A 144179-nucleotide genomic window follows, 5' to 3' on the forward strand; every position below is an offset into this window, starting at 1 on the left:
GTGCTGAACCCCACTAACACATTGGCTGGTGTTTTTCTCTGTGCAGCTAGCACTTCAGGGCAAAAACTAGCGGTGTTAGAGCCCAGGGTCAGCAGGAGGAGGAGAGGAGCAAAGTGTAGGCCGAAGCCTAGTTGAACCAATTTCAAAGGTAACCTTTAACCCCCCCTCAGGTGTTGCAAGGTACAAGAGCCACACCTTGTGCAGCATTAATGCTGCACAAGTAAAAGGTTGCTCTTTTCATTTTGCTCCTTGCACACGCTGAATAAAACACGTACACTATTTAGCCCATTATACTGTCAAACAGTAGTGGAGGCGTGACTTTTCTTTTGAAGAAGATGCAGCACAGGTGTCAAAATTTACACCTAGGTGCTGGGCGCAGACTCCTTACCATTGTTATTTGCAGTACAGGAGAGTGCGCTCTTGTGTTATCCCTTGGCAATACCCTGTTAGTGCAGGCCGTCTTATGACCTCATTTCATGTTGGCCGCTGAGGTTAACGATGGCCATAAATCCCAGACCCACAGTGCCTTTTCATAAAGTCACACTGCGGTGCTGGGATTCGTGGCCTTGAGCAGTAAATATTTTCGACGCTCACACACGTCCTTACACCTGCTTCAGACTGGGTGGCCTCTGCTGATCCCTTTTCGCATGCCGAGGCCATGAGGCCGCACAGTCTGAAGAAGGCGGAAGGAGATGAGTGACGACAGGCGAACATATGCACTGCTCGTGCCCATAAACCACACCCTCGCTGACAAAATAAATAAGACAACGAGGGGCGTTGTTTCACGCAGGGCGGATGCACAGGCGCAGCCAGCTAACCATGATGTCAAAAGACGGGAAGCGCTACCAAAGGGGGTGCTGCGTATCATTAGAAAGGAAAGTCACACCTCAGGGACAGTGGAATGGTCTCAATGAGACACATTTTGTACGTGTTGAGTTCCACGTGGGCAAGGAGAAAAAGTCAGCCACCTTGTACAAATGCAGCAGTACTGCTGAACAAGGTGGCTGTTATACATAGAAACACCTGGGGGTGGGGGGCAGGCTCCCTTCAATTTCAGTTCATGTGCCTGCATGGCATTTGCAGGTCACGTTGCCAGCTGCACAGCAGGGGAACAGCTGGCGTTGCTGAACCCCACTGACACATTGACTGGTGTTTTTCTCTGTGCAGCTCGCATGTCCGGGCAAAAACTAGCGGTGTTTGAGCCCAGGGGCAGCAGGAGGAGGAGAGGAGCAGAGTGTAGGCCGAAGCCTGCACTGGTGGCAGCTTTTGATCAGTTGTGCCAGCGTGGCTTGTGCTGGACACGATGCCGGCTACACAGCAGGGGAACAGCTGGCGGTGCTGAACCCCACTAACACATTGGCTGGTGTTTTTCTCTGTGCACCTAGCACTTCCAGGCTACAACTGGCAGTGTTATAGCCCAGGGTCAGCAGGAGGAGGAGAGGAGCAGAATGTAGACCGAAGCCTAGTTGAACCAATTTCAAAGGTAACCTTTAACCCCCCCTCAGGTGTTGCAAGGTACAAGAGCCACACCTTGTGCAGCATTAATGCTGCAGAAGTAAAAGATTGCTCTTTTCATTTTGCTCCTTGCACACGCTGAATAAAACACGTACACTATTTAGCCCATTCTACTGTAAAACAGTAGTGGAGGCGTGACTTTTCTTTTTAAAGAAAAGCAGCACAGGTGTCGAAAATAACACCTTGATGCATGGGCGCAGCTTCCTGAGCGTTGTTATTTGCTGTACAGGAGTCTGCGCTCTTGTTATCCCTTGGCCATGCGCTGTGAGCGCTTCCTGTCTTCTGACCTCATTTCATGTCGGCCGTTGCGGTTAGCGATGGACATGAATCCATGACCCACAGTGTGTTTTCAAAAAATCACACTGCGTGGCTGGGATTCGTGGCCTTGTGCAGTAAATATGTTTGCCGCTCACACATGTCCTTACACCTGCTTCAGACTGGGCGGCCTCATCTGATCCCTTATCGCATGCCGCGGTCATGAGGCCACCCAGTCTGAAGAAGGCGGAAGGAGATGAGTGAACACAGGCAAACATATGCACTGCACATGCCCATCAATCACACCCTCGCTGTCCAAAAAAATAAGACACCGAGGGGCGTTGTTTCGGGCAGGGCAGACGCACAGGTGCAGCCAGCTAACCAATGATGTCAAAAGACGGGCAGAGCTAACAAGGGTGGTGCTGCGTATCATTAGAAAGGAAAGTCACACCTCAGGGACAATGGAATGGTCTCAATGAGACACATTTAGTACGTGTTTAATTAAACGTGGGCAAGGAGAAAAAGTCAGCCACCTTGTACAAATGCAGCATTACTGCTGTACAAGGTGGCTGTTATACATAGAAACACCTGGGGGTGGGGGGCAGGCTTCCTTCAATTTCAGTTCATGTGCCTGCGTGGCGTTTGCAGGACACATTGCCAGCTGCACAGCAGGGGAACAGCTGGCGTTGCTGAACCCCACTGACACATTGACTGGTGTTTTTCTCTGTGCAGCTCGCATGTCCGGGCAAAAACTGGCGGTGTTAGAGCCCAGGGTCCGCAGGAGGAGGAGAGGAGCAGAGTGTAGGCCGAAGCCTCCACTGGTGGCGGCTTTTGGTTGGTTGTGCCAGCGTGGCTTGTGCTGGACACGATGCCGGCTACACAGCAGGGGAACAGCTGGCGGTGCTGAACCCCACTAACACATTGGCTGGTGTTTTTCTCTGTGAAGCTCGTATTTCAGGGCAAAAACTAGCGGTGTTAGAGCCCAGGGTCAGCAGGAGGAGGAGAGGAGCAGAGTGTAGGCCGAAGCCTAGTTGAACCAATTTCAAAGGTAACCTTTAACCCCCCCTCAGGTGTTGCAAGGTACAAGAGCCACACCTTGTGCAGCATTAATGCTGCACAAGTAAAAGGTTGCTCTATTTAGTTTGCTCCTTGCACACGCTGAATAAAACACGTACACTATTTAGCCCATTATACTGTCAAACAGTAGTGGAGGCGTGACTTGTCTTTTTAAGGAGACGCAGCACAGGTGTCAAAATTTACACCTAGGTGCTGGGCGCAGATTCCTGAGCGTTGTTATTAGCTGTACAGGAGTCTGCGCTATTGTGATCCCTTTGCCATGCACTGTGAGCGCTGCCTGTCTTCTCACCTCATTTCATGTTGGCCGTTGCGGTTAGCAATGGATATGAATCCCAGGCCCGCAGTGTGTTTTCAAAAAATCACACTGCGTGGCTGGGATTCGTGGCCTTGTGCAGTAAATATGTTTGCCGTCACACATGTCCTTACACCTGCTTCAGACTGGGCGGCCTCAGCTGATCCCTTATCGCCTACCACTGCCAGGAGGCCGCACAGTCTGAAGAAGGCGGAAGGAGATGAGTTAAGACAGGCGAACATATGCACTGCACATGCCCATCAATCACACCCTCGCAGCCAAAATATATGAAATGAGGGGGGTTGTGTCGGGCAGGGCGGACGCACAGGCAGCCAACCAATGATGTCAGAAGACGGGCAGCGCTACCAAGGGGGGTGGTGCGTGTCATTAAAAAGGAAAGTCACACCTCAGGGACATTGTAATGGTCTGTAATGAGACACATATTTTACGTGTTTAATTCTACGTGGGCAAGGATAAAAAATCAGCCACCTTGTACAAATGCAGCAGTACTGCTGTACTAGGTGGCTGTTATACATAGAAACACCTGGGGGGGTGGGGCCAGGTTCCCTTTAATTTCAGTTCATGTGCCTGCGTGGCGTTTGCAGGTCACGTTGCCGGCTACACAGCAGGGGAACAGCTGGCGTTGCTGAACCCCACTAACACATTGGCTGGTGTTTTTCTCTGTGCAGCTAGCACTTCCGGGCAAAAACTAGCGGTGTTTAAGCCCAGGGTCAGCAGGAGGAGGAGAGGAGCAGAGTGTAGGCCGAAGCCTGCACTGGTGGCAGCTTTTGTTCTGTTGTGCCAGCGTGGCTTGTGCTGGACACGTTGCTGACTACACAGCAGGGGAACAGCTGGCGCTGCTGAACCCCACTGACACATCACCTAGTGTTTTTTCTGTGTAGACAACACTTCCAGGTGGCAACTGACAGTGTTGAAACCCAGGGAATCAAAGAGGAGCAGAGTGTAGGCCGAAGCCTGCAGTGGAGCAAGTTGAAAGGGAACCTTTAACCCCCCCCCCCCAGGCATTTGTTGCTGAAAGAGCCATCTTGTACAGCAGCAATACTGCACATGGAAAATGGTGGCTCCGAAAATTATGCTCCTTGCAAACGCTGAAGTACACACTCATATAATGTGTCCCCTCACACTGTCAAACCATCCCGGAAGTGGGACTTTCCTTTGTAATGTGACACAGCAAAGCCGTCATTCCAACCCCCTTGGTGCCGTGCGCCACCTCCTCAACGTTGTTTGGTTCTGTCACGTAGCCCGCGCTGTAATGTTATCCCTTGGCCATGCACAGTTAGCGGTGCCCGTCTTCTGACATCATGTAGGTGTCAGGCTGACAGTGCCTGTGCGTCCAAGCTGCCCGAGATCCAACCTTGCAGTGTCATCTAATGTAGTCCCACTGCGGGCCAGGGATCCATGGGCATGCGCAGTGCATATCATCGCCTCTCACTCACCTCCTTCCTGCTTCTTCAGACTGTGCGGCGTCACGGCCGTGGCATGCTATTAGGGATCAGCTGATGCCGCCTAGTCTGAAGAAGCGTGAAGAAGGGGAGTGAGAGGCTAGTATATGCACTGCGCATGGCCATGGATACCAGGCCCACTGTGGGATCACATTAGACGACACTGCGAGGTGGGATTTCGGGCAGCGTGGACGCACAGGCGCAGCCAGGACGACAACAAATGATGTCAGAGGACGGGCAGCGCAAACTGTGCATGGCCAAGGGATAACATAACAGCGCAGGGTCCATGACGGAATCAAACAACGCTAAGGAGCCAGCGCACGGTGACAAGGGGGTAGCAATGACGGCTGTGCTGCGTCACATTACAAAGGTAAGTCCCACCTCCGGGACGGTTGGACGGTGTGAGGGGACACATTACATGAGTGTGTAGTTCAGCGTTTGCAAGGAGCATAATTTCAAGAGCGACCTTTCCCTTGTGCAGTATTAGTGCTGCACATGGTGGCTCTTTCAGTAACAAACGCCTAGGGGGTGGGGGGGACAGGTCCCCTTACATTTTAGTTGTGCCAGCGTGGCGGTCGCATGACACGTTGCTGGATACACAGCTGGGGATCAGCTGACGTTACTGAACCCCAATAGCAGAGGAGCGACTGTTAACTGTGCGCACAGCACTTCCAGGCACCAACTGGCGGTGTTAGAGCCCAGGGACAGCAGGAGGAGCAGATTGGAGGTATTGCCGCACACACAGCTGGGGATCAGCTGACGTTACTGAACCCCAATAACAGAGGAGCGACTGTTAACTGTGCACACAGCACTTCCAGGCACCAACTGGCGGTGTTAGAGCCCAGGGTCAGCAGGAGGAGCAGAGGAACAGAGTGTAGGCCGAAGCCTGATTGGAGCAAGTTGAAAGGGAACCTTTAACCCCCCCCCCCCCAAGACGTTTGTAGCTGAAAGAGCCATCTTGTGCAGCACTAAGGATGCAAAAGGAAAAGGTTGCTCTTTTAATTATGCTCCTTGCAAACACTGAAGTAAACACTAAAAATGTGTCCCCTTATACCGTTCAACCGTCCCGGAGGTGCGAATTTCCTTCGTAATGGGACACAGCACAGCTGTCATTCCTATCCCCTTGGTGCCGTGCGCTGCCTCCTCAGCGTTGTTTTAAGCTGTCACGGAGCCTGCGCTGTTCTGTTAGCCCTTGGCCATGCCCAATTAGCGCTGCCTGTCTTCTGACATAATTTGGTGTCAGGCTGTCAGTGCCTGTGCGTCCACGCTGCTCCAGATCCCACCTCGCAGTCTCGTCTAACGTAATCCCACTGCGGGCCTTGGATCCATGGGCATGCACAGTGCATATCCTCGACTCTCACTCCCCTCCTTCCCTCTTCTTCAGACTGTGCGGTGTCACGGCCGTGGCATGCTATTAGGGATCAGCTGACGGCGCACAGTCTAAAGAATGCGGAGGGAAATGAGCGAGAGCCCGAGGGGAAGATATGCACTGCGCATGCCCATGGATCCCAGGCCCGCAGTGTGATTCAATCAGAAGACACTGCGAGGCGGGATCTCGGGCAGCGCGGCCACACAGGCGCAGCCAGCCTGACACCAAATTATGTCAGAAGACAGGCAGCGCAAATAGGGCATGTCCAAGGGATAACAGAGCAGCGCAGGCTCCGTGACAGCTTAAAACAACGCTGAGGAGGCAGCGCATGGCACCAAGGGGGTAGGAATGACGGCTGTGCTGCGTCACATTACGAAGGAAAGTCCCAGCTCCGGGACGGTATAACGGTATCAGTGAACACATTTTATAAGTGTTAAGTTCTGCGTGTGCAAGGAGCTAAACCAAAAGAGCTACCTTTTCCTTGTGCAGCATTACTGCTGCACAAGATGGCTCTTTCAGTAACAAACGACGGGGGGGACAGGTTCCCTTACATTTAGGTTGTTGTGCCAGCGTGGCGGTCGCAGGACACATTGCCGGCTACACAGCTGGGGATCAGCTGACGTTACTGAAACCCAATAACACTGGGTCGTATGTTTTTACTGTGCAGCCTGCACTTCTGAGCCGCAACTGGCAGTGTTGGAGCCCAGGAATAGCAGTTCAGGTGGTAGAAAGATGAACACAGCAGGAGACCTGGATGACACCCAATTACTTAATCAGGCAGAGGAGTGGCAAATTCCTGCGAGATCCAGGCCTGGTTCATTTTCAGAAAAGTAAGCCGGTCAACATTATCGGAGGACAGTCGCATGCGACGGTCTGTTAGTACACCACCTGCGGCACTAAAGACACGTTCCGATAAGACACTAGCCGCAGGGCAAGCCAGCACCTCCAATGCATACTGGCTTAGCTCTGGCCATGTATCCAGCTTAGAGACCCAAAACTTGAACGGGGAAGAGCCGTCTGGGAGTACAGTAAGAGGGCAAGCCATGTAGTCTGTCACCATCTGACGGAACCGTTGCCTCCTGCTGACTGGAGCCACCGGTGATGGTGTAGACATTTGGGGCGGGCACACAAAAGTGTGCCAGAGTTATGCCATACTGGGCTTGCCTTGGGCAGAGGCACTGCTTCCTCTTTGGGCAGAGCCTCCCCCACTGCCTCGACGCACTGAGCTGCTTTGTAAAGCACTAGCAGCACTCCTCTCAGTTGGACAGGAGAAGATGATGGAATTCACCAGTGTGTCGTGGTACTCCCGCAATTTACGCTCCCGGGTCAACGCTGGGATGAGGTTTTGGACGTTGTCCCGGTAGCGAGGATCGAGGAGGGTGAACAACCAATAATCAGGCATGTTGAGAATGTGGTCGATGCGGCGGTCGTTTCTCAGGCACTGCAGCATGAAATCCACCATGTGCTGCAGAGTGCCAACTGGCCCAGAAACGCTGTCCCCTGCTTGAGACATGATCTCTGCCCGCTCGTCATCACCCCACCCTCGCTGTACACACTGACCACTGGACAATTGTGTCGCTCCCTCCTCTGGACGGAGCTCTTCCTCCTCCATTGACTCCTCCTCATCCTCCTCACAAATTGGCCCCTGCGTACCCCTTTGTGAGGAACCACGTGGCGCTGACTCTCCAGAAGCTGATGGAAAAGGTGACTCCTCATCCTCCACCTCTTCCACAACATCATCCCTTAACCCTTGCAAAGTTTGCTGAAGCAGGCAGATAAGGGGGACAGTCATGCTGACTAGTGCATCATCTGCACTTGCCATCCGCGTGGAATAATCAAAAGGACACAAAACCTGGCAGACGTCCTTCATAGTGGCCCACTCTGTGGTTGTGAAGTCTGATCGGCGCTGACTGCGACTTCTTTGCGCCTGATGCAGCTGGTACTCCATAACTGCTTGCTGCTGCTCACACAACCGCTCCAACATATGTAACGTGGTAGGTCACATATGATGCGGTGTTCCGGAAGGCGGAATCGGCGCTGCAGAGCAGCAATGCGGAATCTGGCCAAGCTGGAACGCCGCAAGTGAGCACACTCTAGGCGGACCTTGTGCAGCAGGGCATCAAGATCCGGATAGTCCCTCAGAAAACTCTGCACAACCAAATTGAGCACATGTGCCAGACATGGGATGTGAGTGAGGTTGCCAAGGGCCAAAGCTGCCACCAGATTTCGGCCATTGTCACACACTACCATGCCTGGCTGGAGATTCGCTGGCAGTAACCACACATCGCTCTCCTGCTTGATGGCATTCCAGAGCTCCTGCGCTGTGTGGCTTCGATTCCCCAATGAAACAAGTTTCAAGACGGCCTGCTGACGTTTGGCCACGGCTGTGCTCATGTCGGTCATAGGTAAACGTTCACGGGTCCATGTGGAGGTGGACTGTGACGGCTCCTGCAGAGTTGATTCTGAGGAACTTGTGTAAGAGGAGGAGTCAATGCGTACAGACTGGATTCCTGCAATCCTTGGACTCGCACGATCTGTACCTGGCTCAACAACATTAACCAATGGGCAGTGAGGGAAACGTATCGCCCCTGTCCATGCTGACTGGTCCACGCATCGGTGGTGAGGTGGACCTTGCTACTGACGGCGTTCAGTAGCGCATGTTTTATGTTTCCCTCAACATGCCTATGCAGGGCAGGGACAGCTTGCCTGCTGAAGTAAAAGCGGCTGGGCACCTTGTACTGTGGGACTGCCAATGCCATCAAGTCACGGAAGCTGTCAGTCTCCACCAGCCTGAACGAGAGCATTTCCAGGGACAACAGTTTGGCAATGCCTGCATTCAGAGCCTGTGCTCGGGGGTGGTTGGCCGAGAATGCCCGCCTTTTCTCCCATGCCTGTACTACCGATGGCTGTAGAGTAGACTGGGAGTGTGAGGATGACTGGGAAGGTGGTGCTGTGGGTGGAATTACACAAGGTCTCTGGACAACAGTGCCAGAGGTTCTTCCATGGCGATCCTGGGAGGAAGCCAAACCAGCTGTGCGTGAGCTGGAGGAAGTGGCAACACGAGCTGAAGAGGTGGTAGCTGCCGCTGTTGGTTGGCCTACATCTTCAGTCTGTTTCTGTAACTCCACCGCGTGCCTGTTCCGCACATGTTTCCACATATTTGTGGTATTGAGGTTGCTGACATTTTTCCCTCTTTTTACTTTCTGATGACACAGCTTGCATTTGACAAAACAAATGTCATCTGCAACTGTGTCAAAAAAGGACCAGGCACTGCAAGTCTTGGGAGCGCCCTTTTTGGCTTTGGAAAGAGACAGGCTCCTAACGGGTGCCAAAGTGGAGGCTACAGGCTCCGCAGTCTTCCCCCTCCCTCTCCCTCTTTGGCCCGTAAGGGGAATCTCTTCCTCAGAGCTGCTCCCACCACCTTCCTTTTCCTCACACCACGATGGGTCAACAACCTCATCATCTCCACTACCCTCTGCCACCAACTGCTCCTCCTGGGTAGTCTCGGCAGCACAGTACGCACCAGAAAGCGTCACCTGAGTTTCATCATCAGATGCGTACTGCGCTGTGGTCACCGGAGGCACTGGCCCACCCGCCTCTTCAGAGTCAGAGAGACAAAGCTGTTGGGCATCACTGCACACTGCCTCTTCTTCCTTTTCTCCAATGCTGCTTGGCTGGCCCCCTGTTTCCAAGCCAAGAGATTCAGAGAACAGAAGTAGAGACGGCTCCTGTCCTGGGCTCTCTGACTGCCTGGCCAATTTGGCAGGTGGTGAAGAGACAGATGGCTGCTCTCCTTTGGTCTGTGCCTGAGAGGATGTGGCACTAACTGAAGTCGATGCCGAGGCGTTAGCTGCCATCCACCCGACAACGGCTTCAATTTGGTCTTCACGCAGCAGCGGTGCACGGCGCTCTCCGACAAAGCTGCGCATGAAGGACTGTTCCCTGCTGAAACTGAGTGACGACGAGTCACCGGCGCCCGCAGCAGGCACAGAATCACCACGTCCTCTCCCTGCTCCTCTCCCTGCTCCGCGCCCACGCCCACGTGCCTTACTCCCTGCCCTCTTCATCTTGGTTGACAGATAAAGATAAGCAGAAAAGTACTAAGGCCTTAGTGTGCTTATTCCTGAAATGCTCCTCCTAACAGGTGTAAGAAACACTAATGTTGTAAAGTGTGGACTAAACTTTATTATTTTTCAAATGTGGCCTACACAAGTGTTAAGTTGTGTTTGGTGAACTTTACTTTTTTTTTTTTTTTGCAGATTGGGCTACAGAGCTAGTTTAAATCACACGGAGACCGTGCAGACAGCCGTAAACGGCGCTGCAAGGCCCAAAAAACCTCCTCTAGGTTATCCTATTTAGTGTTTTTCCACTATTTAGCTGGAGACGGGTGGAAAGACACTAATAGGGAATTTTTTTTTTTAATTTTAAACAGGCTGCACTATTTGTAAAAAAGGAAATTTTTTTTCAAGGTATGAGGCAGTAACGCACCCTGAGCTGAATCCAACCGGCTATGGCTGCACACAGACTACAGGGCGAGCTGCGCTCACACGGAGACCGTGCAGACAGCCGTAAACGGCGCTGCAAGGCCCAAAAACCCCCCTCTAGGTTATCCTATGTAGTGTTTTTCCACAATTTAGCTGGAGACAGGTGGAAAAACACTAATAGGAAATTTGAGAAAAAATGTGCAGCAGGCTGCACTATGAGCAAAAAAGGACAACTGTGTGAGGCAGTGTGAACCCCCCCTGAGCTGAATACAACCGGGTATATGGCTGCACACAGACTACAGAGTGAGCTGCACACACACACACACACACACACACACACAGAGACCTTGCAGAACGCTGTTAAAACAGCGCTGCAAGGCAAGAGCAAGGTGAACAGTGAAGAACACCCAGCGTTTTGCTAAATTAGCCTTTGGAAAGGAAAATAAAGCAATTAGCTATCTCAACTGGCCCTCAGTTAGAACACAGCGTCCTGTCCCTAACTGAAATCACAGCAGAGTGAGCGCAAAATGGTGGCAGCGTTTTTTATAGTGCAGAGTGACATCATTTCAGCAGCCAATCACAGCCTTGCCAGTACTTACATGCCCACCATGCTAAACAGGATGTGCCCACACATCCAATCATTCCTCATTGGCTGCTGCGTTCAGTTTGAATTCTGGGAACTTTCGATTCCGGTATCCGATACGCGGGAAGTATTGGAATTCGGTATCGGAATTCCGATACCGCAAATATCGGCCGATACCCGATACTTGCAGTATCGGAATGCTCAAGACTAGTGCTCGCTCATTACTAGTGATATCTCTTCTGAGAAAATTGTCACACAATTATATGGTAAGCCTGTTTTTGGCAAAAAAATGGTAAAAAGGTGTAACCAGCTTACCTGAACCTTCAAGGTGTGCAGAAGCAGGGAAAATGTGCAACCTCATGAGGATAATACAAAGAATTTGAAATTCCAGCATATTACAATTCCAAAATGTATTTATAGAAGTTTAAAAATTAATTGCATGAATCCATGGTGTGATCAGGAGCAACACGTTTCTACGGGATTCTTTCCTAGAGCTAATGAAGGTGAATCACAGTGAAACTATAAATGCTGGTATACCCTAATATGAACTAATATATACAGTCATGGCCAAAAGTATTGACACCCTTGCAATTCTGTCAGATAATACTCAGTTTATTCCTGAAAATGATTGCAAACACAAATTATTTGGTATTATTATCTTCATTTAATTTGTCTTAAATGAAAAAAAATACAGAAAGAACTGTCCTAAAGCAAAATTGGATATAATTCCACACCAAACATAAAAAAGGGGGTGGACAAAAGTATTGGCACTGTTCGAAAAATCATGTGATGCTTCTCTAATTTGTGTAATTAACAGCACCTGTAACTTACCTGTGGCACCTAACAGGTGTTGGCAATAACTAAATCACACTTGCAGCCAGTTGACATGGAATAAAGTTGACTCAACCTCTGTCCTCTGTCCTTGTGTGTACCACATTGAGCATGGCGAAAGGAAAGAAGACCAAAGAACTGTCTGAGGACTTGAGAAACCAAATTGTGAGGAAGCATGAGCAATCTCAAGGCTACAAGTCCATATCCACAGACCTGAATGTTCCTGTGTCTACCGTGCGCTGTGTCATCAAGAAGTTTAACCCCTTAATCCCATATGACGTACTATCCCGTCCAGGTGACCTGGGACTTAATTCCCAGTGACGGGATAGTACGTCATATGCAATCTGCTGCTGCAGCTTCTTTAACCCCTTTCTGACATCGGATGTACTATCCCGTTGAGGTGGGGTGGGCCCCTATGACCACCGACGGGATAGTACGTCCAGCGTGATCGGCGGCGCTCACGGGGGGAGCGCGGCCGATCGCGGCCGGGTGTCAGCTGACTATCGCAGCTGACATCCGGCACTATGTGCCAGGAGCGGTCACGGACCGCTCCCGGCACAATAACCTCCAGCACACCGCGATCAAACATGATCACGGTGTGCCGGCGGTACAGGGAAGCATCGCGCAGGGAGGGGGCTCCCTGCGTGCTTCCCTGAGACGATCGGTACAAGGTGATGTGCTCACCTTGTACCGAACGTCTTCTCCCTGCAGGCCCCGGATCCAAAATGGCCGCGGGGCTGCATCCGGGTCCTGCAGGGAGTACTTCCGGGTCGCCTGCAGGTGCTGGTAAGCCTGCAGCGATGTCAGTGAGATCGCCGATCTTACAGAGTGCTGTGCAAAATTACTAAATAAATAAAAAAAAAAAAAATATTATTCCCATAAATACATTTCTTTATCTAAAAAAAAAAAAAAAAAAAAAAAACAATAAATGTACACATATTTAGTATCGCCGTGTCCATAACGACCCGTCCTATAAAACTGTCCCACTAGTTAACCCCTTCAGTGAACACCGTAAGAAAAAAAATAAACGAGCCAAAAAACAACGCTTTATTATCATACCGCCGAACAAAAAGTGGAATAACACGCGATCAAAAGACGGATATAAATAACCATGATACCGCTGAAAACGTCATCTTGTCCCGCAAAAAACGAGCCACCACAAAGCATAATAAGCAAAAAAATAAAAAAGTTATAGTCCTGAGAATAAAGCGATGCCAAAATAATAATTTTTTCTATAAAATAGCTTTTATCGTACAAAAGCGCCAAAACATTAAAAAATGGTATAAATGAGGTATCGCTGTAATCGTACTGACCCGACGAATAAAACTGCTTCATCCATTTTACCAAACGCGGAACGGTATAAACGCCTCCCCCAAAAGCGTATTTTAGTGTGTGACGGCTGCCAATCATAAAAATCCGATATAAAAAACGCTATAAAAGTAAATCAAACCCCCCTTCATCACCCCCTTAGTAAGGGAAAAATAATAAAATTAAAAAAATGTATTTATTTCCATTTTCCCATCAGGGCTAGGGTTAGGGTTAGGGTTAGGGCTAGGGTTAGGGTTGGGGCTAGGGTTAGGGCTAGGGTTGGGGCTAGGGTTGGGGCTAGGGTTGGGGTTAGGGTTGGGGCTAGGGTTAGGGCTAAGGTTAGGGTTGGGGCTAGGGTTAGGGTTGGGGTTAGGGTTGGAGCTAGAGTTAGGGTTAGGGCTAAAGTTAGGGTTAGGGTTGGGGCTAAAGTTAGGGTTAGGGTTTGGATTATATTTACGGTTGGGATTAGGGTTGGGATTAGAATTAGGGGTGGGTCAGGGTTAGGGGTGTGGTTAGGGTTACCGTTGGGATTAGGGTTAGGGGTGTGTTATGGTTAGGGTTTCAGGTAGAATTGGGGAGTTTCCACTGTTCAGGCACATCAGGGGCTCTCCAAACGCGACATGGCGTCCGATCTCAATTCCAGCCAATTCTGCGTTGAAAAAGTAAAACAGTGCTCCTTCCCTTCTGAGCTCTCCGGTGTGCCCAAACAGGGGTTTTCCCACAATATATTGGGTTTCAGCGTACTCAGGACAAATTGGACAACAACTTTTGGGGTCCAAGTTCTCTTGTTATTCTTGGGAAAATAAAAATATGGGGGGCTAAAAATCATTTTTGTGGGAAAAATAAGATTTTTTTTTATTTTCGCGGCTCTGCGTTGTAAACAGCAGTGAAACACTTGGGGGCTCAAAGTTCTCACAACACATCTAGATAGGTTCCTTGGGAGGTCTAGTTTCCAATATGGGGTCACTTGTGGGGGGTTTGTACTGTTTGGGTACATCAGGGGCTCTGCAAATGCAACGTGACGCCTGCAAACCTGTTGTGAATTCTGTGGTCATGAATGGTACTTCGGCGAGTTCTGTCCATGGACTCCCTCTGGTGGCTGTGAGTGGAGTTGCTGGTTCTGAGGTTCCTTCCACAGGTGACCTAGGTTATTCTTAGGCTGACTTCTCTATTTAACTCCACTCAGATCATTACTCCATGCCAGCTGTCCATGTTCCTGTACTGGTTCAGTTCGCTCTTGGATCTTTCTGGTGACCTGTCTCTTCCTGCAAGAAGCTAAGTCCCCGATTGTTATTTTCTGCTCATTGTTTCCTTGTCCAGCTTGCTTTCATGATTTTGTCTTGCTAGCTGGAAGCTCTGGGATGCAGAGTGGCACCTCCGCACCGTGAGTCGGTGCGGGGGTCTTTTTGCACACTCTGCGTGATCTTTTGTAGTTTTTTGTGCTGACCGCAAAGATACCTTTCCTATCCTCTGTCTATTTAGTTAGTCTGGCCTCCCTTTGCTAAAACCTGTTTCATTTCTGTGTTTGTGACTTTCATCTTTACTCACAGTTAATATTTGTGGGGGGCTGCCTTTTCCTTTGGGGAAATTTCTCTGAGGCAAGGTAGGCTTTATTTTCTATCTCTAGGGCTAGCTAGTTCTTAGGCTGTGACGAGGCGCCTAGGCCATGTCAGGTACGCTCCACGGCTATTTCTAGTGTGTGTGATAGGATTAGGGATTGCGGTCAGCAGAGTTCCCACTTCCCAGAGCTTGTCCTGTATCGGTTTAACCATCAGGTCATTTCGGGTGCTCCTAACCACCAGGTCATAACAGTACAGCTGGCCCAAAGTATTAATGCATTTCAATAGAGGGATAAGAGAAGTTCTGAGACAATTTTTTTTTCTCTGCAGTGTGTTTTGCCTTTCTTTTCCCCTTAATCTCTGGCTGGTTCAGGATACAGGTGTAGATATGGACATTCAAGGTCTGTCCTCTTGTGTGGATCATCTCACTGCAAGGGTACAAAGCATTCAAGATTTTGTAGTTCGGAATCCGATGTTAGAACCTAGAATTCTTATTCCTGATTTGTTTTCTGGGGATAGATCTAGGTTTCTGAATTTCAAAAATAATTGTAAACTGTTTCTTGCTTTGAAACCCCGCTCCTCTGGTGATCCCGTTCAGCAAGTGAAAATTATTATTTCTTTCTTGCGTGGCGACCCTCAAGACTGGGCATTTTCCCTTGCGCCAGGAGATCCTGCATTGCGTGATGTTGATGCGTTTTTTCTGGCGCTTGGATTGCTTTATGATGAACCAAATTCAGTGGATCAGGCAGAGAAAATCTTGCTGGCTTTGTGTCAGGGTCAGGATGAAGCGGAGGTATATTGTCAGAAGTTTAGAAAGTGGTCTGTGCTTACTCAGTGGAATGAGTGTGCCCTGGCGGCAATTTTCAGAATGGGTCTTTCGGAAACCCTTAAGGATACTATGGTGGGATTTCCCACACCTGCTGGTCTGACTGAGTCTATGTCCTTGGCCATTCAGATCGATCTGCATTTGCGTGAGCGCAAAGCTGTGCACCATTTGGCGGTACTCTGTGAGCATAGGCCTGAGCCCATGCAATGCGATAGGACTTTGACCGGAGCTGAACGGCAGGAACACAGACGTCAGAATGGGCTGTGTTTTTACTGTGGTGACTCCACTCATGCTATTTCCAATTGTCCTAAGCGCACTAAGTGGTTCGCTAGGTCTGCCACCATTGGTACTGTACAGTCTAAATTTCTTTTGTCCGTTACTCTGATTTGCTCTTTGTCGTCCTATTCTGTTATGGCATTTGTGGATTCAGGCGCTGCCCTGAATTTGATTGACTTAGAGTTTGCCAGGCACTGTGGTTTTTTCTTGGAGCCCTTGCAGTATCCTATTCCTTTGAGAGGAATTGATGCTACGCCTTTGGCCAAGAATAAGCCTCAGTACTGGACTCATTTGACCATGTGCATGGCTCCTGCACATCAGGAGGATATTCGCTTTTTGGTGTTGCATAATCTGCATGATGTGGTCGTTTTGGGGTTGCCATGGCTACAGGTCCACAACCCAGTATTGGATTGGAAATCAATGTCTGTGTCCAGCTGGGGTTGTCAAGGGGTACATGGTGATGTTCCATTGCTGTCAATTTCGTCTTCCACTCTTTCTGAAGTCCCAGAGTTTTTGTCGGATTACCGCGATGTATTTGATGAGCCCAAATCCGGTGCCCTACCTCCTCATAGGGATTGTGATTGTGCTATTGATTTGATTCCTGGTAGTAAGTTTCCTAAAGGCTGACTGTTCAATTTATCTGTGCCAGAACACGCCGCTATGCGGAATTACATAAAGGAGTCCTTGGAGAAAGGGCATATTCGCCCGTCATCATCACCGTTGGGAGCAGGGTTTTTTTTTGTGGCCAAGAAGGATGGTTCTTTGAGACCTTGTATTGATTACCGCCTTCTTAATAAGATCACGGTCAAATTTCGGTACCCTTTGCCGCTACTGTCTGATTTGTTTGCTCAGATTAAGGGGGCTAGTTGGTTCACCAAGATAGATCTCCGGGGGGCGTATAATCTTGTGCGTATTAAACAGGGTGATGAATGGAAAACAGCATTTAATAGGCCCGAGGGCCATTTTGAGTACCTGGTGATGCCATTCGGGCATTCTAATGCTCCATCTGTGTTTCAGTCCTTTATGCATGACATCTTCCGAAAGTACCTGGATAGATTCATGATTGTATATTTGGATGATATTTTGGTCTTTTCGGATGATTGGGAGTCTCATGTGAAGCAGGTCAGAATGGTGTTCCAGGTCCTTTGTGCGAATTCCTTGTTTGTGAAGGGGTCTGAATGTCTCTTTGGGGTTCAGAAGGTTTCATTTTTGGGTTTCATTTTTTCCCCTTCTACAATCGAGATGGACCTTGTTAAAGTTCAGGCCATTTATGATTGGACTCAGCCTACATCTGTGAACAGCCTGCAGAAGTTCCTGGGCTTTGCTAATTTTTACCGTCGCTTCATCGCTAATTTTTCTAGTGTTGTTAAACCGTTGACTGATTTGACCAAGAAAGGTGCTGATGTGGTCAATTGGTCATCTGCGGCCGTTGAGGCCTTTCAGGAGTTGAAGCGTCGTTTTTCTACTGCCCCTGTGTTGTGTCAGCCAGATGTTTCGCTCCCGTTTCAGGTCGAGGTTGATGCTTCTGAGATTGGAGCAGGGGCTGTTTTGTCTCAAAGAAGTTCGGATGGCTCGGTGATGAAACCATGTGCTTTCTTTTCTAGAAAGTTCTCGCCTGCTGAGCGCAATTATGAGGTTGACAATCGAGAGTTGTTGGCTATGAAGTGGGCATTCGAGGAGTGGCGATATTGGCTTGAAGGAGCCAAGCATCGCATGGTGGTCTTGACGGATCACAAGAATTTGACTTATCTCGAGTCTGCCAAACGGTTGAATACTAGACAGGCTCGATGGTCGCTGTTTTTCTCCCGTTTTGACTTTGTGGTTTCGTACCTTCCGGGCTCTAAGAATGTGAAGGCTGATGCCCTTTCAAGGAGCTTTGTGCCTGACTCTCCGGATGTTCCTGAGCCGGCTGGTATTCTCAAAGAGGGGGTAATTTTGTCTGCCATCTCCCCTGATTTGCGGCGGGTGCTGCAGAAGTTTCAGGTTGATAGACCTGACCGTTGTCCAGCGGAGAAACTGTTTGTCCCTGATAGATGGACTAGTAGAGTTATCTCTGAGGTTCATTGTTCGGTGTTAGCTGGTCATCCTGGAATCTTTGGTACCAGAGATTTGGTGGCTAGATCCTTTTGGTGGCCTTCCTTGTCACGGGATGTGCGTTCTTTTGTGCAGTCCTGTGGGATTTGTGCTCGGGCTAAGCCCTGCTGTTCTCGTGCCAGTGGGTTGCTTTTGCCCTTGCCGATCCCGAAGAGGCCCTGGACGCATATTTCCATGGATTTTATTTCAGATCTCCCTGTCTCTCAAAGGATGTCGGTCATCTGGGTGGTTTGTGATCGCTTCTCTAAGATGGTCCATTTGGTACCCTTGTCTAAGTTGCCTTCCTCTTCGATTTGGTGCCATTGTTTTTCCAGCATGTGGTTTGTTTGCATGGCATTCCGGAGAACATCGTCTCGGACAGAGGTTCCCAGTTTGTTTCAAGGTTTTGGCGGTCCTTTTGTGCTAAGATGGGCATTGATTTGTCTTTTTCTTCAGCCTTCCATCCTCAGACAAACGGCCAAACTGAACGAACCAATCAGACTTTGGAAACATATCTGAGATGTTTTGTTTCTGTTGATCAGGATGATTGGGTGTCCTTCTTGCCTTTGGCTGAGTTCGCCCTTAATAATCGGGCCAGCTCGGCTACTTTGGTTTCGCCTTTTTTTTGTAATTCTGGTTTCCATCCTCGTTTTTCTTCAGGGCAGGTTGAGCCTTCGGACTGTCCTGGTGTAGATTCTGTGGTGGACAGGTTGCAGCAAATTTGGACTCACGTAGTGGACAATTTGACATTGTCCCAGGAGAAGGCTCAGCGTTTCGCTAACCGCCATCGCTGTGTTGGTCCCCGACTTCGTGCTGGGGATTTGGTTGTCGTCTCGTTATGTTCCTATGAAGGTTTCCTCTCCTAAATTGAAGCCTCGTTTCATTGGCCCTTATAAGATTTCTGAAGTTCTCAATCCTGTGTCATTTCGTTTGGCCCTTCCAGCTTCTTTTGCCATCCATAATGTGTTCCATAGGTCGTTGTTGCGGAGATATGTGGCGCCTATGGTTCCCTCCGTTGACCCTCCTGCCCCGGTGTTGGTCAACGGGGAGTTGGAGTATGTGGTGGAGAAGATTTTGGATTCTCGTATTTTGAGACGGAAACTCCAGTACCTGGTCAAGTGGAAGGGTTATGGTCAGGAAGATAATTCCTGGGTTGTTGCCTCTGATGTTCATGCTGCCAATCTGGTTCGTGCCTTTCATTTGGCTCGTCCTGATCGGCCTGGGGGTTCTGGTGAGGGTTCGGTGACCCCTCCTCAAGGGGGGGGGGGGGGAGTACTGTTGTGAATTCTGTTATCGAACTCCCTCCTGTGGTCATGAATGGTACTTCGGCGAGTTCTGTCCATGGACTCCCTCTGGTGGCTGTGAGTGGAGTTGCTGGTTCTGAGGTTCCTTCCACAGTTGACCTAGGTTATTCTTAGGCTGGCTTCTCTATTTAACTCCACTCAGATCGTTACTCCATGCCAGCTGTCAATGTTCCTGTACTGGTTCAGTTCGCTCTTGGATCTTTCTGGTGACCTGTCTCTTCCTGCAAGAAGCTAAGTCCCCGATTGTTATTTTCTGCTCATTGTTTCCTTGTCCAGCTTACTTTCATGATTTTGTCTTGCTAGCTGGAAGCTCTGTGATGCAGAGTGGCACCTCCGCACCGTGAGTCGGTGCGGGGGTCTTTTTGCACACTCTGCGTGGTCTTTTGTAGTTTTTTGTGCTGACCGCAAAGATACCTTTCCTATCCTCTGTCTATTTAGTTAGTCTGGCCTCCCTTTGCTAAAACCTGTTTCATTTCTGTGTTTGTGACTTTCATCTTTACTCACAGTTAATATTTGTGGGGGGCTGCCTTTTCCTTTGGGGAAATTTCTCTGAGGCAAGGTAGGCTTTATTTTCTATCTCTAGGGCTAGCTAGTTCTTAGGCTGTGACGAGGCGTCTAGGCCATGTCAGGTACGCTCCACGGCTATTTCTAGTTTGTGTGATAGGATTAGGGATTGCGGTCAGCAGAGTTCCCACTTCCCAGAGCTTGTCCTGTATCGGTTTAACCATCAGGTCATTTCGGGTGCTCCTAACCACCAGGTCATAACACAGACCAATCCATCTAAGTCTGTATTCCAAATGGCGCTCCTTCCCTTCCGAGCTCTGCCATGCGCCCAAACAGTGCTTCCCCCCACATATGGGGTATCAGCATACTCAGGACAAATTGTACAACAACTTTTGGGGTCCAATTTATCCTGTTACCCTTGTGAAAATACAAAACTGGGGACTAAAAAATCATTTTTGTGAAAAAAAAATAATTTTTATTTTCACGGCTCTGCGTTATAAACTGTAGTGAAACACTTGGGGGCTCAAAGCACATCTAGATAAGTTCCTTAGGGGGTCTACTTTCCAAAATGGTGTCACTTGTGGGTGGTTTCAATGTTTAGGCACATCAGGGGCTCTCCAAACGCAACATGGCGTCCCATCTCAATTCCAGTCAATTTTGCATTGAAAAGTCAAATGGCGCTCCTTCCCTTCCGAGCTCTGCCATGCGCCCAAACAATGGTTTACACCCACATATGGGGTATCAGCGTACCCAGGACAAATTGCACAACAACTTTTGCGGTCCAATTTCTCTTGTTACCCTTGTGAAAATAAAAACTTGGGGGCTAAAAAATCTTTTTTGTGGAAAAAAAAATATTTTTTATTTTCACGACTCTGCATTATAAACTTCTGTGAAGCACTTGGGCATTCAAAGTGCTCACCACACATCTAGATAAGTTCCTTAAGGGGTCTACTTTCCAAAATGGTGTCACTTGTGGGGGGTTTCAATGTTTAGGCACATCAGGGGCTCTCCAAACGCAACATGGTGTCCCATCTCAATTCCAGTCAATTTTGCATTGAAAAGTCAAATGGCGCTCCTTTCCTTCCGAGCTCTGCCATGCGCCCAAACAGTGGTTTATCCCCACATATGGGGTATCAACGTACTCAGGACAAATTGTACAACAACTTTTGGGGTCCATTTTCTTCTGTTACCCTTGGTAAAATAAAACAAATTGGAGCTGAAATAAATTTTGTGTGAAAAAAAGTTAAATGTTCATTTTTATTTAAACATTCCAAAAATTCCTGTAAAACACCTGAAGGGTTAATAAACTTCTTGAATGTGGTTTTGAGCACCTTGAGTGGTGCAGTTTTTAGAATGGTGTCACACTTGGGTATTTTCTATCATATAGACCCCTCAAAATGACTTCAAATGAGATGTGGTCCCTAAAAAAAAAAAAATGGTGTTGCAAAAATGAGAAATTGCTGGTCAACTTTTAACCCTTAGAACTCCCTAACAAAAAAAAATGTTGGTTCCAAAATTGTGCTGATGTAAAGTAGACATGTGGGAAATGTTACTTATTAAGTATTTTGCATGACATATCTCTGTGATTTAAGGGTATACAAATTCAAAGTTGGAAAATTGCGAAATTTTCAAAATTTTCGCCAAATTTCCGTTTTTTTCACAAATAAACGCAAGTTATATCGAATAAATTTTACCACTATCATGAAGTACAATACGTCACGAGAAAACATTGTCAGAATCGCCAAGATCCGTTGAAGCGTTCCAGAGTTATAACCTCATAAAGGGACAGTGGTCAGAATTGTAAAAATTGGCCCGGTCATTAACGTGCAAACCACCCTCGGGGCTTAAGGGGTTAAAGTCCATGGCACTGTGGCTAGCCTCCCTAGATGTGGATGGAAAAGAAAAATTGACAAGAGATTTCAACGCAAGATTGTGCGGATGTTGGATAAAGAACCTTGACTAACATCCAAACAAGTTCAAGCTGCCCTGCAGTCCGAGGGTACAACAGTGTCAACCCGTACTTTCCATCGGCGTCTGAATGAAAAGGGACTGTATGGTTGGAGACCCAGGAAGACCCCACTTCTTACCCCGAGACATAAAAAAGCCAGGCTGGAGTTTGCCAAAACTTACCTAAAAAGCCTAAAACGTTTTGGAAGAATGTTCTCTGGTCAGATGAGACAAAAGTAGAGCTTTTTGGGCAAAGGCATCAACATAGAGTTTACAGGAGAAAAAAAGGCATTCAAAGAAAAGAACACGGTCCCTACAGTCAAACATGGCGGAGGTTCCCTGATGTTTTCGGGTTGCTTTGCTGCCTCTGGCACTGGACTGCTTGACCGTAGGCATGGCTTTATGAAGTCTGAAGACTACCAACAAATTTTGCAGCATAATGTAGGGCCCAGTGTGAGAAAGCTGGGTCTCCCTCAGAGGTCATGGGTCTTCCAGGAGGACAATGACCCAAAACACACTTCAAAAAGCACTAGAAAATGGTTTGAGAGAAAGCACTGGAGACTTCTAAGGTGGCCAGCAATGAGTCCAGACCTGAATCCCATAGAACACCTGTGGAGAGATCTAAAAATGGCAGTTTGGAGAAGGCACCCTTCAAATATCAGGGACCTGGAGCAGTTTGCCAAAGAAGAATGGTCTAAAATTCCAGCAGAGCATTGTAAGAAACTCATTGATGGTTACCGGAAGCGGTTGGTCGCAGTTATTTTGGCTAAAGGTTGTGCAACCAAGTATTAGGCTGAGGGTGCCAATACTTTTGTCTGGCCCATTTTTGGAGTTTTGTGTGAAATGATCAATGTTTCGCTTTTTGCTTCATTCTCTTTTGTGTTTTTTCATTTAAGACAAATTAAATGAAGATAATCATACCAAAGAATTTGTGTTTGCAATCATTTTCAGGAAGAAACTGAGTATTATCTGACTGAATTGCAGGGGTGTCAATACTTTTGACCATGACTGTATATCAAAAGACATAGAAATATAGAATAAAAGCAAGAACAAATTTTACAAGTTATAAAATAAAAATATACAAATCAAAGAACCAAATATGGAGTCCAGAAAAAAACAACAACAATACCGTAATCTTTCAAGCCTCCAGGATAGCAGGTGTCAAAGGTGTATTTCCAAAACGCCTCCCTTGTCAGAAGGCATCTCTTGATGTATCCTTCTCTGCAGGATTTCCACACACTTTCAATACCCTATACTCTAAAAGACGTTGTTCGGAATTCACGAAAAAGAGACAGTGCAGGTTCTAAGTACTGGGCCTGATTTTAGTATGCTGGAAAAAATAGCATCCTCATACAAAATAGTGATAGAATAATAGACTTTATTTAGTTGAATTGAGGACTAAATTAAAGAGACAAAACTGGTTTGCTATTGCTATTAAACCTGATATTATGTTTGTCGGTAATTAAATCTTGGCAAATTTTTTTCTATACAATATTGTTGGCTCTATGTAAAATCCAGTGAGGATAACCCCTTTCCTCAATTTCTTACGATAATGCTCAAATTCGGTACTGCAAATATAATTTCTTCTAATGCTTGTGAATTCATCTACTGGAACTAGAAGAGGCTTAAATGGAACCTGTCAGCAGGATTGTGCACAGTAACATACAGACAGTGTCAGGTCGGTGCCGTTATGCTGATTAAAATGATACCTGGTGATGAAATCCATCTTGCGGTTGTTGTTTAATCCTCATTTTCAGCATTGAGTTAATGATATGCTCGTGTTCTGGGGCAGCCTGTGGGGGTCTTCATGTGGTGCGCTGCTTAGGTATTCATCAGTATGGCTTTTGACAGGTCACTGATCCCCAAGTGAACTATTAACATAATGAATATTATATATACATACCAAAAAAATAATATTACATATACATAATAAAAAATAAAACCTTCTGCAGGCAGGCGCCAGCTGTGGCACCTAGGCTGCAGCATAATCACCTTTGTAATGTGCATATAATTATTATGGTTGAGGTTATCCTGACATTTAAAAAAAAAAAACAGTAGCAGTAGCAGCTATTGCTATACATAGAGGTGATCCAATAGCTACTATTGCGCATGCGCCAGTGGTGCCATCTTGAAAGAGAAGAAAAAAAGTCCTCCTGCAAGATGGCGCTTCCGAGCCTGAGCACTAGAAGCTATGGACGATAGCCTATAGCTGCTACTGTGCATGCGCCGGTGATGCCGTCTTGGAGGAGGACATTTCTTTTCTCTAGCTAGATGGCACCGATGGCGCATGTGCAGTTTTCAAATTGAATTTTTTTTTTCTTTTATATCAGGATAACCTCAACCATAATAATTATATGCACATTACGAATGTGATTATGCTGCAGCGCCGAAGTTTTTAAAAATTTTTTAGCTTGTGTACTACATATAATATTTATTATGTAATCTAGGAGGTGGGTCGCTGAGGGATCAGTGACCTGTCAGCAGTCTTCAGTATGAGCAGCTAATCAGAGCACCACATAAAGACCCCCCCACAGGCCGCCCTAGGGCACGAGAATATCATTAACTCAAAACTGAAAATAAAGATTAAACAACAGCCACAAGGTGGATTTCATCAACCAAGGTATCGTTTTAATCAGTATAACGGCGCCGACCTGACCCTGTCTGTAGGTTACTGTGCACAATCCTGCTGACAGGTTCCCTTTAATAGTATGCCTAGGATGGCTGCTATCTGCATGCAGATTTGTTTTACCTGATTATAGTTTACAAAAAGTTGAAGTGGAGATTGTTTTGTCACAAATACCTTCAAGCTGTAAGTCAAGGAATGAAATAGATGACGAATTAGCAACATGCGTGAATGACAAATTACAACTATTATACTGGTCAACAAAAAAAAAAATTCTGGCATGGACTTTAAGAACAGTTTTATACTAATTTGACGGTGCTGAATTCAAATCTGATCTTATAATTTCTCTATCACAACACGTTTTTGCGCTATAGGTATATCGCCCATTTTAATGAATTCCATGATAAATATAAGTAGTTTATGAAAAGTGCCGATTTATACGGTTCACTAAGGTAAATTTAGTTTTCATTTAGTCTCCCAATAAATGAGAGAATATCTTTGTTTTCTTTGAACATGCATAATTCCCATTTGTTATGATAACACCCTTGCTTTCTGTGCTACTGGGACAGTAGAGCTACAGCAGAGCATTGGGTGAAAACTGAATCGCCTCAGCAACAGAGTTTGGCATCTGGCGATAAGAATGTCATCCATGATCCACTAGTGGATAGGAAGGTCATTGTCTTTCCTCCCTTACACATAAAATTTGGATTGATGAAGCAGTTCGTCAAAGCTCTCAATCACAGTGGAGATTTAACTATATATGTTCAACTTTTCCTGGTCTTAGTGAAGAGAAGAAAAAGGCTGGAATATTTGATGGACCTCAAATAAGAACATGAGAGGCCCAAATTTTATCACATCAATGATTGAGACAGAAGAAAGAGCTTGGACTGCATTTTGTAATGTGGTGCAGAATTTTCTAGGGAATAAGAAAGCAGGCAACTATGAAGAGATTGTGGAAGAGCTACTAATGAGTCTGCGAAATCTTGGATGTAGAATGAGTATCAAGATTCACTATTTACACAGCCATTTGGACTTTTTTCCAGAGAACCTCGGGGATGTGAGCGAGGAACAAGGGGAGCGTTTTCATCAGGACATTAAAACAATGGAAGAACGGTATCAAGGCCGGTGGGACTCACATATGATGGCTAATTATTGCTGGAGCTTGATGAGAGACAACCCAGAAGCACAGATCAGCCAAGAAAAGAAAGTTCAAATAACTGCCATTCGTCATTCATCTGTGTGCCATATATATGTGTTTTTATATTTTGTAGTTTAATTCTGTAAGTATATTTGATTTGCTGTACATAGACTTTGTAATCTTTGTTATTCCTTGATTAAAAATATACAAAATGTAGTACCGAAAATCATGTGTTTTTATTATCATTAAACATTAGGAATAATTTATCAAAAATTGAAAATATCTCGAAATCCTGATGTGATAGCCAAAAACGGAGTTCATATTCGTAATATGCAGCCAAAATTGACTTAAAATATGTTTTAAAACCTTTTTCCAGAAAAATTGCGTTGACCAGTGTTATTATTGAGCTATTGAACAAATTCTGGTATGGCAGATACATCCCCCTCCATATAAAGAGCATATCGTTGATGTGTCTTCCATACCAGTACAAGTGAGAAACAAATGGATTGTCATCACACTATAATAATAATAATCTTTATATAGCGCTAACATATTCCGCAGTGATTTACAGTTTTGCACACATTATCATCGCTGTCCCCGATGGGGCTCACAATCTAAATTCCCTATTAGTATGTCTTTGGAATGTGGGCGGAAACCAGAGTACCCAGAGGAAACCCACACAAACACGGGGAGAACATACAATCTCTTTGCAGATGTTGTCCTGGGTAGGATTAGAACCCAGGACCCCAGCGCTGCAAGGCTGCAGTGCTAACCACTGCGCCACCGTGCTGCCCACACTACAAATAACTCTTCTCCCAAAATGGGATCACCAAGTTTGTCAAAGAAGGTGAGTTCTTCACACTCATAGGGACTCCTCTGCATTGCAAAAAAAATTCATTATCGAATGAAAAAGAATTGTGTGTCATAAGAAGCTGCTCCCTTACATTAGCAAACATATTACATGTCATGGTGAAAAGAACATTATCATTATTCTAATTGGAATCCATTTAATAGCTGTATAAAATGGTTTGGCAGATATACAGACAATTTTATTTTTATTTTTCATAATGATATTCAATGGATAAATTCTTTCAATTTCTGAATGCTAAAAATATGAATCTACAATTCATATCTGAGAACAAAGAAAAAAATGACTCCCTTTTTGGATATAATCTTGATAGGTGATATCTCTTCTGAGAAAATCATCACACAATTATTTAGAAAACCTATTTTTGGTAACACTTGTTTGCATGCCACCAGATGTCATCCGCAGCATGTTATTAAAAATATCTCAGATGGAGAATTTATTCATGCTAAACAAGAGTGTTCAAATGATATCGATTTTAGAACATAATGTGACAACATCAGATCTAAGTTCAGATCAAGGTAAAATTCACATGCATGTTTGCATAGAGGGATATTTATTGCTTCAAATGTTATTAGACAGGATTACCTTTATTCCAAAAAAATCACAGGAACACACTATAAATTCGGAATCTGTTACCTTCTCCACCCATTTTTCTAAAAATTATTCTAAAATATTTCCGATAATAAAAAATAATTTGTCATTATTATACCAAGGTCAAAAATGTACAAAAATTCTGGATAAAGGGGTGAGATATGTTTCTATAAAATCTAGGTCTTTATCCAGCGTAATGTCATTGAGTTTGTATCCTAGTCCCTACGCACCAAGCAAAACATGGCTATCTCTTAATCTGTGCTATAAATGTATTACATCAAGTTTTGGGTTATGCAGACATATAAAAAAATTACTATTTATACATTTAGTGTTACTGTGCCCACTTTTCATGATAAAGACATTTATTAATTGCAATTCAACACATTTGGTATACTTGGCTACATGTAAAACTTGCAACCTCTAATATATTGGTTGTACAATGAGAAAACTGAAAAAATGTATTTCTGAACATAAAAATGGGACCAAGGTGAATCCTAACACAATTAAACAATCCCTTTCTGGTATATCACATAATTTTTTTGAAAGACATAATTGGGATGTGACTGATCTTATGGTCTGTGGCATTGAGGCTGCAGTCACACTATCAGTATTTGGTTAGTATTTCTCATCAGTATTTGTAAGCCAAAACCAGGAGTGGGTGATAAATCCAGAAGTGGTGACTAGGTTTGAGCGAAACGGATCGGACAAATTAAAAAAATCGCCGACTTTCGGCAAAGTTGGGTTTCATAAAACCCGACCCTAGTGTGGAATCGGCCATGAGGTTGGCGATCTTTGCGCCAAAGTCGCGTTTCGTATGATGCTTTCAGTGCCATTTTTCAGCCAATGAAGGAAGACGCAGAGTGTGGGCAGCGTGATGACATAGGTCTAGTTCCCCACCATCTTAGAGAAGGGCTGGACAGTGATTGGCTTGCTTTCTGCGGCGTCACAGGGGCTATAAAGGGGAGTGCACGCCGACCGCCATCTTACTTCTGCCGATCGTAGCATAGGGAGAGGTTGCCGCAGCTTCATCAGAAGAAGGGATATAGTTAGGGAGGGAAGATTAAGCCCTGAAACTGCTTGTGCTGTAGCAATTTCCACTGTCCAACACCACCATTTGTTTGCAGGGACAGTGGAGGCTATATTTTTGTGCATCAGCACTGTAGCTTATTAGGCTGCCTTATAAGGCTCCCTTATAGCTGCATTGCTGTTTGCACGCCCCTGTGCAAACCAACTGCTTTTTTAAAAGCAAAAATCCTGTTGCTCCATTCTGCACAGTTATCTTGTTTATTTGTCCACACTTTTGTGTGCAGCAGTCCTTTTTATTGCTGCCATACTTTTCCTGAGATTGAAATTGTACTACAGTCCTTGTATTTTTTCATATATCTTCCAGCCACTTTCTGCCACTTACATTGTGTTGCTTTATACACTGGACCTGAGTTTTGGTTCAATCTCCCCCCAAAAAAGTGAGATTCAAATTCTCACAAAGTGGATATACTTCTGTCCTGTTAGATTGTCGTATATCAGCCAGCCACTTTCAGCCACTTAAGTTGTGTTGTTTTTTGCACAGGGCCTGATTTTTTGTTCAGTCTCCCCCCAAAAAAGGGAGATTTAACATATCAACACGTTGATATACACCTTCTACCTTGTTTTACAGTACCATATAACAGTAGTTATTTTGGTTAGATTTTCCAAAAAATGAGGAAGTCAGGTGGAAGAGGCCGTGGGCGGTGGTTGCGAGCTGGTACTGATGGTGGTGGTGGTGCATCTGGTGATAGTGGCAAAAGCTCAATAGCACCTAAGGCTGGATGTGTTGAGCCAGCATCATCGTCTGGCTACACAAGGCCTCGAAGGCTCCCTTATCTGGGAGTAGGAAAACAGCTTTTAAAGCCGGGGCAGCAGGAAAAAGTTTTTGCTTTCCTTGCTGACTCAGCCTCTGGCTCTTTTGCCTCCCCTTCAGAAAGTTCCAAATATAAAAGCAGCGAGTCTTCAGTGGATGCTCCTGGTCAGGAACAAGACGTTTCCTTGTGTCCTTCACTTTTGGTTTATAATGATTATAATGCTGTTCCATTGACTCAGATCACTACAGTGCCCTCGCATTGTACTGAGCCAGAATCTGACCCTGATGAGACTATGGTGCCCCATCCTGAACGCTATAGCACCTTACACGGTGACACAGAGGAAGGTGCACATGACATTGAAGAGGGGGTGATAGATGACCCAGTTGTTGACCCAGATTGGCAGCCATTGGGGGAAGAGGGTGCCACTGCCAGTAGCTCAGAAGCAGAGGAGGATGATCTGCAGCAGCCATCTACATCGCAACAGCTGTCATCTGGCAGGCCCGAATCAGGCTAAAAACGTTTGTCAAAAACAAAAACAGTTTTAGGACAGCGTGGCCATCCGGTGAAAGTAGCACAGCGTGCAATGCCTGAAAAGGTATTCCATAGTAGGAAGAGTACAGTGTGGCAATTTTTTAACCAAGATCCGAATGATCAGTCAAAACTTATCTTTAAGAAATGCTCAAAGACCTTTAGCAGAGGGAAGAATCTTCAAAATTTAAATACAACGTGCATGCTTAGACATGTAACCAGCATGCACTTGCAAGCCTGGACTAACTACCAAACATCCCGTACCATTGGTGCACCTGCTCAGAATGAAGGTAGTCAGCAACGCTACATTGCTTCCCTCACTGTAAGCCCACCGATTAGGACACCACCCTCAGCAAATGTGGAGGTATCACCGCCAGGCCAAAGCAGTCCGGGAATCACAAGGTTATTGGTAGGAAACACTGTATGTAGGCCAACATCGAGAATTCCATCACCAACCCTCTCTCAATCTGCCATGTCCACCACCACCACCGCTAGTTCCACCATATGCACCTCTCCAGTCCAGCTCACCCTACAAGAGACTCTCATTAGGAAAAGAAAGTACTCATCCTCTCATTCACGTACACAGAGTTTGAACGCCCACATTGTTAGACTAATCTCGTTAGAGATGATGCCCTACCGGTTGGTTGAAAGCAAAGCTTTCAAAGCCCTGATGGTCTACGCAGTACCCCGCTATGACCTACCCAGTCGACACTTCTTTGCGAGAAAAGCCATCCCAGCCCTCCACCAGCATGTCAAAGAACGCATTGTCCATGCACTGAGGCAATCAGTCAGTAGAAAGGTGCACCTCACAACAGATGCATGGACCAGTAGGCATGGCCAGGGACGTTACGTGTCCATCACGGCACACTGGGTTAATGTGGTGGATGCAGGGTCCACAGGGGACAGCCATAGTGGGACTGTTTTCCCTAGCCCACGGTCTAGGAAACAGTTGGCTGTAGGCGTTCGCCACCCCTCCTCCTCCAGAAGTAAAAGCTCATCCACAGAGCGCAGTCACACAACCACTCCATCCGCAGCTGCCAGTGTTGTACACGAGGTGTCCCATTATGGAACAGCTATTGGTAAGTGTCAGCAGGCTGTGTTAGAAATGAAGTGTTTGGGCAACAACAGACACACCGCGGAAGTACTGGCCGAGTACTTGCAGCAACAAACTCAGTTATGGCTGGGCAGTGTACATCTTGAGGCAGGCAAGGTAGTCAGTGATAACAGAAGGAATTTTATGGCTGCCATAGCCCTTTCAGAACTTAAACACATACCTTGCGTGGCTGACACCTTGAACCTGGTGGTGCAGTGCTTCCTCAAAAATTATCCGGAGTTACCAGCTCTGCTCCTGAAGGTGCAAAGACTTTGCTCACACATCCGCCGGTCACCCGTACACTCCAGCCGTATGCTGAACCATCAGCGATCGCTGAATCTTCCCCAGCACTGCCTAATAATCGACGTTGCAACAAGGTGGAACTCCACACTGCACAGGGTTCAGAGGCTGTGCGAACAGAGGCGTGCTGTAATTAATTTGTGGGAGGATACACATACACGGGCAGGCCGTTGGATGGCAGAGATGGAGTTGTCTGGTGTGCAGTGGTCGAAGCTCCAAGACCTCTGTCAAGTCCTTCAGTGTTTTGAGGAATGCACACGGCTGGTAAGTGCAGGCAACGCCATCATAAGCATGAGCATCCCACTAATGCGTCTGCTGATGCAAAGTTTGACGCACATTAAGGAGCTGGCGTCTGCAGCCGAGGAGGAGGGAAGCCTTGATGACAGTTAGCCATTGTCTGCTCAGGGAACTCTCCTGGACGAGGTGGCAGACGAAGAGGAGGATGTTGTGGATGAATATTTATGGGAGGAGGATGCTTCACAGTGGGCAATAGAAACTGGTGGCGTTGCAAGGTCAGGTACTGGGTTTTTGCGGGACACAAGTGATGTTGATTTGCAAGAAAGTGCTCCTCAACCCAGCACAAGCAGTGAATTGACACCTGGAACATTGGCCCACATGGCTGAGTATGCCTTGCGTATCATAAAAAGGGACCCCCGCATTATCAAAATGATGACCGATGACGATTACTTGTTGGCCTGCCTCCTGGATCCACGATATAAAGGAAAATTACAAAATATCATGCCACGTGAGAACCTTGAGCAAATATTGGCTACCAAACAAGCAACTCTTGTAGACCGTTTGGTTCAGGCATTCCCAGCAGACAGCGGCGGTGATGGTTCTCACACGAGCCGTAGGGGGCAACATGGCAGAGGGGTTAGAGGTGCAGAAATCTGAAGTGGCGTTGGACAGAGGCGTTTTATGACCAGGTTGTGGAGTGATTTCGCAATGACCGCTGACACGACAGGTAGTGCTGCATTGTTTCAAAGTGACAAGAGACAGCATTTGCGAACTACTTTTCCTCCCTTATCGATGTTCTCCCTCACCGGTCATTCCCCTTTGATTACTGGGCATCTAAAATAGACACCTGGCCTGAATTGGCAGAATATGCATTACAGGATCTCGATTGCCCTGCTTCTAGTGTGCTATCAGAAAGAGTCTTCAGTGCTGCTAGTTCAATACTGACTGAAAAAAGGACACGTCTGGCTACCCAGAATGTTGATAATCTAACCTTCATTAAAATGAACCAATCATGGATTTCAAATTATTTTGCCCCACCTTCTCCTGCTGACACGTAGCTTGCCTGAAAAATGTCTTGCTTTCGGCCTCCTCTTACTGACTTCTCCAATTCTGCCATTTGCAGCTGCTGACTGTCCACCATAGGCCATTTTTATACCTCCCTAAATGGGTAACCCCCCCCCACAGGGCCGTAGTCACCAACTGGCGCAAGCACCCGTGCGAGTGCCGTTTGCCTGGACAGGTGGGTGCACCCACTCTTGGGCGACGGCACTGGCACAGGGTCCCTCATAGTACAATGAAGTGTCTCTGACGGTGGTGGTGCACAATCAACGTCAGACACACCGTCGTAATGAGTTTTCCCTCCAGCTCGAACAGTGCTCTACCACTTGCAATACTTACCTCTCCCTGCTCCACCACTGTGTAGTCTGTGCTGTTAAATCCTTCAATGGCACTGCCAATACAAATTTGTTGAAATGATAGATGATAGTTAAAATATACAGGGGCCCTGGCCTCCATTTAGACTAGTTAATACTTTGCGCCTACTACCACTGTCTGCTACTCAGCAGAGGATGCCACCCCAGTACCTAGCTATGCCACCTGTTTAGTCCGGTTACCAATTTTGAACTGCTTTTAGCCTACTTTTGTATTTGGGCCTACTAACAGTGTCTGCGCCACTCATTACAGTTGTCCTCCACTGAACAAAGCTAGGCCACCTGTTTAGTCCTGTTACCAATTTTGAACTGCATTTAGCCTACTTTATTATTTGGGCCTATATCTGTGTTTCCTCCTCATCCTACCCATTGCCCAGCCACTGCTAGATGAGTCTGCTGGTACATTGACCCAGACCACTACATTCCCCTTGCACTCTACACAGCCTGAATCTGACCCTGCTGAAAGTCAGGTTCAATTTCCTGCATTCTATACCACCTTACACGGTGACAAAAAGGAAGGTGCAGATTAAAGTGCAGGTTCCTTCATCAGGTAGGGTGGCATACTCGTTAGCAACGTCACTGGCACAGAGCCCCTCATAGTACGCAAAAGTGTCTCTGGCAGTGGGAGGTGCCACCCGCCATCAAACACACCGCCGTACTATGAGGGGCCCTGTGCCAGTGCCAAGTACCAATGAGTGGGCCCCCCCTGCTTGTTCAGGATCACAGCACTTGCAAAGTTGAAATACTTACCTCTCCCTGCTCCACCGCCGTGACATATTCCGCGTTTCCTGGGCCCACGAAAATCTTGAGCCAGCCCTACCCCCCACAACTTTAGCCAAATGACTCCCTGTTTTCAATGCCTAACTATTATTATAAAGTAAATTACGATTGATAAGCTTATGAACTAAGAATTGATGTTTTTTGGCATTAAAATGGGCACTGTAGGTGTTTTTCTGTCCTCCACTCACTGCCGACTTTGATTCCCCATTGACTTTCACTGGGTTTCGTGTTTCGTTCGGCCCCCGACTTTTCGAAATAATTGGCCGATTTCACCCGACTCGGGTTTAGCGAAACCCGACTCGATCCTAAAAAAGTAAAAGTCGCTCAACTCTAGTGGTGACATGTTTCTATGATACTTTTCCTATGATGGTTCCTCACCTGGTTTTGACTTCAAAATACTGATGTAAAATACTGACCAAATACTAATGGTGTGACTGCAGCCTGCGAGAGTTAATTGCCCTCTGAGAGTTGGAGACTGGTGTGCCCTCTTGCGGATACGTGAGGCATACTGGATCCTTTCCATGGAGACATGAGCACCATCAGGGTTAAATTTCAAAACAGATTTATTATGCTAGTTATTGGAAGAATAATAAAATATCATGTATACTTACCTGTGTGTTCCCTCCACCAGGATCCGCTCTTGTATACATTAATATATGTTAAATATATTAATGTTTTGACATTATATATTATATGTTTTGACATTACGTTATAGGCTTTAACGTTAATTGTGGGTGGCAACCCAGTACTATGCCATGATGTTCATAAATATTTAAGAATACCATTCATATGGAAATAGTGCTATGACTAGTGTTGAGCATTCCGATACTGCAACAGGTTTCTACAGACTTGTTCACTGTGCAAGTAGCCCATGTGTTTTTGGTTCTATAGTTGTTCTCTTGTTTCTACAAGACTGGGGAGTCCACCACTCCTCTGTGGGCCATTTGCACTGAAGCTGTTCCATCCTGCATGTCCACATGGATATTTTCTCTCTGAACCCTGCTTATACAGGTAGTATACAGATGATCAGGTTTTTAAATACATCAGATAGGGATTATATACATGAGATAGGACTGCTCTATTATGGGTATACCTTGGCGATTGGTGGAGCAGCTTAATATACATTTTTTTGCAAAAAAAGTATTAACTAAATACCCTGTATTTGTTTCATTTTTTGACTAGCACTTGCTCATTTACTGTGACTTCTTTACAACAGAGTATTTTTGACCTCGCTGTGCTCTTTTTGTGTCTTCAAGTTTCTTGGTGGTTGTGAACAGGTTTCTACAGACTTGTTCACTGTGCAAGTAGCCCATGTGTTTTTGGTTCTATAATTGTTCTCTTGTTTCTACAAGACTGGGGAGTCCACCACTCCTCTGTGGGCCATTTGCACTGAAGCTGTTCCATCCTGCATGTCCACATGGATATTTTCTCTCTGAACCCTGCTTATACAGGTACTATACAGATGATCAGGTTTTTAAATACATCAGATAGGGATTATATACATGAAATAGGACTGCTCTATTATGGGTATACCTTGGCGATTGGTGGAGCAGCTTAATATACATTTTTTTGCAAACACGGTCAGGTGAGCGGTCACGTGAGCAGTCAGGTGACCGGTCACCTGACCGTGACGTCATCAAAGGTCATTCGATCTCTGCATTCTCAGGAACAGAGGCGGACACTTGCAGCGGTGACAGCCAGGGTTCTTCGGAGGGGTGAGTATAGCCATATTTTTTATTTTTATTCTTTATTTTTTACATTAATATGGATCCCAGGGCCTGAAGGAGAGTTTCCTCTCCTCCAGACCCTTGGAACCATCCAGGATACATTCCGATATTTGTGTCCCATTGACTTGTATTGGTATCGGGTATCGGTATGGCCGAGATCCGATATTTTGCCGGTATCGGCCGATACCATCCGATACCGATACTTTCAAATATTGGAAGTTATCGCTCAACACTAGCTATGACTAAGATCTTTTAATGTTCGAAATACATAGGCCAAGTGTTTCTATTTTTTACATTTTTATTTTTAAAGCATGCCAATAAATAATGGTTTTAATATCATGAATTCTATATATTGTGGTAGCTGGATATCTGTTTTGTTCATACTGATTGCTCTACCTTAGAACCGGAAGTGAGTTTTTTCCGTGCGCCACGCGCATCGAGGATTGCCCACACTGGTGAGGTGCTGTGAGTTCTTCTATTTTTTCATATTTATGCTTGCTAACAATATGCCTGCCAGTCCAGAAGCAATAGAGCAAGCAGTATGTAATGCTTGCCGACATGATCAAGGATACATTGGTGTACTTTCCTCTCTTTCCTGCGACAATTGGTCATCATAGCCAGCAACATCTTCATTATCATCAGTTTCCCACAGACTATCAGTCTCGACCAATTTCTGAACCTTGTGCTTGGGATAACTCAATGTCCCCCCCTCCACATCCACCTGCTCCTCACACCTAACCCCTTATCACATTCTGCAGCATGTGATTTTGTTCCTAAGCGTTCCCAAAAGCACCAGGATTGCAGTGAATATGTACAAGTTCCTAGAATAATAAAAGCTATTGAATCCGCGCTGAAAGGGTAAAGTAGATGGAATAATTATAACCGTGAAGAGCTAATGTGATATTGGAACACGCAAAACGTACTATACTTGCCTACACACCCCCACCTATAGCAGAACAATCCCACCTCGAATCAACCGGGACCGGAGCCTGAACTAATAGCCACACTGATACTGCTGAACACACGGAGGGACTCACCAGCAGGAGATGTAGCGCAGTGTATCGTGGTGGGTGCAGTCCAGTCAGGAAAAGAGGATCTGGCGAATGTATTCCCCTGACGAAGGCACGCCGCCGAAACGCGCGTAGGGGCTGTGGCACCATCTCCTGGACATCAGCAAGAACTGACATCTCCGTGTGAGTATACTGGCATATACTGTCCTTATGATTATGGGCACTACCGGGTAGGAGTATTTAGATGTGCCACTATGGCTGATAGGTTACCCTAAGTATTGCTCTCCAACTTACTATTTGCATGTGTGTCAGTTGTACGAACACATTGATATGTGGACTATTATTCACTTGTAATGCTGTTTGTCCAGGAGGGGTGCCGCATATATTTGCTTGGCTCACATTTTGAGCATTTTGTTGGCTACCAGACTTTTTAATTTGTATGTCTTTCTATGGTTTTCAGTATATATTTTTTATACTTGTTTCAATAAAAATCTGTTCTTAATACGCATTTTTCTCATATGGCTTCTTCTGTATATATAGCGTAGAACATGTGCAAACTATGTAAATTATGTGGACGCAATACTATATATATCTAGCGTCTGTTGGATTTAGGGGTATGTGTAAGGCTCTTGGAATGTAAGTATGTAGTGTTTTTTTTTTTACATTTACAAGGGTAACCAGGGTAAACATCGTGTTACTAAGAGCGGCCCTGCGCTTAGTAACCCGATGTTTACCCTGGTTACTAGGGACTTCGGGATCATTGGTCGCTGGAGAGCTGTCTGTGTGACAGCTCTCCAGTGACCAAACAGCGACGCTGCAGCGATCGACATCGTTGTCGGTATCACTGCAGCGTCGCTTAGTGTGACAGTTCCTTTAGGGTTTGGATCCCTTTATCACCTTGATGATTGGGGGTGGCTTATCAGTGTGTAGACTTGTTTTTTTTATGGAAACGCATGCGTTTAAAAACGCAACCAAACGCATGTGTTAAAAACGCATGCATTTACATAGACAGCAATACGTTTTTTTGCGGCAAAAAAACGCCTCTAGAAATTACTACATGTTGCATTTCTGCAACAAAACGCAAGCAGAGAAATGACGCATGCGTCGTCAAACGCGGCAAAACGCATACAAAAAAAACGCATGCGTTTTCAATGTTAAATATAGGAAAAAAAAGCATGCTTTTTTTGCGCTAAAACGCAGTGCCAAAAAACGCAAATGTGAAACCAGCCTTATTCTGAGAGCTATAACTTTTTTATTTTTCTGCTGATGATGCTGTATGGTGGCTTTTTTTGCAGGACAAGATGACGTTTTCAGCAGTACCATGTTTATTTATATCCGTCTTTTTGATTGCATGTTATTCCACTTTGTGTTCGCCGGTATGATAATAAAGCATTGTTTTTTGCCTCATTTTTTTATTTATTTTTTGTGCGGTGTTCACTGAAGGGCTTAACTAGTGGGATAGTTTTATAGAGCGGGTCGTTACGGATGCGGCAATTCCAAATATGTGTACTTTTATTGATTTTTTTTATTTACATAAATAAATGGATTTATTGGGATTTTTTTTTTTCTTTATTTGGGGATTTTTTTAAAATTCTTTTTGTACATTCTATTTTTTTTTGTGACTTTCTAACATTGTCCCAGGGTGGGACATCTCTATATTAGATCAGATCGCTGATCTGACACTGTGCATAGCAATCTGACAGGCAGAGCAGGAGGCTTTCCGGCGCCTGATCTGAGCAGGCGCCGGCTAGCCACCTCACTACATGACCCGGAAGGAGTCCCGCAGCCATCTTGGATCTGAGGACTCCTTCTGGAACACCGGAACAATGCGTGTTCCTGTGGGAGAGTGCAGGGAGACACCTTCCCTGTGCGATGCCCCTCTATGTCGCTGTCACTACTGAGAGCGGCATCAGAGGAGTTAAATGCCCATGATCGGCGCTAGCGCCGATCGTTGGCATTGCTGCGGGGTGTCAGCTGTCATATACAGCTGACACCCACACGCGATCGCCACGGTGCTCACTGTGAGGCCGTGCGATCGTGCCGCTGTACTAGTACTGCGGTTTGCGGGATCTCAGTTCCCGCAGAGCAGTAATAGTATGGCGCATGTCGGGAAGGGGTTAAGGGGTGACAAAAGGCTTCCCAAACAGCTAATCTTAGGGCCAGACACCATGAAAAGTGGTATCAATTGACCCACAGCGGACATTTGCAATTGGCACCACAGCAGTCAGCCATTGGTCCTGTTTGAGGTATCAGGGTCTGACCCAGCATTTACAGCTTAGAATTGAAGTTTCAATTAGGACCTGGTGATTAAGGGAGCAGTGTAAGCCTTCTTAGCTAGGTGTAATAACTATATGGGTACTACGGAATCTGATAGCATGGGATAAAGCCAGTCTGAGAGCAAAGTTGCAATAACCGATGTATTAACTCAAAAACAGAACAGATATTTCTGCAATTGTAACGAGGTCCTCAGCTCTATATAGAAAATCACAGCAAACAGAGTAGTGAACAAAACATAGTACAGATATTCCTGCAATAGTAACGAGGTCCTCAGCTCTATATAGAAAATCACAGCAAACAGAGTAGCGGGGCGCGACCGCTAATGTGAACCAGTCCAGCAAGGAAATGTGGAAGCAAACAAGACACTTAAACGAGGAAGTCCAATAAGGTAATTAGTGCGAATGCACACAGTACTTAAATGATGAAGTCCAGCAAAACTTGCTCACACGTGCGCACAGTACTTGTTAGTAGAAGACCAATTGTTCACAGATGATGCGTCATGTGAATGACATCCTGGGAAAGAGAGGACGAGAGGAGAAAGAGGGAGAGTGCTATCTAAGCGTTGAAGATGAGTAGATCTTTCTTGGAGAGAAAAGCACAGCTTGAATCTAGCTCACCTGGTATGATTGTGCAAAGAGGCACAACACTGGGAAAACTTTTGAAAACAAAGGAGATCCTTCCACTGGTGCGCAGCCCGTCGCAGCAGTTCCAGAGGCGAGAGGTAGCTGAATGGGGTGAGGCAGACCACCGAGTAGTGAGCAGCAGAACCAGGGCGTTAACCAGCAAACAGGCAGATGCTCTAGCGCCAGCAGCACAAAATACTCAGGCACAGGTGAACACAAGACCCAGACTTAAATAGTCAGGACAGACATAAAGTTCCATGACAGGGCGAGATCCAAGACTCCATCTTGGATCAGTGCAAACAGACACCAGGAAAGTCCGGAATCCTTACACTAGGAGCCATGATACCTCAATCAACACCTCCATTTTTTTTTTATTCCAGCCGCACTCAAATGGCACAAACATCAGTTTCATACAGTAATATTGTTACAAAAAAATAAGGAATGTTACAGAAGTTGTTGACTGACCAATTGACCCACAGTAGAACCTTTAAGGCTAAGTGCACACAGAATGCTAGCTTTTTCCAAGCGATCTGTAGCATCGCTTGGAAAACTGATTGACAGGTTGATCACACTTGTCAAACATAGTGTTTGACAAGTGTGGCTAACTTTTTACTATTGATGCTGCCTATGCAGCATCAATAGTAAATAGAGCTAATGTTAAAAATAATAACCTCATCCCAGGTCCTTCGCACACAGCCTCCCTGGGAATGGAAGGTGCCGCGTGCACCACTGAGAGGCGGGAGGACTCCAGGGGCCATCAGAAGGTAAGTATATCACTATTTTTTATTTTAATTTTTTTTTAACAATTATATGGTTCCCAGGGCCTGGAGGAGAGTCTCCTCTCCTCCACCCTGGGAACCATCCGCACATGATCCGCTTACTTCCTGCATGGTGGGCATAGCCCTATGCGGGAAGTAAGTGGATCAATGCATTCCTATGTGTGCAGAATCTCTGCGATTCCGCAAATTAATGAACATGCTGTGTTTTTTTCCGGAATGTGTTTCCACTCAGGAAAAAAATGCAGCATGTGCATACAAAATGCGGATTGCATTCTTTTAATAGGATGCTTAATGTGAGCATTTTTGTCACGGTTTTATCGAGTTTTTATAGCAAAAAAAAAAAAAACCCGAAAAATCCGTAACGTGCACACAGTCTTACAATGGCACAGAAGCAGTCAGCCTTGGGCCTTGCATGAGGTATCAGGGTATGACCCAGCATTTACAGCTTTGAATTGAAGCTGTTAATTAACAGCTTCAATTATTAATTGAATAGGCTTCTGACACACATTCTACTACAGGCAACCCACATCTCCACATTTTAAAAAATAATTGTCACAAACCAATAAAGTGGCAGAAATTTCCACAGAGTAAAAACAATATAAAAGGCCTCTGACACACCTTCCACTACAGGCAATCCACCAGATGGAGACCCAACTTGGAGTCTCCACATTTCAAAAAATTGTTTGTAAGGCTACGTTCACATTAGCGTCATGCGACGCTTCGTCGTCGACGCACGACAACGCATGCGTCATGCGCCCCTATCTTTATCATTGGGGACGCATGCGTTGCGTTGTCGTGCGTTTTCGGTAAAACGCACGACGCATGCGTCGTTTCACCGCACCTGGGTGGCGTCAGAGACGCTACATGTTGCATTTTTGTAGCGTCCAAAAAACGCACGCGTCGCACTTGCGTCGCTCGTGCGTCGTCAATGCGTTACAATTTCCCATTGAAACCTATTGACAACGCACTTGCGTCGCGTGTGTGCGTCGTGCGTGCGTTGTGCGACGCATGTGTCGTTAGATAAAATTAAACAAATAAGTGTCTAGACAGTGTCTAGACAGTGCAAACAGTAATAAAAACATCCCCCATATATAAAGAAAATGTTTGGATTGTTTGTCACTTCTGCTGCAGGCTACACATGAGACTAGACACTACTAGACACACTACAAGATTGTCTTTTCATCTGCTGTCCAGAGATGTAAGTATAGAATGATTCTGTGCATTTTCTACATGTTTTTTAAAATTGTTTTTGCAAGTTGTGTATTATATTCTGCACTGTGGTTTTTTAAAGATATTGTTGTATTTTTAGTCTGGTTGTGATGTATGGCGTTGTATAGGATGGCGTTTCATTGTCTGCGGCCTTGATTATTGTTCTTTCCAGGATAGATTTTTCTTTTCCATTTATTGGTTTGGTGGTGTTTTTTGTATTCAGTTGTCATGTTTTATTCTTGCGTTATATGATGGCGTTTAATAGTCTCCAGCCCTGTCGGTTTTATTGTAAAGTATGGTAGTATAGAATGATTCTGAGCCCTTTTATTACATTTAATAATTTTTTATTGCAAGTTGTGTATTATGTTCAGCACTGTGGTTGTGTAAAGACATTGTTGTATGTTTCTGGTTGTGATGTATGGCATTGTATGGCCTTTTATATTGTATCCGTCCCTGTTGGATTTATTGTAAAGTATGGTGTGTTTGTTTCTGCCCTTAATTTTTGGGGGTTGTTAATTTTTACCTTTCAAAAATCTATTGTGTTTTTTGGGTTGCTCCATGCATACTGTACTTTTAAAAAAAAAAAAAAAAACTCTTTTGGGATTACTACATAGGGTCTGTTGTAGATTAGTTTTCTTATCTTTAGGCTTTTGTTTACTTTGGCATTGGGTTGTCTCTGCCATTGTTTCTTTAAATCAATGTGGCAGTGTTGTTTGCTCAGCGTTAGTTCAGTTGGAGTGCAATGTTCTTTGTGGTTGAAATGAAAATGTTTTTTTTTTTTTATATTGCTGGATTGTGCATAGGAGCATAGGATCAATGTTATTTTGTTCTTTTTTTCAGAATCAGAATTGCATTATGGCCAGCGATTCCAGCAACACCCCACTGCTGACGAGTCCGGTGAGTACATGATCTACTATTGCTTACTATATTCGCTGTCATTTGTAGATGGGTCACTCAACTTTTTGGTAAACTATTTTGCAGGCTTCTTCAAGTGAGGAGGAGAACCAGGAGGAACAGAGGGAGCAGGAGCAGAGACCACGGGGCCAAGCTGTGGTTGCAGGACGGAGAGTAAGTTTTTATTTCAAACCTATTCATTTTTTTTCTGTAATTTTTTTGTTTTTGCGGGTATGGGGGGTGGTGGGAGGGGGTGGTGGTGTTTGTGGTAGGTGGCGGTGGAGGAGGTAGGGACAACTTTTTTTTTTGTATCTTGCAAACATTAATATTTTCCATTTATTCCAGGTTTCACAACGGGCCCTGGATGAACCACTGGATATCGACATGATGGTGGCATCCATAGAAGCACGGGGCCCGTTGTGGGACAGCCGTGACCCCCGGCACGCGGACCAGGGCATATTGCGGCGTCTGTGGTTAGAGGTGGCACAATCGCTGTGGGATGGCTTCGACAGCGCTTCCCCCAAGGCCAAAGCTAGTTTCCGTAAGTATTTACAAAATGCTGCTGTGACCCATCATGCCAGGATTACACAACCGTCTGTGATGTCTTCTATTGGTATTGCACACGGTTGCGTAATCGTTTTCAATATATTCTCTAAAACATTTTTTATTTTTTTAATTTATACACAGTTAAACAATTGAGGACCAGATGGCGCTCCATGAAGGACCGCTTCAGGAGGGGCCTGAAAAAGGAGGGACAGACCCGTAGTGGTGCTGCAGCTTCAAGGACCTCGGTGTACAAGTACAACCGTATACTGCAGTTCTTGCGACCGGTCCTTGAAAGCAGAGAGTAAGTATAGTACCTATGCACACACCTAGTTTTTGCAACATGCATATTCACCTACTATATTCCAGCCACGTAGCTTATTGCCCAGCCAGTTATTTTGGCAAGTACAAAGTATAGAAATGAAGAAAAAAAGGCAAGCTCACCGAGGCGTGAAAAGTAAAAAATACATACTTTTATCCTCTTCAATAATAAGCAGAGGATGAAACATCAGCACAATACAATAGACACTATCTACGCGTTTCAGGTGACAGGGAACATCCGACCGAAACGCGTAGATAGTGTTTTTATTGTATTGTGCAGATGTTTCATCCTCTGCTTCTGATTGAAGTGAATAAAGTATTTATTTTTTACTTTTCACGCCTCGTTGACCTCGAATTTTTTATTCATTTCTGGTCTTCTCACACTTGACACAGCGGCTCCCTTCTGGGATTACTACAATGGAGAGCTTGACTTACTAGTAATTTCCCTGAAATCATAAGTATACAGAAAACAGAAAGATAGTAGATTGGCCATGCCCAGGCAATATTTCATAGTGGAGTAGTATAGTGCCCATCCAGGTGTATCCCAGTTTTTTTATACACAAAAAATTAAAATATAATAGACACGGCATACCTTCAACTGCAAGGCAGGTTATGTTCCCATGGTTGCTCAGCTCGCAGGACCTGTGATGACGTCTCGGTCACATGACCGTGACGTCATGGCAGTTCCAACGTAAGCATAATTGTCTGGCGTTACAAACCGCAACCATGGGTGACTATTTGTAATTAAATAAATGCATTTTTTTTTAATATTGATGGTGCATATGCAGTGTCAATATTAAAAATAGGTTAATATTAATGGCGGCAATGGATACCTGGCGGTAAAGTTAATTAATGACGCATGTGAAATGTGATATTTAGTATACTAATGGTTTCCTTATGTTTTCACAGAACACACAGCAGCACCCGCGAGGCTGTCCGACCCTCTGGAGCGGTCCTTTGTGAAGCGCCATCTGAACTGTCGCAGCCATCCCACAGCGAGAGCAGGTCTGCACCACCACAATCTGGCGAACCGGCAGCCGGTCCATCAGATGTTCCTTCGGGTCTTCCCGACAGCGTCAGCGGGCCTCGGACAGGGCGGTCATGCCCGAATTTTTACATTTGAGCACCGTATTTCAGAATGGTTTCAAGGCGCTGTGCGATAAAATGTCCAATATCGAACGGCGTCTTGAAAACATCGAAACGGATCTCTGGAGGCCGGCCAAACATTTTTTTAGTGCCATTCACAAGGGCATGGTTGAACATCTTACGCCGGAACTCCAGATGTCGGTCATGCAGGGCTGCAACAATGCATATGTCACTGCTCTGCAGCAGGCTCGGGTCATGCAGTCAGCGACAAATGTGCCCGCAGTACCATCGCTGGCTGCCATGACTCCGACTCCTGCTGCAGAGCGCCACCACAGAGCTCCGCGTGCCGAGGGCCACCGCCACTGCCACCGCCACCACAGAACAGAGCCCCAAAGTTCAGAGCATGCCAGGCCTTCAAGGGCACACAGACGGGAAGCCGACCCACACCCAGAGGGAGAGAGGAGGAAAAAAAAGAAGAAGAAGATGACGACGACGACAAGCACTACGACCTTGGCTATGGCTGCTCCCAAAACTACCACCAGAACACAGCCTGGGTCGACCCGGAGCACACCAAGTACCCAGGCTGGGTCTACACAGAGTACACCCAGTACCCAGCCTGGGTCTACAAGGAGTACACCTACACAGCCTGGGTCTACCCGGAGCCGGAGTAGCCAGCCAAGGACACTGGTCGTCCCTCCTCCTCCCTCACCTCCTGCTTTGGCAGTCTCGCCACCATCAACTGGCTGGGTTGATGTCGGCATCCCGTCTAGTGTCATAGACTATGCTGCTTCCTCCCCCTCGTCCTCCTCCTCGGTCTCCTCAACACCCCCAAAAAGTGGGGGATATCAATCCCCTTTAATCGCTGATGTTGATGCCCCCTAACATTTCCCATTTCTTTTATTTTTGTGTCCCTAAATAAAATTGTTATTTTTTTTTAAAAAAATTAGTTTTTATTGTCTCAAATAAAGTTTGCACCAAATCACACCTTGCGCCGTATACACAAATCTTGTCTTTGTAACACCTGATGTGCAATGTCTGACAATATTTTATCAATTTTTTTTTTTAAATTTTTTTATAGGGCTGTCGCTCATTGTACTATCAGATGTTACAAACACAAACAGCATTGCTCAATATGTCAAGTTTAAAATGTACCATCACACAACGATTTCATTATCGATAAAGTTGGTTTTTGTGTGTAACCAACGTTATCTTTTCTGAAATCGTAAAACGATTAGGCCCCTTCTGTGAGATTTTTGGTGTCAGCGAATGATTTGGAATTTTTTGGGGTAACTGGTCACACGCTGTCATTGTTGGATCGGCGAGTTAGACACCGATCCAGCGATGTCTTTGTTTTAAACAAGGGAATATTGGGTTACTAGCGCAGTGTTTTAAACACTCAAATAAAAAGTGAACAATACACCACAAATATAAAAAGGTGTCAACCACGTCCCTCGCCGTCATCTTTCCGCACTGACTGACACTGTGATTCCCACCCGTAAAGCAGAGCACACCGTTGACTTAATAATAAATGCTGTGCTGTGCTTTAGGGCTGGCACAGTACGGAAAGCTGACGGCGATGGACGTGTCACACACCGGAATGTAAGGGTTTTTTGTATTTTTTAAAATTACATTTACAATGGTAAACATCGTGAGTGCGGCCATAACACGGGGACTTGCTCTTTTTTGGTCGCTGGAGAGCTGTCTGTGTGACAGCTCTCCAGCAACCACGCGACAAATAAACAACGATCACGGTCCGGTCGTATCACTGGTCGGTCTCGTTGGATAATAGTTTTATTAATGTACCTTAAGAATATTGGTCAGGTGAGGTGGTAGCAATGTTCACAGTGTCGCCACTATTTGACTCTGGACGATTTCTAGCATCCTGAGTACAATAGTGTTAACTCTGTAGAGTTTTGCAAACATGATCGTCTCCCTCCTTGTCAAGCCAGGTTCCATATGCAAATAGTCTGCAGGATTAAAAATGGTTGACAAGGTGGGAGCCGATCATGTTATACGTCAAAACTATGGAACACACAAATTTTGTGGGACACACATTACTTTCAATAAAATTGGATTTTACAATTCTATTACTATGGAAAAACGTATGGGAGATTTGTTTTTTGAAAACGGAAAGGCACAAGAACTTTATTTCAAAACACAATGCATTAGACAATCAGGGGACATTATAACAATAACCTTACATAGGATGGTTAAATGACATGGACTCCACAGTGTTTACATGACATCATAATAACAAGAAGAATTAAACCATTTGATCTTGCCATGAAACACGGCCAACATCTGAAACAAAGTATGCAGCAAATTGGTCTCTCATATGAGCAATCTCCACAGTTGTCCGCAGAGGATGATCTTGATAATCAGGCAATGGATTTTGTATGGGTTCATCGAGTTCCACGTTGACTCTCTCTTTATCAATAATAAAATTGTGGAGAACCACACACGCCTTCACCACCTCATCCACTGTCTCAATTTTCAAATTTATAGCGGATCCTAAGATATGCCACTTCGAGACCAGGATGCCAAAGGCGCACTCCACAGTTCTTCTGGCCCTGGACAGTCTATAATTAAAAATACTTTTGACAAAACAAAGAATATAGACGGCACCAGGCTCAAAATGCACCCAATCTTTGACGCAAAGCAGCACAATGTCTGCGCAGGATTCGTGTAGCAAGCACAGATAAAGCAGACTACGGCGGTGCTCCACATAGAAAAATCAAGTCCATTCCATATAGTAAAAAAGAAGAATATGTGGCACTCACCCAGAAAAGCTGCTGAATTAAAGTCCTTTATTCATGATGCGATAAAACAGAACACTTTTGGAGAGGCGGCTGGGATCGGGAGATGGTGCTGGGAGGAGGAGAGGTGGACGACGATCGTTTCGCGCAAATGCGCTTCAACGGGTCCAGGTGCACAATTAAAAACGTCATATCCTTTATAGAGGACCAGCTGACGTATCATTAACAGGTGTGTGAGATAAAAACACGTAGGGTTAAGTGCAAAACACTATTAACAAGCACATGTAAATTACAACATTATAAGACATATATGAAAAAATCATGTCTAACTTTACAAAAAAATCATGTCTAACCTTACAAAAAAAAATCATGTCTAACCTTACAAAAAAATCGACATGTCTAATTTATCATTAAGGCCGATGGGGCCCTGAGCATTAGTATCCATTATCCACTTTGCCTCTCGCTGCAGTAAGATTTTATTGCGATCTCCGCCTTGCACGGGACATTTAACTATTTCTAAGCCAGCGAACCGTAACACATTAGGGTTCGCATTATGATAATCCTGCATATGTTTAATAAACCGAGGGCACCCTTTGCCGGATAACACTGAATTATAATGCTCTTTGAATCTAGTGACCATCGGCCGTATTGTTTTGCCGATGTAGTAAAAAAGACATGGGCAGAGAATTAAATAGACAACATATTGGGTTTTGCATGTAATTAAATGCCGAACAGAATGGCAAACAGGACCTACACGAATTGGATTGTCTAGGAGTCTTAAGTGACAAAACTTACAGTTGCCGCATCTGTGGTTACCTGTTGGTTGTGACCGCGTAAGCCAATTGTTACCCGTCGAAGATAATCTATTGTTGACTAGCAAATCCCCCAAATTTCTCGTCCGCTTATAACCGAATCTTGGACGACTCATGGCTATTGCTGCCAAATCCCGGTCGTTTTGCAAAATATGCCAATTTTTATTTATGGCTGCATAAATATTTTTATCGATAGGGCTATGCGTAAAAGTAAACGTAAATCTTTTTTGTTGCTCGTCGACTTTGCGAGGGACCTGTTTTTTGCGTTTACGGGTTTTTAGTAATTCATTTTGGGTGAGCTGTTTAACGCGTTGTTCTGCTGTTACTAAAATCTGGGGAGGATAATTTCTTTTTAAGAAGTCATTTTTTAATTCCATTAACTGGTGTTCGAAGCTTGTCTCGTTGTTATTAATTTTCCTGTAACGTACCATTTGACTATATGGGAGACTATTTTTAGTGTGTTGCGGGTGCGCACTAGAAAAATGCAACAAACTGTTTGTTGCAGTTGATTTTTTATGGACTTGCGTATTCAATCTCCCATCTGTAATATTAAGTTTAACGTCCAGAAATTCAAGGGTATTACCGCCGTAACAGGCTGTGAATTGCATGTTCTCATTATTCACTTCATTCAGATACTCAACGAACAAGTCAAAATCATTATGAGACCCATCCCAGACGATAAAAATATCGTCTGCGAATCTAAGAAATAAACGAATAAATTTCAAAAAAGGGTTCGTGATAGAGGTAATATACTTTTCTTCAAACGCAGCCAAAAATAAGTTGGCAAAAACGCAAGCCACGGGCGTACCCATTGCGGTACCGGTGCGTTGTAGGAACCACTTTTCGCCAAATTTAAAAGCATTATGGGACAAGATGAACCGTAAACTTTCAACAATAAACGCAACGAAATCCTGATCCTTGTTCGTATTTGAAAGAATGGTTTCAATAGCCGCAATGCCTTTCTCCTGCGGAATCCTCGTATAAAGGCTAACAACGTCAATAGAGGTTAATACATAAGATGGTTGCCAGTTAATAGATTGCAGAGCCACCAAAAAGTCCCCTGAATCCTTTACAAACGAGGGGATTTTATGCAGCAATGGTTTAAGGAGCCAGTCGAGAAATTGGGACAAGGGTTCCGTCAGTGACCCAATCCCGGAGATTATCGGGCGACCTGGAGGATGAGTAGCGTTCTTGTGCACTTTAGGCAGACTATACCAATGCGGTGTAGAGGGATGGATGGGAAATAATTTTTCAGCTCTGCTTTTTAGCAAAGTGCCCTTAGACACATATTTATTTAATAAACATCTTAATTTTTCTTTGTACTTCTCTGTTGGATTGTGGTCCAAAGAAATATAGGTATTTTTGTCGTTTAGTTGGGACATAGCTTCATTGACATAATAACTTTTGTCAAGCAGGACTATGTTGCCCCCCTTGTCCGCTTTTCTAATAATGACATCCTCCCACTGCTGCATTTCCCGTATTGCGGATTCCTCCATATGTGACAGATTCTTTATTGGCTTACGATATAAAATGGCCTCAACATCTTTGATTACTAGGTCCTGGAACAAATCAATCATATTGCCCGGAGAAACGGGGGGCATAAACGTGGACTGTAGGCCACCTTTAAAAGGCTCAACACCTAAATCTATGTCCTCAGCAGCTGTAGGTCCAATGCTGTTCTGCGAAGATTCGTCAAGATTGGCCAACATCCATGCGTCTTCCAGGTCCTGTGGATCAGCGGGAGGAAACGCAATGAAGCCCAAAGTTCCAATAGTGGCCGGATTTTCCGTTGACGTGGTATGCGGCTTATTGCTCCGGTTTTTAGAGCCAGCGAAATATTTTTGTAAATGTAATTTTCGTGTAGCCTTAAAAAGATCGATTTTAAAGTTAGTTAGATTAAATTCGTCCGGAATGCAAAAATTAAGGCCTAAAGATAGCACAGTCTTCTGTGTGGGAGATAGAATCTTATTAGACAAGTTTATTATCTGGAGTTCATTAGACGTTATTTCCTCCATGAAACCTGCTTGCGCTTTTTCTGCGCATTTTTTTCTGCCACCCCGTCTGATCTTTTTTCTAAAGGGCCCTTCGCTCCCACCGATGTAGTGACGGGGGTAATCTCATTTACGTGATCTTCGACACCACTAGAATCCGAGTCCGTGATCCACCCGTCTTTGTATGGCTTGCGTTTGTTGAATTTTTTAGGATGACGCTGTCTTTGAAAATTCCTTCTTTTGTTTTTATTCCAAGTAAAAACTTGGCCAGTTTCGAAGTCCTTCTTATCCCTCAAAAATTTATCTTTCTTTTGTTGTTTTGTCTCAATTTGGATTAGTACTAATTTCTTCTCCAGTTTTTTGAGGAACAGTTTATACAGATTATCCGTCAAACGAGATTTTAATTCCTGCTTGGCTTTGTCTAATTGTTCACAAAGAATAGTATATTCCTTCTCATTTTGTGCGATGACCAATGCTAATAAATTTCGAGAGCATTGCAAGTGTATTTCATCCCATGCTTGCTGAAATGCCGGATCTTCAGCAAATTGGGAAATTTCTTTAAAAACACGTAGTCCTCTTGGAACTCTTCCGCACTCTGTATAGGAATTTAGAGATTTAATTGTCCAATACATCCTAATTTCTCTCTCTGCCAGAGAATAAATTTTAGTTTCCAGTAATTTCGTGCTTATTAATAACAAATCTTCCTTATGGTTACAATCCATAAAGAACTCCTCCGCACCCTCCCGTCCAGCCAATAAGCCACACTCCTCTGAAGTGCTTGCCTCTGAATTCATAACATCCTCTTGATTGATGTTCATTGCAGTAAAAAAAAAAAAAAAAAAAAAAAAAAAAAAAAACACCTTTCGTGCAAATTATCACAGCCTGTGCTCAGTCTCAACACTGGTAGAGCATATAAAATTGACAAAACAAAGAATATAGACGGCACCAGGCTCAAAATGCACCCAATCTTTGACGCAAAGCAGCACAATGTCTGCGCAGGATTCGTGTAGCAAGCACAGATAAAGCAGACTACGGCGGTGCTCCACATAGAAAAATCAAGTCCATTCCATATAGTAAAAAAGAAGAATATGTGGCACTCACCCAGAAAAGCTGCTGAATTAAAGTCCTTTATTCATGATGCGATAAAACAGAACACTTTTGGAGAGGCGGCTGGGATCGGGAGATGGTGCTGGGAGGAGGAGAGGTGGACGACGATCGTTTCGCGCAAATGCGCTTCAACGGGTCCAGGTGCACAATTAAAAACGTCATATCCTTTATAGAGGACCAGCTGACGTATCATTAACAGGTGTGTGAGATAAAAACACGTAGGGTTAAGTGCAAAACACTATTAACAAGCACATGTAAATTACAACATTATAAGAAGTACAAAGAAAAATTAAGATGTTTATTAAATAAATATGTGTCTAAGGGCACTTTGCTAAAAAGCAGAGCTGAAAAATTATTTCCCATCCATCCCTCTACACCGCATTGGTATAGTCTGCCTAAAGTGCACAAGAACGCTACTCATCCTCCAGGTCGCCCGATAATCTCCGGGATTGGGTCACTGACGGAACCCTTGTCCCAATTTCTCGACTGGCTCCTTAAACCATTGCTGCATAAAATCCCCTCGTTTGTAAAGGATTCAGGGGACTTTTTGGTGGCTCTGCAATCTATTAACTGGCAACCATCTTATGTATTAACCTCTATTGACGTTGTTAGCCTTTATACGAGGATTCCGCAGGAGAAAGGCATTGCGGCTATTGAAACCATTCTTTCAAATACGAACAAGGATCAGGATTTCGTTGCGTTTATTGTTGAAAGTTTACGGTTCATCTTGTCCCATAATGCTTTTAAATTTGGCGAAAAGTGGTTCCTACAACGCACCGGTACCGCAATGGGTACGCCCGTGGCTTGCGTTTTTGCCAACTTATTTTTGGCTGCGTTTGAAGAAAAGTATATTACCTCTATCACGAACCCTTTTTTGAAATTTATTCGTTTATTTCTTAGATTCGCAGACGATATTTTTATCGTCTGGGATGGGTCTCATAATGATTTTGACTTGTTCGTTGAGTATCTGAATGAAGTGAATAATGAGAACATGCAATTCACAGCCTGTTACGGCGGTAATACCCTTGAATTTCTGGACGTTAAACTTAATATTACAGATGGGAGATTGAATACGCAAGTCCATAAAAAATCAACTGCAACAAACAGTTTGTTGCATTTTTCTAGTGCGCACCCGCAACACACTAAAAATAGTCTCCCATATAGTCAAATGGTACGTTACAGGAAAATTAATAACAACGAGACAAGCTTCGAACACCAGTTAATGGAATTAAAAAATGACTTCTTAAAAAGAAATTATCCTCCCCAGATTTTAGTAACAGCAGAACAACGCGTTAAACAGCTCACCCAAAATGAATTACTAAAAACCCGTAAACGCAAAAAACAGGTCCCTCGCAAAGTCGACGAGCAACAAAAAAGATTTACGTTTACTTTTACGCATAGCCCTATCGATAAAAATATTTATGCAGCCATAAATAAAAATTGGCATATTTTGCAAAACGACCGGGATTTGGCAGCAATAGCCATGAGTCGTCCAAGATTCGGTTATAAGCGGACGAGAAATTTGGGGGATTTGCTAGTCAACAATAGATTATCTTCGACGGGTAACAATTGGCTTACGCGGTCACAACCAACAGGTAACCACAGATGCGGCAACTGTAAGTTTTGTCACTTAAGACTCCTAGACAATCCAATTCGTGTAGGTCCTGTTTGCCATTCTGTTCGGCATTTAATTACATGCAAAACCCAATATGTTGTCTATTTAATTCTCTGCCCATGTCTTTTTTACTACATCGGCAAAACAATACGGCCGATGGTCACTAGATTCAAAGAGCATTATAATTCAGTGTTATCCGGCAAAGGGTGCCCTCGGTTTATTAAACATATGCAGGATTATCATAATGCGAACCCTAATGTGTTACGGTTCGCTGGCTTAGAAATAGTTAAATGTCCCGTGCAAGGCGGAGATCGCAATAAAATCTTACTGCAGCGAGAGGCAAAGTGGATAATGGATACTAATGCTCAGGGCCCCATCGGCCTTAATGATAAATTAGACATGTCGATTTTTTTGTAAGGTTAGACATGATTTTTTTTTGTAAGGTTAGACATGATTTTTTTGTAAAGTTAGACATGATTTTTTCATATATGTCTTATAATGTTGTAATTTACATGTGCTTGTTAATAGTGTTTTGCACTTAACCCTACGTGTTTTTATCTCACACACCTGTTAATGATACGTCAGCTGGTCCTCTATAAAGGATATGACGTTTTTAATTGTGCACCTGGACCCGTTGAAGCGCATTTGCGCGAAACGATCGTCGTCCACCTCTCCTCCTCCCAGCACCATCTCCCGATCCCAGCCGCCTCTCCAAAAGTGTTCTGTTTTATCGCATCATGAATAAAGGACTTTAATTCAGCAGCTTTTCTGGGTGAGTGCCACATATTCTTCTTTTTTACTATTAAAAATACTTTTGGTGCGGTCCAACCCCCGACTGGAGTACGGTTTAAGTAGGTTGCCACTCATTTGAAAAGCCTCATCCCCAACCACAACAAATGGCAGGGCCGGGCCTTCGGTGTTGGGAAGAGGTCGTGGATGGGGGAAATTAAAATTGTTCTCGTATAATCTTCGGCCCATGTCTGACTCCTTAAATGTCCGTGAATCATTTGCACGGCCAAACGCTCCAATGTCCACAGCGAGAAACCTGCAGTCCGCACCTGCAATTGCCATGAGCACGGTGGAAAAGTATTTTTTATAATTAAAAAAAAGAGATCCACTTCTGGAAGGCTTGGTAATCCTAATGTGCTTCCCATCCACGGCTCCAATACAGTTAGGGAAAGAACACACTTGTTCGAATTTTTGGGCGTTGGCCTGCCATATTTCTCTTGTAGGGATGGGTAAAAATTCCTCCCGGAGGTTGTCCCACAATGCGCGGCATGTGTCGGCAATAATACCAGACAGTGTGGAGACTCCAATCCGAAACTGGAAATGCAGTGATCTCAATGTCTCTCCGGTAGCAAGGATACTGACAAGAAGAAAAATAAATAAATGTAATTAATTAAATTGATTTGAAAAAATGTTTCATTCTTAATTACAATCCCCCACCCCACAATAGCAAAACACGTTACTTTAAAAAATGGCAAGAACATATAAATCCTTCACATTGCATTACGTACCGTAGAGTCACCAGCAGACGTTCCTCGGGGGAAATCGATTTACGGAGCTGCGTGTCCTGCCTGGAAATGCTTCCTTCCACCAGACGCAGCAGATATCGGAAGCTGTTTTGTGACATCCTGGTGTATTCAAAGTATTTCTCCTGGTTCTCATTTAATTCACCAAACAGACAATGGTAGGCTCCACGACTCTCTCGGACTTCCACTATAGGGTGTAGCCAAAAACGCCGACGACTCCTTCTCCGTAGTTTGTCTCTTTTCCTCTGTTCATGACAGGCAATAGCATAAGCAATAGCAAGGGCTAATTCCAGCACAAAATTGAGGTAGATACTCTCCATGGGACGATCCATCTTGATGCTGTATGGTTGGAAATAATCTATGTCGGGGTATATATACCACTATTACATTAATACCCACCCTCATCTACCCATTGGTGGCATTATCTATTGTCTAGACACTAGACCCACCCTCTTCTATTCATTGGTGGTGTTATCTAGTGTCTAGACACTAAATTGTGTGTAAAGATATAATCATTGTTTGACAACGTATGCGTCGTAAAACGCTGCGTTTTTTGTAAAAACGCAACAAAAACGCACAAAAAACGCTGCGTTTTACGACGCATCCGTCCGATGCTTGCGTCAAAAAAGGTGCGTTTTTGCGTGCGTTTCCGATCCGTCGTGCGTTGCGTCGGCGACGCAGCGTCGCATGACGCTAATGTGAACGTAGCCTAATATCAGCAGCAGTAGCAACAGCAGGCACAGTAGACAACACAAAGGTGGCATAGACTGCAAAATTGCGAGATAAATGAATGACACTAAAAACTACACCATTGCCTAGTCTGCCAAGCCTGCGACTGGGGTGCAAAAATCATTGGAGATCCATGACTTGTTCATTTGGATGAAAGTTAGGTGGTATACATTTTCAAGGGACAGCCGGATGCGTTTATCCCTCAGGACACAACCAGCAGTGCTGAAGACACAGAAATTGCTTATGCCTATTGTTGAGCATTCCGATACCGCAAGTATCGGGTATCGGCAGATATTTGCGGTATCGGAATTCCGATACCGAGTTCCGATATTTACCGCCTATCGGATACCGGAATCGGAAGTTCCCAGAATTCAAACTGCACGAATTCAGCCAATGAGGAATGATTATAAGTGTGTGCACATCCTGTTCAGCCTGGTGGGCACGTAACTACTGGCAAGGCTGTGATTGGTTGCTGAACTGATGTCATGATGCACTATAAAAAACGCTGCCGCCATTTTGGGCTCACTCTGCTGTGAATTCAGTTAGACATAGGACGCTGTGTTGTGACTGAAGTCCAGTTGAGATAGCGATTTGCTTCATTGCGCTTTTCCCAGGCTAATTTGGCAAACGCTGCGTGAGAACCTTGATTTTGCCTTGCAGCACTGTTTTCACAGCGGTCTGCAAGGTCTCTGTGTGTGTGTGTGTGTGTGTGTGTGTGAGTGCAGCTCACTCTGTAGTCTGTGTGTAGCCACAGCCGGTTGTATTCAGCTCAGGGTGGTTCACACTGCCTCATACTGTTCTATCCATTGTCCTTCTTTGCTATTAGTGCAGCCTGCTGCACATTATTTTCAAATATTTCCTATTAGTGGCTTTCCACCCGTACCCAGCTAAATAGTGGAAAAACACTACATAGGATAACATAGAGGAGGTTTTTTGGGCCTTGCAGTGCCGTTTACAGCTGTCTGCACGGTCTCCGTGTGAGTGCAGCTCACCCTGTAGTCTGTGTGCAGCCACAGCCGGTTGTGTTTAGCTCAGGGTGCGTTACTGACATATCGTAAAATACATTGTCCTTTTTTGCTAATAGTGCAGCCTGCTGCACATTTTTTCAAAAATTTCCTATTAGTGGCTTTCCACCCGTATCCAGCTAAATTGTGGAAAAACACTACATAGGATAACATAGAGGAGGTTTTTTGGGCCTTGCAGCGCCGTTTACGGCTGTCTGCACGGTCTCCGTGTGAGTGCAACTCACTCTGTAGTCAGATCTGCCCCCAAAAAATAAAAAATAATAAAGTTCACCAAACACACCACTTTACAGTTGTGTAGGTCACATTAGCTCATATTAAAGTCTAGTCCACACTTTCGAAAATTAGTGTTTCTTATACCTGTTAGGAGCTGCTCAGGAATAAGCACACTAAGCCCTTACTACTTTTCTGCTTATCTTTATCAGTCAACCAAGTTGAAGAAGCCAGGGAGTAAGGCATGTGGGCATGGGCGCGGAGCAGGGAGAGGACGTGGTGATTCTGTGTCTGCTGCGGGCACCGGTGACTCATCATCACCCAGTTTAAGCAGGGAACAGTCCTTCATGCGCAGCTTTGTAGGAGAGCGCCGTACACCGCTGCTGCGTGAAGATCAAATTGAAGCCATTGTCGGATGGATGGCAGCTAACGCATCGACTTCAATTAGTGCCACATCCTCTCAGGCACAGAGCACTGGAGAGCACCCATCTGTCTCTTCACCAACTGCCAAATTGCCCAGGCAGTCAGAGAGCCCAGGACAGGAGCCGTCTCTACTTCTGTTCTCTAAATCTCTTGGCTTGGAAACAGGGGGCCAGCCAAGCAGCATTGGAGAAATGGAAGAAGAGGCAGTGTACAGTGATGCCCAACAGCTTTGTCTCTCTGACTCTGAAGAGGCGGTGGGCCAGTGCCTCCGGTCACACCGCAGTACGCATCTGATGATGAGACTCAGGTGCCACTTTCTGGTGCATACTGTGCTGCCGAGACTACCCAGGAGGAGCAGTTGGTGGCAGAGGGTAGTGTAGATGATGAGGTTGTTCTGCCCATCTTAATGTGCAGAGAGTTAATTATCATGTTATTCAAGTTGTGGCCACTGGAGGTCATCAGTTGCCTACTTTTCATGTTGTTTACCAACCTTTCCCTCCTAAGAGCAATGTCTTATGGGTTAGTTCCGCCCACATTCTTCTTGTGAAGACAAGCTTCAGTAGCCATTTTTCCTCAGATCTGCAGAGAGGCACATGTGCTCCTGTCTCGCATACTTTCTTACCCCTGTCCTAACGGATCTCGGTACGTTTATAAAGGTTTAATGCATCTTATGTTTGTGTTAGTATTTAAGCCTTATGCAGCTCCTATAGTCAGATATAGTTAGGCAGATGTGCTTTGCAGCTTGCAGTTAGGTTAATGTGTACTCTGCATTTAGATAGATGCATTCTTGTATAGAATAGGGCAGTGCTGTTAGAATTACTGTGTAATGCACTCTGTATAATTCTTGCTGTTATGTCCCAGTTATTTATGTGATTGCACCCTGTATGTGCATATACTGAAATGCTGTTATTCTTTACAGTTTTTCACCAGTCATCCACTATGATCAGTCATCCACTATGATCAGTCATCCACTATGATTATTCACTGAACATCCACTTTGTACATCAACATCATTCACTATTCGATCATCTACTATGAATACTGTCCACCATTGTTGTTCAACGTTATAGTTTTGGTTATCATCACCCTAGTAAATAAGACTTAAGCATCAACACAGTCTGTTTACTGGGATGTGGATGAAGGTTTAGCCGTATGTTGGAATCCACACAGCATCCTACGTGGAGGAAGACAGAACAGAGGTCCTTGACCCATCGTGGCGTGAGGTACAAGAAGGTGGTGGGAGCAGCTCTGAGGAAGAGATTCCCCGAACGGGCCAAAGAGGCAGAGGGAGGGGGAAGACTGCGGAGCCTGTAGCCTCCACTTTGGCACCCGTTAGGAGCATGTCTCTTCCAAAAGCCAAAAAGCGCGCTCCCAAGACTTGCAGTGCCTGGTCCTTTTTTGACACAGTTGCAGATGACATTTGCTTTGTCAAATGCAATCTGTGTAATCAGAAAGTCAAAAGAGGGAAAAGTGTCAGCAACCTCAATACCACAAATATGTGGAAACATGTGCGGACCAGGCACGCGATGGAGTTACAAAAACACACTGAAGACCTAGGCCAACCAACAGCGGCAGCTACCACCTCTTCAGCTCGTGTTGCCTCTTCCTCCAGCTCACACACAGCTGGTTCGGCTTCCTCCCAGGATCGCCATGGAAGAACCTCTGGCACTGTTGTCCAGAGACCCACTGTAATTCCACCCACAGCACCACGTTCCCAGTCATCCTCACACTCCCAGCCCAGTCTACAGCCATCGGTAGTACAGGCATGGGAGAAAAGGCGGCCATTCTCGGCAAACTACCCCCGAGCACAGGCTCTGAATGCTGGCATTGCAAAACTACTGTCCCTTGAAATGCTGTCATTCAGGCTGGTGGAGACTGACAGCTTCCGTGACTTGATGGCATTGGCAGTCCCATAGTACAATGTGCCCAGCCGCTTTTATTTCAGCAGGCAAGCCGTCCCTGCCCTGCACAAACATGTGGAGGGACACATAAAACACGCGCTACTGAACGCCGTCAGTAGCAAGGTTCACCTCACCACCGATGCATGGACCAGTCAACATGGACAGGGGAGATACCTTTCCCTCACTGCCCATTGGGTTAATGTTGTTGAGCCGGGTACAGATTGTGCGAGTAGCGGAGGACGTGTCCTGCCCACTCCAAGGAGTGCAGGAATCCAGTCTGTACGCATTGACTCCTCCTCATGCACAAGTTCTTCAGAATCATCGCTGCAGGAGCTGTCACAGTCCACCTTCACATGGACCCATGAACGTTTACCTGATACGACCGACATGAGCACAGCTGTGGCCAAACGTCAACAGGCCATTTTGAAATTAATTTCTTTGGGGAATCGAAGCCACACTGCGCAGGAGCTCTGGAATGCCATCAAGCAGGAGAGCGATGTGTGGTTTGTGCCAGCGAATCTCCAGCCAGGCATGGTAGTGTGTGACAATGGCCGAAATCTGGTGGCAGCTTTGGCCCTTGGCAACCTCACTCACATCCCATGTCTGGCGCATGTGCTCAATTTGGTTGTGCAGAGTTTTCTGAGGGACTATCCGGATCTTGATGCACTGCTGCACAAGGTCCGCCTAAAGTATGCTCACTTGCGGCGTTCCAGCACGGCAAGATCGTGCATTGCATCTCTGCGGCGCCGATTCCGCCTTCCGGAACATCGCATCATATGTGACCTACCTACCAGGTGGAATTCCACGTTACATGTTGGAGCGGTTGTGTGAGCAGCAGCAAGCAGTAATGGAGTACCAGCTGCATCAGGCGCAAAGAAGTCGCACTCCGCGCCATTCAGCCTTCACAACCACAGAGTGGGCCACTATGAAGGACGTCTGCCAGGTTTTGCGTCCCTTCGATTATTCCACGCGGATGGCGAGTGCAGATGATGCATTAGTCAGCATGACTGTCCCCCTTATCTGCCTGCTTCAACAAACACTGCAAGCGCTAAGGGATGATGTTGCGGAAGAGGTGGAGGATGAGGAGTCACCATTTCCATCAGCTTCTGGACAGTCAGCGCCACGTGGTTCCTCACAAAGGCGTAGGCAGGGGACACTTTGTGAGGAGGATGAGGAGGAGTCAATGGAGGAGGAAGACATCCGTCCAGAGGAGGGAGTTACACAATTGTCCAGTAGTCAGTGTGTACAGCGAGGGTGGGGTGTTGAAGAGCGGGCAGAGATCACGCCTCAAGCAGGGGACAGCATTTCTTGGCCAGTTGGCAGTCTGCAGCACATGGTTGATTACATGCTGCAGTGCCTGAGAAACGACCGCCGCATCGCCCACATTCTCAACATGGCTGATTATTGGGTGTACACCCTCCTCGATCTTCTTTACCGGGACAATGTACAAAACCTCATCACACCGTTGACCCGGGAGCGTAAAATGCGGGAGTACCAAGACACACTGGTGAATTCCATCATCTTCTCCAGTCCAACTGAGAGCAGTGCTGCTACTGCTTTACAAAGCAGCTCAGTGCGTCGAGGCAGTGGAGGATGCTCTGCACAAAGAGGGAGCAGAAGCAGTGCCTCTGCCCAAGGCAAGACCAGTATGGCCCAACTGTGGCACAGTTTTGTGTGCCCGCCCCAAATGTCTACACCATCACCGGCAGCTCCAGTCAGCAGGAGGCAACGGTTCTGTCAGATGGTGACAGACTACATGTCTTGCCCTCCTACTGTACTCCCAGACGGCTCTTCCCCTTTCAAGTTTTGGGTCTCTAAGCTGGATACATGGCCAGAGCTGAGCCAGTATGCATTGGAGGTGCTGGCTTGCCCTGCGGCTAGTGTATTATCGGAATGCGTCTTTAGTGCCGCAGGTGGTGTACTAACAGACCGTCGCATGCGACTATCCTCCGATAACGTTGACTGGCTTACTTTTCTGAAAATGAACCAGGCCTGGATCTCGCAGGAATTTGCCACTCCTCTTACTGATTAAATAATTGGGTGTCTACAGTATACAGGTCTCCTGTTGTGTTCATCTTTCTACCATCTGAACTGTAATTTGTGGGCTCCAACACCGCCAGTTGAGGCTCAGAAGAGCCGTCTGCACAGTCAAAACATACGACCCAGTGTAATTGGGTTTCAGTAACGTCAGCTGATCCTCAGCTGTGTAGCCGGCAATGTGTCCTGCAATCGCCACGTTGACACAACAACTGAAATTTAAGGGAACATGTCCCTCCCCAGGCACAAGGAAAAGGTAGCTCTTTTAGTTTAGCTCCTTGCACACGCAGAACTTAACACTTATAAAATGTGTCCACTGATACCGTAAAACCGTCCCGGAGGTGGGACTTTCCTTCGTAATGGGACGCAGCACAGCCTTCATTCCTACCCCCTTGGTGCCGTGCGCCGCCTCCTCACCATTGTTTGAATCTGTCCCGGAGCCTGCGCTGTTATGTTATCCCTTGGCCATGCACGCTTAGCACTGCCCGTCTTCTGACATCATTTGGTGTCAGGCTGGCTGCGCCTGTGCGGCTGCGCTGGCCGAGATCCCGCCTCGCAGTGTCTTCTGATTTAATCACACTGCGTGCCTGGGATCCATGGGCATGCGCAGTGCATATCTTCACCTCAGGCTCTCACTCATCTCCCTCCACCTTCTTCAGACTGTGCGCCGTCAGCTGATCCCTAATAGCATGCCACGGCCGTGACGCCGCACAGTCTGAAGAAGCCAGAAGGAGGGGAGTGAGAGGTGAGGATATGCACTGCGCATGCCCATGGATCCCAGGCCCGCAGTGGGATTACATTAGACGACACTGCGAGGTGGGATCTCGGGCAGCGTGGCCGCCCAGGCGCTGCCAGCCTGACACCTAAGTGATGTCAGAAGATGGGCAGTGGTAAGTGTGCATGGCCAAGGGATAACATAATAGCGCAGGCTCCGGGACAGATTCAAACAACAGTGAGGAGGTGGCGCACGGCACCATGGGGGTAGGAATGACGGTTGTGCTGTGTCCCATTACGAAGGAAAGTCCCACCTCCGGGACGGTATCACGGTATCAGGGGACACATTTTATAAGTGTTTAGTTCTGGGTTTGTAAGGAGCATAATTAAAAGAGCCACCTTTTCCTTTTGCATCCAGTGCTGCACAAGATGGCTCTTTCAGCTACAAACACATTGGGGGAGGTAAAGGTTCCCTTTCAACTTGCTCCAATCAGGCTTTGGCTTACACTGTAATCCTCTGCTCCTCCTGCTGTCCCTGGGCTTCAACACCACTAATTGCTGCCCAGAAGTGCTGTCTGCACAGTCAACAGTCGCTCCTCTGTTATTGGGGTTCAGCAACGCCAGCTGCTACCCTGCTGTGTTGCAGCAATACCTCCAACCTGCTCCTCCTGCTGTCCCTGGGCTTCAACACCGCTAGTTGCTGCCCAGAAGTGCTGTCTGCACAGTCAACAGTCGCTCCTCTGTTATTGGAGTTCAGTAACGCCAGCTGCTCCCAAGCTGTGTAGCCGGCAACGTGTCCTGCGACTGCCACGCTGACACAACAACTGAAATTAAAGGGAACCTGTCCCCCCCTAGGCATTTGTTACTGAAAGAGCCACCTTGTGCAGCAGTAATGCTGCACAAGGAAAAGGTAGCTCTTTTTGTTTAGCTCCTTGCACACGCAGAATTTAACACTTATAAAATGTGTCCACTGATACCGTAAAACCGTCCCGGAGGTGGGACTTTCACGCCGATTTCACGGTATCAGGGGACATATTTTATAAGTGTTTAGTTCCGCATTTGCAAGGAGCATAATTAAAAGAGCCACCTTTTCCTTTTGCAGCATTTGTGATGGACAATTTGGTTCTTTCACCAACAAACGCCGGGTTAAAGGTTCCCTTTCAACTTGCTCAAAGTAGGTTTCGGCTTACACTCTGCTCCTCCTGCAGACCCTGGGCTCTAACACCGCCAGATGGTGCCCGGAAGTGCTAGCTGCACAGAGAAAAACACCCGCCAATGTGTCAGTGGGGTTCAACAACGCCAGCTATTCCCCTGCTGTGTAGCCGACATCGTGTCCTGCAAACGCCACGCAGACACAACAGACGTAAAACTGCCACCAGTGCAGGCTTCGGCCTACACTCTGCTCCTCTGCTCCTCCTGCAGACCCTGGGCTCTAACACCGCCAGTTGGTGCCCGGAACTGCTAGCTGCACAGAGAAAAACACCAGCCAATGTGTCAGTGGGGTTCAGCAATGCCAGCTGTTCCCCTGCTGTGTAGCCGGCATCGTGTCCTGCAAACGCCACGCAGACACAACAGACCTAAAACTGCTTCCAGTGCAGGCTTCGGCCTACACTCTGCTTTCTTTGCTCCTCCTGCTGACCCTGGGCTCTAACACTGCCAGTTGGTGCCCGGAAGTGCTAGCTGCACAGAGAAAAACACCAGCCAATGTGTCAGTGGGGTTCAGCAACGCCAGCTGTTCCCCTGCTGTGTAGCCGGCAAAGTGTCCTGCAAACGCCACGAAGACACAAAGCTGCCGCCAGTACAGGATTCGGCCTACACTCTGCTCCTCTGCTCCTCCTGCTGACCCTGGGCTCTAACACCGCCAGTTGGTGCACGGAAGTGCTTGCAGCACAGAGAAAAACACCCGCCAATGTGTCAGTGGGGTTCAGCAACGCCAGCTGTTCCCCTGCTATGTAGCCAGCATCGTGTCCTGCAAACGCCACGCAGACACAACAGACCTAAAACTGCCTCCAGTGCAGGCTTCGGCCTACACTCTGCTCCCTCTGCTCCTCCTGCTGACCCTATGCTCTAACACCGCCAGTTGGTGCCCGGAAGTGCTAGCTGCACAGAGAAAAACACCAGCCAATGTGTCAGTATGGTTCAGCAACGCCAGCTGTTCCCCTGCTGTGTAGCCGACATCGTGTCCTGCAAACGCCACGCAGACACAACAAGTGAAATTAAAAGGAACCTGTCCCCCTCAGGCGTTTGTATGTATAACAGCCACCTTGTACAGCAGTAATGCTGCATTTGTACAAGGTGGCTCATTAAGTTACTCTCCTTGCACACGGCGAACTTAACACGTATAAAATGTGTCCCCTGAGACCATTAAAGCATCCCTGAGGTGTTACTATCCTTTGTAATGACACGCAGCAACCCCCTTGGTAGCGCTGCCCGTCTTCTGACATCATTGGTTGGCTGGCTGCGCCTCTGTGGCCGCCCTGCCCGACACAACGCCCCTCGGTGTCTTATTTATTTTGACTGCGAGGGTGTGATTGATAGGCATGAGCAGTGCATATCTTCGACTGTCACTAATCTCCGTCCGCCTTCTTCAGACTATGCGGCTTCATGGCCGTGGCATGCGATAAGGGATCAGCTGACGCCGCACAGTCTGAAGCAGGTGTAAGGACATGAGTGAGAGGCGAACATATTTACTGCGCAAGGCCATGAATCCCAGCGCCGCAGTGTGAATAAATGAAAAGACAATGCGAGGCTGGGATTCATGGGCATCGCGAACCGCACCGGCCGACATCAAATGATGTCAGAAGACGGGCAGCGCTAACAGCGCATGGCCAAGGGATAACACAACAGCGCAAACTCCTGTACAGCAAATAGCGACACTCAGGAGGCCGCACCCAGCACCAAGGTGGTATTTTTGACAGCTGTGCTGCGTCTCATTAAGAAGGAAACTCCCGCCTCCAAGACAGTTTGACTGTATAAAGGGCTAAATTTTATACGTGTTTCATTCAGCGTGTGCAAGGAACAAAATTAAAAGAGCAACCTTTGACTTGTGCAGCATTACTGCTGCACAAGGTGGCTCTTCTAGTTTGTAACACCTAAGGGGGGTTTAAAGGTTCCCTTTAAATTTGGTTCAATTAGGCTTCGGCCTACACTCTGCTCCTACTGCAGACCCTGGGCTCTAACACCGCCAGTTGGTGCCCGGAAGTGCTGGCTGCACAGAGAAAAACACCCGCTAATGTGTCAGTGGGGTTCAGCAATGCCAGCTGTTCCCCTGCTGTGTAGTCGGCAACGTGTCCTGCAAACGCCACGGAGACACAAAGCTGCCGCCTGTGCAGGCTTTGGCCTACACTCTGCTCCTCCTGCTGACCCTGGGCTCTAACACCGCCAGTTGGTGCCCGGAAGTGCTAGCTGCACAGAGAAAAACACCAGCCAATGTGTCAGTGTGGTTCAGCAAGGCCAGCTGTTCCCCTGCTGTGTAGCCGTCATTGTGTCCTGCAAACGCCAAGCAGACAAAACAGACCTAAAACTGCCTCCAGTGCAGGCTTCGGCCTACACTCTGCTCCCTCTGCTCCTCCTTCTGACCCTGGGCTCTAACACAGCCAGTTGGTGCCCGGAAGTGCTAGCTGCACAGAGAAAAACACCAGCCAATGTGTCAGTGGGGTTCAGCAACGCTAGCTGTTCCCCTGCTGTGTAGCCGGCATCGTGTCCTGCAAATGCCACGCAGACACAACAACTGAAATTAAAAGGAACCTTTCCCCCCCCCCAGGCATTTGTATGTATAACAGCCACCTTGTACAGCAGTAATGCTGCATTTGTACAAGGTGGCTCATTAAGTTAATCTCCTTGCACATGTCGAACTAAACACATATAAAATGTGTCTTCTAAGACCATTAAACCATCCCTGAGGTGTGATTTTCCTTTGTAATGACACGCAGCAACCACTTGGTAGCGCTGCCCGTCTTCTGACATCATTGGTTGGCTGGCTGCCCCTCTGCGGCTGCCCTGCCCGACGCAACGCCCCTCGGTGTCTTATTTATTTTGACTACGAGGGTGTGATTGATGGGCATGAGCAGTGCATATCTTCGACTGTCAGTAATCTCCTTCCGCCTTCTTCAGACTATGCGGCTTCATGGCCGTGGCATGCAATAAGGGATCAGCTGACGCCACACAGTCTGAAGCAGATGTAAGGACATGAGTGAGAGGCGAACATATTTACTGCGCAAGGCCATGAATCCCAGCGCCGCAGTGTGAATAAATGAAAAGACACTGCGGGGCTGGGATTCATGGGCATCGTGAACCGCACCTGCCGACATCAAATGATGTCAGAAGACGGGCAGCGCTAACAGCGCATAGCCAAGGGATAGCACAAAAGCGCAGACTCCTGTACAGCAAATAGCGACACTCAGGAGGCCGCACCCAGCACCAAGGTGGTATTTTTGACAGCTGTGCTGCGTCTCATTAAGAAGGAAACTCCCGCCTCCAAGACAGTTTGACTGTATAAATGGCTAAATTTTATACATGTTTCATTCAGCGTGTGCAAGGAACAAAATTAAAAGAGCAACCTTTGACTTGTGCAGCATTACTGCTGCACAAGGTGGCTCTTCTAGTTTGTAACACCTAAGGGGGATTTAAAGGTTCCCTTTAAAATTGGTTCAATTAGGCTTCGGCCTACACTCTGCTCCTCCTGCAGACCCTGGGCTCTAACACTGCCAGTTGGTGCCCGGAAGTGCTGGCTGCACAGAGAAAAACACTCGCCAATGTGTCAGTGGAGTTCAGCAATGCCAGCTGTTCCCCTGCTTTGTAGCTGGCAACGTGTCCTGCAAACGCCACGGAGACACAAAGCTGCCGCCAGTGCAGGCTTCGGCCTACACTCTGCTCCTCTGCTCCCCCTGCTGACCCTGGGCTCTAACACCGCCAGTTGGTGCCCGGAAGTGCTAGCTGCACAGAGAAAAACACCAGCCAATGGGTCAGTGGGGTTCAGCAACGCCAGCTGTTCCCCTGCTGTGTAGCCAGCATCATGTCCTGCAAACGCCACGCAGACACAACAGACCTAAAACTGCCTCCAGTGCAGGCTTTGGCCTACACTCTGCTCCCTCTGCTCCTCCTGCTGACCCTGGGCTCTAACACCGCCAGTTGGTGCCCGGAAGTGCAAGCTGCACAGAGAAAAACACCAGCCAATGTGTCAGTGGGGTTCAGCAAGGCCAGCTGTTCCCCTGCTGTGTAGACGGCATTGTGTCCTGCAAACGCCACGCAGACACAACAGACCTAAAACTGCCTCCAGTGCAGGCTTCGGCCTACACTCTGCTCCCTCTGCTCCTCCTGCTGACCCTGGGCTCTAACACCGCCAGTTGGTGCCCGGAAGTGCTAGCTGCACAGAGAAAAACACCAGCCAATGTGTCAGTGGGGTTCAGCAATGCCAGCTGTTCCCCTGCTGTGTAGTCAGCATCGTGTCCTGCAAACGCCATGCAGACACAACAACTGAAATTAAAAGGAACCTTTTCCCCCCCCCAGGCATTTGTATGTATAACAGCCACCTTGTACAGCAGTAATGCTGCATTTGTACAAGGTGGCTCATTAAGTTATTCTCCTTGCACACGTCGAACTAAACACATATAAAATGTGTCTCCTGAGACCATTAAACCATCCCTGAGGTGTGACTTTCCTTTGTAATGACACGCAGCAACCCCCTTGGTAGCGCTGCCCGTCTTCTGACATCATTCGTTGGCTGGCTGCCCCTCTGCGGCCGCCCTGCCCGACACAACGCCCCTCAGTGTCTTATTTATTTTGACTGCGAGGGTGTGATTGATGGGCATGAGCAGTGCATATCTTCGACTGTCACTAATCTCCTTCCGCCTTCTTCAGACTATGCGCCTTCATGGCCGTGGCATGCAAAAAGGGATCAGCTGACGCCGCACAGTCTGAAGCAGGTGTAAGAACATGAGTGAGAGGTGAACATATTTACTGCGCAAGGCCATGAATCCCAGCGCCGCAGTGTGAATAAATGAAAAGACACTGCGGGGCTGGGATTCATGGGCATTGCGAACCGCACCGGCCGACATCAAATGATGTCAGAAGACGGGCAGCGCTAACAGCGCATGGCCAAGGGATAGCATAACAGCGCAGACTCCTGTACAGCAAATAGCGACACTCAGGAGGCCGCACCCAGCACCAAGGTGATATTTTTGACAGCTGTGCTGCGTCTCATTAAGAAGGAAACTCCCGCCTCCAAGACAGTTTGACTGTATAAAGGGCTAAATTTTATACGTGTTTCATTCAGCGTGTGCAAGGAACAAAATTAAAAGTGCAGCCTTTGACTTGTGCAGCATTACTGCTGCACAAGGTGGCTCTTCTAGTTTGTAACACCTAAGGGGGGTTTAAAGGTTCCCTTTAAAATTGGTTCAATTAGGCTTCGGCCTACACTCTGCTCCTCCTGCAGACCCTGGGCTCTAACACTGCCAGTTGGTGCCCGGAAGTGCTGGCTGCACAGAGAAAAACACTCGCCAATGTGTCAGTGGGGTTCAGCAACGCCAGCTGTTCCCCTGCTGTGTAGCCGGCATCATGTCCTGCAAACGCCACGCAGACACAACAGACCTAAAACTACCTCCAGTGCAGGCTTTGGCCTACACTCTGCTCCCTCTGCTCCTCCTGCTGACCCTGGGCTCTAACACCGCCAGTTGGTGCCCGGAAGTGCTAGCTGCACAGAGAAAAACACCAGCCAATGTTCAGCAAGGCCAGCTGTTCCCTTGCTGTGTAGCCGGCATTGTGTCCTGCAAACGCCACGCAGACACAACAGACCTAAAACTGCCTCCAGTGCAGGCTTCGGCCTATACTCTGCTCCCTCTGCTCCACCTGCTGACCCTGGGCTCTAACACCGCCAGTTGGTGCCCGGAAGTGCTAGCTGCACAGAGAAAAACACCAGCCAATGTGTCAGTGGGGTTCAGCAACGCCAGCTGTTCCCCTGCTGTGTAGCCGGCATCGTGTCCTGCAAATGCCACGCAGACACAACAACTGAAATTAAAAGGAACCTTTTCCCCCCCAGGCATTTGTATGTATAACAGCCACCTTAAGACACAAAAGAGAATAGTAAAGCCAAAAACACTCAGTTTGAAAAAATGTTGCAGTAATCCGCAAGTGCTAGTAAAAGATGTAAAAAACAGGGTATTTGGTTGATACGTTTTTTGCAAAAAATGTATACTAAGCTGCTCTACCAATCTTCACGGTATACCCTTATCAGAGCAGTCCTAACTAATGTATGCAATCCCTATCTGATGTATTTAAAAACCTGATCATCTGTATATAACCTGTGTGAACAGGGTTCAGAGAGGAAAAATCCATGTGTGCATACAGGGTAGAACAGCTTTTGTGCAGATAGCCCAAGAGGAGTGGTGGAACTCCCCAGTCTTGTAGACACAAGAGAACAATTACTAGCACTTGCGGATTACTGCAACATTTTTTCAAACTGAGTGTTTTTGGTTTTACTATTCTCTTTTGTGTCTTCAGGTTTCTTGGTGGTGTGTGAACATGATCATACAGACTTGTTCACTGTGCAAGTAGCCCATGTGTTCCTGTTTCCATAATTGTTCTCTTGTGTCTACAAGACTGGGGAGTTCCACCACTCCTCTTGGGCTATCTGCACAAAAGCTGTTCTACCCTGTATGCACACATGGATTTTTCCTCTCTGAACCCTGTTCACACAGGTTATATACAGATGATCAGGTTTTTAAATACATCAGATAGGGATTGCATACATTAGTTAGGACTGCTCTGATAAGGGTATACCGTGAAGATTGGTAGAGCAGCTTAGTATACATTTTTTGCAAAAAACGTATCAACCAAATACCCTGTTTTTTTGGTTTTACTATTCTCTTTTGTGTCTTCAGGTTTCTTGGTGGTGTGTGAACATGATCATACAGACTTGTTCACTGTGCAAGTAGCCCATGTGTTCCTGTTTCCATAACAGCCACCTTGTACAGCAGTAATGCTGCATTTGTACAAGGTGGCTCATTAAGTTATTCTCCTTGCACACTTCGAACTAAACACATATAAAATGTGTCTCCTGAGACCATTAAACCATCCCTGAGGTGTGACTTTCCTTTGTAATGACACGCAGCAACCCTATTGGCAGCGCTGCCCGTCTTCTGACATCATTCGTTGGCTGGCTGCCCCTCTGCGGCCGCCCTGCCCGACACAACGCCCCTCGGTGTCTTATTTATTTTGACTGTGAGGGTGTGATTGATGGGCATGAGCAGAGCATATCTTCGACTGTCACTAATCTCCTTCCGCCTTCTTCAGACTATGCGGCTTCATGGCCATGGCATGCAATAAGGGATCAGCTGACGCCGCACAGTCTGAAGCAGGTGTAAGGACATGAGTGAGAGGCGAACATATTTACTGCGCAAGGCCATGAATCCCAGCGCCGCAGTGTGAATAAATGAAAAGACACTGCGGGGCTGGGATTCATGGGCATCGCGAACCGCACCGGCCGACATCAAATGATGTCAGAAGACGGGCAGCGCTAACAGCGCATGGCCAAGGGATAACACAACAGCGCAGACTCCTGTACAGCAAATAGCGACGCTCAGGAGGCCACGCCCAGCATCAAGGTGGTATTTTTGACAGCTGTGCTGCGTCTCATTAAGATGGAAACTCCTGCCTCCGAGACAGTTTGACTGTATAAAGGGCTAAATTTTATATGTGTTTCATTCAGCATGTGCAAGGAACAAAATTAAAAGAGCAACCTTTGACTTGTGCAGCATTACTGCTGCACAAGGTGGCTCTTCTAGTTTGTAACACCTAAGGGGGGTTTAAAGGTTCCCTTTAAAATTGGTTCAATTAGGCTTCGGCCTACACTCTGCTCCTCCTGCTGACCCTGGGCTCTAACACCGCCAGTTGGTGCCCGGAAGTGCTAGCTGCACAGAGAAAAACACCAGCCAATGTGTCAGTGGGGTTCAGCAACGCCAGCTGTTCCCCTGCTGTGTAGCCGGCAACGTGTCCTGCAAACGCCACGCAGACACAAAGCTGCCGCCAGTGCAGGTTTCGGCCTACACTCTGTTCCTCTGCTCCTCCTGCTGACCCTGGGCTCTAACACCGCCAGTTGGTGCCCAGAAGTGCTGGCTGCACAGAGAAAAACACCCGCCAATGTGTCAGTGGGGTTCAGCAACGCCAGCTGTTCCCCTGCTGTGTAGCCGGCAACGTGTCCTGCAAACGCCACGCAGACACAAAGCTGCCTCCAGTGCAGGCTTCGGCCTACACTCTGCTCCCCCTGCTGACCCTTTACTTCAACACCGCTAGTTGGGGCTCTAGGAAGACAATCTTGAATAGGTCCCCATCCTGGTTCCAGTACCATCAGCTGGTTCCGGGTAGAGCCTTTGGCTTAGGTGCCTCCTTCTGGTATCCGAGTTCCACCAAAGTCAGGTGGTCCTTGGTAGTGCTTTCAGGCAGGGGTACCTCCTGCTTAGTAACCGGGTTCCAGTATCATCAGCTGGTCCTCGGTAGTTCCATTCGCTCTTGGACCTTCGGCTACCCATCCGGGTTCCAGTACCGTCAGCTGGTTCTCGGCAGTGTCTTTTGCTCTTGTACCTTCTGCTCCCCATCCTGGTTCCAGTACCGTCAGCTGGTTCCGGGCAGAGCATTTGGCTTAGGTGCCTCCTTCTGGGTATCCGAGTTCCACCAACGTCAGGTGGTCCTTGGTAGTGCTTTCTGGCACAGGTACCTCCTGCTTAGTAACCGGGTTCCAGTAACGTCAGCTGGTCCTCGGTAGTTCCATTGGCTCTTGGACCTTCGGGTAGCCAACCGAGTTCCAGTTCCATCAGCTGGTTCTTGTAATTTTCTTAGCCTTCTTGTACCTTCTGCTACATTTCAAAGTTCAAGACCCTAAAGACGACGACCCTGAAGACCACCCCTAAGATGACGACGACACCAGAGACGACAACCACTGAGATATGAGGACGACCCTGGAGATGATGACTCTGAAGACCACCCCAATGACGACGATGACAACGACGACGACCCCGGAGACGTCGACCCTGGAGACGACGACATGGAAGACCAAGAAGAACAAGAGGCTGCAGAACAAAGAGCAGAAGAACATTAAGCATAACACTAAATATCAGTGCAAAAGATATTATCTAAATTATAAGCAGAAGAAGACTAAGCAGTGTATGGGGGTGAGTCCGTTCCTCCTCGTGGTGCCCCTGGATAAAGCCTGTTGCTGCAGGCCAAACAGAATGCGGACAAATGTAACTCTTTTGTGACAGGCAGAACGGAAGGTGTAATCTTCAAACTTTTATAGATAACAACTACAGGAATGCCTGTCACAAATAAGAATATAATGAAGGAGTAGAATATGAAGAATAATAGTTGAATAAAAAGAATATGAAGAATGTAACAAAAAAAAATAATAGGTAGAAGATGAAGAAGAATATGAATAAGGTGAAGAAGAAGTTGATGTCAAAGATGCTGATGATGATGAAGAAGAAAGTGTGGGAGAAGTAAAAAAAAAAGGTGAAGGGCGTGGAAGTAGTGAAACATCAATATCTGACAAAATAAGAAAAATCTTAACATAGTCAATATCTTTGTAACTCCGAACGTCTTTAAAAAAAAAAAAATTCCTGCTATTCTATTTGATTTGGCTAAACCTCTATGCCTTTAATGTCTCCGCCACCTCCCCCAATACATATTACATTATTCTTAGTTGTTTTCCTTCATGTAGAATGAACCTACAAGGAAAGAAAGGGTTTATTTTAATTCCGATATTTTCGTCCCATTGACTTGCATTGGTATCGGGTATCGGCAATATCCGATATTTTTTGAATATCGACCGATCCAATCCAATACAGATACTTTCCGATGTCGGAAGGTATTGCTCAACACTACTTATGCCACTTACACTGCTGCTGCCACTGCTAACATTTTTGCGATAATGCCTTGATGTTCCCGGGATTGGACAACTAGAACTGGGATGCACACTGTGTGCCTCACTGCTGTCTAAGGGAAAAACACTCTTAAGATTGTCTACAAGCGTGTTTCAATACTCCAGCATGCACGCGTACCTTTCTTGTACAGTGGATCTAACAGAGTGGCAATCCAGTAGTCTGCGCTATTGCTAACCCCAAGAATACAACCATTATGTTGAAGATAGTGTAGCAAAAAGGTCCTCATGTGTCGGACGCTTCTATGAGGTCCAAGTCCATGGTGTGTTGGTGGCAGGGTAACACTCATGGTTGCTTCCTCCACCCCCTACCGCCAATGACGGACAACAGAGTGGGGATCATTATCCTCTTAATCTCCTGACTGTTGTACGCCAAACACTTCATCCTCCTCCATTTGTTCCTTGGCACCTGCACCCTCAGTAAATGTTTGTCTGGTACCATGAGCTCCCCTCGATTGCTGTAGGCCACTCTCCCATGGCACCCGCCTGTGCAATGACAGTCCGGAAATTTGAGATATTGTTATCCCTTCAGCATCCTCCTCTGCTTCCACCACAATCTCTTCATGCAGACTTTTCAAAGTGTGCTCCAGCCTGTAGATGACCTGAATAGTAATGCTGATGACAGCATCATCAGCGCTAACCATCTTAGTATCCATTAAGAAACTGTGAAGAAGGGTTCAGAGGTTCTTTATCAGCGCCCATTCCGCAAGTGCGATTTTCACCATATCTGTACTGTGTTGGCCCAGGCTATGCAAAAGGACATATTGCACCAGTGCTCGTCGCTGCTGCCACAGTCACTTTAAAATGTGCAGAGAGGAATTCTACCATGTTGGAACATTGCAAGTCAAATGGTTAAATGGTAGGCCGAAAGACCTCTGTAGCAATGCAAGTCTATGACCTGCGTGGTGCAATAGGAATATACTCACCCTCGGACGCGCCCTGCTTCTTTCCGGCAGCCTTCCTTCCTAAGAATCAGCGCTTGAAGGACCTTCGGTGACGTCGCGGCTTGTGATTGGTCGCGTGAGCAGTCACATGGGCGGTCGCGCGACCAATCACAAGTCGCGACGTCATCTAAGGTCCTTCACGCGCTGATTCTAAGGAAGGAAGGCTGCCGGTTAGTACCAGGGCGCGTCAGAAGGTAAGTATAGCAATATTTTTTATTTTAATTCTTTATTTTACACTAAAATATGGATCCCAGGGCCTGAAGGAGAGTTTCCTCTCCTTCAGACCCTGGGAACCATAGTATCCCATTGCACTGCATTGGGTTTCGTGTTTCGGCCGACCCCGACCCCGACTTTTCTATAGGATCGGCCGATTTCACTCGACCCGACTTTTGAGAAAGTCGGGTTTCGTGAAACCCGACCCGATCCTATAAAAGTAAAAGTCGCTCAACCCTACTGTCAACAAATCTTGAGCTGTGTAACTGATCTCCAAGGCTTATTCATTTGAACACTGCCTGATTGTGGTGAAACATAGCTGTGCAGTACAGAGGTGAGGGTGATTCTATCTGCACTGTTGGAACATGTGTCGGATTAAGAGAGAAGATGAGAGCACAGGTGGATGCCCTACAGGAAGTGGAGAAACCAGAAGCAGTGGAGGAACTGTCAGGTACAGAGTTTGTTCCGCAAGCCTTGGGGATTCAATGACTTGTGGAGCAACCCCTTGACCGCCTGCCCCCACAGCCACCAGAGTTACCCAGTGCCCACTCAGTGAGATGTAACGCCTCTGCCCATGTTTGCTCATCCAGGTGTCAGTGGTGAAATGCAGCCTGGGAGACATAGATTTTTTCAGGGAATGGGTGATGTTGTCGGCAACATGCATGTGTAGTGCAGGCACAGCTTTTTTAGAGAAGTAGTAGCGACTTGGCAACTTGTACTGCGGGACTGTGATGGCCATGAACTTTCGGAAACCATCTGTATCCACCAGGCAGAAAGGCATAATTTCCATGGCCAACAGATTGGAGACGATGGAGTTCTTATCTTTGGCACATGTAGGAAATATTTTTTATGTGACCACAACTGCAGGACCGAGGGCTGGCTGCAGTACTGAGAGAAGGTGTAGTGCGGAGAACAGGAGATTCTGCTGGACTGTGAGTGGGGTGCAGGTAGAAATGCTATGGTGGATTGAGAAAAATGTGTTATGCTAGGTGACACAAAAGCTGTAGTCATGTCCACTTCTGTAATAGCTGAAGGGCTCTCAATCTCCCTGACTGTAGGGGATAAACAAGTGTAGTTTCATTGGCCGTGTGTGAGAAGAATTGGCATGGTGACAGAGAAGGAAAAGGCAGCAGATGGGGTTGATGGGATGGCCGATGGTTGGTGAGGCCTACTAGTCCACATTTTAGCGCAGTGAGATTCCCACATTAAGGTATGTTGATCGCAAATGTTCCAGTTCATGCATGTTGTTATTAAATTATTTTAATGTTTGCCTCTACTGAGATTTTTTTTGCAAATTTGGCTGATAATGGGTCATCCTTTGCAATCCCAAAAAATGGCCCAGGCTAAGCAACCATTTCCAGCCCTGCAAACTGCACACTAGGCTGAAGATGCAGTGCTTGTTGTGGTTGCATCACTTCGTGCCTGTGTGGAAAGTCACAACGTAACCGCCTCCTCATCTTCTTCCTCCTCATCTTCTTCCTCCTCCATCTCCTCTGCTGAGTTACTCAGCTGCATACCTCTGGGTTTACACACAGTGGAATCTATAACCTCATCGTCATTCTCTCTGTTCTCACACTCCTCACCCTAAGATTCACCCTCCTCCTCTTCCTGCTCTGACACCACAGTACAGTCCCCGTGTACCTCTGGTATCTGAGTCTCATCAGGATCATCACCACCCTTGGTGGTTAACGTCTGGTGATGAGGGTCTGGATTGTGCTTGGACCATACTTCATCCAGCCCCAAATCCAGCATGAAAACATTTTGGGCATCAGTGCAGATGCTTTTCTCCTCTGGATTCTGTGATTCTTCAGATCAGACCTCTGATACCCATGGAACAGAATGTGAACAGCTCTGCAGAATGACCCATCTGTGGTTTCTCACAGTCATTTGAGCATTTGGAAATTTTTGATGTGAGGGAAACAAGGGTGATTGGGGTGCCACCTCTGAGGATGCTAATATTTGTGATGCTGGTTTAGGAAGATGAGGAGAGGTCACTTGATGGAGTGCTTGGCATCCACTGTAGCACATGCTTTTTCTGAGCCTCATCTACAAAGTGTACCACTTTGCTGCTACCAAAGAAAGGAAGTTGAGTAGCCCGGCCATTAACAGATGTTGTCAGTGGTCTGTGGATAGGACGAGAAAGTGTTTGTTTAGTTGTGCTTTCATTAACATTAACACCTATTCCAACCTTAAGGTACCGTCACACTAAGCGACGCTGCAGCGATACCGACAACGATCCGGATCGCTGCAGCGTCGCTGTTTGGTCGCTGGAGAGCTGTCACACAGACAGCTCTCCAGCGACCAACGATGCCGGTAACCAGGGTAAACATCGGGTTACTAAGCGCAGGGCCATGCTTAGTAACCCGATGTTTACCCTGGTTACCATCGTTAAAGTAAAAAAAACAACCACTACATACTTACCTACCGCTGTCTGTCCCCGGCGCTCTGCTTCTCTGGTCTGGCTGTGAGCACAGCGGCCGGAAAGCAGAGCGGTGACGTCACCGCTCTGCTTTCCGGCTGCCCGGCTGCCAAGCATGGTATCCATCCACAGACAGCTGTTTCGGGGTGTTTGCCCCTCATCAGTGTGGAGTAGGATCCTGGCTATTAGGAGCAGTGCCTAGTAAAAAGGCTATAAAGGCACAGATGATTGGCCTCGGGGAGACCAAAACATCCAACACTGCGGAGACACCATCACGTGTTTCTCAACGCAGTGATTCCAGAACACTGCCCCCATCCCTTATGGGAAATATGCAGATGCAGGTAAAGAAGCTGCGGAGACACCATCACGTGTTTCTCGACGCAAGCAGTGAATAGCCAGGCCTTTCCCCGGGAAGGAACAACCACGGGAAGGGCAGCATCCTATGAAGGAAAGCCACCTATGCCAAGCATGGTATCCATCCACAGACAGCTGTTTCTTTTTTTTTTTTTTTTTTTTTTTCCCTCAGATGGGAAAATCCACGGTCCAGAAATCCAAGACCAAAGAAAAATCCCAAACAGCTGCGTCAAATCCAAAACACAAAAGCTGTTCCCATCATCATCGGAAAATTTCAGTTTAACACAACATCAGAAAAAACAAATCAAGACATATTTACAAGGTATCTCCACTTCTTCACCTTCCAAATCCCTTCGGCATCCACCTCCCCCCTTCTTCTTTTATCCCATAGAAAACACACATACATCTTCCCCAAAATCACTTTTAGACTATTCTTTACTACAATTTCCTTTCTCTTAAAAACATACACATTCCTCACATCCCATAATACTTCCTTTATACATGCAACTATTAACCACAACACTCTCTCCTTCACTCCATCACACATTCCCAAGCCAAACATGAACAACTCGAATGATAACAAGCTCACACCACACAATTCTTTACACAACGGTCCCATTCTTCCAATCACCTCCCTAGCATAATGACAATTCCAAAACACATGTATTACACTTTCCCTTCCACCACACCCACCTCTCGGACACATATCACTTCTCCCCAACCCACGATTCTTCTGAAATTCTCTAACTGGTAACACTCCATGCAAAGACTGCCACACAATCTCACTCTGCCTATTCGTCATACCGTCCAACCGCACTTTCTTCCATACTTTTTCTATATCATTCCCTCTAACCATGTTTATTCCACACTCTGTCTCTCTACATTCAATCATCCTATACACAGCCTTCTTATTACTCAACAACCTAACATCCACATCACACAACTCATACTTCACCAAAAATTTATAAACCCACACATACCATCTAGGCACGTCAAAAGCAACCGGATACCTCAGATCCCTCTCTCGCCACTTCAAACGAAATAAATACGCCCCAAACAAAAACCTACACAGACAAGAAAACTTGCCATCCATCCTAATCATCCTCAACACAAAAACCACAATATTTACACCAAAAAACACCTCAAGGTTTGGAAAACCCAACCCACCTTTTTCTAAACGTTTCACCAAAACCTCCCTCCTAGCCCTCTCCATTCTAGAATTCCACAAAAACACAAACAGAATCCTATTTAACCCCCTCATACACATATACCCCGGCGGAAAGACCACTGCAATATATAAGAAAATAGGCAAAATCACACTTTTAATAACTAAGATTTTTCCAAAAAACGAAAGACTTCTCATCTTCCAAAAACATAGCTTCCGCTCAACCTTTCCTTTCGCATCATCCCAACTTTCTTTCCCATCCAAACTCTCTGAAAATTTCACCCCCAAAACCTTAATAGACCCAGTCACCTCATTCACTCCTACATCCTTACTTAAAACCCCTCCCCCAAAAACCTTACACTCACTCTTCTCCCAATTCACCTTAAATGCTGACGCACCACAAAAAATAGACGCTAATAACTTCACCCGCCTCACAGAATACTCTGAATCACACAACACACACACGTCATCCATATAAGCACTAACCTTCCATTCCCTCCCTCCACCTCCTGGAACTTGTACTCCTCTAATCACTTTATCTTTCCTCAACATACAAAGCAACGGTTCAATCGCACAAATAAAAACCACAGGAGACAAAGGACAACCTTGTCTCACACCTGAAAAAACATTCACTCTTCTACCCACAGAACCATTCATCAAAACACAACTATAAATGTCTTTATATAAGCTCCTCACCCTCCAAACAAAATCAGGCGGAAACCCCATTCTCAATAATACCCGGAACAAAAAACTATGTGATAACCGATCATACGCCTTTTCAAAGTCCAAACTCAAAACAAATACACTCTTCTTCCGACTCATACAGTCCCACAAACAATCTCTCAACATACACACACACTCATGTATACGTCTCCCAGGCACTGCACAACACTGTTCATCCCCAATCACACTCTCTATCACATCACGCATCCTATTCGCCATTACTTTCGCATAGATCTTATAATCGCAATTCAACAACGTTATCGGTCTCCAATTTTTTAAACTCTTCAAATCTCCTTTTTTAGGTATTAACACAACCATCCCTGCACGCATACTCTCAGCCACCTCCATACTAGACCACATATACTTACACACATCCACAAAATCCTTACCAATCACATGCCACATCACCCTATAAAACTCTATAGGAAGACCATCCTCTCCTGGAGTCTTATTTAACGCCATGCTATTCATTACCTTCCATACCTCATCACCTGTCACCTCACCCATCACTCTCTCTCTCTCCATCTCACTCAATTTATTTTCTAATACACTTAGTACATCCTCCTCCAAAGCCTCATCCCTCCACTTCACTGCATACAGCTCCTCATAAAACTTAGCCACATGTTCACACATATCCTCCCCACTTACCTCTCTTCCATCCTCTGCATTCAAAACACTCATACTCTGCTTTTTCCCAAAAACCTTTTTGAAGAAAAACCTCGAACACCTTTCATCTTGCTCCATTCTATCAATTTTTGCTCTAAAAATAATACTCTTCCCTTTCTCCTCCAAAAACTCATTAATTTCTTTTTTAACCTTTTTTATCCCTTCCTCCACCTCCATTCCTCCTTCCCTCAATTTATACAATAAACATAAACGGGCATTCAACTTAACAAACTTTTCCCTCTTAATTGCCGCAAATTCATACCCCACACTTTTAAAAAACTTTTTTGTCTGCCTCTTAACCCAATCCCACCACTCACAAACATTCCCAAAACTTTCCTTACTTTTACACCACTGTTCATACTTTCTCACATACTCCTTCCTCACAGCTTCATTTTCCAACAATTTCACATTTAATTTCCACAAACCCTTTCCAAACACACCACTAACATTAATATCTAACTCGCACAACACACAAACATGGTCCGAAAAAACGACCCTATCCTGCTTATATCCAACAGGAATAATATTTTTAGAAATAAAACAATAATCCAACCTGGACTGTGCTCTTCCACTATCAGAAAAAAAGGTATCTAACAAAGGGTTAACCTTACACACACGCTGCATATCACTCAAATCAAAGTCAGTAACTAACTCCAGCAAAACTTTTCCAGACACATACACATTCACTCCCCCCACATCACAATTCATATCACCCACAATCACCACAGGCACTCTTCCTGGAACAAAAAGCTTCACTTTTTCAAATAATAACTTACGCTCATTTTTTTCTACTGGCGCATAAATATTGATAACACAAAACTTAGCATTTTTATATTCAAAATTTGCTAAGATACACCTCCCCACCTCCACCACCAAATAATTATTCAAAACCACCTCCTGCCCCTTAACTAAAATACCCACACCATCATTTCTATTATTTGCACTACCAGACCATACAGACGCACCATAAGACCACTCATCCCCTTTCACACCATCCACAATCCCACATTCTTGCAAACAAAAAATAGATGCACTCTGCATAGCTAAAAAATCCAAAATTGCTGCTCTCCTCCTTGCTTTCTTAAAAACTCTCACATTTTGAGAAACTATAGAAAAACCCATACTATAAAAACAAAAAACAATGCAAAAATTACCACAAAACTACACACATTACACAAAAAGCCCTTGACAAAGGTCAAGACTCACAGAAAGGAGAGAAAAAAAAAAAAAAAAACAACAGATCCACTGAGCTTTCATTTTACCCAGTATCACCATTGTCCTCCTCTGCCATTCGGACTGAACAGCAAGTCTCTGAACCACTAGCCCCTTCGTGCTCACTCCATTTTTTTATAGCCGGCCCAATTTTTCTCTTAGGCATACTAGTGCATGCCTCATCACTTTCCCCATCCTCCTCCCTCTGACACTTATTCCCACCCCTGTCCTCATCTGAAGAAAGCCCTCCAATATTCTGAGGATCTGAGGGGTGCACAGGGCTCTCAGCTTCAGAAATGCGCACGTCTTCCTCCGTTGCATCCATTGCTTCCTCAAGAGAAAACATTTCAGGCACAGTAGAGTCATCATCTTCTTCCTCATCTTCTTCCTGATCTTCTTCCTTCTTCTTAAACCCCTTCTCTACTTTTTTTGCCGCCAACCAAAACTCCTTATCTTCCTTCTGTGCATCACTCATAGTACCACGGGGTGCTAGCACAATGTCATCTGGAGTCACAGAGCGTCTTTCCCTCTCCCTCTCCCTCCTTTCCTCTCTCTCCATTCTTTCAGATTCCTTTCTGATAATCGCCAACCTCCTCCTTCTCTCCTCCTCCTCTCTCCATTCACTCTCTGAGCGTCTAGGCGCTCTCTGCGGACAATCCTTATATATGTGGTCACTACTACCACACACATCACAGGTCTTAGCCATCGGGCAATCACCAGCCATATGCCCCTCCTTCTTGCAGTTTCGGCAACACTGCCCCTTCTGGCAGTCTGCCTGGACATGTCCAAAAGAGAAACATCTCCTGCAAAACAGAGGCTGCCCAGGGTACGTCAGGAAACCCCTATGCCCTGCCACAGAGAAGTTCGCCGGAGGGTGTCTGAACCCACCCACACTGCCAGGATCTCTTCTGAACCTTACACGATACTTGTATCGACAATTAAAGATTCCTAAGCAGTTCACTTGCTTCTCTCCCCTTGAAACAAAGTCACAATACTGTGAGAGGAAGCTCTCCAACAATGCAGGTTCAGTAAAGGGGTTATAGACAGTGATAGTCACCTGCCTTTCCTGAAGACCAAACAGTGGTTCACATTTCACTCCCTTCAAACAGGGATCTCTGGCATGATTCCGGAACCACTCATAGATGTTCAGGCAATAATGCTCTGACATAAAAGTAATGTCGTAGTTACCTTGATTAGGGAACTCATTGATACTAAAGATGTTTTCTCTCTTTCCTCCAGCCTTTTCCTCAATAAGGTCACGAACAATAAAGACCACGCTGTTCCTTGCCCGGATAGATGGCTCCAACGTCACTCGGATGGTGTTCCTCACATAACTCATCTTCAAAGCTGTCGGTACAAACGACCACAGAAAAAAACAGAATTCTCTGCAAAAGGGTCTGGATTGCTCCAGAAAACCTCACTCCAGACAGCTGTTTCGGGGTGTTTGCCCCTCATCAGTGTGGAGTAGGAATCTGGCTATTAGGAGCAGTGCCTAGTAAAAAGGCTATAAAGGCACAGATGATTGGCCTCGGGGAGACCAAAACATCCAACACTGCGGAGACACCATCACGTGTTTCTCAACGCAGTGATTCCAGAACACTGCCCCCATCCCTTATGGGAAATATGCAGATGCAGGTAAAGAAGCTGCGGAGACACCATCACGTGTTTCTCGACGCAAGCAGTGAATAGCCAGGCCTTTCCCCGGGAAGGAACAACCACGGGAAGGGCAGCATCCTATGAAGGAAAGCCACCTATGCCATCACGTGATGGTGTCTCCGCAGCTTCTTTACCTGCATCTGCATATTTCCCATAAGGGATGGGGGCAGTGTTCTGGAATCACTGCGTTGAGAAACACGTGATGGTGTCTCCGCAGTGTTGGATGTTTTGGTCTCCCCGAGGCCAATCATCTGTGCCTTTATAGCCTTTTTACTAGGCACTGCTCCTAATAGCCAGATTCCTACTCCACACTGATGAGGGGCAAACACCCCGAAACAGCTGTCTGGAGTGAGGTTTTCTGGAGCAATCCAGACCCTTTTGCAGAGAATTCTGTTTTTTTCTGTGGTCGTTTGTACCGACAGCTTTGAAGATGAGTTATGTGAGGAACACCATCCGAGTGACGTTGGAGCCATCTATCCGGGCAAGGAACAGCGTGGTCTTTATTGTTCGTGACCTTATTGAGGAAAAGGCTGGAGGAAAGAGAGAAAACATCTTTAGTATCAATGAGTTCCCTAATCAAGGTAACTACGACATTACTTTTATGTCAGAGCATTATTGCCTGAACATCTATGAGTGGTTCCGGAATCATGCCAGAGATCCCTGTTTGAAGGGAGTGAAATGTGAACCACTGTTTGGTCTTCAGGAAAGGCAGGTGACTATCACTGTCTATAACCCCTTTACTGAACCTGCATTGTTGGAGAGCTTCCTCTCACAGTATTGTGACTTTGTTTCAAGGGGAGAGAAGCAAGTGAACTGCTTAGGAATCTTTAATTGTCGATACAAGTATCGTGTAAGGTTCAGAAGAGATCCTGGCAGTGTGGGTGGGTTCAGACACCCTCCGGCGAACTTCTCTGTGGCAGGGCATAGGGGTTTCCTGACGTACCCTGGGCAGCCTCTGTTTTGCAGGAGATGTTTCTCTTTTGGACATGTCCAGGCAGACTGCCAGAAGGGGCAGTGTTGCCGAAACTGCAAGAAGGAGGGGCATATGGCTGGTGATTGCCCGATGGCTAAGACCTGTGATGTGTGTGGTAGTAGTGACCACATATATAAGGATTGTCCGCAGAGAGCGCCTAGACGCTCAGAGAGTGAATGGAGAGAGGAGGAGGAGAGAAGGAGGAGGTTGGCGATTATCAGAAAGGAATCTGAAAGAATGGAGAGAGAGGAAAGGAGGGAGAGGGAGAGGGAAAGACGCTCTGTGACTCCAGATGACATTGTGCTAGCACCCCGTGGTACTATGAGTGATGCACAGAAGGAAGATAAGGAGTTTTGGTTGGCGGCAAAAAAAGTAGAGAAGGGGTTTAAGAAGAAGGAAGAAGATCAGGAAGAAGATGAGGAAGAAGATGATGACTCTACTGTGCCTGAAATGTTTTCTCTTGAGGAAGCAATGGATGCAACGGAGGAAGACGTGCGCATTTCTGAAGCTGAGAGCCCTGTGCACCCCTCAGATCCTCAGAATATTGGAGGGCTTTCTTCAGATGAGGACAGGGGTGGGAATAAGTGTCAGAGGGAGGAGGATGGGGAAAGTGATGAGGCATGCACTAGTATGCCTAAGAGAAAAATTGGGCCGGCTATAAAAAAATGGAGTGAGCACGAAGGGGCTAGTGGTTCAGAGACTTGCTGTTCAGTCCGAATGGCAGAGGAGGACAATGGTGATACTGGGTAAAATGAAAGCTCAGTGGATCTGTTGTTTTTTTTTTTTTTTTCTCTCCTTTCTGTGAGTCTTGACCTTTGTCAAGGGCTTTTTGTGTAATGTGTGTAGTTTTGTGGTAATTTTTGCATTGATTTTTGTTTTTATAGTATGGGTTTTTCTATAGTTTCTCAAAATGTGAGAGTTTTTAAGAAAGCAAGGAGGAGAGCAGCAATTTTGGATTTTTTAGCTATGCAGAGTGCATCTATTTTTTGTTTGCAAGAATGTGGGATTGTGGATGGTGTGAAAGGGGATGAGTGGTCTTATGGTGCGTCTGTATGGTCTGGTAGTGCAAATAATAGAAATGATGGTGTGGGTATTTTAGTTAAGGGGCAGGAGGTGGTTTTGAATAATTATTTGGTGGTGGAGGTGGGGAGGTGTATCTTAGCAAATTTTGAATATAAAAATGCTAAGTTTTGTGTTATCAATATTTATGCGCCAGTAGAAAAAAATGAGCGTAAGTTATTATTTGAAAAAGTGAAGCTTTTTGTTCCAGGAAGAGTGCCTGTGGTGATTGTGGGTGATATGAATTGTGATGTGGGGGGAGTGAATGTGTATGTGTCTGGAAAAGTTTTGCTGGAGTTAGTTACTGACTTTGATTTGAGTGATATGCAGCGTGTGTGTAAGGTTAACCCTTTGTTAGATACCTTTTTTTCTGATAGTGGAAGAGCACAGTCCAGGTTGGAATATTGTTTTATTTCTAAAAATATTATTCCTGTTGGATATAAGCAGGATAGGGTCGTTTTTTCGGACCATGTTTGTGTGTTGTGCGAGTTAGATATTAATGTTAGTGGTGTGTTTGGAAAGGGTTTGTGGAAATTAAATGTGAAATTGTTGGAAAATGAAGCTGTGAGGAAGGAGTATGTGAGAAAGTATGAACAGTGGTGTAAAAGTAAGGAAAGTTTTGGGAATGTTTGTGAGTGGTGGGATTGGGTTAAGAGGCAGACAAAAAAGTTTTTTAAAAGTGTGGGGTATGAATTTGCGGCAATTAAGAGGGAAAAGTTTGTTAAGTTGAATGCCCGTTTATGTTTATTGTATAAATTGAGGGAAGGAGGAATGGAGGTGGAGGAAGGGATAAAAAAGGTTAAAAAAGAAATTAATGAGTTTTTGGAGGAGAAAGGGAAGAGTATTATTTTTAGAGCAAAAATTGATAGAATGGAGCAAGATGAAAGGTGTTCGAGGTTTTTCTTCAAAAAGGTTTTTGGGAAAAAGCAGAGTATGGGTGTTTTGAATGCAGAGGATGGAAGAGAGGTAAGTGGGGAGGATATGTGTGAACATGTGGCTAAGTTTTATGAGGAGCTGTATGCAGTGAAGTGGAGGGATGAGGCTTTGGAGGAGGATGTACTAAGTGTATTAGAAAATAAATTGAGTGAGATGGAGAGAGAGAGAGTGATGGGTGAGGTGACAGGTGATGAGGTATGGAAGGTAATGAATAGCATGGCGTTAAATAAGACTCCAGGAGAGGATGGTCTTCCTATAGAGTTTTATAGGGTGATGTGGCATGTGATTGGTAAGGATTTTGTGGATGTGTGTAAGTATATGTGGTCTAGTATGGAGGTGGCTGAGAGTATGCGTGCAGGGATGGTTGTGTTAATACCTAAAAAAGGAGATTTGAAGAGTTTAAAAAATTGGAGACCGATAACGTTGTTGAATTGCGATTATAAGATCTATGCGAAAGTAATGGCGAATAGGATGCGTGATGTGATAGAGAGTGTGATTGGGGATGAACAGTGTTGTGCAGTGCCTGGGAGACGTATAGATGAGTGTGTGTGTATGTTGAGAGATTGTTTGTGGGACTGTATGAGTCGGAAGAAGAGTGTATTTGTTTTGAGTTTGGACTTTGAAAAGGCGTATGATCGGTTATCACATAGTTTTTTGTTCCGGGTATTATTGAGAATGGGGTTTCCGCCTGATTTTGTTTGGAGGGTGAGGAGCTTATATAAAGACATTTATAGTTGTGTTTTGATGAATGGTTCTGTGGGTAGAAGAGTGAATGTTTTTTCAGGTGTGAGACAAGGTTGTCCTTTGTCTCCTGTGGTTTTTATTTGTGCGATTGAACCGTTGCTTTGTATGTTGAGGAAAGATAAAGTGATTAGAGGAGTACAAGTGCCAGGAGGTGGAGGGAGGGAATGGAAGGTTAGTGCTTATATGGATGACGTGTGTGTGTTGTGTGATTCAGAGTATTCTGTGAGGCGGGTGAAGTTATTAGCGTCTATTTTTTGTGGTGCGTCAGCATTTAAGGTGAATTGGGAGAAGAGTGAGTGTAAGGTTTTTGGGGGAGGGGTTTTAAGTAAGGATGTAGGAGTGAATGAGGTGACTGGGTCTATTAAGGTTTTGGGGGTGAAATTTTCAGAGAGTTTGGATGGGAAAGAAAGTTGGGATGATGCGAAAGGAAAGGTTGAGCGGAAGCTATGTTTTTGGAAGATGAGAAGTCTTTCGTTTTTTGGAAAAATCTTAGTTATTAAAAGTGTGATTTTGCCTATTTTCTTATATATTGCAGTGGTCTTTCCGCCGGGGTATATGTGTATGAGGGGGTTAAATAGGATTCTGTTTGTGTTTTTGTGGAATTCTAGAATGGAGAGGGCTAGGAGGGAGGTTTTGGTGAAACGTTTAGAAAAAGGTGGGTTAGGTTTTCCAAACCTTGAGGTGTTTTTTGGTGTAAATATTGTGGTTTTTGTGTTGAGGATGATTAGGATGGATGGCAAGTTTTCTTGTCTGTGTAGGTTTTTGTTTGGGGCGTATTTATTTCGTTTGAAGTGGCGAGAGAGGGACCTGAGGTATCCGGTTGCTTTTGACGTGCCTAGATGGTATGTGTGGGTTTATAAATTTTTGGTGAAGTATGAGTTGTGTGATGTGGATGTTAGGTTGTTGAGTAATAAGAAGGCTGTGTATAGGATGATTGAATGTAGAGAGACAGAGTGTGGAATAAACATAGTTAGAGGGAATGATATAGAAAAAGTATGGAAGAAAGTGCGGTTGGACGGTATGACGAATAGGCAGAGTGAGATTGTGTGGCAGTCTTTGCATGGAGTGTTACCAGTTAGAGAATTTCAGAAGAATCGTGGGTTGGGGAGAAATGATATGTGTCCGAGAGGTGGGTGTGGTGGAAGGGAAAGTGTAATACATGTGTTTTGGAATTGTCATTATGCTAGGGAGGTGATTGGAAGAATGGGACCGTTGTGTAAAGAATTGTGTGGTGTGAGCTTGTTATCATTCGAGTTGTTCATGTTTGGCTTGGGAATGTGTGATGGAGTGAAGGAGAGAGTGTTGTGGTTAATAGTTGCATGTATAAAAGAAGTATTATGGGATGTGAGGAATGTGTATGTTTTTAAGAGAAAGGAAATTGTAGTAAAGAATAGTCTAAAAGTGATTTTGGGGAAGATGTATGTGTGTTTTCTATGGGATAAAAGAATAAGGGGGGAGGTGGATGCCGAAGGGATTTGGAAGGTGAAGAAGTGGAGATACCTTGTAAATATGTCTTGACTTGCTTTTTCTGATGTTGTATTAAACTGAAATTTTCCGATGATGATGGGAACAGCTTTTGTGTTTTGGATTTGACGCAGCTGTTTGGGATTTTTCTTTGGTCTTGGATTTCTGGATCGTGGATTTTCCCATCTGAGGGAAAGAAAAAAAAAAAAAAAAAAAAAAAAACAGCTGTCTGTGGATGGATACCATGCTTGGCATAGGTGGCTTTCCTTCATAGGATGCTGCCCTTCCCGTGGTTGTTCCTTCCCGGGGAAAGGCCTGGCTATTCACTGCTTGCGTCGAGAAACACGTGATGGTGTCTCCGCAGCTTCTTTACCTGCATCTGCATATTTCCCATAAGGGATGGGGGCAGTGTTCTGGAATCACTGCGTTGAGAAACACGTGATGGTGTCTCCGCAGTGTTGGATGTTTTGGTCTCCCCGAGGCCAATCATCTGTGCCTTTATAGCCTTTTTACTAGGCACTGCTCCTAATAGCCAGATTCCTACTCCACACTGATGAGGGGCAAACACCCCGAAACAGCTGTCTGTGGATGGATACCATGCTTGGCATAGGTGGCTTTCCTTCATAGGATGCTGCCCTTCCCGTGGTTGTTCCTTCCCGGGGAAAGGCCTGGCTATTCACTGCTTGCGTCGAGAAACACGTGATGGTGTCTCCGCAGCTTCTTTACCTGCATCTGCATATTTCCCATAAGGGATGGGGGCAGTGTTCTGGAATCACTGCGTTGAGAAACACGTGATGGTGTCTCCGCAGTGTTGGATGTTTTGGTCTCCCCGAGGCCAATCATCTGTGCCTTTATAGCCTTTTTACTAGGCACTGCTCCTAATAGCCAGATTCCTACTCCACACTGATGAGGGGCAAACACCCCGAAACAGCTGTCTGTGGATGGATACCATGCTTGGCATAGGTGGCTTTCCTTCATAGGATGCTGCCCTTCCCGTGGTTGTTCCTTCCCGGGGAAAGGCCTGGCTATTCACTGCTTGCGTCGAGAAACACGTGATGGTGTCTCCGCAGCTTCTTTACCTGCATCTGCATATTTCCCATAAGGGATGGGGGCAGTGTTCTGGAATCACTGCGTTGAGAAACACGTGATGGTGTCTCCGCAGTGTTGGATGTTTTGGTCTCCCCGAGGCCAATCATCTGTGCCTTTATAGCCTTTTTACTAGGCACTGCTCCTAATAGCCAGATTCCTATTCCACACTGATGAGGGGCAAACACCCCGAAACAGCTGTCTGTGGATGGATACCATGCTTGGCATAGGTGGCTTTCCTTCATAGGATGCTGCCCTTCCCGTGGTTGTTCCTTCCCGGGGAAAGGCCTGGCTATTCACTGCTTGCGTCGAGAAACACGTGATGGTGTCTCCGCAGCTTCTTTACCTGCATCTGCTTTCTCACACTGACTTAAACACTACTCAGTGAACAGCACAAGAAGCTGTGTCACTCACACACAGAAACGAAATAGATGCTCTGCAATAGAGCTGTCACTCGCACACAGTAGCGAAATAGATGCTCTGCAATAGAGCTGTGTCACTCGCACACAGTAACAGAATAGATGTTCTGTTATTGAGCTGTGTCACTCGCACACAGTAACATAATAGATGCTCTAATATAGAGCTGTGTCACTCGTACACAGTAACGGAAATTCATCTTCGTGCAGAACTGATGCAGAGTAAAAAAATCTTTTAATTTTCTTTGTTGCAAACGTGATACAGCATGCCATATCTCACCTTGTTATTTAGTGGCCGTGACATTCATTTTTGGGCAGAGCTGTTGCAGAGTAAAAAAAAATCTCACGCAGGCATTTAGTGCCGCTAAACTTATTCTGTGTGCAGACTGCAGAGCTGTTGCAGACTAAAAAATGTTTTTTTCCATTTCAAATGTGATACAGCATGCCATATCTTATTTTCACATTTTGAGGCGGTGAAATTCAGCTGTGTGCAGAGCTCATGCAGAGTAAAAAAAAAAGTTTTTTCTGTGACAAGCATGATTCAGCAGGCTAGATCTGAGTTTGAAATTGTTTGGAGCATATATTCTATTGTATACAGGCCTCATTCATTCTAAAAAATACTTTCTTCTGTTACTAACCTAATACAGTAATGGAGATCTCAGTTTGAAATTGTCTGGAGCATATCTTCTATGTTATACAGGCCTCATCCACACTAAAAAAGTACTGCATTTTTTGTACTATAAGACGCACCGGAGCATAAGACGCACCCCAAATTTGGGGGTGAAAATAGCAGAAAAAAAGATTTTTATAAGATGGGAGCCCGTCCTATTGTCCGAATTTAAGGTATCTTACCTGAGGGCTGGCGGTGGTGCAGCAGGGTCACAGGAGGCATGGTCCCTTCCTCAGGATAAGTCCGGTTCGGTGTCGGCGGTGCTGATATTCGGTGTGGGCTGTGGGGAGTGCACATAAGTAGGGTCTCTTCCTGCTAAGGTGGGTGATGCCACGGCCTGGTGTCCACGGGGGGTTGTGGCAGTGGCGTGACGGCGGCAGAGGTGCAGTGATGCTGAGGTGCGGTATGGCGTGCACCTGAGCAGGGTCCCTTCCTCAGGTGAGGTGACGCCGTGGCCCGGTATCCGAGGCGAGCAGCAGAGCCAGGTTAATCACAGGTTTCTCGGTGGCAGTGGCCATCTTCCTGATACAGATGAACAGGTTTCTGAGGAGAAAGATGATGTGGAGTATCAACCGGAAGACACAGACAGTTCTGATCAGTCTGATGAGGAGGTCACTGGTGCTGAAGCTGCTCCCGCTGAAAGATTCAAATCCAAAAGTGGCAAGATCAGTTGGAGCTCAGTACCTCCAGATGTATATGGCAGGGCAGATGCTGCAAATGTCATAAAAATGACCCTTGGGATCACAAGGTTTGCTGTGACAAGAGTAAGTGACATCAAGACATGTTTTGATCTGTTTATGCCATTGTCAATACAAGAAGTCATTATTGCTATGACAAACTTTGAAGGAAAAAAAGTCCACGGCAACATGTGGAATGACCTTCATGATGATGTCCTGGATGCCTACATTGGTGTTCTTCTCCGTGCTAGAGTGTACAAATCCTGCAATGAGGCGACTGATAGTTTCTGGGACGCATTGACAGGCAGGAATATTTTCCGGGCAACAATGTCACTTCAAAAGTTTCAAATGATATCAAGAGTCCTCATATTTGACAACAGAGACACCAGAACAAAATCTGACAAACTTGCTCCCATCAAGGATGTTATTATCATTATTATTATTATTATTATTTATTGTTATAGCGCCATTTATTCCATGGCGCTTTACATGTGAGGAGGGGTATACATAATAAAAACAAGTACAATAATCGTGAACAATACAAGTCACAGCTGGTACAGGAGGAGAGAGGACCCTGCCCGCGAAGGCTCACAATCTACAAGGGATGGGTGAGGATACAGTAGGCGAGGGTAGAGCTGGTCATGCAGCGGTTTGGTCGATCGGTAGTTACTGCAGGTTGTAGGCTTGTTGGAAGAGGTGGGTCTTCAAGTTCTTTTTGAAGGTTTCGATGGTAGGTGAGAGTCTGATGTGTTGTGGTAGAGGGTTCCAGAGTAGGGGTGATACGCGAGAGAAATCTTTTATACGATTGTGGGAAGAGGAGATAAGGGGGAGTAGAGAAGGAGATCTTGTGAGGATCGGAGGTTGCGTGTAGGTAAGTACCGGGAGACGAGGTCACAGATGTATGGAGGAGACAGGTTGTGGATGGCTTTGTATGTCATGGTTAGGGTTTTGTAGTGGAGTCTCTGGGCAATGGGGAGCCAGTGAAGGGATTGACAGAGGGGAGAGACCAGGGAATAGCGGGGGGACAGGTGGATTAGTCGAGCAGCAGAGTTTAGAATAGATTGGAGGGGTGCGAGAGTGTTAGAGGGGAGACCACAGAGCAGGAGGTTGCAGTAGCCAAGGCGAGAGATGATGAGGGCATGGACTAGGGTTTTTGCAGATTCTTGGTTGAGGAGTGAACGGATTTGTGATATATTTTTGAGTTGAAGTCGGCAGGAAGTGGAAAGGGCTTGGATATGTGGTTTGAAGGAGAGATCAGCGTCAAGGATTACCCCGAGGCAGCAAGCTTGTGGGACTGGGGAGAGTGGGCAGCCATTTACTGCAATGGATAAGTTCGTTGGGGGGTCGTATGAGATGGGGGAAAGTTGATGAATTCTGTTTTGGCCATGTTAAGTTTCAGAAATCTAGCGGAGAAGAAGGATGAAATAGTGGACAGACATTGAGGGATTCTGGTTAGTAGGGAGGTGATATCTGGTCCAGAGATGTAGATCTGTGTGTCATCAGCATAGAGGTGATACTGAAAGCCATGAGATTATGAGATTCTATGAGCTGTCCCAGGCCAAAAGTGTAAATGGAGAAGAGCAGGGGTCCAAGGACTGAACCTTGTGGGACTCCGACAGATAGGGGGCAAGGTGAGGAGGTGGTGTGTGAGTGGGAGGCGATGAATGTCCGGTCTGTTAGGTATGATGAGATCCAGGATAGGGTCAAGTCTGTAATGCCAAGGGATGAGAGGGTCTGTAATAATAGGGAATGGTCCACTGTGTCAAAGGCAGCCGACAGGTCGAGGAGGAGGAGGACAGAGTAGTGTCGCTTGCTATTGGCGGTTAAAAGGTCATTGGTGACCTTAGTTAGGGCAGTTTCTGTGGAATGGTGTGACCGGAAGCCAGATTGTAAGCGGTCCAAAAGGGAGCAAGAAGAGAGATGGGAGGACAGTTCAAGGTAAACGTGTTGTTCCAGTAGATTGGAGGCATAAGGGAGAAGTGATATAGGGCGATAGCTAGATACAGAGGATGGGTCAAGAGAGGGCTTTTTGAGGATAGGTGAGATGGAGGCATGTTTAAAGCTTGAGGGGAAAACACCAGTTGTTAGTGATAGGTTGAAGAGATGGGTTAGGGTTGGGATGAAGACTGTGGTGAGGTTTGGGATGAGGTGGGATGGGAGCGGGTCAAGTGCACAGGTGGTGAGATGCGATCTTGAGAGTAGAGTGGAGAAGTTGGTTTTGGAGGCGGAGGGCTGGGAAGTTGGGAGGAGGGGCTCTGGGGGTTGCTCACCAAAACTGTCTCTGATGCTATCAATCTTCTGCTTGAAAAATGAGGCAAAGTCTTTAGCTGAGATAAGTGGGGAGGGAGGAGGTGCTGGGGGACGGAGGAGAGTATTGAAGGTGTTGAATAACTGTTTAGGGTTGTGAGACAGAGAGGATGTGAGAGATGAGAAGTAGGTTTGGCGAGTGTGGTCTTGAAAGTAGTGAGGGACTGTTTGAATGCGATGAAGTGCTCGTTGGAGTGGGATCTTTTCCATCTGCGCTCTGCAGCCCTGGAAGCTCGCCTCAGTTCTTTGGTCAGGCTGGTGTGCCGGGGCTGTCTGTTGATTTTGCAAGCTTTGGTATGTGTAAGTGGGGCAGCAGATTCCAAAGCTACAGCTATTGTGGTGTTATATAGAGCGGCAGCGTCATCCGCATTGTGTATGGAACTTATGTCTGTGAGAGGGAGGAGGGATTCAGAGAATGAATGTAGGTCAAGATGTTTAAGAATTCTGTGAGGGTGTGAAAGTTTGTGGGGTGGGGATTGTAGACATGGAGTGGAGAGAGATGAGAATGTGAGAAGGTTGTGGTCAGAGAGTGGAAGAGGTGAGTTAGAGAGGTTAGATAGAGAGCAGAGGCGGGTGAAGATGAGGTCCAGTGTGTGACCGTCTTTGTGAGTGGCTGCAGAAGACCATTGAGTGAAGCCGAAGGAGGAAGTGAGAGATAGAAGTTTAGTGGCAGCTGAGAGGGAAGTGTCAATGGGGATGTTGAAGTCGTCTATGATCATAGTGGGGATGTCTGCAGAAAGGAAATGAAGTAGCCAGGTGGTGTAGTGGTCAAAGAAGGTGGTGGCTGGCCCTGGGGGGTGGTAAATGACAGCCAGTTGGAGGTTGGAGGGGGAGTAGATGCGCACAGAGTGCACCTCAATGGAAGGTAGGGTAACAGAGGGTGGCAGTGGGATTGGGGTGAAGGAGCAGGTATCTGACAGGAGAAAACCAACTCCTCCGCCATGCTTGCTGCTGGGGCGGGGTGTGTGAGAAAGGTCGAAGCCACCATAAGAGAGTGCAGCAGGGGAGGCTGTGTCAGAAGGGGTGAGCCAGGTTTCGGTGATGGCGAGGAAGGAAAGTTTGGTAGTAACCAAAAGATCATGGATGTAGGAAAGCTTGTTGCAGACAGAGCAAGCGTTCCACAGAGCTCCTGTTAGTGGGACTGGGGAAGCGGGGGCTGGGCGAATGGATATAAGGTTAGAGAGGTTACGGAAGTTTGTGTTAGAGTGTGGATGGGAGGTAGAAATGACTGTGAGAATATGGTGAGGAGGACAAGGATTTGGAGAGATATCACCAGCAGTGAGAAGGAGCAGAGAAAGTGTTAGCAGGTGGGAGCAGGAGAGGGCATGAGGGGGCTGCCTGTGCTTTGAGACAGAGGATTGTATCAACCAAATAAACAACTATATGTGTGGTCGTGTATCTGTATAAATACATAACACCTATAGATATGAAACAACAACCAATGATTTAAGATTAAAATATAAATTTTATTATAAACACAATAATAACAGTTTAAAATTCAGGAAAGGGCCACCAGGTGGCAGTAGAATGCAGGTTATCATACAGGGGCATGCCAATAAATTTTGAATAATTAATTTCTAAGGAAATCAGATAATGTAACAAGTAGTGTTGAGCATTCCGATACCGCAAGTATCGGGTATCGGCCGATACTTGCGGTATCGGAATTCCGATACCGAGATCCGATACTTTTGTGGTATCGGGTATCGGTATCGGATACATAGGGATCTGTAAAATAAAGAATAAAAATAAAAAATATTGATATATTTACCTCTCCGGCGGCCCCTGGACTCAGCGCGGGTAACCGGCAGGCTTCGTTGTTCAAAATCAGCGCTTTTAGGACCTGAGAATCACGTCCTGGCTTCTGATTGGTCGCGGGCCGCCCATGTGACCGCCACGCGACCAATCACAAGCCGCGACGTCACCGCAAGCTATTGACGCGCTCATTTTTAAAAATGAGCTCGTTAATGGCTTTGAAAGACATAGCGGCTTGTGATTGGTCGCGGCCATGTGACCAATCACAAGCCGCGACGTCACCGCAAGCTATTGACGCGCTCATTTTTAAAAATGAGCGCGTCAATAGCTTGCGGTGACGTCGCGGCTTGTGATTGGTCGCGGCCACGCGACCAATCACAAGCCGCTATGTCTTTCAAAGCCATTAATGCGCTCATTTTTAAAAATGAGCGCGTCAATAGCTTGCGGTGACGTCGCGGCTTGTGATTGGTCGCGTGGCGGTCACATGGGCGGCCCGCGACCAATCAGAAGCCGGGACGTGATTCTCAGGTCCTAAAAGCGCTGATTTTGAACAACGAAGCCTGCCGGTTACCCGCGCTGAGTCCAGGGGCCGCCGGAGAGGTAAATATATCAATATTTTTTATTTTTATTCTTTATTTTACACCTCCCTATGGATCCCAGGGCCTGAAGGAGAGTTTCCTCTCCTTCAGACCCTGGGAACCATGAGAATACCTTCCGATACTTGATGTCCCATTGACTTGTATTGGTATCGGATATCGGTATCGGCGATATCCGATATTTTTCGGGTATCGGCCGATACTATCCGATACCGATACTTTCAAGTATCGGACGGTATCGCTCAACACTAGTAACGAGCATGGAAATCTCACTATAATTGATCAAAAATTGAGGTAATTTTGCTTATATTGCACAGTTCTCATTTCATAGTATATTCCATATGGAAAAGTAAGGGATAAAGTGAACATAGTACCTGTAGCAGAGTTGATATTACAAATAAATACTCAAAAAATAAGATGCAGTGACAAAAAAGTCAAATTTACCCAGAAAAGTCTAAATAAATAAATAATTAATAATAATAAACTACCTCTAAAGTGCACCAAATAAATCGCATTGCACTGCGTGTTAATAATTCAATATAAAGTGCATATATCAGGAAAGTATCCATTTAAAGTGAACGCTGTGCATGAGTAAGCTATATAGATAAATAAATAATATACCCCAAAATAGATATAATAAAGTGTCGTGCACAATAAATAAAGGGGGGAAACAAGGATATAAATAAAATCAAATAGTTACAAAGTGCACCAAAATGTAATCATATGAAAGGTTTCCATGGTCCGACATACCCTGATGATAAGCCTGCACGGCCAAACACGTGTTTCGCTTCAGCTTTGACGAGGGAGACTGAAGATAAGCCCGTCGCATCGCATTATATATCCATAGGGACTAGGGTTGAGGGAAACGGGTCGTTCATTTTCAAAAGTCGCCGACTTTTGGCAAAGTCGGGTTTCATGAAACCCGATCCGACCCCTGTGCGGGGTCGGCCATGCGGTACACGACTTTCGCGCCAAAGTCGCGTTTCAATGACGCGAAAAGCGCCATTTCTCAGCCAATGAAGGTAAACGCAGAGTGTGGGCAGCGTGATGACATAGGTCCTGGTCCCCACCATCTTAGAGAAGGGCATTGCAGTGATTGGCTTGCTGTCTGCGGCGTCACAGGGGCTATAAAGGGGCGTTCCCGCCGACCGCCATGTTACTGCTGCTGATCTGAGCTTAGGGAGAGGTTGCTGCCGCTTCGTCAGAAGCAGGGATAGCGTTAGGCAGGGTCCATTAACCACCAAACCGCTTGTGCTGTAGCGATTTCCACTGCCCAACACCACCTTCGGTGTGCAGGGACAGTGGAAGCTACATTTTTTTTTTTTTTTCCCTCAGCGCTGTAGCTCATTGGGCTGCCCTAGAAGGCTCCCTGATAGCTGCATTGCTGTGTGTACGCCGCTGTGCAAACCAACTGCTTTTTTCAAAGCACAAATCCTCTTGTTCCTTCCTTTCTGCACAGCTATCTTTTTTGTTTGTACACACTTTTTATTTAATTTGTGCATCAGTCCACTCCTTATTGCTGCCTGCCATACCTGGCTGAGATTACTGCAGGGAGATAGTAATTGAAGGACACTCCCTGTTTTTTTTTTTTTTTTTTTTTTTGTGGGAGATTAAGATTGACATTTCTGCTAGAGTGCCATCCCTGTGTGTGCCATCTCTCACTCAGTGGGCCATAGAAAGCCTATTTTTTTTTTTGCTTGATTTGGGTTATAAAATCTACCTGAAAAATCACTACATCAATCAGTGGGAGAAAAATATTGGCCTCAGGGCTTGTGTGCCACTCTTGACTCCTGTGTGTGCCATCTCTCAGTCAGTGGGCCATAGAAAGCCTATTTATTTTTTTGCTTGATTTGGGTTCTAAAATCTACCTGAAAAAATCACTACATCAATCAGTGGGAGAAAAATATTGGCCTCAGGGCTTGTGTGCCACTCTTGACTCCTGTGTGTGCCATCTCTCAGTCAGTGGGCCATAGAAAGCCTATTTATTTTTTTGCTTGATTTTGGTTCTAAATTCTACCTGAAAAAATCAATAAATCAATCAGTGGGAGATTAATATTGGCCTTTGGGCTTGTGTGCCAGTCCTAAGCGTGCCATCTCTCTCTCTCAGATAGTGGGCCATAGAAAGCCTATTTATTATTTTTTTTATTGGGTTTATAAATTTTCCCTGGAACCAAAAAAAAAAAAGTGGGAGATTAATATTGGCCTCTGGGCTTGTGTGCCAGTCCTGAGTGTGACATCTTTCTCACAAATAGTGGGCCATAGAAAGCCTATTTATTTTTTTGCTTGATTTGGGTTCTAAAATGTACCTGAAAAAATCACTACATCAATCAGTGGGAGAAAAATATTGGCCTCAGGGCTTGTGTGCCACTCCTGACTCCTGTGTGCATCATCACTCACTCAGTGGGCCATAGAAAGCCCATTTTTTTTTTTTTTGCTTTATTTGGGTTCTAAATTCTACCTGAAAAAATCAATAAATCAATCAGTGGGAGATTAATATTGGCCTTTGGGCTTGTGTGCCAGTCCTAAGCGTGCCATCTCTCTCTCTCAGATAGTGGGCCATAGAAAGCCTATTTATTATTTTTTTTATTGGGTTTATAAATTTTCCCTGGAAAAAAAAAAAAGTGGGAGATTAATATTGGCCTCTGGGCTTGTGTGCCAGTCCTGAGCGTGCCATCTCTCTCACAAATAGTGGGCCATAGAAAGCCTATTTATTTATTTTTTTTTGGTTTTATAAATTCTCCCTGAAAAAAAAAAGGGAGATTAATATTGGCCTTTGGGCTTGTGTGCCAGTCCTAAGCGTGCCATCTCTCTCTCTCTCTCTCAGATAGTGGGCCATAGAAAGCCTATTTATTATTTTTTTTATTGGGTTTATAAATTTTCCCTGGAACAAAAAAAAAAAGTGGGAGATAAATATTGGCCTCTGGGCTTGTGTGCCACTCCTGACTCCTGTGTGCGTCATCTCTCACTCAGTGGGCCATAGAAAGCCTTTTTTGTTTTATTTGTTTTCTAAATTCTCCCTGAAAAAATCATTTTATTTTATTTGGTTTCTAAATTCTTCCTGAAAAAATCATTTTATTCTATTATTTTTTTTCCTAAAGTCTCCCTGAAAAAAACAAAAAAAAAACAAATCAGTGGGAGATTAATATTGCCCTTTCTGCTTGTGTGCCAGTCTTGACTCCTGGGTGTGCCATCTCTCTCTCTCTCTCCAATTGTGGGCCATAGAAAGCCTATTATTTTTTTAGCTTGATTTGGATTCCAAAATCTACCTGAAAAAATCACTACATCAATCAGTGGGAGATAAATATTGGCCTCTGGGCTTGTGTGCCACTCCTGACTCCTGTGTGCGTCATCTCTCACTCAGTGGGCCATAGAAAGCCTTTTTTTGTTTTATTTGTTTTCTAAATTCTCCCTGAAAAAATCATTTTATTTTATTTGGTTTCTAAATTCTTCCTGAAAAAATCATTTTATTCTATTATTTTTTTTTCCTAAAGTCTCCCTGAAAAAAAAAAAAAATCAAATCAGTGGGAGATTAATATTTACATTTGTGCTTCAGTGACAGTCCTGCGTGTGTGGCATCTCTCTCATTTGTTGCCACCAACAACAGAGTGTGTAACATTGTGCCTGATTTTCGTTGTGGTCTCACTCACCTGTAAAGGGGTAGCTAAATCATACTGAAGTTATAGCTCACCGTGTAATTTGTGTGACAGCAACAAATACCGTTAGTTTGTTTACGTTTTTAAAACAATGAGGAAGTCTGGTGGAAGAGGTCGTGGCCGGGGGCGTTCATTGTCAGCTGGTAATGAGGGTAGTGGTAGTGGTGGAGCATCAGCTGGTCGTGGGAAAAAAAATATTGCACCTAAGTCTGGAGCTGTGGAGCCAGGTTCGTCGTCTGGCTACACAAGGCCTCGAACGCTCCCTTTTCTGGGAGTAGGAAAACCGCTTTTAAAGCCGGAGCAGCAAGAGCAAGTTTTGGCTTATCTTGCTGACTCAGCCTCTAGCTCTTTTGCCTCCTCTCGTGAAACTGGTAAATGTCAAAGCAGCGCGTCGTTAGTGGATGTTCACGGTCAGGGACAAGTCGCTTCCTTGTCCTCTTCAGCAAAAACAACAACAGAGAAGAATGCAGCAGGCGACACAACGGGTGACTCCATGGAGCTCTTTACACATAACGTCCCTGGCTTAGAAAGTGAAGCAGTTAACAGTCCATGCCCATTACAAGTTGAATCTGACATGGAGTGCACTGATGCACAGCCACAGCCAGACTACTATGCTGGTCCTTTGACTCAGACCACAACATTGCCCTCGCAGGGTAATGATCAAGAATCAGACCCTGATGAGACTATGTTGCCCCATCACGAACGCTATACCACCGACCGACACGGTGACACAGACGAAGTTGCACACGAGCCACAAGAAGAGGTAATAGATGACCCAGTTCTTGACCCCGATTGGCAGCCATTGGGGGAACAGGGTGCAGGCGGCAGCAGTTCTGAAGCGGAGGAGGATGGGCCGCAGCAGGCATCAACATCGCAACAGGTTCCATCTGCCGGGCCCGTGTCTTGCCCAAAACGCGTGGCAAAGCCAAAACCTGTTGGAGGACAGCGTGGCCATCCGGTTAAAGCTCAGTCTGCAATGCCTGAAAAGGTATCCGATGCTAGAAAGAGTGCAGTCTGGCATTTTTTTAAACAACATCCAATTGATCAGCGCAAAGTCATCTGTCAAAAATGTTCAACTACCTTAAGCAGAGGACAGAATCTGAAAAGTCTCAATACAAGTTGCATGCATAGACATTTAACCACCATGCATTTGCAAGCCTGGACTAACTACCAAACGTCCCTTAAGGTTGTAGCACCCTCGGCCAATGAAGCTAGTCAGCAACGCAACATCCCTTCCGGCAGTGTAGGGCCACCATTTTCCGCACCACCTGCAGTATCTGTGCAGGTTTCTTTGCCAGGCCAAAGCAGTCAGGGTCAGGGAATCACCAGTTTCGTACTAGGAAACACTGCATCTAGGGCACCGGCGGCAACAATACCATCTCCCACCGTCTCTCAGTCTGCCATGTCCACCGGCACCCCCGCTAGTTCCACGATCTCCAGCTCTCCAGTCCAGCTCACCCTACATGAGACTATGGTTAGAAAAAAGAAGTACTTAGCCTCGCATCCGCGTACACAGGGTTTGAACGCACACATAGCTAGACTAATCTCGTTAGAGATGATGCCCTACCGGTTAGTTGAAAGCGAAGCTTTCAAAGCCCTGATGGACTACGCTGTACCACGCTACGAGTTACCCAGTCGACACTTTTTTTCCAGAAAAGCCATCCCAGCCCTCCACCAGCATGTTAAAGAGCGCATCGTCCATGCACTCAGGCAATCTGTGAGCACAAAGGTGCACCTGACAACAGATGCATGGACCAGTAGGCATGGCCAGGGACGTTACGTGTCCATCACGGCACACTGGGTAAATGTGGTGGATGCAGGGTCCACAGGGGACAGCAAGTTTGGGACAGTTCTGCCTAGCCCACGGTCTAGGAAACAGTTGGCTGTAGCCGTTCGCACCCCCTCCTCCTCCTCTTCGTCCTCCTGCAGAAGCGAGAGCTCGTCCACAGACCGCAGTCGCACAACCACTCCATCCGCAGCTGCCACTGTTGCACACCAGGTCTCCCATTATGGGGCAGCTACTGGCAAACGTCAGCAGGCTGTATTGGCTATGAAGTGTTTGGGCGACAACAGACACACCGCGGAAGTTCTGTCCGAGTTCTTGCAGAAAGAAACGCAGTCGTGGCTGGGCACTGTAGATCTTGAGGCAGGCAAGGTAGTGAGTGATAACGGAAGGAATTTCATGGCTGCCATCTCCCTTTCCCAACTGAAACACATTCCTTGCCTGGCTCACACCTTAAACCTGGTGGTGCAGTGCTTCCTGAAAAGTTATCCGGGGTTATCCGACCTGCTCCTCAAAGTGCGTGGACTTTGCTCACATATCCGCCGTTCACCCGTACACTCCAGCCGTATGCAGACCTATCAGCGTTCTTTGAACCTTCCCCAGCATCACCTAATGATAGACGTTGCAACAAGGTGGAACTCAACACTGCACATGCTTCAGAGACTGTGCGAACAGAGGCGGGCTGTTATGTTTTTGTGGGAGGATACACATACACGGGCAGGCAGTAGGATGGCAGACATGGAGTTGTCAGGTGTGCAGTGGTCGAAGATTCAAGACATGTGTCAAGTCCTTCAGTGTTTTGAGGAATGCACACGGCTGGTTAGTGCAGACAATGCCATAATAAGCATGAGCATCCCCCTAATGCGTCTGCTGATGCAAAGTTTGACGCACATAAAGGATCAGGCGTCTGCAGCTGAGGAAGAGGAAAGCCTTGATGACAGTCAGCCATTGTCTGGCCAGGGCAGTGTACAGGACGAGTTAGCGGGCGAAGAGGAGGAGGAGGACGAGGAGGATGATGGGGATGATTATATTTTTAATGAGGAAGCTTTTCCGGGGCCACTGGAAATTGGTGGCGCGGCAAGGCCGGGTTCTGGTTTTTGGAGGGACACAAGTGACGTGGATTTGCCTGAAAATGCCCCTCAACCAAGCACAACCGCAGATTTGAGAACTGGAACTTTGGCCCACATGGCGGATTATGCCTTACGTATCCTCAAAAGGGACACACGCATAACTAAAATGATGAACGATGACGATTACTGGTTGGCCTGCCTCCTTGATCCTCGCTATAAAGGCAAATTGCAAAATATAATGCCACATGAGAACTTGGAACTAATATTAGCAACCAAACAATCAACTCTTGTTGACCGTTTGCTTCTGGCATTCCCTGCACACAGCACCCGTGATCGTTCTCACACGAGCTGCAGGGGCCAGCAGACCAGAGGAGATAGAGGGGCAGAAATCAGAAGTGGCGTTGGCCAGAGGGGTTTTCTGACCAGGTTGTGGAGTGATTTTGCTATGACCGCAGACAGGACAGGTACTGCAGCATCAATTCAAAGTGACAGGAGACAACATTTGTCCAGTATGGTTACAAACTATTTTTCATCCCTTATCGATGTTCTCCCTCAACCGTCATTCCCATTTGATTACTGGGCATCAAAATTAGACACCTGGCCAGAATTGGCAGAATATGCATTGCAGGAGCTTGCTTGCCCGGCAGCTAGTGTCCTATCAGAAAGAGTATTCAGTGCTGCAGGTTCAATACTAACAGAAAAAAGGACTCGTCTGGCTACCCAAAATGTAGATGATCTAACCTTCATTAAAATGAACCACAACTGGATTTCGAAATCTTTTGCCCCACCTTGCCCGGCTGACACCTAGCTTTCCTATGAAAAGGTCTTGCCTGTGGACTATTCTGAATGCCTTTTCCAATCTCATAATTTTCTGCACCTGATTGTCCAGCATACGACATGTTTACACCTCACTAAATGGCCAAACTCCCCACACGGGGCCGTGGTATCGACACTTGGCGACAGCACCCGTGAGAGTGCTGTTTGTCTGAAGAGGTGGGTGTGCCCGCTTTTGGTCGACGGCACTGCCACTGGGTCCCTCCTAGTACAATAAAGTGTCACTGGCGGTGGTGGTGCGCACCCAACGTCAGACACACCGTTGTAATATGAGGGGCCCTGGGCCTGTACCGCCGGCCACAAGACAGTTCCCCCCCAGCTCAAACAGTGCTCTACCACTTGCAAAATTATCTCACAGCTCCACCAATGTTTAGTCTATGCGCTGACATCCTTCAATGCCTGCCACTGACAATACCATTGTATTGACATTTTTGTTATGTTAGGCCTTCGAAGCCTGTCTGCGGTCACTCCTTCCACTATGCTTCCACTGACCACACCACTGCTGCCCGTGTACCCCTGGAACCAATTTAAAATTGCCTACAGCCAGCCCAATTTTTTTATTTTAGGCCTTCGATGCCTGTCTGCGGTCCATTCTTTCTACTACTACTACTACACTGACCAGGCCACTGCTGCCCGTGTACCCCTGGAACCAATTTAAAATTGCCTACAGCCATGTGTTATTATTTTAGGCCTTCGATGCCTGTCTGCGGTCACTCCTTCCACTAGGCCTCCACTGACCACACCACTGCTGCCCGTGTACCCCTGGAACCAATTTAAAATTGCCTACAGCCAGCCCAATTTTTTTACTTTAGGCCTTTGATGCCTGTCTGCGGTCACTCCTTCCACTAGGCCTCCACTGACCACACCACTGCTGCCCGTGTACCCCTGGAACCAATTTAAAATTGCCTACAGCCATGTGTTATTATTTTGGGCCTTCGATGCCTGTCTGCGGTCACTCCTTACAATATGCCTCCACTGACCACACCACTGCTGCCCGTGTACCCCTGGAACCAATTTAAAATTGCCTACAGCCATGTGTTATTATTTTAGGCCTTCGATGCCTGTCTGCGGTCACTCCTTACAATATGCCTCCACTGACCACACCATTGCTGCCCGTGTACCCCTGGAACCAATTTAAAATTGCCTACAGCCATGTGTTATTATTTTAGGCCTTCGATGCCTGTCTGTGGTCACTCCTTCCACTAGGCCTCCACTGACCACACCACTGCTGCCCGTGTACCCCTGGAACCACTTTAAAATTGCCTACAGCCATGTGTTATTATTTTAGGCCTTCGATGCCTGTCTGCGGTCACTCCTTCCACTAGGCCTCCACTGACCACACCACTGCTGCCCTTGTACCCCTGGAACCAATTTAAAATTGCCTACAGCCATGTGTTATTATTTTAGGCCTTCGATGCCTGTCTGTGGTCACTCCTTCCACTAGGCCTCCACTGACCACACCACTGCTGCCCGTGTACCCCTGGAACCACTTTAAAATATCCTACAGCCATGTGTTATTATTTTAGGCCTTCGATGCCTGTCTGCGGTCACTCCTTACAATATGCCTCCACTGACCACACCACTGCTGCCCGTGTACCCCTGGAACCAATTTAAAATTGCATACAGCCATGTGTTATTATTTTAGGCCTTCGATGCCTGTCTGCGGTCACTCCTTACAATATGCCTCCACTGACCACACCACTGCTGCCCGTGTACCCCTGGAACCAATTTAAAATTGCATACAGCCGTGTGTTATTATTTTAGGCCTTCGATGTCTGTCTGTGGTCACTCCTTCCACTAGGCCTCCACTGACCACACCACTGCTGCCCGTGTACCCCTGGAACCAATTTAAAATTGCCTACAGCCATGTGTTAATATTTTAGGCCTTCGATGCCTGTCTGCGGTCACTCCTTACAATATGCCTCCACTGACCACACCACTGCTGCCCGTGTACCCCTGGAACCAATTTAAAATTGCCTACAGCCATGTGTTATTATTTTAGGCCTTCGATGCCTGTCTGCGGTCACTCCTTCCACTAGGCCTCCACTGACCACACCACTGCTGCCCGTGTACCCCTGGAACCAATTTAAAATTGCCTACAGCCAGCCCAATTTTTTTACTTTAGGCCTTCGATGCCTGTCTGCGGTCACTCCTTCCACTAGGCCTCCACTGACCACACCACTGCTGCCCGTGTACCCCTGGAACCAATTTAAAATTGCCTACAGCCATGTGTTATTATTTTAGGCCTTCGATGCCTGTCTGTGGTCACTCCTTCCACTAGGCCTCCACTGACCACACCACTGCTGCCCGTGTACCCCTGGAACCAATTTAAAATTGCCTACAGCCATGTGTTATTATTTTAGGCCTTCGATGCCTGTCTGCGGTCACTCCTTACAATATGCCTCCACTGACCACACCACTGCTGCCCGTGTACCCCTGGAACCAATTTAAAATTGCCTACAGCCAGCCCAATTTTTTTATTTTAGGCCTTCGATGCCTGTCTGCGGTCCGTTATTTCTACTATTACTACACTGACCAGGCCTATGCTGCCCGTGTACCCCTGGAACCAATTGAAAATTGCCTACAGCCATGTGTTATTATTTTAGGCCTTCGATGCCTGTCTGCGGTCACTCCTTCCACTAGGCCTCCACTGACCAAACCACTGCTGCCCGTGTACCCCTGGAACCAATTTAAAATTGCCTACAGCAAGCCCAATTTTTTTACTTTAGGCCTTCGATGCCTGTCTGCGGTCACTCCTTCCACTAGGCCTCCACTGACCACACCACTGCTGCCCGTGTACCCCTGGAACCAATTTAAAATTGCCTACAGCCATGTGTTATTATTTTAGGCCTTCGATGCCTGTCTGCGGTCACTCCTTACAATATGCCTCCACTGACCACACCACTGCTGCCCGTGTACCCCTGGAACCAATTTAAAATTGCCTACAGCCAGCCCAATTTTTTTATTTTAGGCCTTCGATGCCTGTCTGCGGTCCGTTATTTCTACTACTACTACACTGACCAGGCCTATGCTGCCCGTGTACCCCTGGAACCAATTTAAAATTGCCTACAGCCATGTGTTATTATTTTAGGCCTTCGATGCCTGTCTGCAGTCACTCCTTCCACTAGGCCTCCACTGACCACACCACTGCTGCCCGTGTACCCCTGGAACCAATTTAAAATTGCCTACAGCCATGTGTTATTATTTTAGGCCTTCGATGCCTGTCTGCGGTCACTCCTTCCACTAGGCCTCCACTGACCACACCACTGCTGCCCGTGTACCCCTGGAACCAACATCAGAAAATATAAAAATAAGTATTTTGCTTATAAAAAAGAAAATACTGGAGAGATATCAAATGCAGACATTTTAACATTAAAAACAAACAAATACAACAAAAATCTGGTACAGTACTAAAAATGGCCACCAGCTACAATAACTTTCTCCTGCAAGTAGTTAACTGAAAGTTTTTTTCAATTTAAAACACAGATATGGCATCCACCGAGTGTTGTCCTGTCGCGTCTTCTTTATATTATTGCCAAGAAGATGCAAAACAATGAAAATAATAAAATCATTATTTACCAAAAAAATAGAGTAAGTCAAAACCACATTGCAAATAAACATTCATTACAAATAAAGAAGCAGGGCGCGTCCGAGGGTGAGTATATACCTAATAACCCTCGGACGCGCCCTGCTTCTTTCCGACAGCCTTCCTTCCTAAGAATCAGCCCTTCCGTGGTGTAGAGAGAGGGTTTGTTACACTCCAAGGTGTTCCCCAGGTTGCCTTTCCTGAGCTTCGATCTTCATGCTCTCGTTTAGTAGTTGTCGGAAAGTAGGCTGCATTAGGCCTACAAATTGGGTATGGGGTGGAGAGAGATGGTGTGTTACACTCCAAGGTGTTCCCCAGGTTTCCTTGCCATTGCTTCGGTCTTCCGACTCTCGTTTAGTAGTTGTAGAAAACTACACTGCATTAGGCCTACAAAATGGGTATCGGGTGGAGAGAGATGGTGTGTTACACTCCAAGGTGTTCCCCAGGTTGCCTTTCCTGAGCTTCAATCTTCCGGCTCTCGTTTAGTAGTTGTTGGAAACTACACTGCATTAGGCCTACAAATTGGGTATGGGGTGTAGAGAGATGGTGTGTTCCACTCCAAGGTGTTCTCCAGGTTGCCTTTCCTGAGCTTCGATCTTCCGGCTCTCGTTTAGTAGTTGTTGGAAACTACGCTGCATTAGGCCTACAAATTGGGTATGGGGTGTAGAGAGATGTTGTGTTCCACTCCAAGGTGTTCCCCAGGTTTCCTCGCCAATGCTTCGATCTTCATGCTCTCGTTTAGTAGTTGTTGGAAACTACGCTGCATTAGGCCTACAAATTGGGTATGGGGTGTAGAGAGATGGTGTGTTCCACTCCAAGGTGTTCCCCTGGTTTCCTCGCCAATGCTTCGATCATCATGCTCTCGTTTAGTAGTTGTTGGAAACTACGCTGCATTAGGCCTACAAATTGGGTATGGGGTGTAGAGAGATGGTGTGTTCCACTCCAAGGTGTTCCCCAGGTTTCCTCGCCAATGCTTCGATCTTCATGCTCTCGTTTAGTAGTTGTTGGAAACTACGCTGCATTAGGCCTACAAATTGGGTATGGGGTGTAGAGAGATGGTGTGTTCCACTCCAAGGTGTTCTCCAGGTTGCCTTTCCTGAGCTTCGATCTTCCGGCTCTCGTTTAGTAGTTGTTGGGAACTACACTGCATTAGGCCTACAAATTGGGTATGGGGTGTAGAGAGATGGTGTGTTCCACTCCAAGGTGTTCTCCAGGTTGCCTTTCCTGAGCTTCGATCTTCCGGCTCTCGTTTAGTAGTTCTTGGAAACTACACTGCATTAGGCCTACAAATTGGGTATGGGGTGTAGAGAGATGGTGTGTTCCACTCCAAGGTGTTCTCCAGGTTGCCTTTCCTGAGCTTCGATCTTCCGGCTCTCGTTTAGTAGTTCTTGGAAACTACACTGCATTAGGCCTACAAATTGGGTATGGGGTGTAGAGAGATGGTATGTTCCACTCCAAGGTGTTCCCCAGGTTGCCTTTCCTGAGCTTCGATCTTCCGGCTCTCGTTTAGTAGTTGTTGGAAACTACGCTGCATTAGGCCTACAAATTGGGTATGGGGTGTAAAGAGATGGTGTGTTCCACTCCAAGGTGTTCCCCAGGTTTCCTCGCCAATGCTTCGATCATCATGCTCTCGTTTAGTAGTTGTTGGAAACTACGCTGCATTAGGCCTACAAATTGGGTATGGGGTGTAGAGAGATGGTGTGTTCCACTCCAAGGTGTTCTCCAGGTTGCCTTTCCTGAGCTTCGATCTTCCGGCTCTCGTTTAGTAGTTGTTGGAAACTACGCTGCATTAGGCCTACAAATTGGGTATGGGGTGTAGAGAGATGGTGTGTTCCACTCCAAGGTGTTCCCCAGGTTTCCTCGCCAATGCTTCGATCTTCATGCTCTCGTTTAGTAGTTGTTGGAAACTACGCTGCATTAGGCCTACAAATTGGGTATGGGGTGTAGAGAGATGGTGTGTTCCACTCCAAGGTGTTCCCCAGGTTTCCTCGCCAATGCTTCGATCTTCATGCTCTCGTTTAGTAGTTGTTGGAAACTACGCTGCATTAGGCCTACAAATTGGGTATGGGGTGTAGAGAGATGGTGTTTTCCACTCCAAGGTGTTCTCCAGGTTGCCTTTCCTGAGCTTCGATCTTCCGGCTCTCGTTTAGTAGTTGTTGGAAACTACGCTGCATTAGGCCTACAAATTGGGTATGGGGTGTAGAGAGATGGTGTGTTCCACTCCAAGGTGTTCTCCAGGTTGCCTTTCCTGAACTTCTATCTTCAGGCTCTCATTAAATTGTGGTTAAACGGAACAACTGCATTTGGCGTACTAGTTGGTTTGGGGCCTACTATCGGTGTCTGCCACTCCTTGCTGTTCTCCTGGTTTCCTGTCCTGAAATTCCGTTTTCAGGCGCTCGTTAAGTAGTTGTTAATGTTAGACTGCATTTGGCCTACTAGTTGGGTTGGGGCCTACTATCGGTGTCTGCCACTCCTTGCTGTTCTCCTCCACTGAACAAAGCTGTGCCGCCTGTTTACTACGGTTGCCAATTTTGAACTGCATTTCGACTACTTACTGATTTGGGCCTACTCTCTGTGTCAGCCTCTCATTCCAGTTGTCCTCCACTGCAATGCCCCCTGGTTATTCCTGTGTTACCAATTTTGAACTGCATTTAGCCAACTTTATTCTTTGGGCCTATATCTGTGTTTCCTCCTCATCCTGCCCATTGCCCAGCCAGTGATAGATGAGTCTGCTGGTACATTGACCCATAACGCAACATTCCCCGTGCACGCTACACAACAACATTGTGACCCTGCTGAAAGTCAGGTTGCTCTTCCCGCATACCATACCACCTTACACGGGGACAAAGAGGAAGGTGCAGATGAAAGTGCAGGTTCCTTCATCAGGTGGGGGGAGGAATACTAGTTGGCGACGTCACTGGCACAGGGCCTCTCATAGTACGCAAAAGTGTTGCTGCCGGTGGGAGGCGCCCCCGCCGTGCAAACACACCGCTGTACTTTGAGGGGCCCTGTGCCAGTGCCAATGCCAACGAGTGGGACCCCCCGGCTTGCTCAGGTTCACAGCACTTGCAAAGTTGAAATACTTACCTCTCCCTGCTCCACTGCCGTGACGTGGTCCAGATTTCCTGGGCCCACTAATTACTTGAACCAGCCCTACCCACCACAACTTTAGCCAAATGAACCCCAATTTCAAATGCCTTCCAATTATTATAAGGTAAATTACGCTTGACAAGCTTCATTAAGAAGAATGGATGGTTTTGACAATAAAATGGGCACTCTAGGTGTTTTCCTGGCCCCCACTCACTGCCGACTATGCTGCCCCATTGACTTGCATTGGGTTTCGTGTTTCGGTCGATCCCGACTTTACGTCATAATCGGCCGATTTCACTCGACCCGACTTTTGAGATAGTCGGGTTTCGCGAAACCCGGCTCGACTCTAAAAAGGTCAAGGTCGCTCAACTCTAATAGGGACCAATCAAAGAAAGTGCATCGTGCAAATCAGCAAACAGACGGCGAGACTGAGTTACCATGCATGGTAATCCTGCCGTCATCTCCTGGAGATCAGGGATGAGTCTCCATGGAGCGCGTCACATGACCGGAGATTACAACAGTCAGAATACAGAGCCCCAGCTCCTAAGTCAGAGACACCCATAAGATGACCTAAAGTAAGAGAGCGGGTCAAAATCCAAGTAGATATATAAAAGTGAAGTTAGGATACCTCCCAAAGAGGGGCAAGTTTATATTGTGAAGTGCGTAAGTGTATCACAATAATATGTATAAGAACACACCGCCATGTCCTCAGCGGACTAATATGTGCAAAACAATATATACAAAGTCCAATGATAATACAAAAGAATAATAAATAATAAAATAAAGAGAACTGACAATATGTATATAAACAAGGACATAGTATAATGTGGAAAAAAGAGATTGATCCATATGTAGCAGCTAACGCAGAAATTCTAAGACAGGCATATGTAGTCCATAGGTTTCATGTCAAACAGCGAAATAACTAAAAACAAAGACAAAAAAAACACGAAAAATAAGAAAGAGAAATAAGAAACAAAGATTAACCCCTTAGTGACCGCCGATACGCCTTTTAACGGCGGCCGCTAAGGGTACTTAAAAAAGTAAAAATAAAAGTAAATAGCGCCCCCCAGAGTGGGATTTTCTCCGGGGTCTCGGCTGCCGGGGGTAGCCGAGACCCCAGAGAACATGATTCGGGGGGTTTTTAACCCACCCCGCATTTGCGATCGCCGGTAATTAACCGTTTACCGGCGATCACAAAAAAAAAAAAAACGCGATCTCTTTTTAATTTCTCTGTCCTCCGATGTGATCGCACATCGGAGGACAGAGAAAAGGGGTCCCAGGTAGCCCCCCAATGCTTACCTGTCTCCCCCGGTGCTCCTCGTGGCTCCCGGTGGGCGCCGCCATCTTCAAAATGGCGGGCGCATGCGCAGTGCGCCCGCCGGCCGGCCCCGCGAGAATCTTTGGGGTCTCGGCTGTCGGGGGTAGCCGAGACCCCAAAGAGCATGATCGGGGTCGGTTTTACCGACCCCTGTTTTGCGATCGCCGGTAATTAACTGTTTACAGGCGACCGCAAAAAAAAAAAAAAAGTAAAGTGTAATTCTCTGTCCTCTGATGTGATCGCACATCAGAGGACAAAGAAATAGGGGGATTCAGGGACCCTATTATACTTACCTGTGTCCCTGGATCCTCCTGCTGCTCCTCCTGGCCGCCGGCAAAAGAAAATGGCGGGCGCATGCGCAGTGCGCCCGCCATCTGTCTCCATCTGCTGGCCGGCAGGAGAACAGCAGTTGGGGCTAAAATTAGGGTTAGGGTTAGGGCTAGGGTTAGGGCTAGGGCTAGGGTTAGGGCTAGGGTTAGGGTTAGGGCTAGGGTTAGGGCTAGGGTTAGGGTTAGGGCTAGGGTTAGGGCTAGCGTTAGGACTAGGGTTAGGGTTAGGGCTAGGGTTAGGGTTAGGGCTAGGGCTAGGGTTAGGGTTAGGGCTAAGGTTAGGGTTAGGGCTAGGGTTAGGGCTAGGGTTAGGGCTAGGGTTAGGGCTAGGGTTAGGGTTAGGGTTAGGGCTAGGGTTAGGGCTAGGGTTAGGGCTAGGGTTAGGGTTAGGGCTAGGGTTGGGGCTAAATTTAGGGTTAGGGTTGGGGCTAAATTTAGGGTTAGGGTTGGGGCTAAATTTAGGGTTAGGGTTGGGGCTAAATTTAGGGTTAGGCTTCTTTCACACTTACGTCGGTACGAAAATTGTGCACAACGTGGGCAGCGGCTGTAGTTTTTCAACGCATCCGCTGCCCAATCTATGTCCTGGGGAGGAGGGGGCGGAGTTACGGCCACGCATGCACGGTCAGAAATGGTAGATGCGACGTACAAAAAAAGTTTCATTGAACTTGTCCGCCAAAACACAACTGATCCAGTGCACGACGGACGTGACGTGTGGCCATCCGTCACGATCCGTCGGCAATACAAGTCTATGGGCAAAAACCGCATCCTGCGGGCACATTTGCAGGATCCATTTCTTGTCCAAAACGACGGAATGCCAAACGACGCAAGTGTAAAAGTAGCCTTAGGGCTAGGGTTAGGGTTGGGGCTAAAGTTAGGGCTAGGGTTGGGGCTAAAGTTAGGGTTAGAGTTGGGATTAGGGTTAGGGTTTGGATTAGGGTTGGTATTAGGGTTAGGGTTGGCATTAGGGTTACGCTTGGGATTAGGGTTAGGTTTGGGATTAGGGTTAAGGTTAGGGTTGTGATTAGCGGTGTATTGGGATTAGGGTTAGGTTTGAGGTTAGGGTTGAGATTAGGATTAGGGGTGTGTTGGATTTCGGGTTTTGATTAGGGTTATGGTTAGGGTTGACATTAGGGTTGTTTTGGGGTAAGGGTTGTGATTATCGTTAGGGTTAGTGATTAGGATTATGGATCAGGTTGGGATTAGGGATAGGGGTGTGTTGGGGTTAGGGTTGGAGCTAGAATTGGGGGGTTTCCACTGTTTAGGTACATCGGAGGTCTCCAAACACGACAGCCAATTTTGCGCTCAAAAAGTCAAATGGTGCTCCCTCCCTTCTGAGCTCTGCCGTGCGCCCAAACAGTGGGTTACCCCCACATGTGGGGTATCAGCGTACTCGGGATAAATTGGACAACAACTTCTGGGGTCCAATTTCTCTTGTTACCCTTGTGAAAATAAAAACTTGGGGGCTACAAAATCTTTTTTGTGGAAAAATATATATATATTTTTTTTTATGACTCTGCATTATAAACTTCTGTGAAGCACTTGGGCATTCAAAGTTCTCACCACAAATCTATATAAGTTCCTTGGGGGGTCTAGTTTCCAAAATGGGGTCACTTGTGGGGGGTTACTACTGTTTAGGTACATCTGGGGCTCTGCAAACGCAACATAACGCCCACAGACCATTCTATCTAAGTCTGCATTCCAAAACGGCGCTCCTTCCCTTCCGAGCTCTGCCGTGCGCCCAAACAGTGGTTTACCCTCACATATGGGGCATCAGCATACTCAGGATAAATTGGACAACGACTTTAGTGGCCCAATTTCTCCTGTTACCCTTGTGAAAATAAAAACTTGGGGGCTACAATATCTTTTTTGTGGAAAAAAAAAATATTTTTTATTTTCACGACTCTGCATTCTAAACTTCTGTGAAGCACTTGGGCATTTAAAGTTCTCACCACACATCTAGATAAGTTCCTTGGGGGGTCTAGTTTCCAAAATGGGGTCACTTGTGGGGGCTTACTACAGTTTAGGTACATCAGGGGCTCTGCAATCGCAACATAATGCCCACAGACCATTCTATCAAAGTCTGCATTCCAAAAAAGGCGCTCCTTCCCTTCCGAGCTCTGCCGTGCGCCAAAACAGTGGTTTACCCCCACACATGGGGTACCAGCATACTCAGGACAAATTGTACAACAAATTTGGGGTCCAATTTCTCTTGTTACCCTTGTGAAAATAAAAACTTGGGGGCTAAAAAATCTTTTTTGTGGAAAAAAAAAATATTTTTTTATTTTCACGACTCTGCATTATAAACTTCTGTGAAGCACTTGGGCATTCAAAGTTCTCACCACACATCTAGATAAGTTCCATGGGGGGTCTAGTTTCCAAAATGGGGTCACCTGTGGGGGATTTCTACCGTTTAGGCACATCAGGGGCTCTCCAAACGCGACATGGCGTCCGATCTCAATTCCAGCCAATTCTACATTGAAAAAGTAAAACGGCACTCTTTCTCTTCCAAGATCTGCGGTGCGCCAAAAAAGGTGTTTTACCCCCACATATTGGGTATCAGCGTACTCAGGAGAAATTGCACAACAACTTTTGTGGTCTAATTTCTCCTGTTACCCTTGTGAAAATAAAAATTTGTGGGCAAAAAATCATTTTTGTAGAAAAAATGCGATTTTTTTTTTTCACGGCTCTACATTATAAACTCCTGTGAAGCACATGGGGGTTCAAAGTGCTCACCACACATCTAGATAAGTTCCTTAAGGGGTCTAATTTCCAAAATGGTGTCACTTGTGGGGGGTTTCTACCGTTTAGGCACATCAGGGGCTCTCCAAACGCGACATGGCGTCCGATCTCAATTCCAGCCAATTCTACATTGAAAAAGTAAAACGGCGCTCCTTCACTTCCAAGCTCTGCGGTGCGCCCAAACAGTGGTTTACCCTCACATATGGGGTATCAACGTATTCAGGAGAAATCGAACAACAACTTTTGTGGTCTAATTTCTCCTGTTACCCTTGTGAAAATAAGAATTTGTGGGCGAAAAAATCATTTTTTGTGTAAACAAAAGCGATTTTTTATTTTCACGGCTCTACGTTATAAACTTCTGTGAAGCACTTGGGGGTTCAAAGTGCTCACCACACATCTAGATAAGTTCCTTAAGGGGTCTAGTTTCCAAAATGGTGTCACTTGTGGGGAGTTTCCACTGTTTAGGCACATCAGGGGCTCTCTAAACGTGACATGGCGTCCGATCTCAATTCCAGCCAATTCTGCATTGAAAAAGTCAAACGGCGCTCCTTCACTTCTAAGTTCTGCGGTGCGCCCAAAAAGTGGTTTACCCCCACATATGGGGTATTGGCGTATTCTGGAGAAATTGCATAACAAAATTTATGGTTACATTTCTGTTTTTACACTTGTGAAAATAAATAAAATGGTTCTGAATTAAGATGTTTGCAAAAAAAAGTTAAATGTTCATTTTTTCCTTCCACATTGTTTCAGTTCCTGTTGTGACGGGGTGTACGGCAGAGCAAGAAGGGACAACAGGCCGAGGGATGATTCAACAGATTTATTATCAAGAACGCTGGAACAACACATGCACGTAGATCTACAGAGTCCACAATTAGTCCAATGGAACAGGTTCGGGGGCACCTCCCGATAATCCTTGTGTCAGGTAACAAAGCAATAGTCCACAATTAGTCCAATGGATCCCAAAACAATCTCACGAACGACGAGATATGCCCTCAGCTCAAGTCTCGCCCCGTTCGCTTCCTCAGTAACAGATGGACATGGGGTCTTGCCTCAGCTAAGAATCCCCACTCCTTCTCCTTCAAGGTTCAACTCACATCTGATCTCAAAATAAGAATGGATTGTCTGAGCTCCTGGGATCCGCCCATGAAGGGGGTAGGGGTTACACCTTCTATTCAATGGTTGGGTCCACCAGAAGATTCTAGACTGGTGGGCTCCAGGCAGTCTATGTAATATGTACATTTGACTAGCCACTTGCTGTGAGGAAGAATGGCTATTCCTCCACTAGTGATGTTGACAAAGCTTAATTACATTAGAGCTTATGGCTGCAAGTATTGGGGGAAGGAGACATTGTTACAGGTGAACTCCCAGCCAAGAAAATACATAAATTACAGCTAATAGAAACCAGAGAACAGTTACATACATCAAATGGCATATTATTCAAATACAGGACAGGGCAAAAGTACATATCATGACAATCCCTTCCCCTCCCAATTTGTGTACGTACCAGGGACCTCTACAGGTCGCTGGTTAAGTACACACAGGCAGAGCGTAACTTACATGTGGCTTCATGCAGCCATAAATTGGCATCTTAGCTCTCCCACATCATTGCCCAGGAGAACATCTGCAGGCAGACCACCCATCACCCCAACCACACATCGCCTGACCCCAAAACCAATGTTCAGATCCACAGTGGCTGTGGGAATAGTCCTCCACTGTCCACCAGCCAGTTCAATGACAATCCCAGGTCCTCGATGGATTGCCTCAGGCCGAACCACTCGGGGATCAGCCAGTGTGAGGAAAGCCCCTGAGTCACAAAATCCAATAAGTCTCTGTCCATCCAGCACGACCTCCTGCAAGTGCTTACCTCGATGAGCAGAAGTCGTCATAGCTGCGGGTCGCACACCATAAACTCCTAGTGGTGCAACATGGGTGGGTGAGGCACTAGGCCAGTCCTCCATGTAGTGGTGACACGTCGTCCTCCATGGCACTTGGGTGTACATAATTAATAATACAACTGGGTACAGGATTAATCCTCAATTGAACAGCTGGGCAGGAGGCTTGCAGATGCCCCGGCTGTCCACATCGATAGCATCTCTGCTGGGTCTCACTCCATCCAAGGCGTCCTCTTGGGTGAGGGGCAAGGGAACCTGGAGGACGGTTTCCACCTGAAGGTGCTGTAGGGGTTTGAGGACGACTTCTCCATGAGCTGGCTGGGCATGAGGCCTGCAGATGCCCCAGATGCCCACAACCATAACACTTGCGCTCTGCTACTTCCTCTCCTCGTCGTATTCCAGAAAACGCAGTAGAAGCAACTGGAGGCACATTTACACGGGTATCAGCATGAGGTGGTGGCTTAGAGGAACGGGGAACAATGGGGACAGAAGAACAGGGGGCCACTGGTGTTGTGGAGCTGGTAGGCCTCTCTCCATCCTCCAACAGAACCCTCCACTGAGGCTTGATGGTGAGAGCCTCATCAGCTAGAGCTGCAGCTTCCTCCACAGTGGCTGGTCTCCTCTCACGCACCCATTCCCGGATCTCAGCAGGGCACTTGAAGTAAAACTGCTCTTTTAGGATAACCTGGAGGAAGGTCTCCCAGGTTAAGGCCTCATCTGCCTCCAGCCAGCGATGACATATCTGTTTGAGTCTGTGGGCATACATCTTGAAAGACACTTCCTCATCACAGGCTAAAGTACGGAACTGAGTCCTGTAAGTGTCTGGGGTAACAGCATAATGTTCTAGAATAGTCCGTTTAATCTCCGCACACTCACAGTTCCCCTGAGGGTCCATAGCTCTATAGGCTGCGGCAGCTCCACCCTCTAAGAGTCCCACCAGATGTCGGACTCGGTCCCTTTCTGGGACTTCCATTAATCGACACTGATGCTCAAAGTCCTGGAAGAAGCCCTCAATGTCACCTGCAGCCTCATTAAAGGGCTTGAAGTCTTTGCGGGACACTCTGGGGAGTTCCCTCATGGTGGGTGCTGGGGTTAGAGTCTGTCTGGAGCTTCTAGCTGCTTCCAAAGTGATCTGCCTCTCCAGCAATGCCATCTCCTGAGCTCTGTCCTCGGCTCTGTGAATGGCCTCCCTCTCCCTCTCCTCGGCTCTGTGAATGGCCTCCCTCTCCCTCTCCTGAGCTCTGTGAATGGCCTCCATCTTATAGTCTATGGTGGCCTCTTCTCCCAGCAATGCCAACTCCTCCTCGTACCACACAACCCACTGACTTTTTTGGGTATTTACCTCCGGCTGCCTTCTTTCCTCCATTTGCTGTGAGGATCCTTCCTCAGCGTCATCTTGCAGGCGAACTCCTTCCAAAGCCTCAATAAGCTGCTCCTTGGAGAGTCCTTTAAAACGGACTCCTACTTCCCGGGCCTTTGATTGTAGGCTCCCCAAACTCCAGTTCTTGTACTCTGTGGTGCTGGTTCTCGATGTTGATGGGCCGTTGTCCTCCATTCCTTCTGCTCTGATCCCACTGCTTGCCACCAGTTTGTGACGGGGTGTACGTCAGAGCAAGAAGGGACAACAGGCCGAGGGATGATTCAACAGATTTATTATCAAGAACGCTGGAACAACACATGCACGTAGATCTACAGAGTCCACAATTAGTCCAATGGAACAGGTTCGGGGGCACCTCCCGATAATCCTTGTGTCAGGTAACAAAGCAATAGTCCACAATTAGTCCAATGGATCCCAAAACAATCTCACGAACGACGAGATATGCCCTCAGCTCAAGTCTCGCCCCGTTCGCTTCCGCAGTCACAGATGGACATGGGGTCTTGCCTCAGCTAAGAATCCCCACTCCTTCTCCTTCAAGGTTCAACTCACATCTGATCTCAAAATAAGAATGGATTGTCTGAGCTCCTTGGATCCGCCCATGAAGGGGGTAGGGGTTACACCTTCTATTCAATGGTTGGGTCCACCAGAAGATTCTAGACTGGTGGGCTCCAGGCAGTCTATGTAATATGTACATTTGACTAGCCACTTGCTGTGAGGAAGAATGGCTATTCCTCCACTAGTGATGTTGACAAAGCTTAATTACATTAGAGCTTAGGGCTGCAAGTATTGGGGGAAGGAGACATTGTTACAGGTGAACTCCCAGCCAAGAAAATACATAAATTACAGCTAATAGAAACCAGAGAACAGTTACATACATCAAATGGCATATTATTCAAATACAGGACAGGGAAAAGTACATATCATGACACCTGTGAAGCACGTAAAGGGTTAATAAACTTCTTGAATGTGGTTTTGAGAACCTTGAGGGGTGTAGTTTTTAGAATGGTGTCACACTTCATTATTTTCTATCATATAGACCCCTCAAAATGACATCAAGTGTGATGTGGTCCCTAAAAAAAATGGTGTTGTAAAAATGAGAAATTGCTGGTCAACTTTTAACCCTTATAACTCCTTAACAAAAAAAAATTTTGTTTCCAAAATTGTGCTGATGTAAAGTCGACATGTGGGAAATGTTATTTATTAACTATTTTTCGTGACATATCTCTCTGATTTAAGGGCATAAAAATACAAAATTTGAAAATTGCAAAATTTTAAAAATTTTCGCCATATTTCCGTTTTTTTCATAAATAATCGCAAGTGATATCTAAGAAATGTTACCACTACCATGAAGTACAATATGTCACGAAAAAACAGTCTCAGAATCAGCGGGATCCGTTGAAGCGTTCCAGAGTTATAACCTCATAAAGTGACAGTGGTCAGAATTGCAAAAATTGGCTCGGTCATTAAGTACCAAATTGGCTCTGTCACTAAGGGGTTAAAAAGCATTAAAAGCATAACAAATAACAATATGGGAGAAACTAATTACAAAAAAGGCAGAAAACTCAGAGCCTCATTTAAGCTCTTAGGGGACACAGTGTCTAGTTTACAGATCCACTGTATTTCTCTCTGTGCCAGCCATTTTTTCCAGTCCCCACCCCGGGTCCCTATGATAATTCTATCAATCCCGCTTACCTTAAGAAGGGATGAGTCGCATCCATGGAAAAGCCTGAAGTGACGGGGTACCGTCTTTAATTCAGCAATGTTTGTGACACCCTCCGCAGTTTTAATATCGGGTACATGTTCCCTGACTCTCCTCCTCAGTTCAGGTGATGTCATGCCCACATACAGTTTTTTGCACAGACAACTAGCACAGTAAACTACGCCCATCATTTTACAATTGATGCTGCGGGTAATTTTAAAAGTCTTCGTACCAGAGGAATCAACAAAGTTCTATGTTGTGTTGATATTGGAGCAAGCCACGCAAGATCCACATGGTTTGCACCCCCATATGGGTTTTCCCGAGTTGAATATAGTTCTCTCTTTGGGACCCTCCAAATTACTCTGGACCAACATATCCCTTAGATTACGGGACCTTCTGTAGGTAATTGCTGGATGTTTAGGGATAAAGTGATTAAGAGTGTTGTCCAATCTCAAAATATCCCAAAATTTGTTGAGTGCTCTCCACATTTCCCCATTCCTGACATTAAAGGTTGAAATAATTCTCACCATTTCGTTATCTTTCCTTTTCTTTGGTTGATAGAGGAGATCTGACCGTTTGGAAAACCTAGCACGGCGATAGCCTTTTTGTATATTTGCTTCAGAATAACCACGCTCAATAAATCGTTCTCTGAGAGCTTCAGCTTGATGTTTGAAGAGTTTATCATTAGAGCATATTCTGCGCATTCTCAGGAATTGTCTCCTACGGTGAGAACAACTGGCATGTAATAGACTATTGACCGCCGTGGATTTCCGATGGACATCAGTCACAATCTGGCCGTTATCATTGATATCAAATAAAACATCCAGGAAGTCGATGTTATGCCTCCCTGATTTGTATGTCAATTTTATGTTCAGGTCATTCCTGTTGATACTGGAAATGAAATTGGACAAATCATCACTGGTACCCTGCCAAAGAAAAAAGATATCGTCTATAAAACGACTCCATGATAGCACTTTATCGATTTGTGGGGTGCCATCAGATAGAAAGAGGTCCCTCTCCCACAGCCCCAGGAACAAGTTAGCATACGAGGGCGCACAAGACGCCCCCATAGCTGTGCCCCGGAGCTGTAGGAAGAAGGATCCCTTAAACAAAAAGAAATTATGAGTTAAAATGAAGTGGAGTAATTCAATGATGAGTTTGGCCAAATCCCCTTCTATATCATACATTTCTAAAAAATATCCAACTGCCCTCATACCATCCTCATGCCTTATTGATGTGTAAAGGGATTCAACGTCACAGACTACCATCAATGTGTCTTCACTAATCTGAACCCCATCCATCTTTTTAAGTATGTCAGATGTGTCTTTCAAATATGATGGCAATACTTCGGCCAAAGGTCTCAAAATATGGTCAATAAATTTACATACAGGTTCACACATACTGTCAATACCTGAAATTATAGGTCTGCCGGGTGGGTTCAAGATGTCTTTGTGTATTTTGGGCAATAGGTAAAATGAGGCAATTCATGGATGTTTATTGTACAGGCATTCCATTTCCTTCTTATTAATTATTCCCTTGGATTCAGCCTCAGAAAGAATCAATTGTAGTTGTGCCTGAAAACTGGACAAAGGATTGAAGGTTAATTTTTTATATGTCACACAGTCATTAAAGGGACTCTGTCACCTGAATTTGGTGGGACTGGTTTTGGGTCATATGGGCGGAGTTTTCGGGTGTTTGATTCACCCTTTCCTTACCTGCTGGCTGCATGCTGGCTGCAATATTGGATTGAAGTTCATTCTCTGTCCTCCGTAGTACACGCCTGCGCAAGGCAAGATTGCTTTGCGCAGGCGTGTACTATGGAGGACAGAGAATGAACTTCTATCCAATATTGCAGCCAGCATGCAGCCAGCAGGTAAGGAAAGGGTGAATCAAACACCCGAAAACTCCGCCCATATGACCCAAAACCAGTCCCGCCAAATTCAGGTGACAGGTTCCCTTTAAGATGTTTTTTCATCTCCTTTTCATATTGTGCTTTGGGCCAAAGGACCACGTTCCCACCTTTGTCCGAAGGTTTTATAATAACATCATCCATTCGTTTTAGTTGATCCAGAGCAATTTGCTCATCTCGGGTCAAATTGTCATAGGGTAATTGTGTGGAGATTCGTTTAAATTCTTCATCAACCAATTTAGCGAAAAGTTCAACATTGGGATACACTGAGATCGGAGGGGAGCGATTAGATGGAGGAATGATTGATTTAGGTAACTTACCGGGTTTAACTTGTACTTGTTCATCCAGGAGGCTCTGTAAAGTCCTCACCGTCTCTTGTTCCTCTATGGTTAAAGATACACCATCATCAGTGTGTTTATTAAACATTTTTAAAAAAAATTAATTTGCGGGCGAAAAGATGCAAATCTTTAAGGGCCGTGAAATAGTCAAATTTGCTTGTGGGTGAAAATGAAAGCCCCTTATTTAATACCTGTATTTGAAATTGAGACAAAGTTCTATTGGAAAGATTGATTACCTTTGAAGCTGGGGCTGGTTGCTTCCATTGTAGTTAGTCCCACTGCGTTGTGGATATCTCCTATGTTCATATTTCCTGTGTCCCAATCGGGTCAAGTGTTGATCCCGAATAGATAGAGAATCGACAGATTCTTCATCCGTTGATTTAACTGAAGACACTGAAGGTTTGCGTATTTTATTGAGTGATTCAGTCTTCCATTTATATATCTTATTGTTTTGAAAATCTTGACGGTCCCGTTGATATTTATTTGATTTGACATCTTTAATGTTTTTCTCCCAAGAAAGAAAGCACTTCTCCATCTCGCCGTTAAATTTTTCAATATCAGTCCCAGTAGTTATATCTTTCAAATTCTGTTGAAGTTTGTCAATTTCTTTATCTATGTCCTCGAGGGTCATCCCATTCTTTTTAATGATGAGTAGGAGGAATTGATTAGAACAATGGTTACAAATTTCTTCCCATTGGGAGGTGAACTCAACATCATCTTGTCCATATGACGGGAACACCTGGACTCTGAGGCCTCTCGGAATTAGTTTCTCCTCAACATAGTTTTGAAGGGTGGTTTTGTTCCACCAAATCTTGATCCGACGATGATATAGTTGTTTTAAATCATACTTCAAATCACGGATTTTATTAAAATCACTATTGTCCACCTGGACATCCTTCCCTTTGAATACTGATAATGCCTGGGAGTGCCAAGCAGCTTCTTTGGCACGAAAATCCATAATGGATATAAAGAGAACCTCTGTGAATACACAGGAAAACAGTTAATCAACCAAATAAACAACTATATGTGTGGTCATGTATCTGTATAAATACATAACACTTATCGATATGAAACAACAACCAATGATTTAAGATTAAAATATAAATTTTATTATAAACACAATTATAACAGTTTAAAATTCAGGAAAGGACCACCAGGTGGCAGTAGAATGCAGGTTATCATACAGGGGCATGCCAATAAATTTTGAATAATTAATTTCTAAGGAAATCAGATAATGTAACGAGCATGGAAATCTCACCATAAATGATCAAAAATTTAGGTAATTTTGTTTATATTGCACTGTTCACATTTCATAGTATATTCCATATGGAAAAGTAAGGGCTAAAGTGAACATAGCATCTGTAGCAGAGTTGATATTACAAATAAATACTCAAAAAATAAATGCAGTGACAAAAAAGTAAAAAAGTCAAATTTACCCAGAAAAGTCTAAATAAATAAATAATTAATAATAATAAACTACCTCTAAAGTGCACCAAATAAATCGCATTGCACTGCGTGTTAATAATTCAATATAAAGTGCATATATCAGGAAAGTATCCATTTAAAGTGAACGCTGTGCATGAGTAAGCTATATAGATAAATAAATAATATACCCCAAAATAGATATAATAAAGTGCCGTGCACAGTAAATAAAGGGGGGAAACAAGGATGATAGAATGGCCAAGTCAAAGTCCAGACCTTAATCCAATCACGAATCTGTGGAAAGAGCTGAAAACTGCTGTTCACAAACGATCTCCATCAAACCTCATTGAGCTCGAGCTGTTTGCCAAGGAAGAATGGGCAAGAATTTCAGTCTCTCTATGTACAAAACTGATAGAGTCATACCCCAAGCGACTTGCAGCTGTAATCGCAGCAAAAGGTGGCGCAACAAAGTATTAAGTTAAAGGGACCAAATAATATTGCACACCCCACTTTTCAGCTTTTGAATTTCCACAAAAAATGAAAATAACCAAAAAATTTCATTCAACGTCACAATTGTGTTCCACTTGTTGTTGATTCTTCACCAAAAATTAACATTTTGTATCTTTAGGTTTCAAGCATGATATGTGGGAAAAGGTTGAAAAGTTCCAGGGAGCCGAATACTTTTGCAAGGCACTGTATATAGAGTCAGTGACACACACACATATATATATGTATATATATTACATATATAGATAGATAGAAGAAAAGCCAGCAATTCAAGTGCCGTCTATTGTAAAATCACTGCGGGAGCTGACAGGATAGAAGAGATGAATTACATACAGTAAATACAAATAGAATAGGTAGATACAGTTAGGTCCATATATATTTGGACAGAGACAACATTTTTCTAATTTTGGTTATAGACATTACCACAATGAATTTTAAACAAAACAATTCAGATGCAGTTGAAGTTGAGACTTTGAGCTTTAATTTGAGGGGATCCACATTAAAATTGGATGAAGGGTTTAGGAGTTTCCACTCCTTAACATGTGCCACCCTGTTTTTAAAGGGACCAAAAGTAATTGGACAGATTTAATAATTTTAAATAAAATGTTAATTTCTAGTACTTGGTTGAAAACCCTTTGTTGGCAATCACTGCCTGAAGTCTTGAACTCATGGACATCACCAGACGCTGTGTTTCCTCCTTTTTGATGCTCTGCCAGGCCTTCACTGCAGTGGTTTTCAGTTGCTGTTTGTTTTGGGGCCTTTCTGTCTGAAGTTTAGTCTTTAACAAGTGAAATGCATGCTCAATTGGGTTGTGATCAGGTGACTGACTTGGCCATGCAAGAATATTCCACTTCTTTGCTTTAGTAAACTCCTGGGTTGCTTTGGCTTTATGTTTTGGGTCATTGTCCATCTGTAGTATGAAACGACGACCAATCAGTTTGGCTGCATTTGGCTGGATCTGAGCGCACAGTATGTCTCTGAATACCTCAGAATTAGTGTTGAGCGATACCGTCCAATACTTGAAAGTATCGGTATCGGATAGTATCGGCCGATACCCGAAAAATATCGGATATCACCGATACCGATATCCGATACCAATACAAGTCAATGGGACATCAGGTATCGGAATGTATCCTGATGGTTCCCAGGGTCTGAAGGAGAGGAAACTCTCCTTCAGGCCCTGGGATCCATAGTGAGGTGTAAAATAAAGAATTAAAATAAAAAATATTGATATGCTCACCTCTCCGGCGGCCCCTGGACATCACGCTGGTAACCGGCCGGCTTTTTTGTTTAAAATGAGCGCCTTTAGGACCTGCGAATGACGTCGCGGCTTCTGATTGGTCGCGTGCCGCCCATGTGACCGCCACGCGACCAATCTGAAGCTGCGACGTCATTCGCAGGTCCTCAATTCCTAGAATTAGGAGTTTAGTGAATGAGAATGACGTCGCGGTTTCTGATTGGTCGCGTGGCGGTCACATGGGCGGCATGCGACCAATCAGAAGCCGCGACGTCATTCTCAGGTCCTAAAGGCGCTCATTTTAAACAAAGAAGCCGGCCGGTTACCAGCGTGATGTCCAGTGGCCGCCGGAGAGGTGAGCATATCAATATTTTTTATTTTAATTCTTTATTTTACACATCCCTATTGATCCGATACCGATACCCGATACCACAAAAGTATCGGATCTCGGTATCGGAATTCCAATACCGCAAGTATCGGCCGATACCCGATACTTGCGGTATCGGAATGCTCAACACTACTCAGAATTCATTCAGCTGCTTCTGTCCTGTGTCACATCATCAATAAACACTAGTGACCCAGTGCCACTGGCAGCCATGCATGCCCAAGCCATCACACTGCCTCCGCCATGTTTTACAGATGATGTGGTATGCTTTGGATCATGAGCTGTACCACGCCTTCACCATACTTTCCTCTTTCCATCATTCTGGTAGAGGTTGAATCTTGGTTTCATCTGTCCAAAGAATGTTCTTCCAGAACTGTGCTGGCTTTTTTAGATGTTCTTTAGCAAAGTCCAGTCTATCCTCTTTCTTCTTGATGCTTATGAGTTGCTTGCACCGTGCAGTGAACCCTCTGTATTTACTTTCATGCAGTCTTCTCTTTATGGTAGATTTGGATATTGATATGCCGACCTCCTGGAGAGTGTTGTTCACTTGGTTGGCTGTTGTAAAGGGGTTTCTCTTCACCATGGAGATTATTCTGCGATCATCCACCACTGTTGTCTTCCGTGGGCGCCCAGGTCTTTTTGCATTGATGAGTTCACCAGTGCTTTCTTTCTTTCTCAGGATGTACCAAACTGTAGATTTTGCCACTCCTAATATTGTAGCAATTTCTCGGATGTTTTTTCTGTTTTCCCAGCTTAAGGATGGCTTGTTTCACCTGCATGGAGAGCTCCTTTGACCGCATGTTTACTTCACAGCAAAACCTTCCAAATGCAAGCACCACACCTCAAATCAACTCCAGGCCTTTTATCTGCTTAATTGAGAATGACGTAACGAAGGGATTGCCCACACCTGTCCATGAAATAGCCTTGGAGTCAATTGTCCAATTACTTTTGGTCCCTTTAAAAACAGGGTGGCACATGTTAAGGAGCTGAAACTCCTAAACCCTTCTTCCAATTTTAATGTGGATACCCTCAAATGAAAGCTGAAAGTCTGAACTTCAACTGCATCTGAATTGTTTTGTTTAAAATTCATTGTGGTAATGTCTATAACCAAAATTAGAAAAATGTTGTCTCTGTCCAAATATATATGGACCTAACTATATATAGATGTCTGTGACAAATACAATTAGTACAGTGTGTGCGCAGCTGTACTGTACAATTTTCGCAACCAGCAGAGCTGCTGGCCAATGTTTATGGCCTAAAAAGGGTAGCACAAAAAGAGGATTCAGAGATCTTCCAAAAATTCAGAAAAATAGCAAAAAGGGCAAGAGATGCTTACCTGCCTGGATGCAGTGGACCCATGTGGTTTTAGATGGCGGCAACCAGGGCCGCCATCAGGGCATTACAGGCATCACTGCCGTATGGGGCCCGGTGATGAGGAGCAAAAAGGGGGGCCCGAGCGAGCACGCTGGCAGCCGGTCCGGTCCGCGCTCTGCTCGGGTCCCCCCTGACATTTTTATTCAGGCTGCGGCTGCCAGTGCCACTGTGCTGTGCCTGTCTGTAAATGAGCCTTGTACCTTTAAGGCGGCCGGGCCCGCGGTGCATCATGGGCCCGCCCGCCGCAAGTTAGTGACGTCACACGCTGCCCTGCTCCACTTCCTCATTCCGGGACCAGAGCAGAGCAGCGTGCGGCGGTGTGACACCACGTGGACGGCAGAGGGAGCAGAGAAGAGGCAGCGGGGGACCACCGGACGACGAGGGACCCGGCGGGGGAGAAGAGGCAGGCGGCAGCGGGGGACCGGCGGAGGAGAAGAGGCAAACGCCGGCGGCAGCGGGGGACCGGCAGAGGAGAAGAGGCAGGCACCGGCGGCAGCGGGGGACCGGCGGTCGGCGGAGGACCAGTCAGACGGCGGAGGAGAAGAGGCAAGCGGGGGAGGGGGCAGTAAAGCTGGACACAGGGGGGGCAGAAAGCTGGACACAGGGGGGGGCAGAAAGCTGGACACAGGGGGGGGCAGAAAGCTGGACACAGGGGGGGCAGAAAGCTGGACACAGGGGGGGCAGAAAGCTGGACACAGGGGAGGACGGAAAGCTGGACACGGGGGGGGCAGAAAGCTGGACAGAGATGGGGCAGAGTGCTGGACAGAGATGGGGCAGAGTGCTGGACAGAGATGGGGCAGAGTGCTGGACAGAGATGGGGCAGAGTGCTGGACAGAGATGGGGCAGAGTGCTGGACAGAGATGGGGCAGAGTGCTGGACAGAGATGGGGCAGAGTGCTGGACAGAGATGGGGCAGAGTGCTGGACAGAGATGGGGCAGAGTGCTGGACAGAGGTGGGGCAGGGTGCTGAACAGAGGTGGGGCAGAGTGCTGGACAGAGGTGGGGCAGAGTGCTGGACAGAGGTGGGGCAGAGTGCTGGACAGAGGTGGGGCAGAGTGCTGGACAGAGGTGGGGCAGAGTGCTGGACAGAGGTGGGGCAGGATTGGACACAGATGGGGCAGAGTGCTGGACACAGATGGGGCAGGATTGGACACAGATGGGGCAGAGTGCTGGACACAGATGAGGCAGAGTGCTGGACACAGCACTCTGCCCCATCTGTGTCCAGCACTCTGCCCCATCTGTGTCCAGCACTCTGCCCCATCTGTGTCCAGCACTCTGCCCCATCTGTGTCCAGCACTCTGCCCCATCTCTGTCCAGCACTCTGCCCCATCTGTGTCCAGCACTCTGCCCCATCTCTGTCCAGCACTCTGCCCCATCTCTGTCCAGCACTCTGCCCCATCTCTGTCCAGCACTCTGCCCCATCTCTGTCCAGCACTCTGCCCCATCTCTGTCCAGCACTCTGCCCCATCTCTGTCCAGCACTCTGCCCCATCTCTGTCCAGCACTCTGCCCCACCTCTGTGTCCAGCGTTCTTCCCTGGGCCCCCCGGATCGCCGCTCTCAAGAAAAAAAAAAGAAGTTTTTCTTACCTGGCCGTGCTCCTGTGGCGGGCAAAGTCTCCACGCAGCTGCAGCGTGCACTCGCCGGTGACTGACAATGACGTCAGACGCCGGCAACATGCACGCACGCTGCGGCTGACGTCAGCTGCCAGCTTCAGATTGGCTGGCGGCTGTTAACTATTGATGTGCGGGCCCGCGCCCGCACGTCAATAGCTTTAAACAGCTGCAGCGTCGGCGCTAAGGGCCCGGTTAGCCTGCGGCTGCCGGTAGGGGCCCGGTGAGCAGATGAGACGGAGCCTGATGCGGGCCCCCTCTGCCCACCGGGCCCCATACGCCAGTCACGGCCGTCATGCCCTGATAGCGGCCCTGATCCTATGACCCTGTAAACTGAAAAGGGCTAGTAGCTTACAATGACCAAAATATACTAAGAAATAGGACATACATGTATATGCCAATACTCAGAGCAAACCTGTGAATATGGCAGCTACTAATATTCCTTATGGCTGCAGTCACTTGCAGGGTATCTCCCTATTCATCAAGTGCCTTAACATGTAATGCCCTTAATAATATGGTTACTGGGTACCCATGTGTGGTATAGTCTAATCAATATGAGTATCCAGACAGTTCCATCTGTCAACAATTACCTGTTCAGCATGTTATATAGTAAAACACTGTCAGTACACCTAGCAGCATGTTAAAGACACATGTTATCCAGTAAATACCGCTAATATGAGTCCATATACAAATGGGATCATGCTACCTCATCCAAAAAAACATGAGCGTCCCTTATGGTCATTATTATTGTGCGGTGACTATGAAAGTCATATCAGGTTTTTACTCTGACACCAGCTTCTGCAGAATAGCGTCATGATTTATGCCCATTAATGTGGATAGATCTCACCCGATGTTGGAGAGACTCTTATTGTCATGACTTCTCTCAAGGGAGGGTGAGGTGGAAACAAAGCCTCTGTTGAAACTGGTGTCTTCCGACGCGTTTCATCCTCATGGAATCATCAGGGGAGTGTAACAACCTGTATCAGCCGATTTACAGGCCCCCCCACTTCTGTGGTTTATAACACTGACCTAGGAGGTGCGTCAGGGAAGCTCCGCCCTGACATGTGACACGCTTCCAGTCTTTGGCACTTCCGGTATTTGGAGCGCATGTCCGGACTGTGGAACGCAGGATGCTGCCAGAGTGACTCGCAAGCGCTCACCTAGGCAGAAACCAAGCGCCACACCGGATCAATTGCTTATTATGCTCAGTATCTGGATTTCAAGGGGTATACAACCCCTGGTGGGTATCAGACCATTAGGGCCCGTTACATGTTGTGCTACGCATATATGGGCTATGGACACATTTCAAAATGTAAATCAAACATGAAATATGGGTAAGGCACTAAATTAGAACAGACAGCCATTTTTTCTCATATTGCTGTAATGTTCACCGTTAGGTATGATTCAGTGTTCTTTCAGCACACTTATAAAAACACCAACAGTGGTAGCAGGAGTCATGATGTCATGGTGTCCTGGCAGGACGCCCTATAAAAGACGAAACAGAGGGCGGAACAATGAAGGATGGAGAGGGGCAGGACGGAGGAGAAATGTTCAATCAATGAATAGTGTCTCCTCTATATATAATTTTTGTATGATTGTGTGCCAAATATAGAAGGAGGGGCACAAACCGGACGATTAGTTATCATGCACCATATTTAATTCCTGTGAAGTTTGGCACACCACCAAACCCAGGCACATCAGAGTAGGGGGAGAAGAAAGAAAAACGAAGAAAACATCCCGGTCTTCCCCTATAAAGAAACGCTACACTCCTTGACCCCTACCTATCGTGGAGTTTAGCACCCTAGAAGAACCTGCACAGATGGTGCCCCAACTCAGTGTGGACTGTCCCAATTTATCTGTCCCTGTATGTCCCTAAAATACAGATAGAAAGGACATAAATAAGGAGACAATGTCTAAACTGTCCAAAGACAATAAGGGGGACATAGAAGGTAATGTGCGTATGATAATTCAAAGATATAGCACAACAATACTTGAACATGCTAAAATCATGAAATGATAAAAAGGGGGGGCCTACGTGTACCTCAAGGGGGGTACTGCAGTGCTCGGGTCCTACCTGACGTGGGGTTGGCATCCTAGGAACCTACGCAAGTGGTGCCCCCACTCCACAATGGCTGTCCCTGTCTAGCTGTACCTAATGCCTCCAAAGAAGCTAGTGTGGTTGTTTGCTAGAACTATACATATATGGGGAGATAATGAATGGGGGTTGATGACCTATATGTATGTAGGTGGGGACTATAGGAAGGAGCTATAGGACAGATGTTCATTCAACTCCAAGGGATGGACCGTTCTCAGGTTGAATATCCATCTACTCTCCTTTTGAAGTATTTGTTTGTCCCAGTCCCCTCCTCTTATTGGTGGCATGATTTTGTCAATCCCAACAAAAGTGATTTTTTGGGGGGGTCCCTTGAAAGGAATTTATGTGGTTTTCCACGGGAGTTTCTCTCTTGTTCGCAATGTCACGAAGATGCTCACCAACCCTCTTACGAAATTCCCTTCTAGTTTTACCCACGTACTCCAAACCGCATTGACAAGTGGCTTTGTAAATGATGCCTTTAGTCTGGCAATTGATGAAATGCGGGATGGAGTATGCGGTGCCGGTGACATTACTTGAAAAGCTTTTTGTAGATATGATAGAGGAACAAGCTTTACAACTGCCACATTTGAAGCAGCCCTTAATCTGATTTGTCACCGAACCAGGTTTTCCCTTAGGGCTCATACCCACTTGCTAGAAAAAAAAATGGTCCGTAATCTGGACTGAAAAAATTGGATGCAAACTATGCGATTGTCATACGATTGTCAAGCGAGTTCAATGCGATTTTTAATCGCACCATCCGTTTTACATCCGTATGACATCCGTATGCAATGCATTTTTTTTCTCGCATCCATTGACTTGCATTGGCGAGACTCGCAGCAAATCACAGCATGCTGCGATGTTTTTCTCATTTCGATTTCGGCTGAGAAAATGATCGCAAATGAGATGTCACCTATTGAATAACATTGGTCCGAGTGCAATCTGATTTTTTATTGGATTGCACTCGTCCGTTTTGCTTGCAAGTGAGTATGAGCCCTTAGAATGGTAATGGCTGCGGACCAATCTGTCACCCAAGGACCTACCTCTTCTGTAGGTGATCTGTGGAAATGAAGAAATGTGTTCTTTAATGTCCCAATCCATCAAGAGGACTGATGGTTCATATGGCTTTACCCTGACCACAAGGCAAGTATACCACCTACCTTTCTGCATGCTTCTAGGCTGGGTGGATTCTGATCTTTAGATATGTATATTTGTATTTAAATGCATGCCTTTGGAATGAGTGAGGTGGTCATGCTTCAATCAAGATCTGGTTTACAACCGGTTAATGAGGTTTAATATATTATTTATGCTGACACATATGTATACAGACCAAGGCTGCCGTCACACTATCAGTATTTGGTCAGTATTTTACATCAGTATTTGTAGCCAAAACCAGGAGTGGAACAATTAGAGGAAAAGTATAAGAGACACATATGCACCACTTCTGCATTTATCACCCACTCCTGGATTTGGCTACAAATACTGATGTAAAATACTGACCAAATACTGCTAGTGTGACGACAGCCTCATAGGTTTCATTATAGCCCTTGTTTACGTATTATGTAGTCATATTAGGTACTCAGCTCTATTTTAGTGTCAGTATTTGGAGTACTGTTTACATATATGCCTTATTATATAGGTGTCATTTGGGTATTTGGCTCAGTATTAATACCAGCATTCTGAGTACTGTAGTGTTTACACATATGTCTCACTATAGAACATACTGAAAACACAGATAAATAAACTGTGTTCAAAGAAGTGTCACAGAAATATATTAGAACAAACTCACTTTATTTACAAGCTAGTTAAAATACAGACGTAAACATGAAACAGACAATAAGGTGCCTCCATACAACCATGGGACATGACAGCGTCGTACAAGTATTTAGTTTCTGTATAGTGTGCATGAATAATAAACGATATAAACGATGTAAGGCTATAAATGACCTTAATTTTACAAAGACGTAAATGACGAAGACAAGACAAGACAGTAAGGGGTAGAAGGAGGGGAAGGGGGGAAAAAAAAAAACCTCAGTTAAATCGACTAATCAAATCCGAACTCAGCCGCACTACAGGTCGGATCCCGCTGCATAATAATCCCACGGGGACCATATTGCCTGGAAGCGCACCACCGAGTCATTTAGTAAGGCTGTAAGGTGTTCCATCCTTCTGACATCCATGATCCGTCTAATGAGGATCTGAAGTGAAGGGGGACTCGGCTGCCTCCAAAGACGTGTAATCAGGCATCTGGCCGCCGTAAGGATATGTTGCAATAATCTATTGGAGAGTTTGCCCATACCCGGCGCCCCGTGACCTAGGAGAAGCACCAGTGGGTTTAGTTTTATATCTGTATGCAATACCTTGTCAATGAGGGACTTAGTTTGACCCCAAAAAGGCACAATTTTTGGGCACGACCAGAATATGTGCATGAGGGACCCAGTGCTTCCTCCACATCTCCAACAGGAGGGAGGGACAGAGGGATTCAGTCCATGCAGAAACTCTGGAGTGTGATACCAGTGCATTAGTATCTTATAGATATTTTCTCTATAGAGAGTACAAACTGATGATTCCTCCAAATGACAGACCACTCTCGGGGAGAAATACGCCGCTCCAGGTCAGCCTCCCACTTGCGCATGTATAGAAAAGATTCACCAGACCCATCCCATGGATCCGATAAAAGGTTATAAATTTCTGAGATCAGACCCCTGGTGTTCACGCCCCTCCTGCAAATTTTCTCGAATTCCGTGGGGATCGAAGCTCCCGCTTTACCATATAGGGAGTTAGCAAAATCTCTGATTTGTAGGTATTGAAAGAATTCCCTGTTGAAAATCGAGAAATGTTGCTTAAGATAATCAAAGGAGTGAATCTCCACGGTCTCCCCGTCTATAATATCCGCAAATCTAAATAGGCCCGCTTTAAGCCAAGGGTGAACCATAGGAGACTCTAAACTGCTTGGGAGCTGTGGATGATAGATGAAGGACACCAGGGGGGAGCAAGGTGACATGAGGGCGAATCTCCGTGTGCAGGTGTTCCAAATGTCACGGGTGAACTGCATGGGGCCTAAAAGGGGCGGAAAGGACTTACATTGGGCTGGCGATCATAAAAGAGAGTTAGGCTGTATTGGGGCAAGCCATAATTTCTCTATTTCATTCCACTTGCTGTAGGCCTATAGGGACGTCCAGCAGGGGATTCTCCTCAGGTGAGTAGCCCAGTAGTATTTAAGAATATTTGGCACAGAAAGCCCTCCCCTGGTCTTATGAGCTGTGAGAACCTCCTTAGCCACTCTATGGCGCTTTTGTTGCCATATGAACCTAATAATAGCCGCCTGAAGGGACTTCAATTCCGAGACCAAAACTCCAACTGGGAGGGTCTCAAAGGCGTAGATCAGTCTGGGTAAAAGGCTCATTTTTACCGCTGCTATCCGACCCATCCACGAGAGAGGGAGTGATTGCCATTTAGTCAGGCGGGCTTTTGATTCTTTAAAGAGGGAGGGGAAATTTAGTTTGTAGAGGGTCTCATATGAGGATGTAATATTCACCCCCAGATATTTCACAGCATCCTGTTTCCACCTGAATTTAAAGTTCAGGCGTAGGTGGTCCCATACCTCAGGGGGGATGTTCAGCGGCATAGCCTACGTTTTGCTGGAATTGATTTTATACCCAGATAAGTCCCCATATCTCCTCAAAGCCTCATGAGGTTCGGAAGAGACACGTGGAGATTAGTGAGCGTCAAAAGAACATCATCAGCAAATAGTGTGATCTTAAAAGATTTACTCCCAATCATCACCTCAGTGATATTGGGGTCCCGTCGTATAGACGCTGCCAGGGGCTCCATGCAGAGGGCAAACAGGAGAGGCGACAAAGGGCACCCCTGCCTGGTGCCATTCGATATAGTGAATGGTTTGGATGTACAGAGAGGGAGTTTTATGGCTGCTGTAGGGTGGTTATATAGGGATCTCAGCGCAGACAAAAATCCGCCCGAGATGCCAAAGACCCGCATCGTACTAAAAAGGAATGGCCAGGAGAGGCGATCGAAAGCCTTCTCGGCGTCAAGGCTCAATAGTAGTGTTTGCAATTTCTTTCGGTTCGAGATATCCACCAAGTCCACAACCCTCCTGGTGTTATCACCCCCTTGACGGCATGGAATAAAGCCTACTTGGTCTTTATGAATAATCGAGGGTAGCCATTTATTAAGTCTGGAGGCCAGTAGCTTGGTGAACACCTTCAAATCCGAATTCAAAAGGGCTATTGGCCTATAGTTTGCACAGTCCAAGGGGTCCCTAGGCGGCTTTGGAAGGAGGATGAGGTGGGAATGTAGCATTGTGGACGGGATTGGGTCGCCTTGCAAGAAGGAGTTAAATAATGAGGCCAAGTGAGGAAGAAGTGTTTTGGCGAATGTCTTATAGTAAAAGTACAAGTAAAGAAGCTGCGGAGACACCATCACGTGTTTCTCGACGCAAGCAGTGAATAGCCAGGCCTTTCCCCGGGAAGGAACAACCACGGGAAGGGCAGCATCCTATGAAGGAAAGCCACCTATGCCAAGCATGGTATCCATCCACAGACAGCTGTTTCGGGGTTTTTGCCCCTCATCAGTGTGGAGTAGGAATCTGGCTATTAGGAGCAGTGCCTAGTAAAAAGACTATAAAGGCACAGATGATTGGCCTCGGGGAGACCAAAACATCCAACACTGCGGAGACACCATCACGTGTTTCTCAACGCAGTGATTCCAGAACACTGCCCCCATCCCTTATGGGAAATATGCAAATGCAAGTAAAGAAGCTGCGGAGACACCATCACGTGTTTCTCGACGCAAGCAGTGAATAGCCAGGCCTTTCCCCGGGAAGGAACAACCACGGGAAGGGCAGCATCCTATGAAGGAAAGCCACCTATGACAAGCATGGTATCCATCCACAGACAGCTGTTTCGGGGTTTTTGCCCCTCATCAGTGTGGAGTAGGAATCTGGCTATTAGGAGCAGTGCCTAGTAAATAGACTATAAAGGCACAGATGATTGGATACCATGCTTGGCATAGGTGGCTTTCCTTCATAGGATGCTGCCCTTCCCGTGGTTGTTCCTTCCCGGGGAAAGGCCTGGCTATTCACTGCTTGCGTCGAGAAACACGTGATGGTGTCTCCGCAGCTTCTTTACTTGCATTTGCATATTTCCCATAAGGGATGGGGGCAGTGTTCTGGAATCACTGCGTTGAGAAACACGTGATGGTGTCTCCGCAGTGTTGGATGTTTTGGTCTCCCCGAGGCCAATCATCTGTGCCTTTATAGTCTTTTTACTAGGCACTGCTCCTAATAGCCAGATTCCTACTCCACACTGATGAGGGGCAAAAACCCCGAAACAGCTGTCTGTGGATGGATACCATGCTTGGCATAGGTGGCTTTCCTTCATAGGATGCTGCCCTTCCCGTGGTTGTTCCTTCCCGGGGAAAGGCCTGGCTATTCACTGCTTGCGTCGAGAAACACGTGATGGTGTCTCCGCAGCTTCTTTACTTGCATTTGCATATTTCCCATAAGGGATGGGGGCAGTGTTCTGGAATCACTGCGTTGAGAAACACGTGATGGTGTCTCCGCAGTGTTGGATGTTTTGGTCTCCCCGAGGCCAATCATCTGTGCCTTTATAGTAAAAGTACGTCAGACCATCAGGGCCAGGTGATTTTCCCATGGGCAGGGACTCCAAAACCTCCTCTACCTCTTCAGAGGAAACTGCACTATTTAGAGATTCAATCGCTTCACTAGGTAGGGAGGGGAGGTCTAAGGTAGCAAGATAGTCTTCAGTAGCCCCTGAACCCTGGGATCCATCAGCCGATGGGGGACCAAGATTGTACAATTTTTTGTAGAAATTATAAAAAATATCCGCTATGGCAACAGGGTGATAGTGCGTCACCCCTGCAGCATCCCGCAAGGCCTGAGGACATGAAGCCACGGAGCGTTCCTTCAGCTGGCGTGCCAGGAGGGTATGTGCCTTATTGCCCCTTTCATAGAATTTCTGTCTAGAGAAAGTTAGCAGCTTTTCCGCCCCCGCCACCGCCAGATCTTTTAATTTTTCCCTTAGTCTGACCACCTCTTTCAAAGCGGCCAGAGAGGGAGATTCAGCGAGTGTCTTCTCATGAAGCTTTAGTTGAGAAGTCAAATGTGCCCTCTGGACCCCCGCGGATCTCTTGGCCCTGGCGCCCTCCCTAATACAATGGCCCCTCATCACTGCCTTATGTGCCTCCCACAAAATTCCCAGGGAGGAGACTGAGCCTGTATTGAGCTGGAAGAATTCCTCCAGTTGCTTATGCAATGAGGCCCTGACTTCGGGGTCCTTGAGTAAAGATTCATTTAAGCGCCAGTGGCCAAATCTAGGTCGCGAATGGGCTCCCTCAATTTCCATGATCACAGGAGCATGATCTGACCAGGTAATGGAGCCCAGTTGCACCCCCCAGCCTCTTAAGAATAGCAGAGTTTACAAAGAAGTAATCGATTCTGGTATGGGTCTGGTGTGGGTGTGAAAAGAAGGTAAAGGCCCTCTCTCCAGGGTGTGCCACCCTCCATGCGTCAAAGAGAACCTCAGATCTTATAATCCTCCGGAAGCCCAAAGACAGCTTCTTTACAGAGTCAGAGGGCGGCAGCCCCCCGAGAGAAAGCCTGTCAAATGTTTCAGAGAATGGAAGATTGAAATCTCCACCTACTATCGTCGCTGCATGGGGAAGCACCCCTACGAGTGAGAATACCCCCCTCAGAAAGCGAATCTGTTAGCGAGAATATGAGGTGAGCCCCCCACCTGTGTCTCCAGGATCACGTAATGTCCCTTAGGGTCAGAGTGATTAACGGTGACTTGTATAGGGCAATTTTTTGCAATCAGGATTGCAACCCCCCTTTCTTAGTATTCGTGCTTGCTAGATATTGTTGGGGATATAAGTGGGCTGCAAACTTAAATGAGCCTGTAGAGTCAAAGTGGGACTCTTGAATGAAAGCCACGTCTGCCCTAGTGGAGCACAGCTCCTGTAACAGCAATTTCCTCTTGCGGGGAGAATTAAGACCCCGCACGTTAATATATACAATACGTGTCATCTTAGTTGCATTAAGTGGAATGTAGTGCAGGTGTCAGGACCGTTACCATTGAAGGTGTAGGTTAACATAGAGGTTGTCTCAGCGTGGCTGGTCCACCAGATGAAGGCTGTCAAGGATCGAACCGAGGGTGGAAACAAAATTTGTATGGTTGGGTAGGATAAGAACAACAAGGAGAAGGGAAGACATAGACACTCAGTTAGTAAATTACATATCCAAAAGTGAAAAAACATAGAAAAACAATTGAGAACATTGCCCGGGGTTTAACCCGGAGAGGGATCCCCTGAGGAAACCCACTCTTGGCTCGGAGGGCCAGAGTGGTAGAAAAAGTCGGTCTCAATATCAATCCCAGGGAAGCCCTAGGATAGGTGGACGTCTCCAAATCTGAGAGAGCTGGTCTATCTCCAGCCAGCCGCCCCTCCAACGTAAAGAAAGGGGCAACTGGGAAGCAACCGAAGTGGCCTTGGCGAAACCCCGTCACCCGCCTTCCCGGGTGACCTGCTACAATTGTTTCAGTAAATGATGCGGCTCCAGACACACAGAAGCAGCATTGTGTCCATCCCCGGCGGGGTTTGGATGTCCCATTTCCAGCGTTACAGGCCAGAAAGCAGAGGGACCAGTCAGTAAGGGGGGCTTAGAGAAAAAGAGAATATGCGGCCTGTTCTAAACAAGCCTAAACTAAGAGTCAAGTCATCGGGTACGGGGGGAAGACGGGGCGCGGCCGCCTCTCCCCGCCTCTCCCCACGTCTCCCCCACGCGCCCCGCGCCTTCCTCCCCCCAACTTGGTCCACACCGGTGGAGGAGCCCCAGGTACATGCAGGACCCATGGTGGAATGTTGACCGCCGGGATCTCCAGGGTTGTACAGAAGGCCGTCACATCAGCAGGGGTGCGCAGAGTAGCGGACTTTCTATCTTTCCTGGCTGTCAGGGCAAATGGGAACCCCCATCTATACTTAATTTGGTGTTCCTGGAGTATTAGCAAGAGGGGCCTGAGGTGTCTCCGCTTCTGCAGGGTTATACGGGAGAGATCAGGGAAGAGCTGAACCTCTGTTCCCCGAAATGAGGGGGTCTGGTTCCGGGTCCTGGCTTTGGACATGATCAATTCTTTAGTAGTAAAGTCATGAACACAGCATACAATATCTCGGGGTTGAGTAGATATGTTCTTAGGTTGTAGCGCCTTGTGTGCTCTGTCCAACTTAGTTATATTGGTTGAAGGTGCACCCAGAATATTATTAAAGATGTCCTGCAGGATCAAATCAGGAGACTCAGAGTCTTCCACCTCAGGCACTCCGGCACTCCGTATGTTGCATCTGCGTCCCCTATTATCCAAATCCTCCAAGTGGGACTGCATTTCCTCCATCACTTTTTGTTGTGAGGACACTAGCTGGTGAATTTCTGTCAGGTGATTTCTTGTGGAGTCATGTTCCTCTTCCAGGACCTCAATCCTCCCATTTAAGTGTTGTAAATCTCGTCTTACATTGGCTATTTCTGCCCTGCATATGTCTTTGACCTCACTAATGAGGATCTTAAAGTCCTCTTTAGATGGTAGGGTTGCCAGAATAGACTGCCAGTCTTGGGAGGGAGGGGCAGGCCCCCTGAAGCTGCCATCAGGCTGTGAGTTAGGAGGATAATTAACTGAATAATGTGGATGATGAGAGAAGTAGTGTCCCTGATGGGGTTGGATATAGGCAGTGTCCTGTGTAGTATTCTGTCCATGGACCTCCTGATGTAATGAGGAGCTGTTTGTTTGTGTGGGCTGATATGAAGGGTACAGGAGGGGGGGCCCGACACCCCTCTCCCCCTCACCTCGTGGCTGCTGTCAGCAGCGGTGCTGATCTGGTCTCCATGAAGTCCTGCTCCTTCTGTGTACGGCTCATCCCCTGATGCAGAGGGGGAGATCTCCTTCTCCTCCCTGCAGCCATCTGTCTCCTGAGTGCCGTCCTCATGCAGAGCGTCGCACCGGGAAGCTTCCTCCTCACTGCCCTGTCTCTGTAAAGATGGCGCCTGTGTATCTCCCTGGACTTGTTCAAGGCCCAGAAAAGCATCCAGAGCCGTCCGCTGTGCCGGCTGGTCCACCGCTGGCTGCTGTGTGATTCTAGGTTTCCTGGGCCCCATGTTGACTGTGGAACCCGGTGATGCAGGGTGATATTATGCTATTTATAGCTGGGAGATGGCAGGAGCTCCCTCAGCACACGTCTGCTCAGCTCGGCATCCGGACACGCCCCCACAATAAAGATATTAAAAGCCATGTGTATTTATTTCATTAAAATACTTTATTCATAATGTGTGTGTTTTTTAACCCTTTATTACAATAGGATTAATAATGGATAGGTGTCTTATTGACATCTCTCCATTATTAACCAGGCTTAATGTCACCTTACATTAGCAAGGTGACATTACCCCTTTTCTGGGGTGGCTGGGGACAGATGTTTTTAGCTGGGGGAGCAATAACCATGGTCCCTCTCTGGCTATTAATATCTGCCCTCAGTTACTGGCTTTCCCACTCTGGCAGAGAAAATTGTGCGGGAGCTCAAGCCAGTTTTTTCCGTGATTTAACCCTTTATTTTAACACCTAGAGTTCCCAAATTTTGCACACAGACACTTCTTACATTAGTAGTGAGGAATATGTAAAAATATGACGGATATGAAATGGTTTACTGTATGTTAACCATGTTGCCTGTCCTGTTGGGTTTGATAAGGAGATAGCAAAAGCCGGCAATTTAATTACCGGCTTTTCTGCTATCTAGCTCTGTATTAAATATAAATATATATATGTATAGGGTGGGCCAAAAGTAGGTGGACAGTATGTGTAATGGGGTCACGAAGGGGGAGATTTATCAAACATGGTGTAAACCAACCAATCAGATTGCACCTTTCATTTTCCAAACAGTCTGTGAAGAATGAAAAGTGGAATCTGATTGGTTGCTAAGGGCAACTGAGTCAGTTTCACTTTACACCATGTTTGATAAATCTCCCCCTTCATAACCCTATTACACACTGTCCACCTACTTTTGGACCACCCTGTATATGTGTCTCACTGACTATATATAAAAGTGATGAGCGAACGTGATCGCCATACTCATTACTCGCCTTAGTATCACTATGTTCGGTGTAATCGGCGAGCACCGAGCATTTCCAGGATTATTCGGCGGTAACTGGTGTCTCCACCCAGCATTTTTGGTGGACTTTAGAGACCCAATCACGATGCAAGGATTGCCTGCCAGGCCATGAAACGCCGCAGCCATCTTTGTTGTTGACTTGCAGTGATTGGCTTGGCCGCACAGCATCATCCCGTGTATAAGAGACTTGGCGCCGCCTTGCTCACCGCATTCTGCTCCGGATTCAGCGAGAGTAGGGAGAACTGCTGCCAAGATAGGGTCAGAATTGTGGTTTTTAAGGTAGTGTAGGTCTGCAACTCTTAAATCAACAACTCCTGAGAAACCAACAGTCCTTTTCAGGGCTAATTCATGAGTCCTGATATTGCAGTGCTAGGTAGGCAGGGCACAGCATATCGACATCAGTGCAAGGCCTGCAGGCACTGTATATGCGTCCATTGCTCCCACTGCATCCCTCCCAAAGCTCCATAACTGTCTGCTGCTGCTGCTGCAGCTTCTTTACCACCCCCGGCACATTAATCCCCGGCACACCGCGATCAAACATGATGTGCCGGCGGTGCAGGGAAGCATCGCGCAGGGAGGGGGCTCCCTGCGGGCTTCCCTGAGCCCCCCGCAGCAACGCGATGTGATCGCGTTGCTGCGAGGGTCTTATCTCCCTCCCTGCCTGCTCCAGACCCGGATCCAAGATGGCCGCGGATCCGGGTCCTGCAGGGAGGGAGGTGGCTTCACAGAGCCTGCTCAGAGCAGGCACTGTGAAGCCTGCAGTGCTGTAAGTCAGATCGGTTATCTGACAGAGTGCTGTGCAAACTGTCAGATCACCAATCTGTGATGTCCCCCCCTGGGACAAAGTAAAAAAGTAAAAAAAAATTTTCCAAATGTGTAAAAAAAAAAAAAAATTCCTAAATAATGAAAAAAAAAATATATATATTTTTTCTATAAAATAGTTTTTATCGTATAAAAGTGCCAAAACATAAAAAAAATGATATAAATGAAATGTGGCTGTAATCGTACTGACCCGAAGAATAAAACTGCTTTATCAATTTTACCAAACGCGGAACGGTATAAACCCCTCCCCCAAAAGAAATTCATGAATAGATGGTTTTTGGTCATTCTGCCTCACAAAAATCGGAATAAAAAGCGATCAAAAAATGTCACGTGCCCGAAAATGTTACGAATAAAAACGTCAACTCGTCCCGCAAAAAACAAGACCTCACATGACTCTGTGGACCAAAATATGGAAAAATGATAGCTCTCAAAATGTGGTAACGCAAAAAATATTTTTTGCAATAAAAAGCGTCTTTCAGTGTGTGACGGCTGCCAATCATAAAAATCCGCTAAAAAACCCACTATAAAAGTAAATCATCACCCCCCTTCATCACCCCCTTAGTAAGGCAAAAATTAAAAATATGTATTTATTTCCATTTTCCCATTAGAGCTAGGGCTAGGGTTAGGGCTAGGGTTAGGTTTAGGGCTAGGGTTAGGGTTAGGGCTAGGGTTAGGGCTAGGGTTAGGGCTAGGGTTAGGGTTAGGGCTAGGGTTAGGGCTAGGGTTAGGGTTAGGGCTAGGGTTAGGGTTAGGGCTAGGGCTAGGGTTAGGGCTAGGGTTAGGGTTAGGGTTAGGGCTAGGGTTAGGGTTAGGGCTAGGGTTAGGGCTAGGGTTAGGGTTAGGGTTAGGGCTACAGTTTGGGTTGGGGCTAAAGTTAGGGTTAGGGTTGGGGCTAAAGTTACAGTTAGGGTTTAGATTACATTTACAGTTGGGAATAGGGTTGGGATTAGGGTTAGGGGTGTGTAAGGGTTAGAGGTGTGGTTAGGGTTACTGTTTGGATTAGGGTTAGGGGTGTGTTTGGATTAGGGTTTCAGTTATAATTGGGGGGGTTTCCACTGTTTAGGCACATCAGGGGCTCTCCAAACGCGACATGGCGTCCGATCTCAATTCCAGCCAATTCTGCGTTGAAAGAGTAAAACAGTGCTTCTTCCCTTCCGAGCTCTCCCGTGTGCCCAAACAGGGGTTTACCCCAACATATGGGGTATCAGCGTGCTCAGAACAAATAGGACAACAACTTTTGGGGTCCAATTTCTCCTGTTACCCTTGGGAAAATACAAAACTGGGGGCTAAAATATAATTTTTGTGGGAAAAAAAAGATTTTTTATTTTCACGGCTCTGCGTTATAAACTGTAGTGAAACATTTGGGGGTTCAAAGTTCTCACAACACATCTAGATAAGTTCCCTGGGGGTTCTAGTTTCCAATATGCGGTCACTTGTGGGGGGTTTCTACTGTTTAGGTACATTAGGGGTTCTGCAAACGCAATGTGATGCCTGCAGACCATTCCATCTAAGTCTGCATTCCAAATAGCACTCCTTCCCTTCCGAGCCCTTCCATGCGCCCAAACGGTGGTTCCCCCCAACATATGGGGTATCAGCGTACTCAGGACAAATTGGACAACAACTTTTGGCATCGAATTTCTCCTCTTACCCTCGGGAAAATACAAAACTGGGGGCTAAAATAATTTTGGGGGGAAAGATTTTTTTTTTAATTTTCACGGCTCTGCGTTACAAACTGTAGTAAAACACTTGGGGGTTCAAAGCTATCACAACACATCTAGATGAGTTCCTTAGGGGGTCTAGTTTCCAAAATGGTGTCACTTGTGGGAGATTTCTACTGTTTAGGTACATTATGGGCTCTGCAAATGCAATGTGACACCTGCAGACCATTCCATCTAAGTCTGCATTCCAAATGGAGCTCCTTCCCTTCCGAGCCCTCCCATGCGCCCAAACAGTGGTTCACCCCCACATATGGGGTATCAGCACACTCATGACAAATTGGGCAACAAATTTTTGGGTCCAATTTCTCCTGTTACCCTTGGGAAAATACAAAACTGGGGGCTAAAAAAATAATTTTTGTGGGCAAAAATTTTTGTTTTATTTTTACGGCTCTGCGTTATAAACTTCTGTGAAGCACTTGGTGGGTCAAAGTGTTCACCACACCTCTAGATAAGTTCCTTAGGGGGTCTACCTTCCAAAATGGTGTCACTTGTGGGGGGTTTCAATGTTTAGGCACATCAGTGGCTCTCCAAACGCAACATGGCGTCCCATCTCAATTCCTGTCAATTTTGCATTGAAAAGTCAAACGGAGCTCCTTCCTTTCCAAGCTCTCCCATCCGCCCAAACAGTGGTTTACCCCCACATATGGGGTATCAGCGTACTCAGGACAAATTGTACAACAACTTTTGGGGTACTATCAAAGAATTTTTACCATTGTCATGAAGTACAATATGTCACGAGAAAACAGTGTCAGAATCACTGGGATCCGTTGAAGCGTTCCAGAGTTATAACCTCATAAAGGGACAGTGGTCAGAATTGTAAAAATTGGCCCGGTCATTAACGTGCAAACCACCCTTGGGGGTAAAGGGGTTACAATATACCTAGTTGCATTTTTTTTCCCCAAATAATTCACCCCCCAAAAACAAATATATAGTGTGTTCTGTCAGACTGAGGCCTCTTTGAAAATCATAGTGGGTCAGGCATACGTAGCATAGTTGTGTGTGCCAGCCTTGTGCCACTTTTTAATCAAAAAAGGCCTCATATATCTGCGTGCTCCAAGTTTGGTCATTATAGGCCAGAGGACCACTTTTTTTATTGTATGTTACTCAAATTATATATAGCACTATTAAGCATAAAAAATATCAAAAGGCCACATATTTGTCAGTGTGGTATTTCCGTGACAGCCCTCATATATCTGCGTGCTAAAAGTTTGGGCATTATTGGCCATTTTACCACTGTTTTTGCTATCTATTACTCTAATTATATACAGCACTATTTGACTTTTTTTTTTAAATACAGGCCACATATTTTCCAGTGTGGTATTTCCGTGAGAGCCCTCATATATCTGCGTGCTCCAAGTTTGGTCACTGTAGGCCGGTGTACCACTTTTTTGCTGTCTGTTACTCTAATTATATACAGCACTATTTAGCCTAAAAAAATATAAAAAGGCCACATATTTGCCAGTGTGGTATTTCCGTGATAGCCCTCATATATCTACATGCTCCAAGTTTGGTCATTGTAGGCCTTAGGACCACTTTTATTGCTGTCTGTTACTGAAATTATTTACAGCACTATCTAGCCTAAAAAAAAATATATAAAAAGGCCACATATTTGCGAGTGTAGTATTTCCATGACAGCCCTCACATATCTGCATACACAAAGTTTGGGCATTGTAGGCCAGTGTACCCCTTTTTTTTGTTGTCTGTTACTCTACTTATATACAGCACTATTTTGCTTAAATTAACAGCAAAAAAAAGCCCCCAAAAATTGAATACAGTCTGTTTTATCAGGCTGAGGCCTGCCTGGTGTTTGGGTTTGAAAAATCGTAGATTTTGCAGGCATACTGATCAAATATTATTTTGCTACTAATAAATATAGTTGTATTGAGCATTTGAAATAGTCCAGTAGTCCAATTAAAATGGGCAAGACAAAGGGCAAGGGACGGGGAAGTGGGCGTGATGAAGATGGTGCATGCAGAGGACAAGGCTGTGGCCAAGGTGAAAGTGGGCAACAACAAAGACCCACATCTTCTTGCTCGACCTTCCTGTCTTAGTTTCTAGGGGACCAGAGCACACCATTATTGAAGCCAGAACAGTGTGAAACGGATGTTGGTTGGATAGTGGATAATGCTTCCAGTTACTTAGCCACCACCACCACCACCACCATGTCTTTCACACGATCAAGTCTGAGTAGCCGTGAGTGTGGCCCAGATATTCCTCACCCTGATCCTCCTTCCTCCCACCTTGCTGAGTGCCCTGAGACAACTGATCCCACACTTAGACACTCTGAAGAGCTGATCAGTTTTCCATTTCAAGATTCAGAACTTTTGGCCAGTCAACTTGATGTGGGGACAGATGAGATCGCATATAGAGATGCCCAAAGCTTTGACCAGCCCAAGTCACGCGAAGGCGATGGTGGGAAAGTCAGAAAAGGTGGACAATGATGAGACATAATTGCCAGAAAGTCAGGAGGAGGAGCAGGGTTCGGATGTGGGAGATGAGGTGGTGGATGACTATGTGACTGACCCAACCTGGCAGGAGGACATGCAGAGCGAGGGCAGCAGCACACATGGGGAAGGAGGCATATCACCCCAACAGGCAGAAAGAAGCAGTGTGGTGGCCACAGACAGAAGGCGTGTATCCGTTCCCCGAAACACCAACATGAGGGAAGTTGCCATTCCAACTGTTAGATCTTCCCGAGTCTGGTTATTTTTTAAAGACTCTGCCGATAACTCCAAACAGGCCATTAGCAGCACCTGCTATGCCGGCATCAGCAGGCGTAGCAAAACATCATCCTGACCACCACCAGCATGATCAGGCACATGGCAGCAAAGCACCCGACTTTGTTGGCCAAACCTCAGGCTCCAGGACCACTGCTTCTTCCACTGTTTTACGTAGAAGCCAATCTCCAGTACACCGTGCATGGGAAGATGCCTCTGGCACTGCACCTGTTGTGTCCCACAGTCAAGCAGCACCATCATCAAGCCCATCCACATCCTTGTCCAAGCATCGCCTTCAGTTGTCTATAAACCAGTCTTTGGAATGCAAGTAGAAATACCCTGCTTGCGCTAAAAATGCTACCTTTTAGGCTTGTTGAGACGGAAGCTTTCCACAACCTAATGGCTGAGGCCGTTCCAAGGTACTCGGTCCCCAGTCGCCACTATTTCTTCGGTGTGCCATACCGGCATTACACCAGCATGAGTCCCACAACATTACCTGTGCCCTCAACAATGCTGTTACAGGGAAAGTCCACCTAACCACGGACACATGGACAAGTGCTTGTGGGTGGCGATGTTGCATCTCACTGACAGCACACTGGGTTAACATAGTGGAAGCCGGGACCCAGTCGAACCTTTGGATGGAACACATCCTCCCCACTCTGAGGATTGCTGGCCCTACGTCAATCAGGGTAGCCCCCACAGTCTACAGCTCCTGCACCTCCTCCTCCTCTTCATCCTCCATCTCTGAAATCAACACATCAGTCAGAAGCTGGAAGCACTGCAGCACTGCCTCAGCCAAGCGGCAACAGGCTGCGTTGAAGCTAATCTGCAAGGGTGACAAACTGCACAATGCAGAAGAGTTTTGGACAGCGCTGAAAGAGCAGTCAGATGTTTGGATGACACCGCTGAACCTACAGCCAGGCATGGTCGTGTGTGACAATGGCCGTAACCTGGTGGCGGCTCTGAGGCAAGGTAAGCTAACACACGTACCTTGCTTGGCCCATGTGCTTAACCTTGTGGTTCAACATTTTCTGAAAAGCTACCCAGAGCTGCCGGATCTGCTAGTGAAAGTACGCTGTCTGCCCATTTTAGAAAGTCAGCTACAGCTTCAGCTGCCCTTGCCATG

This window comes from Ranitomeya imitator, chromosome 5 (assembly GCF_032444005.1).
Source record: "Ranitomeya imitator isolate aRanImi1 chromosome 5, aRanImi1.pri, whole genome shotgun sequence".
Classification (NCBI taxonomy): domain Eukaryota; kingdom Metazoa; phylum Chordata; class Amphibia; order Anura; family Dendrobatidae; genus Ranitomeya; species Ranitomeya imitator.